The following is a 141,029-nucleotide window of genomic DNA, read 5'->3' as shown; positions in this document are numbered from 1 at the left end:
CCAGGGAGGAGGCTCTGGAGGCCATTGGAACCCCGCTGGGCTTCGGGGGTCTTGGTTTGGGATGCGGGGCGTTTTGACCCGCTAGGCCTGAGGACCCATCGGATTTGGAGAGAAGGGTGGGGTTTAGATGTAATGTAAATACAGCGTGGTTTCCATTTGGCTCAGAGCAAGCCTTTAAAGGGGTCACTCTCGGGTCTGGGCTGCGAAGTGCTGCTGGGTCCTGTTTCCTTGGGAACCACAAGATAAGACCGCTGTAGATTGTTATGCCCGGAAACCCCTTATCAGAGCCCTGCACCTGGGTTGGAAATGTAGCCCGATTCTCTGTCAAGGAAATCGGACCCTCCGGGCAGAGAAGGGAAGTTCATTCTTACTGATAAAATGTCAATCACTGTGTATGATTGTAATGGGCATGGTATTTAGCGAGCTAGAAGACATTGATGGCTCAGAAAAAGGTGTCCTTGGCAGAAATATTTTTTTCTGTTAATTTTCCAGCTGATATTATCTGGGTCTATCTTCCCAGCCTGATGAATGTGTAGGCAGATACTTTCTCAGTCGGAGTTGATTTTTATTTTCATTCATTTATTTATTTTTTGAGGCGGAGTCTCGCTCTGTCGCCCAGGCTGGAGTGCAGGGACGCCATCTCGGCTCACTGCAAACTCCGCCTCCCGGGTTCACGGCATTCTGCCTCAGCCTCCCGAGTAGCTGGGACTACAGGCGCCCGCCACCACGCCCGGCTAATTTTTTTGTATTTTTTTTAGTAGAGACAGGGTTTCACCGTGTTAACCAGGATGGTCTCGATCTCTTGACCTCGTGATCCACCCGTCTCGGTCTCCCAAAGTGCTGGGATTACAGGCGTGAACCACCGCGCCCGGCCGGAGTTGATTTTTATTATCTTGATCGCTACATCCTGTGCACAGAGGTTTTCTGCTCAGCTGGGCTTCGTCCTGGGGTTCCAGTCGTGGCCCCAAGCCTTAATGAGCTCTCGGGTGATATTAGGCAAGTTGCCAAGCCCCTCAGTGCCTCAGTTTCCACATCTGTAAAATGAAAGTACATGACATGACCAGCACTTGTCAAATAATGAGTGCTGTGTGTGGATGATTATTGGCAGCGCATCATCACCATTATCACCCTCCTGTAAACGTCTTGGACCCCTTAAATGAAGACAGCAGGGTTACAGCGGATAAAATGATGGACTTTGGAGAAAAGACTCTAAGGCCAAATAGAGTCTAAAGCAGTGATTATCAAAGAGGGGAGGAGAAGTGTTACGCCTGGGGGACACTGGAGGATGTCAGTCATTTTGGATTTGAGCCCACCTTAATGATCTCATTTTAATTACCTCTTTAAAGGCCTATCTCCAAATACCTTCTGAGGTACTGTGGGTTAGGCCTTCACCTTATGGATTTGTGGGGACGCGATTCACCCCTTAACACTATACATACACAAAAATTCGTAGAATACACCTCAGAAGAATTCAACTTGACCATTTAATACTACAAAATAAAAGAAGATGCAATACCTGGTTTGGGGTTGGATCTTCGGAGGACCAGCTATAAAGAACAGTTTGGGTATAATTGAAGGAAATATGATTATGGGCTAGGTATAAAGGAAGGATTGTTAAGTATGTTAAGTGTGAATATGAAGTGTGGACTTTTATATAAAAATTAGATTTTTCTCTAAAATAGCATTGGGAACTATTTAAGAGCAGAGTGTTACAGTGTCCTCAATTTACTTTTTTTTTTTTTTTTTTGCGATGGAGTCTTGCTCTGTTGCCCAGGCTGGAGTGCAGTGGCACCATCTCCACTCACTGCAGGCTCCGCCTCCCGGGTTCAAGCCATTCTCCTGCCTCAGCCTCCCTAGTGGCTAGGACTACAGGTACCCGCCCACCATGCCCGGCTAATTTTTTTGTATTTTTAGTAGAGATGGGTTTCACCGTGTTAGCCAGGATGGTCTCCATTTCCTGACCTCGTGATCTGCCCGCCTTGGCCTCCCAAAGCGCTGGGATTACAGGCGTGAGCCACGGCACCCGGCCACTCAATTGACTTTGAAATAATTCTATGTGGATAGTGAGTACACACAGGCTGTCAGTCGGCTAGAACAATTGATTTGGAAATACAGGCTCTCTATCTTCACAGGATACCTGATATGTTGAGTAATGTGAGTATAACACGAATTTCATATTTGTTTATGTTAAGTTTCATCCTCAAGAAACACTAGGTGAACAGAGGAAATTGCACATAACTGAAGAGAGCCTGGTAGGAAAACAGAAAATGTGCATACACACCTCAAATACCAAGTCACACCTGTCTCCTGTGTTTTAAAACTTGCCATTAGATTTCCAACAACTCTCCACCACTGCATACTAACTCTGGAAATGTAGATTCCCTTGCCAAATTCCACAAGCAACCTTTGGATCTTCTGCAAGGTACATTGCTACATTTACTATAGTATTTATGTGTTTCTTTTTCTTTTCTTTTCTTTCTTTTTTTTTTTTTTGAGACGGAGTTTCACTCTTGCTGCCCAGACTGGAGTGCAATGGCAGGATCTCAGCTCACCACAACCTTCACCTCCCAGGTTCAAGTGACCCTTCTGCCTCAGCCTCCCGAGTAGCTGGGGTTACAGGCATGTGCCACCACGCCCAGCTAATTTTTGTATTTTTAGTGGAGATGGGAGTTTCTCCATGTTGGTCAGGCTGTTCTTCGACTCCGGACCTCAGGTGATCTGCCCACCTTGGCCTCCCAAAGTGCTGGGATTACAGGCGTGAGCCACCGCACCTGTCCTATTTGTGTGTTTCTTAATGATTTAACATGAAAGGCTGTACTACTGTTTCCTTCTTCAGGGACTCTGCTAATAGGCATGTTTTTCTTTCCTCTCTTTTGTTCCCACTACTTCCTCTCTGACAGTTATTCTTATTCCATTCTTTTCCTATCACTTCCAATTTCTTTGTGGTTTCCTTGCCTCTCATCTTCGACACAATGTGAGTATCCTAAGCTTCATTAATACCCACTGATGAAGGCCGAGGCAAGCAGATAACTTGACGTCAGGAGTTTGAGACCAACTTGGCCAACATTGTGAAACCCCATCTCTACCAAAAAATACAAAAATCAGCCAGGCGTGGTGGCCCAACATAAGACAAGCTTTGAGTAGCTAAAGATTGGAAACGAGTCCGCTGCCTCGCTGTCTATTTAGAGAGAACTTGTTACATCAACTTATATCATCTATCATCTTATACACATTTGTAAGGAGTAAGGTAGTCACCTATTAAGATGAAGAGAGCTGAGGATTTATTTTTTTCATTGAGCCAGAAAAACAATTGTAATGCAATGTATGCACCGTGGTACTTTTTTTTTTTTTGAAACGGTGTCTTGCTCTGTCACCCAGGCTGGAGTGCAGTGGCACGATCTCGGCTCACTGCAAGCTCCGCCTCCCTGATTGACGCCATTCTCCTGCCTCAGCCTCCCGAGTAGCTGGAACTACAGGCGCCTGCCACCACGCCTGGCTGTTTTTTGTGCTTTTAGTAGAGACGGGGTTTCACCGTGTTAGCCAGGATGGTCTCCATCTCCTGACCTCGTGATCCGCCCGCCTCGGCCTCCCAAAATGCTGAGATGACAGGCATGAGCCAGCGTGCCTGGCCACCATAGTACTTTTAAAAAGTAGTAAAGTGGGGGGAAACAAAACGTGTTGTTCAAATGGCTTTTTTTTTTTTTTTAAGATGCAGTCTCTGTCGCCCAGGCTGGAGTGCAGCGGCCTGATCTCGGCTCACTGCAATCCCCGCCTCCTGGGCTCAAGTGATTCTCCTGCCTCAGCCTCTCGAGTAGGTGGGATTACAGGCGCACACGCCCGGCTAATTGTTGTATTTTTAGTAGAGATGAGGTTTTGCCATGTTGGCCAGGCTGGTCTCAAACTCCTGACCTCAGGTGATCCACCTGCCTTGGCCTCCTGAAGTGCTTGGATTATAGGTGTGAGCCACCGGGCGTGGCCCTAGAGAATTTTTTAAAGTAAAAGCTGTACTGTTCCTATGGCAATTGAATTCTTATTTTAACTCATTTGAGAAAATAATCATAGAAGTTTAAATAAATTTGAACTGGATGTGAAAATGGAATACTTTTATTCAGTTGTGCCACCATACCTAAAGCCTGAAACACGATTGCTCATCTCCGAAAAGACCTTCCAGCTTGAGAGAGTATAAACTCTACTGAGAGAGTATAAACTCTATATCGCTTGCCATTTTATGTATGAATGTAATTGTCATAATTCATGTTTTTATGGTGTCAGTCTAAATAACAGGCTGTGTAAAAACGATGGTAACAGTGCATTGCAATGGGAATATGCGCGGCATAGCAAACTATGTGCTTATTCAGGGAGGTAAAGGAAGACAAAGGTTGTTTTTGGTTTTTCGTTTTTTTGAGACAGGGTCTCTGTTGCCCAGGCTGGAGTACAATGGTGACATCACAGCTCACTGCAGCCTCCACCGCCGCGGGCTCCAGAGATCCTCCTGCTTCAACCTACCAAGTCGCTGGGACCATAGGCGCACACTCCTTTATTCCCAGCTTATTTTTGTATATTTTGTATATATGGGGTTTTGCCATGTTGCCCAGACTGGGACAAAGGTTTATAAAGGAAAAAAAATTAAAAAAAAAAAAAAGTGAGGATTACGTCATTGTTCAGAAATAATTATCCTTGTCTGCAAAGATCAGTAACAAGGGTCACACCAGTGAGTGTCTCTGTAAAAGTATTTTTTGTTTAAGTCTGTGGTTTTTGTAGAGTCTTTTTTGTTATTAAGCATATAAATGTGAGAACCCTCTCTTAATGACCTTGCCTGGTTCTATTTGTGGGAGGGCGGCTTTTTTTTTTTTTTTTTTTTTTTGAGACTCAGTTTCGCTCTTGTCGCCCAGGCTGGAGTGCAATGTCCTGATCTTGGCTCACCGCAGCCTCTGCCTCCTGGGTTCAAGCCATTCTGCTGCCTCAGCCTCCAGAGTAGCTGGGATTACAGATATGTGCCATCACACCTGGCTAATTTTTTATTTTTAGTAGAGACAAGGTTTCTAAAAATTATCTAGGAACACACTCAAACTCGGACCTAAAAGTGTCCGCTCCCCCAAGGCCAAGTGTACACTTGAGAGCTTTCTTTCTTTCTTTTCTTTTTTTTGGAGATAGAGTCTGCTGCCCAGGTTGGAGTGCAGTGTCCTGATCTCGGCTCACTGCAATCTCCGCCTCCTGGGTTCAAGCGATTCTTCTGCCTCAGCCTCCCGAGTAGCTGGGATTACAGGCGCCCGCCACGGTTCCCGACTAATTTTTGTATTTTTAGTAGAGAAGTGGTTTTCGCCATGTTGGTCAAGCTGGTCTTGAACTCCTGACCTCTAGTGATCCGCCTGTCTCCGCCTCTCATGGTGGTGGGATTACAGGCGTGAGCAAACGCGCCCGGCGGAGAGTTTTAAAGAACACAGGGCGCGCCTGGTGGGGTCCGGCCTCCTGAGGCCTCGGCGCCTGGTCTCCGGATCTACAGGTCTCTGGACCCCAGGCGTCCGCGCCCACGCGGGACAGCACGGTGACGTCACACACGCGGGTCCCGTCCCCACGCAGGACTCTGCCCCATGGGACTCCTCGCCCTTCCCCTTCTCCTCCCACGAGAGGCCGCTCCGAGGGGAAACTGAGTCTGGAGTTCCCGCGCAGTCGGAGGAGGACGCCGCGCCCTCCCCGGACTGGAGTGAGTTCGCCCAGATCCGCGTGTCCCTGGCTGGAGGGTCAGCCACGCGTGTTCTCGACGCGCCCGTCACTCAGGGAAGAACTAGCCAATCAGGATAGGCAGGGGCGGGGCCCAGGGAACTGTCCAATCAGAGACGTTAAGCCAAAAAAAAAATGGAGCCCTGACCAATCAAGGGCGCTAGGGGGACCGACTGGGGAACTCTCCAATCAGGGGTGCGGAGTTGACAGTATTGTCCAATCAGAGTCGCGACTTCCCGAGATCTGTCCAATCAGGCCCTGGGGACGGAAAGCCCAGTTCCCCTCTGCCCTGTGCGCTTCCCCGCCTACCCCCGAGCGGCTCAGGTGGACTGTGGTACTCACCAGCGCCGGCCGCTGGACCGCGGGGCGCTTGCCCCGGAGAGCCCAGGAGCGGGCGGGACATGGTGAGTGCGGGGCGCGAGCCGAGCCCGGGCCCAGGGCGAGGTGGGGCGGCAGAAACCGGCGTCCGCCCGTGTTCGCGGCCGGAGGAAGCTGAGGGACGCGCGGGGCGGCGCAGGACGAGCGCCTGGGCCCCGGGAACGCGGTCACAGCGGCCGACCGGTAGTGCTGGGGCAGTCTGGGGAGACAGCAGGGGCGGTCAGGGACTGGAGGGGTAGTTTCTGGGGACAGTAGAGGTCAGGAGTTTGGGGGGAGCTTGTGGGGACAGCAGAGGTGGTCAGGGGCTTGGAGCAGTTTAAGTGGACAGTAGAGGTTTAAGGGGCGCTGGGGCAGTTTGCGGGGACAGTAGAGGTTTAAGGGGCGCTGGGGCAGTTTGCGGGGACAGTAGAGGTTTAAGGGGCGCTGGGGCAGTTTGCGGGGACAGTAGAGGCGGCCAGGGACTCAAGGGCAGTTTTGGGAGAGTGGAGGAGGGGAGGGGCAGTTTGCGGGAACAGACTTGTTCAGGGGCTCGGCGGCACTTTGGGAGCTCAGTAGAGGGGAGTCAGGCTCAAGGGCAGATTAGGGGGCCAACAGCAGCGGTCAGGAAGTCGGGGGCAGTTTGGGGGGCAGTAGAGGCCGTCATGTGTTTGAAGGGGGCAGTTTTGGGGAACAGAGGTGATCAGGGGCTTGAAGGCAGTTTAGGGGGACAATAGTTGCAGTCGGGAGATTGGGGGCAGCTCGAGGGGACAGCAGAAGCGGTCAGGGGCTCGGGCACTTTGGGGGTCAGTAGAGGCGGTCAGGGGCTTGAGGGCAGTTTGGGGGGACAGTAGAGGCAGTCAGGGGCTCGGGGAGAGTTTGAGGAGAGGGCAGGGGCCGTCAGGGGCTTGGCGGTCAGTTTGGGAAGGTCTGCCAAGGAGGAGGTGGTGCCCTGTCCTGGAGCCTGTCAAACAAAAATAAAATTCTGGGCCGGGCGCGATGGCTCACGCCTGTAATCCCAGCACTTTGGGAGGCCGAGGCGGGTGGATCACCTGAGGTCAGAAGTTCCAGACCAGCCTGTCCAACATGGCGAAACCCCGTCTGTACTAAAAATACAAAAGTTAGCGGGGCGTGGTCGCAGCGTCTGTAGTCCCAGCTACTTGGGAGGCTGAGGCAGGAGAATGGCGTGAACCCGGGCGGCGGAGCTTGCAGTGAGCCGAGATCCGGCCACTGCACTCCAACCTGGCGACAGAGCGAGACTCCGTCTCAAAAAACAAAAACAAAAACAAAAACAAAAAAAAAAAATCGTGGCTAGAGAAGGAGAGAGAAAAATAGGGATAAGCCCCAGCCTCAGAAACCTGCCTGCTCTCAAAATCAACCAGGAAAAGGCTTTACTTTCATAAACAAAAAAGGGTTTGGAGGAACTTTTTAGGGGACAAGCAGAAAGTGGATTGACAGTAAATGTACCTCCTCGTGGTCAGCTCGCTCAGGGGAGGTAATGGGGGGGCTCCACACTTATTGCTTGCTCAGACTCAGGGCGGCCACTCAAAGTTCAGGGACCTGTGGAGAGGACAGAAGGCTGAGTAAAGTTTGGGGAAGAAACGGGACGCTGTGGTTAAGCCTGTGTCAACCCAAACATAGTAAGGAAACTTTTATGAAAAAGGATTATTGCAAGGTATTGGGGGAGGGGGAGAAGGGGCTGTTGGAATAGGGAGAAGGGTTACTTGGATTAGGGGAAGGGGAGTCATGCCAGAGGCTTGGGGTTCTCTTGCAGTGGGGTGGGGGTATAAGCAACAGGGACATGGGGACAGTTGATGATTGGGCTGGGGGACTAATGCCATGGGCACAGGGAGACAGCTGCAGGGGGAGAGCTCTGTGACCATCAAGTATGCAGGCATCTGAAGAGTTGGCTAGGCCTGGCACAGTGGCTCATGCCTGTACTCCCAGCACTTTGGGAGGCTGAGGCAGGTGGGTCACCTGAGGTCGGGAGTTCAAGACCAGCCTGGCCAACATGGTGAAATCCCATCTCTACTAAAAAATACAAAAATTAGCTGGCGTGGTAGTGTGCGCCTGTAATCCCAGCTGCTTGGCGGGCTGAGGCAGGGAGAATTGCTTGAATCCAGGAGGCGGAGGTTGCAGTGAGCCGTGATCACACCACTGCACTCCAGCCTGGGCCACAGAGTGAGACTCCATCTGAAAAAAAAGAAAGAGTTTGCTAAAAGAAGTTTTTCTTTTCGGCCGGGCGCGGTGGCTCAAGCCTGTAATCCCAGCACTTTGGGAGGCCGAGACAGGCGGATCACAAGGTCAGGAGATCGAGACCATCCTGGTTAACCTGGTGAAACCCCGTCTCTACTAAAAATTACAAAAAACTAGCTGGGCGAAGTGGCGGGCGCCTGTAGTCCCAGCTACTCGGGAGGCTGAGGCAGGAGAATGGCGTGAACCTGAAGGGCGGAGTTTGCAGTGAGCAGAGATCTGGCCACTGCACTCCAGTTTGGGCGACAGAGCGAGACTCCGTTTCAAAAAGAAAAATAAAAAGGTTTTTCTTTTCTTTCTTTCTTTTAGTCAGGTCTCAGTCTGTTGCCCAGGCTGGAATGCAGTGGTGCGATCATGGCTTACTGCAGCTTCAACCTTCTGGACTCAGGCAGGCCTCCTGCCTCAGCCTCCTGAGTAGCTGGGACTGTGCATGCCCCACTACACCCCGCTAATTCTTAACAAAAATGTTTTAACGGCCAGGTGTGGTGGCTCACACCTGTCATCACAGAACTTTGGGAAGCCGAGCCAGGATGATGCTTGAGACCAGAAGTTTGAGACCAGCCTGGGCCATCTAGTGAGACCTGGTCAATTTTTTTTTTTTTTTTTGAGGCAGAGTCTCACTCTGTCGCCAGGGCTGGAGTGCAGTGGCCGGATCTCAGCTCACTGCAAGCTCCGCCTCCCGAGTTTACGCCGTTCTCCTGCCTCAGCCTCCTGAGCAGCTGGGACTACAGGCGCCCGCCACTTCGCCCGGCTAGTTTTTTTGTATTTTTAGTAGAGACGGGGTTTCACCGTGTTAGCCAGGATGGTCTCGATCTCCTGACCTCGTGATCCGCCCGTCTCGGCCTCCCAAAGTGCTGGGATTACAGGCTTGAGCCACCGTGCCCGGCCAACCTGGTCAATTTTTTTCTTCTCCTGTAGAGAAAAATATGTTGCCCAGACTGGTCTTGAACTCCTGGGCTCCACTGATCCTTTCCCCTCGGCCTGCTAATGGGATGGGATTACAGGCGTGAGCACCTGGTCTTGAAGCAGTTTTCTGTTTTGTTTTGTTTTTGAGATGGAGTCTAGCTCTATTGCCCATGCTGAGTGCTGTGGCGCGATCTCAGCTCATTGCAACCTCTGCCTCCTGGGCTCAAGAGATTCTCCTTCCTCAGCCTCCCAAGTAGCTGGGATTACAGGTGTGGGCTACCATGCCCAGCTAATTTTTGTATTTTTGCATTTTTATTTTTTTTTGAGATACAGCTTCACTCTCGTTGCCCAGGCTGGAGTGCAATGGCCCGATCTCGGCTCACCGCAACCTCTGCCTCCCAGGTTCAAGCGATTCTCCTGCCTCAGCCTCCCGAGTAGCTGGGATTACAGGCATGGACCACCACGTATGGCTAATTTTTGTATTTTCAGTAGAGACGGGGTTTTTCCATGTTGGTCAGGCTGGTCTTGAACTCCAGACCTCAGGTGATCTGCCCGCCTTGGCCTCCCAAAGTGCTGAGATTACAGGCCTGAGCTAACGTGCCCGGCCGATGTTTGTATTTTTATTAGAGACAGGGTTTCACTGTGTTGGTCAGGCTGGTCTCGAACTCCTGACCTCGTGATCCGCCCGCCTCGGTCTCCCAAAGTGCTGGGATTACAGGCGTGAGCCACTGCTCCTAACCTAGCGAATCATTTCTGAGACAAAGAATGGGACTTCGGAGGGTCTGAATCTGGCCTTGTCATCTGCATTAATCTTACCTAAGTCATATGGGAAGGGAGGGTCCTGGCTGTGCCCAATTCCAGAGCACAGCAGGATGGGGCTCACCTTTGCTGGTTTGCAGGAGCACAGAACTGAAGTCAGTTCAACATTGTCACCTGACAGCTGCAAACAGCCTCGTCTGTGTCCGGCTCAGCACTGGTATTGTTCCTATTTCAGCCCCAGGTTTTAATAAATGTAAAATAATGAGACTGGGGATGCGCACCTGTGGTTCCAGCCACTTGAGAGGCTCAGGGAGCAGAATCACTTGAGCTCACGAGTTTGAGGCTGCACCACTGCACTCCAGCCTGGGCAACAGAGCTAGACCCTGTCTCAGAAAAAAAAAAAAAAAAAAAGAGCCGGGTGCGGTGGCTCACACCTGTAACCCCAGCACTTTGGGAGGCTGAGGTGGGCAGATCACAAGGTCAGAAGTTCAAGACCACCCTGACCGACATGGTGAAACCTCATCTCTACTAAAAATACAAAAATTAGCTGGGCGTGGTGTTGCGTGCCTGTAATCCCAGCTACTTGGGAGGCTGAGGCAGGAGAATCGCTTGAACCCAGGAGGCGGACGTTGCAGTGAGCTGAGATTGCGTCACTGCACTCCAGCCTGGGTAACAGAGCTAGACCCTGTCTCAAAAAAAAAAAAAATAAAGAATAAATGCTTTTTGTCTTTTTTTCTTGTCCTTAGTGAGGGCAGTCAGTAGTGTCTCAGATGTGTTCTTTGCCTTCTGCCACTGCCTGGTGTTATTCTGTGGCTTAGCCTGAGAAGGCTGCTGTGGAAAACTCTCAAACTTGGAAAATGTTGCTTCTTCCATTAGGACGAGGGGAAAGGCGCACACACAGCCCCACGCCTTATTGTGAAGTGGGCGAAGGTGTGGATTGAAAACATTCATGAAACTAGCACCGACTTAGGCAGGGTGCAGAGTTTGTGACAACGTGTGACCCTGCTCCGTCTCCTGTTAGTATCTGCGCATCAGATGGATGCACATTCTGTAAAATGCGACCCACAGTGCTGAGACCCACAGTACAGAGAAGTGGCAATTCCAGTTAGGGGATTGACAAACAATTTATCATGAGGATAATCATGAACTCATCATACCTGTTTTCTGCACGGGACCCGTTGTGGGATAAAAAACCTTCTAGAGGCCGGGCGCGGTGGCTCAAGCCTGTAATCCCAGCACTTTGGGAGGCCGAGACGGGCGGATCACGAGGTCAGGAGATCAAGACCATCCTGGCTAACACTGTGAAACCCCGTCTCTACTAAAAAATACAAAAAACTAGCCGGGCGAGGTGGCGGGCGCCTGTAGTCCCAGCTACTCGGGAGGCTGAGGCAGGAGAATGGCGTGAACCCGGGAGGCGGAGCTTGCAGTGAGCTGAGATCGTGCCACTGCACTCCAGCCTGGGCGACAGAGCGAGACTCCGTCTCAAAAAAAAAAAAAAAAAAAAAAAACCTTCTAGATTAGTCTTTTTTTTTTTTTTTTTTGAGACGGAGTCTCGCTCTGTCGCCCAGGCTGGAGTGCAGTGGCCGGATCTCAGCTCACTGCAAGCTCCGCCTCCCGGGTTCACGCCATTCTCCTGCCTCAGGCTCCCGAGGAGCTGGGACTACAGGCGCCCGCCAGGTCGCCCGGCTAGTTTTTTGTATTTTTAGTAGAGACGGGGTTTCACCGTGTTAGCCAGGATGGTCTTGATCTCCTGACCTCGTGATCCGCCCGTCTCGGCCTCCCAAAGTGCTGGGATTACAGGCTTGAGCCACCGCGCCCGGCCTAGATTAGTCTTTTAGAATCCAGCACTCACCCCTTTGTCCTTTAACACTGAAAGTGGTGATTTGGCTGCGTTTTTATTTTTATTTTTTTTGAGACAGTCTCGCTCTGTCTCCCAGGCTGGAGTGCAGTGGTTTGATCTCAGCTCACTGCAACCTCCACCTCCTGGGTTCAAGCAATTCTCCTGCCTCAGTCTCCTGAGTAGCTGAGATTACAGGCGCGCCACCATGCCCAGCTAATTTTTGTATTTTTAGTAGAGACGGGTATAAGGTTAGCCGAGAGAAAGGATGAGAGAGAGACCCAAGGTCAGGCGAGGAAGTTTACTGAACCTACCGGCTGCTCCACTAGAGAGAGAGGAGGCAAGCCTGAGCTTACAAAATGAGGGGTTTCTATGGGGGAGAAAGACCCTGGGGTTGTTTGCTGGTTAATTTTGCCGCATATTACCTTGTGACATTTATTAGGGGAGGGTGTAGGTCAAGTTTGTTTATGCTTCCCATGACCTCCCCCTGTGCGGTCCGGATGGTTTGTAATTGGGGTTTGCTTATCGCAGCAAGGTCTGATCAGTGAGGAGTCTTGATCACTGCGGTGAGAAGCTTCACTGGCTTCACTCTGGTGCCCAGATAAGGGCTTAGAAATGTAAAGAGGCGGCCGGGCGCGGTGGCTCAAGCCTGTAATCCCAGCACTTTGGGAGGCCGAGGCAGGCAGATCACGAAGTCACGAGATCGAGACCATGGTGAAACCCCGTCTCTACTAAAAATACAAAAAATTAGCTGGATGAGGTGGCGGCGCCTGTAGTCCCAGCTACTCAGGAGGCTGAGGCAGGGGAATGGCGTGAACCCGGGAGGCGGAGCTTGCAGTGAGCTGAGATCTGGCCACTGCACTCCAGCTTGGGCGACAGAGCGAGACTGCGTCTCAAAAAAAAAAAAAAAAAATGTAAAGAGGCTTGAGGGAAGGGTGGGCACAGAGAAGAGTTGCAGAGCATCTGGGGGAGGGGTGGGCGCGCCAAGAAGCTTTTTTGAGGCAGTTTGTCCCTAACAACGGGCTTTCACCACGTTGGCCAGGCTGGTCTTGAACTCCTGACCTCAAGTGATCCACCTGCCTCAGCCTCCCAAAGGGCTGGGGTTACAGGCATGAGCCACCGTGCCCAGCCTCAGCTGCGTTTGTATTCAGGCCCAGGTTAAGGGACTTTGGTTGAAGCGGGTGTGGCACCTGAGGCGGGACCAGTGTGCTTCATGCCATTCGTGTATCCGTGGATGAACACCGCTTTGCGATGCAGATTCCCACCTGATACTTCTCAGATTTTTGGATACGGCTGGATGGTGGATAGAATAAACCGCTTGTTTGGGGCATCTATGAAGATGACTTGGCAGTTTTCCTTTAATGTGAATTATGAGTTCATACCTTTTTTTTTGAGCTGGAATCTCACTCTGTTGCCCAGGCTGGAGTGCAGTGGTGCGATCTTGGCTCACTGCAAGCTCCGCCTCCCGGGTTTAAGTGATTCTCCTGCCTCAGCCTCCTGAGTAGCTGGAACTACAGGCGCCTGCCACCATGCCTGGCTAATTTTTTTTTTCTTTTTTGAGACGGAGTTTTGCTTTCGTTGCCCAGGCTGGATTGCAGTGGTGCAATCTCAGCTCACTGCAACCTCTGCCTCCCAGATTAAAGCGATTCTCTTGCCTCAGCCTCCCAGGTAGCTGGGATTACAGGCATCCGCCACCACACCCGGTTACTTTTTTTTTGTATTTTTAGTAGAGATGGAGTTTCATCATGTTGGACAGGCTGGTCTTGAACTCCTGACCTCAGGTGATTCACCTGCCTTGGCCTCCCAAAGTGCTAGGATTACAGGCGTGAGCCACCGCGCCTGGCTAATTTTTGTATTTTTAGTAGAGATGGGGTTTTATCATGTTGGCGAGGCTGCTCATGAACTCCTGACCTCAAGTGATCTGCCGGCCTCGGTCTCCCAAAGTGCTGGGATTACAATTACAGTTGTGAGCCACCTTTCCCGGCCTTTTTTTTTTTTTTTTTTTTTTTTTTGAGATAGGGTATCACTGTGTCACCCATGCTGGAGTGCAGTGGCAACATCTTGTCTCACTGCAGCCTCAACCCCCTGGGCTCAAATGATCCTCCCACCTCAGCCTCCTGAGTAGCTGGGACTCCAGGTGCACACCACCATGCCTGGCTAATTTTTGTATTTTTTGTAGAGACAGGGTTTCACCATATTGTCCAGGTTGGTCTCGAACTTCTGGGCTCAAACAGTCCTCCCATCTCAGTCTCCCAAAGTTCTGGGATTGTAGGCATGAGCCACCAAGCCCAGCTGCTGACAGCATTTTATTGTAGAATAGAACACATGTAGAAAAGTTTTGTAAGACAATTACAGAATCAGCTGAACCATCCTAAAGTGAACCGTGTGTAATGACAGCCAGCCCTTGGCATCTCATTTGAAATGATACATAATGGTAGGCTTCTCCCTCCAGGTCAGGCCAATATCCTAAATTCTTTTAGGTTTTTTTTGTTGTTGTTGTTAGAGACGGGTTTTACCGTGTTGCCTCGGCTGGTCTCGAACTCCTGAGCTCAAGTGATCTGTCTGCCTCAGCCTCCCAAAGTGTTGGAACTACAGGCGTGAACCACCACACCTGGCCAGTATCCTAAATTATAAGGATAGAGTCTCTTCTCTTTCTTTTTTTTTTTTTGAGATGGAGTCTCGCTCTGTTGCCCAGCCTGGAGTGCAGTGGTGTGATCTGGGCTCACTGCAAGCTCCACCTCCTGGGTTCACACCATTCTCCTGCCTCAGCTTCCCGAGTAGCTGGGACTATAGGCGCCTGCCACCACACCCAGCTAATTTTTCTTTTCTTTTTTTTTTTTTTTTTTGTATTTTTATTAGAGACAGGGTTTCACCGTGTTAGCCAGGATAGTCTCGACCTCCTGACCTCGTGATCTGCCTGCCTCGGCCTTATTTTATTTTTTTGAGATTGGGTCTCACTCTGTTGCCCAGGCTGGAGTGCAGTGGCACAATCACAGTTCACCGCAGCCTTGAACCCCTGGGCTCAAGCGATCGTCCCTCCTCACCCTCCTAAGTAGCTGGGACTACAGGTGTGTGCCACCATGGCTGGTTAATTTATCATATTTTATTTTTTTTGTAGAGACGGGATCTCGGTATGTAGCCCAGGCTGGTCTCCAACTCCTGGCCCTAAGCAATCCTCCCACCTCAGCCTCTCAAAGTACTAGGATTACAGGCACGAGCCACCAGCCTTAGCTTAATGATGCTTTCACATTTTTTAGTGTTTCCTCTGCCCTGCAGATCTGAGATCTGCCATTTCTCAGTAATTCCTTGTAAGTCTCCCGCAGAGGCCACCATCACGCTTTGCTTCCTATTGGGAAGGTACTCACAGCATTGCGTGTACCGCACTTTTTCATATTGTCTGTCACCTCTCACAAGAACATAAGCTCTGTGTGGCTCAGTTCCCCAGGCTGTCGGCCTCACCCCTCTTCCTGTGCACATTGGGGAGGATGGTGCCTTGCTGAAGTGGGATGTGTGGAATGTTTTAGGACTCCCTGGTCTTTGAGGAAGTGGCTGTGAACTTCACCCCAGAAGAGTGGGCGTTGCTGGATCATGCTCAGAGGAGCCTGTACAGAGATGTGATGCTGGAGACCTGCAGGAACCTGGCCTCCTTAGGTAAGATTGGCATCATTCCTTCCCTGCGTCCCTGGAGAGCAGAGATACCTTGTTTTTCTTTTGATTTGAGCTCAGAAATTGAAATATGTTGGAAAAGAGATAGACATGATCCCAACCCCCATGGAACATGGAGTCAAAACGCTTCTCCCTGAAAACAAAGTTTTGTGTATTATTGATATTTAGGTTTTCTTGATCACCAGTCTTTTGGCTGCTCACAGGTTATAAGTGTGGGCAGAGTATTCTGTGTCACGTTGGGGCAACGGAGGCAGCTCTGTGGTTCACCACACAGAGTAACTGTACTGGGAAAATCAAAGTACACTGTGATAAAGTAAATCAAAGTTACACGGTGAGTAATCCATGTTTGACATGGTCATTTTGCTGCAGTTAAAACTCTCAGTCATCATCGGTGGTCTGGGAGGTCATAAGTGTTGGCCTGTCTCGGGGAACATTTGTTGCCCTTCACAATCCTTCCTCATCATGTGATTCTCAAGGAGTGGGCGGCGCCCACACCTGAGGGCAGCCAGGCACAGCCGAGAGGAAGGACTCCTGTAAGGGCCCTGTGCCTGTGAGCACCAGGAGAGCAGTAAGCAGCCCTCAGGCAGAGTGGGTTCTGGATAAGAAGGTTCTATTTGGCAGTGTGGGTTAGAAACACAAACCCTTCTCTGAGAAGGAGGAGGTGTGTCCTCTCTCAGCTGCCCTGTGTGGCTTTTCCTCCATCCTCCTGCACCATCCTCCTTCGCAGGGGAAAGCCTCTGTATTTCCTCATATAAAAGGAGCATTTGTGCATGTGCATTTTGCCCACCAACTTTGTACTTTCCTTTTCTGATAATATTTTACTTGACATCAGTCTCCATCTCTTTGGAACTATTCTGTTTCTTAGTAAACAGGCTGCCATGTTCATCTCTTCTTCTTTTTTTTTTGAGACAGAGTTTTATTGCCCAGGCTAGAGTGCAATGGCACAATCTTGGTTCACTGCAACCGCCACCTCCCAGGTACAAGTGATTCTTCTGCCTCAGCCTCCCAAGTAGCTGGGATTACAGGCACGTGCCACTATGCCCGGCTAATTTTTTGTATTTTTAGTAGAGACAGGGTTTAACCATGTTGGTCAGGCTGGTTTTGAACTCGTGACCTCAGGTGATCCACCCGGTTTGGCCTCCCAAAGTTCTGGGATTACAGGCGTGAGCTCCCCCGCCCGGCACTATTCTTTTTTTGAGACAGGATCTCACTCTGTCACCCAGGCTGGAGTGCCGTGGTGCAATCATGGCCTACTGCAGCTTTGACTTCCTGGGCTCAAGTGATCCTCCCTCCTTGGCCTCCCAAGGAGCTGGGATTATAGGCACACAACACCAACACCACGCGTGGCTAATTTAAATTTTTTGTTGTTGTTCAGAGATGAGGTCTCCTTATTTTTCTACGTTGCCCAGGCTCCTCTTGAACTCCTGGGATCAAGCAATTCTCCTACCTTGGCCCCCCAGTGCTTTGGGGTTACAGGCATGAGCCACTGCACCCGGCTCATCTGTTTTTTATTATTGCCAAATTCTCAAATAGATGAGGTCAACAGAGTCTCACTTTGATAGCATGTCTATTCTTCCTTATAAACTGTGGTTACATTTTTGGATTAGTATATGAAAAGAAATCCATATGTGGTCTATTTTCTTTCCTTTATCCCAACATATTTCCCCTAAGAAATTGTGTAATTGATTGTTGCAGATTGTTGCATTTATGTTAGAACCAGTGGATCAAGTTCTCAGAGTGATGTTTTGGGGAATGGAATATCCAATGATGAAGAAATTGTAAAGTTCACAAGTGATTACTGGTCTATTTTTGGAGAAAATTGGAGATTTGATAACATTGGAGATCAGCACCAAATCCCAGAGAGGCATTTGAGGTGAGTGGCTCACAATCAGAGGGATGGGCCTCTCCACAGAGTGTCAAACTAACTTGCAATTAAACGAAAAGTATCAGCCGGGTGGGGGGGCTCACGCCTGTAATCCCAGCACTTTGGGAGGCTGAGGCGGTCGGATCACCTGAGGTCAATAGTTCGAAACCAGCCTGGCCAATATGGAGAAACCCTGTCTCTACTAAAAATACAAAACTTAGCTGGGCGTGGTGGCCCATGCCTGTAATCCCAGCTACTCAGGAGATTGAGGCAGGAGAATCGCCTGAACCTGGGAGGCGGAGGTTGTGGTAAGCCGAGATCACGCCACTGCACTCCAGCCTGGGCGATGAGAGCAAAGCTCCATCTCAAAAAAAAAAAAAAAAAAAAAGTATAAACCAGCTACACAATTGTAGACTCATGGAGACTTTTTTCTTTTTCTTTATTTTCTCTTTTTAAAAATATATTTTAATAATTACTTTTTTTTTAAATTTTATTTTTTAATTTATTTTTGAGATGGGGATTCACTCTGTCACTCAGGCTGAAGTGCAGTGGCACAGATCTTGGCTCACTGCAACCTTCGCCTCCTGGGCTCAAGCAATCCTCCCATCTCATCCTCCCCAGTAGCTGGGACCACAGGCACACACCACCACACCTGGCTAATTTTTGTGTTTTTGTAGAGACGGAGTTTCACCATGCTACCTAGACTGGTATCAAACTCCTGGACTCAGCAGTTCACCCGTCTCGGCCTCCCAAAGTGCTTGGATTACAGGTGTGATCCACTGTACCTGGCCGAGACTGTACCTAAGAGAATATTTTCATAAATGTGATGTTGACGTCACATGTCTGAAACAGTTAGAAACAATATCAGGAAACCTCATCCATGAGAAACACCGTGGGCGGGGCACAGTGGCTCACGCCTGTAATCCCAGCACTTTGGGAGGCCGAGGCAGGTGGATCACCTGAGGTCAGGAGTTCGAGACCAGCCTGACCAACATGGGGAAACCCCATCTCTACTAAAAAAAAAAAAAAAAAAATACAAAAAAGAATTAGCCAGGTGTGGTGGTGCATGCCTGTAATCCCAGCCACTCGGGAGGGTGAGGCAGGAGTATCACTTGAACCCGGGAGGTGGAGGAGGTGGAGGTTGTGGTGAGCCAAGATTGTGCCATTGCACTCCAGCCTGGGCAACAAGAGCAAAACTCCGTCTCAAAAAAAAAAAGAAAAAAGAAAAAGGCCAGGCATGGTGGCTCACGCCTGTAATCCCAGTACTTTGGGAGGCTGAAGTGGGCAGATCACGAGGTCAGGAGATCGAGACCATCCTGGCTAACATGGTAAAACCTCGTCTCTACTAAAATAAAAAAAATTAGCCGGGCGTGGTGGTGGGCGCCTGTAGTCCCAGCTACTCGGGAGGCTGAGGCAGGAGAATGGCGTGAACCCGGGAGGTGGAGCTTGCAGTGAGCCAAGATGTCGCCACTGCACTCCAGCCTGGGCGACAGAGCGAGACTCTTTCTCAAAAAAAAAAAAGAAAAAAAGAAACACCGTGAAATTTATGGCTGCAGTCGAGCCTTCAGCTGGAGAATTAAGCTTGTTCTTAATTCTGCCTGGTAGACACCAGGCAGACCGTGCTGAAAATAGACCCATTCAGTGAAATTGGAAAATATGTAATCAAAATAATCACTAAAAACCATTTATCAGTTAATCACTTATAATCATTAATGACTAGGAGTGTGCTTCCCATTTTGAACAGAAGTCAACTGGGGAGGCTCTGTGAAAGTAATGAAGTTCATCCATGTGGAGAGACCTGGAGCCAGACGGCGAACCTTCCTGTGCACAAGAGTTGCCCTGCCGAAGCTCAGCCCTCTGAGTGCACTAAGTGTGGCAAAGCCTTCGAAAATCAGCAGAGATCTCACACCAGACAGAGACTGTGTAAGGAATGTGGGCAAGCCTGTAGCTGCCTCTCCTGCCAAAGCCCTGCTGCGAAAACGCAGACTGTAGAGAAACCCTGTAATGGCTGGGACTCAGGGAGAGCATCCGCGACATATATGAAAAGTCTCAGCAGTCAAAAGTCTTATGAATGTAAGAAATGTGGAAAAGCTTTCACTTGTCGCTCCTCTTTCAGGGGACATGTGAATAGTCACCATGGGCAGAAAACCCATGCATGTAAAGTATGTGGGAAGACCTTTATGTATTATTCCTACCTTACACGGCATGTAAGAACTCACACAGGCGAGAAACCCTATGAGTGTAAGGAGTGTGGGAAAGCCTTCAGCTGTCCCTCATACTTTCGAGAACATGTCAGAACACACACTGGAGAGAAACCATATGAATGTAAGCATTGTGGAAAATCATTCAGCTGTTACTCCTCCTTTAGAGATCACGTGAGGACGCACACTGGAGAGAAACCCTGTCAGTGTAAACATTGCGGAAAAGCGTTCACTTGTTACTCATCTCTTCGAGAACACGGGAGAACGCACAGTGGCGAGAAACCCTATGAATGTAAGGAATGCAGCAAAGCCTTCAGGTACCCCTCCTCTCTGCGAGCACACGTGAGAATGCACACCGGAGAGAAGCCCTATGTGTGCAAGCAGTGTGGGAAGGCCTTCGGATGTCCCACTTACTTTAGAAGACATGTGAAAACACACAGCGGAGTGAAGCCCTATGAATGTAAGGAGTGTGGGAAAGCCTACAGTTTTTCCTCCTCCCTTCGAATCCACGTGAGGACGCATACTGGAGAGAAGCCCTTTGAGTGTAAGCATTGTGGGAAAGCCTTCAGCTGTCACTCCTCCCTTCGAGAACATGTGCGAACCCACAGCGGGGAGAAGCCGTATGAATGTAATCAGTGTGGGAAAGCCTTCAGCCATGCTCAGTACTTTCAAAAGCATGTGAGATCACACAGTGGAGTCAAACCCTACGAATGTCCTAAATGTGGGAAAGCCTACAGTTGTTCCTCGTCCCTTCGTGTGCACGTGAGAACACACACTGGAGAGAGACCGTATGAATGCAAGCAGTGTGGGAAAACCTTCAGGTATCTCGCATCGCTGCAAGCACACGTGAGAACACATGCTGGAACGTGAATCCATGAATACAGTGGACCTGGGGGAGTGTTCAACCCTAAAACCTTGTTGTAAATGCGAGAAAACACTGGCAAGAAACCTTATTTATGTAGAGCATGTAGGAAAACCTTCTGGGATAGCGCTTATTTTGTACCTGAAAACTCCGAGTAGGAGAGAAACCTCTTAATTATGATTAATATGGTATTGCCTTTACATGCCTCGGCCTTAATAGTGACTCCTTGTGTATAAATTCCTAGTTTGTTTGTGATGTAAACTTAATAAATACTGTTTTGTACGCTTTCAGCTATACTATGTATATTTTGTCATTTAGGACTTTAAGTAATTGTAGTTATATAAAATTTGTCTCATTTCCATTGCAATGTCTTTTGGACCTGGGGGGTGATTGTTTTTTTGTTTTCATGCACAACTTGGTGTGAGTTTAGATGAAACGTTTTTGATTCCTTCTTTTTTTTTTTTGAGACAGAGTCTTGCTGTGTTGCCCAGGCTGGAGTGCAGAGGCATGATCTTGGCTCACAGCAACCTCCACCTCCCTGGTTCAACCAATTCTCCTGCCTCAGCCTCCCGAGTAGCTGGGACTACAAGCACGTGCCATCATGTCCAGCTAATTTTTGTATTTTTAGTAGATGTGGAGGTTTTGCCATGTTGGCCAGCCTGGTCTCGAACTCCTGACATCAGGTGATTTGCCCGCCTTAGCCTCCCAAAGTGTTGGGATTACAGATGTGGCCACTGTGCCTGGCCTGATTTCTACTTTCCGCTATATTTCCAGTGTGTGATCATGAGACTGTTACTTCTTTTCCAGTCCACTATTGCAGGTACTGGAATTTGCTGTCACTCTACCTTTCCCTTCAATCATATTTTTTTAATTAAAAGTTTTATTTTATAGAGATAGTATCTTGCTATGTTGCCCAAGCTAGTATCGAACTCCTGGGCTCAAGCAGTCCCCTCGCCTCGGCCTCTCAAAGTGCTGGGATTACAGGCATGAGTCTGCATTCCCAGTGTCCTTCAGTCTTTATTACTTAAAGATGGGTCTTCCACATTTGTTTGTTCCTTGTGGATACCACTTGGTGTAACGCAGATACAGAGTCAGAAGACTCTTGACAGACATCATTCTTTTTTTTTTTTTTTTTTTTTTGAGACGGAGTCTCAAAAAAACTCAGGCTGGAGTGCAGTGGCCGGATCTCAGCTCACTGCAAGCTCCGCCTCCCGGGTTCACGCCATTCTCCTGCCTCAGCCTCCCGAGCAGCTGGGACTACAGGCGCCTGCCACCTCGCCCGGCTAGTTTTTTTTTTTGTATTTTTTAGTAGAGACGGGGTTTCACCGTGTTAGCCAGGATGGTCTCGATCTCCTGACCTCATGATCCGCCTGTCTTGGCCTCCCAAAGTGCTGGGATTACAGGCTTGAGCCACCGCGCCCGGCCGACAGACATCATTCTTAATGGTTTCTGGTCATATTTTGAATTACAGGCGTGAGCTACCACACCCAGCCCTATTTGCTTGCTCACTGTCCTTGATCTTGGTTGGAAATTGGACAAACTGCATTAAGAGGAAAGACCTTTTGACATGAAGATGAAAGTTAGTGTATAGCTTGTTCTACTTGATTGTCCTGTCAGCCCTAATAAGGCTGGAAACTAGATATCCCAGAGTCCCTTCTGTTTATGGTTCTGAGTTAAAGTTCATGAGAAGGTGAAGGCACATCAGTTTTGAAAAGTGAAGTGAAGAAGGCATTATTCTCAGTTCTAATAGCCTACCCAGAAACAAATACGTGGCAACCTTATGGACCTATGTTGCAACACATTTTTTTTTTTTTTTTTTTTTTTGAGATGGAGTCTTGCTCTGTCACCCAGATTGGAGTGCAGCAGCACGATCTCGGCTCACTGCAACCCTCACCTCTCAGGTTCAAACAGTTATCCCGCTTCAGCCTCCTGAGTAGCTGGGACTACAGGCCCCCACCACCCACACCCAGCTAATTTTTTTTCTTTTTCTTTTTTCTTTTTTTTTAGTAGAGATGGGTTTCACCACGTTAGCCAAAATGGTCTGCATCTCTTGACCTCATGATCCGCCCGCCTTGGCCTCCCAAAGTGCTGGGATTACAGGTGTGAACCACCGCATCCAACTACAATACATTTTTTTCTGACCTGGCTCTGCTAGTCTAGAACAGCTCCCAAAGCCAACATGACATTGGACTTTAGTTTCCTCTTAGCACACTCCACAGACTTTTCCACAAGCATCCCCACCAGGGACCCTCTTTAGGATTCAGGTACACAGAGATCCTTGGATTTCACCATCCCTCTGGTTTTCATCAGGCCATTCCAGGCTATTGCATTTAGTGATCTCTCTTCCTGTGAACCCCTTTATCTCCGACTCTTCTCATAGTTACATGATTTCCGTAGTAAGCATCTTGTTCCTTAATCGTAACCTGTTTCCTCACTCCACCCTGACAGTTTTAATGTTGCAGCCAAGAATGCATCGCGTTGTTGATGTTGAGTGGCGGCGTGACCACTGAGCCTCCATTTTCTTTCTTTCTTTTTTTTCTCGAGACAATTTTCGCTCTTGTTACCCAGGCTAGAGTGCCATGGCACGATCTCAGCTCACTGCAACCTCCATCTCCTGGGTTCAAGCGATTCTCCTGCCTCAGCCTCCTGAGTAGCTGGGATTACAGGTGTGCGCCACCACACCTAATTTTTTTTGTATTTTTAGTAGAGACAGGGTTTCACCATGTTGCTCAGGCTGGTCTTGAGCTCCTGACCTCAGGTGATCCACCTGCCTTGGCCTCCAAAAGTGCTGGGATTACAGGCATGAGCCACCGCACCCACCCTTTCTTTTCCTTTTTGATAGTCTCATTCTGTTGCCCAGGCTGGAGTGCAATGGCACGATCTTGGCTCACTGCAACCTCTGCTTCCCAGGTTCAAGTGATTTTCCTGCCTCAGCCTCCTGAGGAGCTGGGACTACAGGTGCACACCACCACACCCGGCTTTTCTGTATTTGTGTTTATCTATTTATTTTTTTGAGACAGTGTCTCGCTCTGTCACCCAGGCTGGACTACAATGGTGCGATTTTGGCTCACTGCAACCTCTGCCTCCTGAGTTCAAGCCATTCTCCTGCCTCAGCCCCCCAAGTAGCTGGGACTTCAGGCATGAGCCACCACACCCAGCCAATTTTTGTATTTTTAGGAGAGACAGGGTTTCACCATGTTGGCCAGGCTGGTCTCGAACTCCTGACCTCAAGTGACCTGCCCACTTCAGCCTCCCAAAGTGCTGGGATTACGGGTGTGAGTCACCACACCCGGCCTATTTATTTATTTATGTTTGAGACAAAGTCTCACTCTGTTGCTCAGGCTGGAGTGCAATGGCACAATCTCGGCTCACTGCAACCTCCACTTCCCGGGTTCAAGCGATTCTCCTGCCTCAACCTCCTGAGTAGCTGAAATTACAGGAGTGCACCACCACACTCAGCTATTTTTTTGTATTTTTAGTAGAGATGGGGTTTCGTCATGTTGGTCAAGCTGGTCTCAAACTTCTGACCTCAAGCGATCCACCTGGCTCGGCCTCCCAAAGTGCTAGGATTACAGGCATGAGCCACCATGTCTGGTCTTCAATTATTAAAAAAAAAAAAAAAAAAAAAAAAATAGAGACAGAGTTTCACCATGTTGCCCAGGGTGGTCTTGAACTCCTGAGTTAAAGGGATCCACCCACCTTGGCCTCCCAAAGTGCTACCATTACAGGCATGAGCCAGCGTGCTTGGCCTCTATTTTCTCTTTTCCTTTTTTCTTTTCTTTCCTTTTCTTTTCTTTTTTTTTTTTGAGATGGAGTCTTGCTGCTTCACCCAGGCTGGAGTGCAGTGGCAAGATCTTGGCTCACTGCAGTCTCCACCTCCTGGCTTCAAGTGATTCTCCTGCCTCAGCCTCCTGAGTAGCTGAGATTACAGGTGTGTGCCATCATGCCCAGCTAATTTTTGTATTTTTAGTAGAGATGGGGTTTCACCATGTTGGCCAGGATGGTCTCGATCTCCTGACCTTGTGATCCGCCCGCCTCAGCCTCCCAAAGTGGAGTGTTTGTGGGAACACACACAAATCATCGCCCCCCCCCCCCACTCTTCAGCCCCACACTCCCCCCCCGGTCCCTCCACAATCTCTGCCATCTGTCACCTCCATACCCAGAGCATCGTCCATCGTGGGTGGGGGCCCCGCCACAGAGATGCCACTCCCCAGACCCAGAAGATGACCGCAAGCTACTGCAACGCGGGGCAGGGGTTCAGGGTGTCCGTAATCTCCCACCTCGCCCTGTCTCTGAGTCCCCTTTTCTGTCGCTTGGAAAAACCACAGCAGCGGCCCTCGCAGAAGCTGGGAGCTTAGCCCGCGGCTTCCGTAATCACAGGGGGCCCCGCGGCACGCGGCTTAAGCGGCAGAGCGCGCTGCATGCCGGGAGAAGCCTGACGGAAGGGGTTTTGAGCGACTGCTCAGCCTCCGTTTGAGGTCGCTATTTCCCACAAGCCCCCGGGGCAGGGGCCTCGCAGGCGCGGTTGTCTGGCTGGAACTGCGCGGGTGCTGCGGTGAGCTTCCGGGTCTGGTGCGGCTGTGCAGGCGCAGGCCCTCCGCCCTCGGTGATTGCGAAACGGAGGGGCAATGGGTGCGGGTGGGCCTGCTGGTGTGAGGGACCGAGGGGCGGTGGGTGCGGTTGGGCCTGTGGACATGAGGGACCGAGGGGTGGCGGCTGTGGGTGGGCCTGTGGGTGTGAAGGACCGAGGGGCGGTGGGTGCGGGTGGGCGTGAGGGACCGAGGGCAGTGGGTGTGGGTGCGCCTGTGGGTGTGGGGGACCGAGGGGCAGTGCATTTGGGTGCGCCTGCCGGTGTGGGGGAACCGAGGGTGGGTGTGGGTGCGCCTGCAGACGTCGGGGACAGAGAGGCAGTGGGTCGGGGGAACCTAGAGTGGGCGTGGGTGCATCTGCGCTGGCTGTGGTGGGGCGCCTTTGAGGTTGGTGGTTGCGGTTGTCCTGGGGCGCCGAGGTGGCTACAAGGCTGTGGGGTGCCTGTGGCTGTAGTCGCGGGTGGCCGTGGAACATGGACCCAGCCACTCTTTTTCCGGCGCTTTCCCCTCGCAGCTGCAACTGTGCTCCCGAGAGGGTGCAGGTGCGGGTCTTTAATGAGGCTTACGGAGAAGAAGCCATGGAACTGGGTTGTTACGGGAGCTGAGAGTCGAAACCGGCCTCAAGCCACGTCCTCAGCTGATGCCTGAGAATTAGGACGGCGCCCCCCCCCGCCCCCCAACTAGGTAGAGTCCCCTTTGGGAGAACTGGAGTGCGCCTTTAGGTTTCAAAACCACAGCATCTCCAAAGATCTGACCCTGGGGACCTGAATAAACTCAACTCTCACAGAAGCGCTCTTGGCAGGTGCGGCCCGCAATGGCATTTCCTAACGTCAGTACAGGCAAGTTTGGGGCATGAGTCCTCCTTCCTCAGACCTTCAGTGCTTCCTAAGTATCCAAAGGTGGTAAAAGAAACGTTGCACGTTTCCTTTTCTTTTTCTTTTTTTTTTGAGACGGAGTTTTGCTGTTGTTGCCCAGGCTGGAGTGCAGTGGCGCTATCTTGGCTCGCCGCAACCTCCGTCTCTTGGGTTCAAGCGATTCTCCTGCCTCAGCCTCCCGAGTAGCTGGGATTACAGGCACCTGCCACCACTCCCGGCTAATTTTTTGTAGAGACAGGGTTTCCCCATGTTCGTCAGGCTGGTCTTGAACTCCTGACCTCAGGTGATCCGCCCGCATCGGCCTCCCAAAGTGCTGGGATTACAGACGTGATCCACTCTGTGCCCAACCACGTTGCACATTTTCAATTACAGTTCAGGAGGGTTTACATTTTCTCCTAGGAAGCAAAAGCGGTTTGTTGTTTTTTATTATTTTTAATATACACACAGTAAGACTAAGCGTATTTCTATGAGTTTTCATAAATGCACATTTACACCACCAAAATAGAGAACATTCTGTCACTCCCCACATACTCTTGGGTTGCCCATCTGTACTCAGCCTTTCACCCCAACCACGGATCTGCTTTAGCTACCTATATCTTTGCCTTTTCTAGAACGTCATGTTATGTGAAACATGTAGCTTTTTGAACCCTGTTTGTAAAATTCGATGCCATATTTGTAAAATTAGCTAATTATACTTGTCATTTATTGATTGATCGAGAGACAAGGGTCACATCCTGTCACCTAGGCTGGAGTGGGAGGGGCACAGTCATAGCTCACTGCTGTCTCAGACGTCTGGGCTTAAGTGATCCTCCCACCTCAGCCTCCCCAGTAGCTGGGACTCCAGGCATGCAGCACCATGCCTTGCTAATTAAAAAAAAATTTTTAGTAGAGACAAGGTCTCCTTGTGTTGCCCACACTGGCCTCGAACTCCTGAGCTCAAGCAATCCTCCCAGTTAGGCCTCCCGAAGTGCTGTGTTTACAGGCATGAGCCATGGCACCCAGCCTATTATTGTCTTGTAGAGTTCTCAGTTTAAAAACTTTTGATGGGCCTGGCACGGTGGCTCACGCCTGTCATCCCAGCATTTCGGGAGGCCAAGGCAGGCGGATCATCTGAGGTCAGGAGTTGGAGACCAGCCTGACCAATATGGAGAAACCCCGTCTCTACTAAAAACACGAAAAGTTAGCCGGGCGTGGTGGCGCATGCCTGTAATCCCAGCTACTCGGAAGTCTGAGGCAGGAAAATCGCTTGAACCTGGGAGGCAGAGGTTGCGGTTGCCATGAGCCGAGATCGCGCCATTTCTCTCCAGCCTGGGCAACAAGAGCGAAGCTCTGTCTAAAAAAAAAAAAAAACAAAACACAAAAAACAAAAAAAAACAACAAAAGCTTTTGACAGAGCTAAATAAAAGAAATGGCAGATAACAGGCCTTCAAAACTGAGAGGTTAAATTACTACGTTTACATCGAGATACAGGAGTTTAGGTTCAGATTCTGTTTTCCCTGTGCTTCACTTTCTTCATTTGTATGATGGGAGGGAAGCTGGGAACAGGAGGTACAATGAGATGTTAAATGATATAATCTCCGCAGTACGTAACATCGAGAAATTGACAGAATTTCATTTACTTTCGTCATTAACAAAATGCAAAACTATCGGCCGGGGGTGGTGGCTCTCAACTTTAATCCCAGCGCTTTGGGAGGGTAAGGTGGGAGGATTACTGGAGTCCAGGAGTTCCAGACCAGCCTGGGCAACATAGTGAGACCTCATCTCTACAAAGAAACTGCGCCCCCCACCACACACACACACAGAAAGCTATTACATTTTTTTCTTTCCTATGATCCCATTTGGTGGAAGTGCAAACTTATGAAAATCATACCTTTGAAAAGCAAAATGGGCTTTTTGGGCTTTGCAGATCATTAAAACACAAAGCTTCCATCCACTCTTATGAAAATGCATTAAAAACTTCCCAGTTTCAGGATGTCAGATGTGCTAGGGGTCCTCAAGGCCACCCCCAGTGGCTCAGGGATTTGTTAGGGGTACTGAGGGGAACTGGTGGATGGTCAGCCTTACAGCTAAGATTTATTTATTTATTTATTTATTTATTTTTGAGACGGAGTCTTGCTCTGCCGCCCAGGCTGGAGTGCAGTGGCCAGCTCTCAGCTCACTGCAAGCTCCGCCTCCCGGGTTCACGCCATTCTCCTGCCTCAGCCTCCCGAGTAGCTGGGACTACAGGCGCCCGCCTCATCGCCCGGCTAGTTTTTTGTATTTTTTTAGTAGAAACGGGGTTTCACCGTATTAGCCAGGATGGTCTCGATCTCCTGACCTCGTGATCCGCCCGTCTCGGCCTCCCAAAGTGCTGGGATTACAGGCTTGAGCCACTGCGCCCGGCCCACAGCTAAGATTTATTACAGTGCAAGGACTCAGAGCCAAATATTAGCAATGGGATGAGGCACATGGGGTGAAGTTGAGGAAACCAGGCACAAGCTTCTAAGGGTCCTCCCTGGTTGGTGTCGTACAAGATGCCTTTACTGCCCCGGCAACTAATTGTAACAGCACGTGCGACTGTTTACCAATCCGAGAAGCTCAATAGAGACTCTGCCAGGGTTTTTTTTATTGCCAGCTGGTTATGAAGCACTCACTGCTTGGCAAATACCAAGATTCCAGATGCCCAGAATGAAAGATGTTTTGCATAAGCCATATTGCTTGTGCAATTTTGACACAGCTGACCTTGTAAACAGGGCTTTCAAGGGATAGCACTCAGGCCTGCTTTGCTACATTTTTTGCAGCGCAGCCTATTGGCCCCTGCTTTACAACAAAATAATTATCAGTAGGACTGTCACAGTGCGGGGGACACGGGGGAATGAGCTTGCAGTAATGATTCCAGCTATGCCCTTTAGGGGTTTTGGACTTAGTTAAAATAAAGGTCTATTTTAGAAAGTCACCTGGCTTCCTTCTTAAACTTATGTATTAATCCTTTTTTACCTGCCCTAAGTTACCAAGTGTGTGGTAGAGCACAACTCTTGCCAGTAATTTGAAGCTGCACTGACTGCCTTCCACAGCTCAGACAGTGTCCCGATAGGTTCCACACCTGATGACAGTCCCACAGGACACACAAGGTACTGCTGGAAACTGAGTTGACAATTTTCAGGGCAACCCAAGCAAGACATCCATTAGTCGGCAGTGAAGGTTAACAGACCCTCAGTGCAGCCTCCCCCTGTAGGGAGAATTCTCAGTTCTGTCCCATGAAGTGAGTTTAGTCCCTGATGTCAGAGAGACTGCCTGAGGCAGTCAGTTCCACATGGTCTACCTGTCTATGAGGACAGATCATCACTTTCACCAGTATGGCCCTCAGGTTGTTCTGCAGGGCAGGTATAGCAGCTGAGCCACGCCGGGCTCCCTCACAGCCTGTCAGGGTGGTCTAGGCTCAGCAGTCAGTGCGCATTCAAAGAATTTATGGGGGCCGGGCGCGGTGGCTCACGCCTGTAATCCCAGCACTTTGAGAAGTTGAGGCAGGTGGATCACCTGAGGTCAGGAGGTCGAGACCAGCCTGACCAACATGGTGAAACCCCGTCTGTACTGAAAATATAAAATTAGCCGAGGATGGTGGCGTACGCCCGTAATCCCAGCTACTTGGAAGGCCAAGGCAGGAGAATCGCTTGAACCCGGGAGGTGGAGGTTGCAGTGAGCTGAGATTGCGCCACTGCACTCCAGCCTGGGTGACAAGAGTGAAACTCTGTCTCAAAAAATAAATAAAATAAAATGAAAAGAACTCAGCCGGACGCGGTGGCTCAAGCCTGTCATCCCAGCACTTTGGGAGGCCGAGATGGGCGGATCACGAGGTCAGGAGATCGAGACCATCCTGGTTAACACGGTGAAACCCCGTCTCTACTAAAAAATACAAAAAACTAGCCGGGCGAGGTGGCGGGTGCCTGTAGTCCCAGCTACTCGGAGGCTGAGGCAGGAGAATGGCGTAAACCCAGGAGGCAGAGCTTGCAGTGAGCTGAGATCCAGCCACTGCACTCCAGCCCGGGCGACACAGTGAGACTCCGTCTCAAAAAAGAAAAAATAAAAAAATGAAAAGAACTCATGGGAATTTGGAAAGCAGCACAGAGGGTTTTCCTTCAGGAGGAAGGAAGAGGTTGCAGGAAAGATTCAGAAAAATAAGATGAACACTGGCCTCTGCCCTCCCCCAGCCACCTCCTCAGATGCTTTTGGATATTTCCTCCTATTACAAAATCACTGTGTCCCATTTGGCAATCATTTCACATTTAAAAAATCATCCCTTAGTGTTATCCAGATCTTCCTTCTGGAAGGGTTGTATGGAATATGAACAAAGTTTTTCCACAGAAAAACCTTTTAATACAATTTACTCAAAGACACAGGTTTAAAAATTGGTTGTGATAAAATCTGAAATTTTCAAACAAATTTCAAGATGGCTTTACATAACCTCCTATCCCTTTTGTCCTGATTATTTATTCAGTGAGCAGCTCAGAAAAGATCAGCCTGTTTCTGAGGGATAACTGCCTTACTGTGTGTACCAGGAGAAGATGAGGGAAGCAGGGTCAAACTGTCCATCCACGGTTACAAACAGTGGTGAATCCAGAAAGCCAAACACAAGCCATCAGCAGTGAGACATCCCCCAGGTGGAGGGGTCAAGAGCCCAGTGTCAGGAATGGGTGGAGAGGTCACAGTGCCTGGGTTATGCCCTTGCCAAACTCTAATGTTTTGTGTCAATTTTTAATATTCAGATGCAAGAGCCACGTATTACAAAGGCTTTTATGTTTTCTTTTTTTTTTTTGAGATGGAGTCTCGCTTTGTTGCTCAGGCTGGAGTGCAGTGGCATGATCTTGGCTCACTGCAAGCTCCGCCTCCTGGGTTCACGCCATTCTCCTGCCTCAGCCTCCCGAGTAGCTGGGACTACAGGCGCCCAGCCACGCCCAGCTAATTTTTTGTATTTTTAGTAGAGACGGGATTTCACCGTGTTAGCCAGGATGGTCTCGATCTCCTGACCTTGTGATACGCCCACCTCGGCTTCCCAAAGTGCTGGGATTACAGGCATGAGCCACCGTGCCCGACTAATTTTTGTATTTTTTAAGTAAAGATGGGGTTTCACCATGTTGGCTAGGCTGATCTCGAACTCCTGACCTCAGGTGATCTGCCTGCCTTGGCCTCCCAAAGTGCTGGGATTTACAGGCGTCAGCCACTGGGCCTGGCCATACAAAGGCTTTTATGAAAACCCCCTCCCCACTTTTAAAATAATTGCAAATGTGCCCCTAGTATTAAATTCAGGATTTGTCGCTTTAACATCATAGCTGCCAGGGAACATCCAGGTTGGAATGCAGGAGAGCCTGGAGAGGGATCTGCTACAGCAGGAGCTAGGCTAACACGCAGCTTACAACTCGTGTAGGTAAGATGCTCTGTGGTCCACATCACATGGGAACCCTCTGATCAGAAGGCCCGCGTTCAAATTCATGACCACATATCACATGGCCTAACAGTTTCAACCACTGTAAAAATGAAGCCGAAGCATACCCCTGTGTTAATTGTTACGGGGAGTCATTTCCTGTTGCGGGAAGTCAGGGACCCCGAACGGAAGGACCAGCTGAAGTCACGGCAGAAGAACATAAATTGTGAAGATTTCATGGACATTTATTAGTTCCGCAAATTAATACTTTTATAATTTCTCATGTCTGACTTTACTGCAATCTCTGAACATAAATTGTGAAGATTTCAGGGACACTTATCACTTCCCCAATCAATACCCTTGTGATTTCCTATGTCTGTCTTTAATCTCTTTTTTTTTTTTTTTTGAGACGGAGTCTCGCTCTGTCGCCCAGGCTGGAGTGCTGTGGCTGGATCTCAGCTCACTGCAAGCTCCGCCTCCCGGGTTTATGCCATTCTCCTGCCTTAGCCTCCCGAGTAGCTGGGACTACAAGTGCCCGCCACCTTGCCCGGCTAGTTTTTTGTATTTTTTAGTAGAGACGGAGTTTCACCGTGTTAGCCAAGATGGTCTCGATCTCCTGACCTCGTGATCCGCCCATCTCGGCCTCCCAAAGTGCTGGGATTACAGGCTCGAGCCACCGTGCCCGGCCTAAAAGTTTTGAGTATATAAAAAATTGACCTTTAAGAAGAGTGCATGAGCTGTACACATCCGGTAATACTAATAAATAGTGCCTAAATTGACAAAATTACAAAGTTGATTTCATATTCCATAATTGCAATGGAATATTTATATCTTCAGAGTAAAAATGTTAGTATACAATGTACCTGAACATAGTTCATAGAATCTAAGAAACAACTACAGAGGAATTTGACAGAAAGTGTCTTGTTCTTAATAGCATATCATTAAACATAGTATTGAACACATACTGAAGGGTTGCACTCAGCTCTGAGTAATAGGAAACTCAGTCTGCCTGATATGAGAGAGGTGACTATTCGTACATGGATGGACTAAGTAGTTATTCAGCGATGCTGTACACGATCAAACATTTGTGTGTGTGATTTTTGGTTTGTGTGTGTGATTTTTGGCTATCATGGTTGTGTCTGCACACAGAACCATAAGCAGTACTAAGAGAACAAAAGAACAAAATGTTTAGTATAAAAATAAGGTAAGACCTGGGCTGGGTGCAGTGGCTCACGCCTGTAATCCCAGCACTTTGGGAGGCCGAGGTGGGCAGATCCCAAGGTCAGGAGTTTGAGACCAGCCTGGCCAACGCAGTGAAACCCCGTCTCTACTAAAAATACAAAAGTTAGCCGGGCATGGTGGTGCTTGCCTATCATCCTAGCTACTCGGGAGGTTAGGCAGGAGAATCTCTTGAATTCAGGAGGCAGAGGTGAGCTGAGATCACGCCACTGCACTCCAGCCTGGGCAACAGAGCGAGACTGTCTCAAAAAAATAAATAAATAAATAAAATAAAAATAAAATAAGGTAAGACCTAAAGGAGGGAGTCAGAGCTTCAGAGATGATCACCCCAACAGTCAGGATCAGTGGCCTGGTGGACATGGCAGGTGTTGTAGGAATCCGAACTAAATGTATTCATTTAGGGGAGCTCATGGAGACGTCTGGCTGAAAGTTAGGCAGCTGGTGTCTGTTGTAGAGATACTCTTCATTAACGGGCAGGAATCAATACAGTGATCCAGAAGGCCGTGTGTATGGTGCATCTGTGTGCCACCTTGATGTCTCTGAGTATGCCGGCTCTACAAAGCGGGTAATTTCTCTAGTCCTAACTGCCAAACCTCATGCAAAGTAGAAAACGAGCAGATTTTAACTTGGTGCCATCAAGGAAAGACATTCAGGGAAATGTCTTTCCCAGCCTTACACATATATCCATAACAAAACCATCTGTAGGCCGGGCGCGGTGGCTCAAGCCTGTAATCCCAGCACTTTGGGAGGCCGAGACAGGCGGATCACGAGGTCAGGAGATCAAGACCATCCTGGCTAACATAGTGAAACCCTGTCTCTACTAAAAATACAAAAAACTAGCCGGGCGACCTGGCGGGCGCCTGTAGTCCCAGCTACTCGGGAGGCTGAGGCAGGAGAATGGCGTGAACCCGGGAGGCGGAGCTTGCAGTGAGCTGAGATCCGGCCACTGCACTCCAGCCTGGGCGACAGAGCGAGACTCCGTCTCAAAAAAAAAAAAAAAAACCATCTGTAGATTGATTCTCGTTGTATAGGTCCTCATTCCTAATTCAAAGGCTACTGTCTAATTCCCAGTGACAAATGAGGAAAAACAAATTGCACAAGATGATTAGAGACTATACTTTATAGAGAACTTTGCATATTTACAAGGTTTTGCAAACAGTTTTGGTAAGGTACAATATTTAAAATAGGTAAGTGATATCCACTATCTGTAGCAGTAGGCCAGTAAGAATAAAAAATACCGAAGTTTCATTGTTGTAATGATGCCATACAGAAAAATACAGAAACTATAAAAATTCTGTCATGTTCAAAGTACACTCCAAATCACCATGGGTCTAATACAGTTCGAAATGAAAATATTTAAGAGGCCTGGCGCGGTGGCTCACGCCTGTAATCCCAGCACTTTGGGAGGCCGAGATGGGCAGATCACAAGGTCAGGAGATCGAGACCATCCTGGCTAACACGGTGAAACCCCTTCTCTACTAAAAATACAAAAAATTAGCCAGGCGTGGTGGCGGGCGCCTGTAGTCCCAGCTACTTGGGAGGCTGAGGCAGGAGAATGGCATGAACCCAGGAGGCAGAGGTTACAGTGAGCTGAGATCACACCCCTGCACTCCAGCCTGGGTGACAGAGCTGGATTCTAAGAGATAAAACACTTAACTATTAAAACATAGGTATTATAGCTGAAAGAGGACTTAGAGAATTATTTTCTCTAATGGCTCTGTTTTACAAATGAGGTATTGACAAAGACAATATCATACTTGTAAGATTTCTCTCCTGGTGTGAAGTTTGTGGCAAATTATACATGAATTAATGTGAGGTTACCCCATGTTACTTAGTTACAGAATTTCTCTTCAGTGTGTACTCTCACTGGTTTTAGAAAGAATAACTTGACAACTGAAGGCTTTTGAGCCTTCATGACTGACATTCGTGGGATTTCTGTCCTGCGTGCATCCTCAGATGGTTTCGGAAGGAGGAGGGCCACTTGAAGGACATCCCACATTGTTTACATTTGTGAGGTTTCTCTCCAGTGTGCATCCTCACGTGATTATGTAAGGTTGAGGACCAAGTGAAGGTTTTCCCACATTGTTTACACTCATAAGGCTTCTCTCCAGTGTGCATCCTCAAATGACCCTGGAATGCTCTGGAGGAAGTAAAGGCCTTCCCACAGTGTTCACATTTGTAGAGCTGCTCTTGTGTGTGAATTCTCACATGTTCTCTAAATGTGGAGGACCAAGTGAAGGTTTTCCCACATTGTTTACACTCATAAGGCTTCTCTCCAGTGTGCGTCCTCGAATGACCTTGGAATGATCTGGAAGAGGTAAAAGCCTTCCCACAGTGTTCACATTTATAGAGATGCTCTTGTGTGTGAATTCTCGCATGTTCTCTAAACGTTGAGGACCAAGTGAAGGCTTTTCCACATTGTTTACACTCATAAGGTTTCTCTCCCGTATGTGTCCTCAAATGACCTTGGAATGATCTGGAAGAGGTAAAAGCCTTCCCACAGTGTTCACATTTATAGAGTTTCTCCCCAGTGTGAATCCTCGTGTGTACTCGCAAGGTTTCAGACCAACTGAATGTTTTCCCACACTGCTTGCACTCATAGGGCTTCTCTCCCGTGTGCATCGTCTCATGTCTTTGAAAAGCCTGGGGGTAACTGAAGCCTTTCCCACAGTACTGACATTTATAGGGCTTCTCTCCAGTGTGTGTTGTCATGTGTCTTTGAAATGTCGAGGGATAAAGGAAGGCTCGCCCACATTCCTGACATTTATATGGCCTGTCTTTTGTGTGAGTTCTCACATGTCTAGTGAAACTTGCAAACCCATTATATGCCATCTGACACTGCTCGCACTTATAGGTTTTCTCTGCTGTGTGAGTCTTCACGTGGTGAGAGAGGGAACGGGGATGTTGGAAAGTTTGCCCACACGCTTGACACTTATAGGGCTTCTCCTCAGTGTTGGTTCTTCCATGACTATGTAGGTGTGAGGGACAAATGCAGACCTGCTTACATTCCTCACACGGAGGCGCTTTTCGTCCACACTGAGACTTGACGTGCCTTTTAAGAGAAGAAAGATGCGTGAAGACTGTCCCACACTTGGTGCATTCATACGGTTTTTCTCCAGCAGAAATTTCCTTGAACAGGGTAAGATTTGGCATTTGATGGATGGCTTCTCCATATTGATTACCTTCATTATTATTACAGAATCTGTCCACCATATGATTTCTGTTAAAAATGGGAAACATTTTTATGGTATGTTTGGCAATGATTTGTTGATATGTATTAACAAGTATTAGAAATACATTTCTAACTACATTTTGGTGTACATGAAGTTTTTCTATTCTGAATTGTTTGAAGAGACATATTTATTAATGCAGTATTTATGATATATGGGGTTTTCCTGTAATGTCTTTTTTTTTGAGACGGAGTCTTGCTCTGTTGCCTAGGCTGGAGTGCAGTGGCGCAATCTCAGCTCACTGCAAGCTCTGCCTCCCGGGTTCAGGCCATTCTCCTGCCTCAGCCTCCCGAGCAGCTGGGACTACAGGCGCCTGCCACCTCGCCCAGCTAATTTTTTTTAGTATTTTTAGTAGAGACGGGGTTTCACCATGTTAGCCAGGATGGTCTTGATCTCCTCACCTCATGATCTGCCTGCCTCGGCCTCCCAAAGTGCTGGGATTACAGGCGTGAGCCACCACGCCCGGCCCCCTGTCATTATTTCTAGCAATTGAGTTAAAAATTCTCAATGTCTAAATCAAATACAAATTTTTTTTGGTTAAAATTTGGAGCAATGCAGGCTGGGCGTGGTGGCTCACGCCTGTAATCCCAGCACTTTGGGAGGCTGAGGCGGGTGGATCACGAGGTCAGGAAATCGAGACCATCCTGGCTAACACAGTGAAACTCCGTCTCTACTAAAAATAACAAAAAATTAGCTGGGCGTGGTGGCGGGTGCCTGTAGTCCCAGCTACTCCGGAGGCTGAGGCAGGAGAATGGCGTGAACCTGGGAGGTGGTGCTTGCAGTGAGCCGAGATTGTGCCACTGCACTCCAGTCTGGGAGACACAGCAAGACTCCATCTCAGAAAAAAAAAAAAAAAAATTTGGAGGAATGCTTATATTTGGAGCAATACTTATATATATATTTAATTGCATACAGAGATTTTCTCCTGGACGACTTATTTCTCTTGTGAGTGCATCTCACCTCGGATTTTTGTTGCATCTCACCTCGGATTTTTGTTGCATCTCACCTCGGATTTTTGTTGCATCTCACCTCGGATTTTTGTTGCATCTCACCTCGGATTTTTGTTGCATCTCACCTCGGATTTTGTTGCATCTCACCTCGGATTTTTGTGGTGGTCGTCAGTGCCATAGCCTTCACAAGTTTTTTCTAAAGTGTAGGCACAGGAATTCTTTCTTGTGAAGTTTGGTACTGTCCGTTCCTTGGATTTTTCTTCCCCGTACATATCCTGCTGAGAAACTGAGCCATTGGCTTTAAATTGAGTCTTATTATCTGAAACGAAAAAGTGAACAAATCTCATAAGGAATGAGACATGTATTAAGCAAAGGAAGACACTGAGGAGTTTAGCATTTTGAGGACTTCGTCAGTAACAGACATCAGGGGTCAAAATGTTAGGTATTTCACAAACACAGTAAGTCACAGGTATCAAACAAGGAACCACACTCTGTGATCCTAAATGACCAATGAAATCTATACCCATACTAATTACACCAAAGGAACTTCAAGTCCTTTAAACCAAGACAGAAATAACATCTGTTCCACACACGTTTTCACTGTTAGAGAATAATGATGAGATTCTAGGTCCATGGTGGCTGTGAACAAAACCAAGACAGAAATAACATCTGTTCCACACACGTTTTCACTGTTAGAGAATAATGATGAGATTCTAGGTCCATGGTGGCTGTGAACAAAACCAAGACAGAAATAACATCTGTTCCACACACGTTTTCACTGTTAGAGAATAATGATGAGATTCTAGGTCCATGGTGGCTGTGAACAAAACCAAGACAGAAATAACATCTGTTCCACACACGTTTTCACTGTTAGAGAATAATGATGAGATTCTAGGTCCATGGTGGCTGTGAACAAAACCAAGACAGAAATAACATCTGTTCCACACACGTTTTCACTGTTAGAGAATAATGATGAGATTCTAGGTCCATGGTGGCTGTGAACAAAACCAAGACAGAAATAACATCTGTTCCACACACGTTTTCACTGTTAGAGAATAATGATGAGATTCTAGGTCCATGGTGGCTGTGAACAAAACCAAGACAGAAATAACATCTGTTCCACACACGTTTTCACTGTTAGAGAATAATGATGAGATTCTAGGTCCATGGTGGCTGTGAACAAAACCAAGACAGAAATAACATCTGTTCCACACACGTTTTCACTGTTAGAGAATAATGATGAGATTCTAGGTCCATGGTGGCTGTGAACAAAACCAAGACAGAAATAACATCTGTTCCACACACGTTTTCACTGTTAGAGAATAATGATGAGATTCTAGGTCCATGGTGGCTGTGAACAAAACCAAGACAGAAATAACATCTGTTCCACACACGTTTTCACTGTTAGAGAATAATGATGAGATTCTAGGTCCATGGTGGCTGTGAACAAAACCAAGACAGAAATAACATCTGTTCCACACACGTTTTCACTGTTAGAGAATAATGATGAGATTCTAGGTCCATGGTGGCTGTGAACAAAACCAAGACAGAAATAACATCTGTTCCACACACGTTTTCACTGTTAGAGAATAATGATGAGATTCTAGGTCCATGGTGGCTGTGAACATGTGCACCTTAGTCCTTTCCCACATTTCAAATCTTGGAACAGAATTGATGAGAAAGAAATGAGTTCATTAAAAACCAAGTGAAGGAATGATGTCATCCTTACCTACTGAGGCCAGGTTCCGGAAGGTCTCCAGCATCACCTCTCTGTAGAGGTTCCTCTGAGCAGAATCCAGCAAAGCCCACTCCTCCAGGGTGAAGTCCACAGCCACATCCTCAAAGACCACCGAGTCCTAAGAAAAACCACATAGGTGTGCAGGAGGATTGGTGACACCGAAAGTACTGGGAACTGGACTCAATTCATAAATTCAAACGAGATTCTGTGGTGTCCCAACACCTCCTCTGTGACGTGAATGTTAGATCTTTTACTTACTCACAATCACTTCCTAATAAACTTAATAGCACCACTATCAGTCTGAACTTATCTCTACCTTTTTACCGTGACTGTTCTTATCTTCCTCTACCAGCAGGGTCTAGAGAGATGATGCTATGCAAATGAAGTAACTCTTCCATTTGAAACGCTGCATTACGCAGCAGGCCTCAGTTGTCCAAACGATGCTCATTTCATAGGTCTTTCGGACCAGCCTTCGATCGGCTACTGGAGAAAACTGTACGTCCTTGGAATCTACTGCCCAGTAAGGGGATCTTTTTATAGACGGGCCTGAGGCCAGCCAGAGAGCTTCTAACAATGTAAGGTAAGAATTCCTGTTTTTGTCTGCGTGGAGCCCTGGGCCACACTATCAGTTTTTTCCCCTTTATTTTCTTAAATTATTTTAAAAGCAACTGTATAAATGTTTGTAAAGGACCGTTACTGTATAACACGTAAGAATACTTACCTATTTGCCAATAACAGCACAAAGGAGGTGAGTGAGAGGGAGCAAAGGCGGCAAGGGACATGACTATTGATGGTAAAGTGCTAATTAAAATGCACTGTTTTGGTGTATAATATTCATGGATGTAGTATGTATTAATAATGCCTTAAAAGTTGGGGGGCAGGAAGGAATAGAGCTACACAGGTGCAGCATTTCTGTATCTCACTGGAATCAAGCAATTAATATAAACCTGCAGCTCATCTGATAAGCCCCATGTGTATAATACAGTGACCCCTAAAGAAACCAACAAATAGTAAAAAGTTAAACAACTGAAAGATTTCATCAGAAAACACCTAATGAAAATGAAAGTAGTGGTCGGGCATGGTGACTTACTCCTGTAATCCCAGCACTTTGGGAGGCTGAGGTGAGTGGATCACCTGAGGTACGGAGTTTGAGACTGGCCTGACCAACATGGAGAAACCCCCGTCTCTGCTAAAAATACAAAATTAGCTGGGTGTGGTGGCGGGCACCTGTAATCTCAGCTACTCAGGAGGCTGAGGCAGGAGAATCACTTGAACCCAGGAGGTGGAGGTTGCAGTGAGCTGAGATCGCACCACTGCACTCCAGCCTGGGAGACAGAGTAAAACTCCATCTCCAAAAAACAAAACAAAACAAACAAAAAAACAAAGTAGTAAAGGAGTATAGCAACAAGAAAGGCGTAAAACCCACAGAAAACAAAAAGTAAGATGGCAAACATAAGAATGTCTAACTCAGTAATAACACTAAATGGGAATGAATTACAGAACCCAATTAAATGGCAGAGGTTGTCAGAATGGATAACAAGCATAGTCCAACTGTATGCGCTGTATAAGATACACACTAGCCGGGCGCGGTGGCTCACGCCTGGAATCCCAGCTACTAGGGAAGCTGAGGCAGGAGAATGGCGTGAACCTGGGAGGTGGAGCTTGTAGTGAGCCAAGATTGTGCCACTGCACTACAGCCTGGGTGGCAGAGCGAGACTCCGTCTCAAAAAAAAAAAAAAAAAAGATACACACTTTTGATCCAAAGATACAAACAGATTGAAAGTAAAGGATGGGGCTGGGTGCGGTGGCTCACGCCTATAATCCCAGCAGTTTGGGAGGCCAAGGTGGGCAGATCACTGGAGGTCAGGAGTTTGAAACCAGTCTAGCCAACATAGTGAAACTCTGTCTCTACTAAAAATACAAAAACTAGCTAGGTGTGGTGGCTTATGCCTGTAATCCCAGCTACTCGGGAGGCTGAGGCAGGAGAATCTCTTGAACCCAGGAGGTGGAGGTTGCAGTGAGCCAAGATTGCGCCAGTGCACTCCAGCCTGGGTGTCAGAGCAAAGACTCTGTCTAAAAAAGATAGCAAAAGATATTGTGCAAATAGCTATATTAATATCAGACATAACATTAAAATAAAAAGTGTTAGTAAAGAAGGAAATTGTATAATGACAAAAGGTTCAATCCACCCTGTAAAGTTATAATTATATGTGCATCTAAAAACAGAGCACCAAAATACATGATGCAAAAAAATGGCAAAAATAGGCTGGGCACGGTGGCTCACATCTGTAATCCCAGCACTCTGGGAGGACAAGGCCGGCAGATCACGATGTCAAGACATCCAGACCATCCTGGCCAATGTGGTAAAACCCCATCTCTACTAAAAATACAAAAATTAGCTGGGCGTGATGGTGCACACCTGTAGTCTCAGCTACTCAGGAAGCTGAGACAGGAGAATCACTTGAACCTGGGAAGCGTAGGTTTCAGTGAGCCAAGATTGCACCACTGCACTCCAGCCTGGCGAGAGAGAGTGAGACTGTGTCTCCAAAAAAAAAAAAAAAAAAAAAAAAGGATAGTTAAACATAACAGTTGGAACATAAATACCCCACTCTTTTTTTTTTTTCAGTTGAACACAGCATCATCTATTACCCCACTTTTTAATGATAGAACATCTAGGTGGAATACAGGGAAATAAAATAATTGAACACTGTAAGTCATTTAGACATAACAGATACCTGCAGAACACTCAACCCAACAACAGCAAAACATGCATTCTTTTCAAGTGCAGGAAGAATGTGCTGTAAAAGAGACGCTTTGCTAGGCCATAGAAGAAACCTCAACAATTTTTTTTTTTTTTTTTGGGATGGAGTCTTGCTCCGTCGCCCAGGCTGGAGTGCAGTGGCCAGATCTCGGCTCACTGCAAGCTCCGCCTCCCGGGTTCACATCATTCTCCTGCCTCAGCCTCCCGAGTAGCTGGGACTACAGACACCCGCCACCTCGCCTGGCTAATTTTTTGTATTTTCAGTAGAGACAGGGTTTCACCGTGTTAGCCAGGATGGTCTCAATCTCCTGACCTTGTGATCCACCTGCCTCAGCCTCCCAAAGTGCTAGGAGTACAGGCGTGAGCCACCCCACCCGGCCAACAAATTTTAAACAATAGAAATACAAGGTATTGGCTGGGCTTGGTGACTCACACCTGTAATCCCAGCATTTTGGGAGACCAAGGCAGATGGATTGCTGGAGCTCAGGTGTTCGAGACCAGCCTGGGCAACATAGTGAGACCCTGTCTCTACTAAAAATGCAAAAATTAACTGGGTATGGTGGCACACACATGTAGTCCCAGCTACTTGGGAGGCTGAGACATGAGAATTGCTTGAACCCAGGAGACAGAAGTTGCAGTGAGCTGTGATCACAGCACTGACAGAGCAAGAGTCAGTTTTCAAAAAAAGAACAAAACAACCCCAGAGATAAGTATATTCTCTGACCACCATGGAATGACAAATGAAATTGGAAACTTATACAGAAAATTGGGCAACTTCACTAATATGTGGATATTTACACACACTTCCATGACTAATGGATCAAAGAGAAATCAAAAGGGAAATACTTAGAGATGGATGGAAAATAAAGACATACCAAAACTTATATAAAGAAAATTAATAGCTATAAATATCTATCCTAAAGACTGCAAATCAACAACCTAACCTTGTCCACCTCAAGACAATAGCAAAATAAAACTAACCCTAAGCAACTAGGAGGAAGGAAATAATAAATATTACAGCCAAATCAATGAAATAGAGAACAGTAAAACAATAGAGAAAAATCAGTGAAACCAAAGCTAGTTGTTTGAAAAGATCAAGCAAAACTGATTTAGCTAGACTGACAAGAAAAAAGAGACTCACTTATTAGAACCAGAAATGAGTGAACATTACTACCAACCTTAAACAAATACAAAGGATGATAAAAATAGTATGAACAATTACACATCAATACATTAGTTAACATAGATAAACACATTCTCAGAACCACCTTAACTACCGAAACTAAAGACACAGACAATCCAAATAGACCTATTAGAAATGAAGAGACTAAATTATTTATCAAAATCTACTGAAGATGCAAAGCCTGAGCCCGATTCAGGGCCTCTCCCCTGAATTCTACCAAAAATTTAAGGGAAATTTAATGCCAAATGTTTATAAGACATTTTACAAAAGTTGCAAAAGAAAGGAGCAATTCCCAACTCATTTTATGAGTATTATCCTGGTATCAAAACCAGATAAAAACATCACAATAAAACTACAGACCAATATTTATTTGGTTATGGATTCCAAAATCCTCAATAAAATACTAGCAAAGCAAATTCAGTAATACAGAAAAGAATTCTACATCATGACTAGCTGGATTTTTTTTTTTTTTTTTTTTTTTTTTGAGATAGAGTCTCACTCTGTTGCCCAGGCTGGAGTGCAGTGGTGCGATCTTGGCTCACTACAACCTCTACCTCCTGGGTTCAAGCGATTCTCCCTGCCTCAGCCTCCAGAGTAGCTGGGATTACAGGTGCTTGCCACCATGCCCAGCTAATTTTTATATTTTTAGTAGAGATGAGGTTTTGTCATTTGGCCAGTCTGGTCTTGAACTACTGACCTCAGGTGATCCACCCGCCTTGGCCTCCCAAAGTACTGGGATTACAGGCATGAGCCACCGCGCCCAGCCAACTAGCTGGAATTTATCTAAGAAGTGCAAAGTTGGTTTAACATACATCTCATAAAGGACTTGGATCTAGAATATATGAAGAAAGAGGCTGGGCATGGTGGCTCACACCTGTAATCCCAGCACTTTAGGAGGCTGAGGTGGGTGGATCATAAGGTCAGCAGTTTGAGACCAGCCTGGCCAATATGGTGAAACCCCATCTGTACTAAAAATACAAAAATTAGCTGGGTGTGGGGCAGGTGCCTGTAATCCCAGCTACTCAGGAGGCTGAGGAGGGAGAATTGCTTGAACCCAGGAGGTGGAGGTTGCAGTGAGCTGAGATCACACCACTACACTCCAGCCTGGGAGACAGAGCAAGACTCAGTCTCAACAACAACAACAAGTGGGGAAAGGATGTGAACAGACATTTCTCCAAGAAAAATAAACATTGTCAGTAACTAGTCATCAAGGAAATGCAAATCAAAACAAAAGGAGATACCACTTCTCTCCCATTAGGATGGGTAAAATAAAAAATTAAAAAGGAAAATAAGTTTTGGCAAGGATATGGAGAAACAGGAATCTTCACACATTGCTGGTGGGAATGTAAAATGGTACCACCAATTAAGAAAACAGTTTGGCAGTTCCTTTTAAAAGTTAAATGGCTGGATGCAGCGACTCATGCCTGTAATCCCAGCACTTTGGGAGGCCAGGGCGAGTGGATCATGAGGTCAGGAGATCGAGACCATCCTGGCTAACATGGTGAAACCCCATCTCTACTAAAAATACAAGAAAAAATTAGCCGGGCGAGGTGGTGGGCACCTCTACTCGGGAGGCTGAGGCAGGAGAATGGTGTGAACCTAGGAGGCAGAGCTTGCAGTGGGCCGAGATTGCGCCACTGCACTCCAGCCTGAGCGGCAGAGCGAGACTCGGTCTCAGAAAAAAAAAAAAAAAAAGTTAAATGACTTAGTTTTTGGTCTAGCATGTAAGGAGCTTGGAAGTTATTACTCCACTGTAAATTAAAAAGCTGAACCAACTGAAACCTCAACAGCTCTTCTTCCATCCTTCAGAGAACTGATGTCACAGGGCAAGCTCTGCCCCCTCAAACTGAACAGAGAGGTGGATACAGGGAGTCACAACTTACCAGAACACGCAACCATGAACAGAAGCCTCTGTGGGAGCCATTACTTAGCTGGGAAACCCTGAGCTGTAACTGATGAATTCCTGGGGGCACAGCATGCACAAGTCTGAGGAATCTCGGGGTGGGGGTGGGGGGCAGTCTTCTAGAGGAGAACAATAATGATTTTGAAATAGGCCAGATATTTCTGTTCTTTCTCACCGGGCCTTTCCCTTAAGAGAAACTATGTTACCAGAGCCTTACCTGTGAGGGTTTCATCAGAGTCTAAGTGACCTGTGGAAAGAGAAGTATCCCACATCAGCTTCCTCTATTCGTCCTGTCCCGCCTAAGTGAGAGGAGAAGGAAGAACTGAGAAGCACTTGTGAAGTTCAGTGTCGCGGGGCACAGGCTCACTAAAAGCCTGAGACCTCGTCAGAGGCTCAGGGAATCCGTGCCCTCTGCCCGCACCTCACCACGGCGCTACTCAAGCTGTTTACTTCCGTGCCTTTCGCCCAGTACATGGTGTCTAGCTTTCCAGAGAGAAGGACAAGGCGTACTAAAAGGCGGAAGACACAGCTTGAAGAGACGAAGCCGAACTCCTCAGATACGGCAGGCATGTTGGAAGTATCAGCCTGGGAATTTAAAACAAGTATGATTAACAGGTGAAGGGCGCTAATGGAAAAAGCAGACAACATGCAAACACAGGCCATATAGGCCAAGAAGTGGAAATCCTAAGAATGAAAAGGCAATGGGAGAGATGAAAAGCACTGGAACAGGAACGGAGAATGACTTGAACGGACTCTTGAGCAGACTGGGTGTGGCTGAGGAAAGGCTCTGAGCGTGAAGACATGTAATAAAATCTTCTGGGCCGGGCGCGGGGGCTCACGCCTGTCATCCCAGCGCTGTGGGAGGCCGAGGCCGGGCGCGGGGGCTCACGCCTGTCATCCCAGCACTGTGGGAGGCCAAGGCGGGCAGATCGCCTGAGGTCAGGAGTTCGAGACCAGCCTGGCCAACGTGAAGAAACCCCGTCTCTACTAAAAATGCAAAATTAGCCGGGCGTGGTGGCTCACGCCTGTCATCCCAGCTACTCGGGAGGCTGAGGCAGGAGAATCGCTTGAACTCAGGAGGCGAGGGTTGTGGTGAGCCGAGATCGTGCCATTGCACTCCAGCCTGGACAACAAGAGTGAAACTCCATCTCAAAAAAAAAACTATTGAAAAGAAAAAAGAGTGAACAATAATGAAACAGACTATCCAAGAAATGTGTAACAATTACAAAAGGTGTAACACATGCATAGTGGAATACTAGGAGAAGAACACAAGAAATATCGGAAGTAAAAATAACAGCATACATTCAGGTCCGATACTAGACTACAGATCCAGGAACCTCAGAGAACACCAAGTACAATAAATGAAACAAACAGAAAAACCGCTACAGCCCCTAGGCAGGAGTATGATATTCACACTGTTGGAAAGATCAAATACGGCCGGGCGCGGGGGCTCACGCCTGTCATCCCAGCACTTTGGGAGGCCGAGGTGGGTGGATCACAGGTTGGGAGATCAAGACCATCCTGGCTAACACGGTGAAACCCTGTCTCTACTAAAAATACAAAAAATGAGCCGGACGAAGTGGCGGCACCTGTAGTCCCAGCTTCTTGAGAGGCTGAGGCAGGAGAATGGTGTGAACCCGAACCCGGGAGGCAGAGCTTGCAGTGAGCCAAGATCATGCCACTGCACTCCAGCCTGGGCGACAGAGAGACACTCCATCTCAAAAAAAAAAAAAAAAAGAAAAAAAGAAAGATAAAATATCTCCAAAGAAGCCAGAGGAAAAAACACTACCTACAGAGCAACGACAAGAATGACATCAAATTTCTCCTCAGAAACCATGCAAGCAAGGAGAGTGGAGGGAATTATTTCAAGTGTTCAGAGAAAAATCCCCACCAACTTAGAATTCTGTAAAACTATTCTTCAACCTGAAGGAGAAATAAAGACTTTGAGACCAAAAAAAAAAAAAAAAAAAATTGGGGGAATTTATAGCCAGTAGACCTACCGGTATTACAAGAAGTGTTACAAGTTTTTTGAGAGAAGAACATTATAGAGGTTAGAACTTTGTATCTACATAAAGAAAGGGAGAAAAAAATCAGAAAAAGAATAAGGTAAAATAAAAGTCTTTATTTTTGTTATTAAGTTACTTATAACAAATTGTTTATTTATGTTGTAACAGTGGCATTGTATTCAATAACCATATCTTACATATAAGGGAAATTGTACCAGTGATACAAGGAAAAGGAGGGAGAAATATGGAGTAACTACTCTAAGATATTTCACAACCTGGGAAGCAGTATAGTGTTATCTGGATGTGGGTTGGCTGTATACTGAAGACTGAAGACTCTAGCCAGGTGCAGTGGCTCATGCCTGTAATCCCAGCACTTTGGGAGGCTGAGGCGGGAGGTTTGCTTGAGGCCAGGAGTTCAAGACCAGTCTGGGAAACATAGTGAGACCTTGTCTTTACACAAAGTTGTTGTTGTTGTTTTTTTTTTTTTAAGATAGATTCTCCTTTCATCGCCCAGGCTGGAGTGCAGTGGTGCGATCTCAGTTCACTGCAACCACTGCCTCTCAGATTCCAAGTGATTCTCCCACATCAGTCTCCAGAGTAGCTGAGATTACAGGCATCCACCATCATGCCCGGCTAATTTTTTTTGGTATTTTTGTAGAGACAGGGTTTCACCATGTTGGCCAGGCTGGTCTCAAACTACTGATGTCAGGTGATCCACCTGCCTCGGCCTCCCAAAGTGCTGGGATTACAGGCGTGAGCCACCGCGCCCAGCCACAAAAAGTTTTTAAAAATTAGCCAGACTTAGAGGCACGTACCCTGTGACACCAGCGACTTGGGAAGCTGAGGTGACAGGATGGCTTGAGCCTGGGAGACTGAGGCTGCAGTAAGCCATGACTGTGCCACTGCATTCCAACCTGAGTGACAGAGCAAGATCCTGCCAAATAAATAAACAAATAGCTCTAGGGCCATCACTAAAAAAAAGGAAAGAGAAGCATACCTGACTTGCTAAGGAGAAAAAATTGCACAAAACCTGCAATTAAGGGCCGGGCGCGGTGGCTCAAGCCTATAATCCCAGCACTTTGGGAGGCCAAGACGAGCAGATCACGAGGTCAGGAGATCGAGACCATCCTGGCGAACACGGTGAAACCCCGTCTCTACTAAAAAATACAAAAAACTAGCCGGGCGAGGTGGCGGGCGCCTGTAGTCCCAGCTACTCGGGAGGCTGAGGCAGGAGAATGGCGTAAACCCGGGAGGCGGAGCTTGCAGTGAGCTGAGATCCGGCCACTGCACTCCAGCCTGGGCGACAGAGCGAGACTCCGTCTCAAAAAAAACAAAAACAAAAAAAAAAACAAAAAAAACATGCAATTAAAACCGAAAAAGGCAGAAAAAGAGTGGAAGACAAAACAAGGAATAACAAGCAGGGCCAACAAACAGAAAACAGTAACAAATATGTCAGCTATTAATTTAACTATGTCAGCAATCCCTTTAAAAGTTGATGGACTACAATTACAAACAGATTGTCAGCATGGACCAAAAAACTAGACCCAACTATATGTTGTCTATAATAGCGGTCCCCAACCTTGCTGGCACTGGCCTGGTTTTGTGGAAGACAGTTTTCCACAGATGGACGGGGTGGGGGCTGGATGCTTTCAGGATGGCTCAAGCACATGGCATTTATTGTGCACTTGATTATTACATACCCACCCCAATGTAGACTCAGTGGGAGTCCTAAGCTTGTTTTCCTATGACTGGAAAGTCTCATCTGGGAGTGACGGGTGACAGTGACAGATCGTCAGGCATTAGATTCTCATAAGGAGCACGCAACCCAGATGGCTCTCATGCGCAGTTCACAGCGTGGTTCAGGCTCCTATGTGAGTCTAATGCTCTGCTGATCCGACGGGAGATGGAGCTCAGTTTTGTTTGCTGGCCCGCCACTCACTTCCTCCTGTGCGGCCCAGTACTGGTCCATGGCCTGGCGGCTGGGGACCCCTGATTTATAAGAAACCCACTTTAAAGATAGATTAAAAGTAAGGGGATGGAGAAAGATACATCATGCTAACACTATTCAAAAGGAAGCTGGAGCACATATATTAATTTCAGGCAGAGGAGGTAGAAACTGCTAGAACTGTGAGGAAAAAACAGATGAATCCACCATCATAGCTGAAGACTTAAACATCTATTAGAAATAGATGAACCAGGCGGAACATTAGTAAGGACAGAGTTGAATTCAACAGCACCCCCAATAATGAATGTCTGTAGACAACTTCAACAATAGCAGAAAGCACGTTCTTGTCAAGCTCACACAGAACATTCCTCAACCTAGACTGTATTTTGGGGCATAAAACACCTTAACAAGTTTAAAAGAATATCATACATCATATGCTCTTAGACAACAGTGGAATTACAGCAGCACTGCCCTAAAATAAAATATTTAGGTATAAATCTAACAAAATGTATACAAGATCTATCTTAGGAAAATTATAAAACTCTGGCAGAAGAAATCAAATAACTAAGTAAAGAGTTATTCCTTGTCCGTGGATAGAAGACTCAATATTGTCAAGACTTCGGTTCTTCCCAACTTGATCTACAGATTCAACACAATCCCAATCAAAATCCCAGCAAGTTATTTGATGGATATTGACAAACTGCTTCTAAAGTTGATATGGAGAAAGTAAAAGACCCAAATTACCAGCACAGTATTGAAGGGGAAGCTTAAAGTTGGAGGACTGACACTGTTCATCTTCAAGGCTTTCTGGAGAGCCATAGTCATCAGGAGAGTGTGATATAGAGTAAAGAATGTACAAATAGGCCAGATGTGGCGGCACATGCCTGCAATTCCAGCACATTGGGAGGCTAAGGTGGGAGGATTGCTTGAGCTCAGGAGTTTCAGACCTCCCTGGGCAACATAGGGAGACCCCATTTCTAAAATTAAGAAAAAATTAGCCAGGTGTGGACGCTAAAGACCTTAAGACAACTCATCTGTGAAGCTATATAGCTGGCAGATGTGTATATAAAAAAATGCTCCACACCATGTCATCAGGGAAATGCAAATTAAAACAAGATACCGGCCGGGTGCAGTGGCTCACGCCTGTAATCCCAGCACTTTGGGAGGCCGAGGCAGGCAGATCATGAGGTCAGGAGGTCGAGACTATCCTGGCTAACATGGTGAAACCCCGTCTCTACTAAAAATACAAAAAAATCAGTCGGGCGAGGTGGTGGCGCCTGTAGTCCCAGCTGCTCGGGAGGCTGAGGCAGGAGAATGGTGTGAACCCAGGAGGCGGAGCTTGCAGTGAGCTGAAATCCGGCCACTGCACTCCAGCCTGGGTGACAGAGCGAGACTCCATCTCAAAAAAAAAAATAAAAAATAAACCAAGATACCACGACACACCTATCAGAATGTCAAAATCCAGAACACTGACACCACCAAATGCCGGCCAGGATGTGGAGGAACAGGAATTCTAATTAATTGCTGGTGGGAATGCAAATTTGTACAGCCATTTTGGAAAAGTGTTTGGTGTTTTCTTTTTTTGTTGTTCTCTTTTGAGACGGAATTTCACTCTTATTACCCGGGCTGGAGTGCAATGGCATGATCTCGGCTCAACACAACCTCCGCCGGTTTAAGTGATTCTCCTGCCTCGGCCCCGGGAGTACCTGGGATTACAGGCATGCGCCACCACACCTGGCTAATTTTGTTTTTTTTTTTTTTGTTTTTTAGTAGAGACGGGGTTTCTCCATGTTGGTCAGGTTGGTCTCGAACTCCCAACCTCAGGTGATCCGCCCGCCTCGGCCTCCCAAAGTGCTGGGATTATAGGCGTGAGCCACCGCACCCAGCCTGGTGTTTTCTTAAAAGTAAATGTACTTTAACCATCTGTTCTAGCAATTGCAGTCCTTGACATTTACTCAAAGGAGCTGAGAGCTTATGACTACACAGAAGCCTGTACACAGACATTTACAGCAGCTTTATTCATAATTGTCAAAACATGGAAATAACCAAGACATCCTCCAGAAGATGAGGGGATTAATAAATGGTACATACAGATAGTGGAATGTTATTCAGCATTAAAAAGAGATGAGCTATCAAGTCATGAAAAGACACAGAATCTTAAAATGCGCAGCATTATGTGAAAGAAGCCGGGCTGAAAAGGCATCCACGGTGCGATTCCTACCGACGTGACATTTTGGAAAATGCAAAACTGTGGAGACAGTAGAAAGATCAGTGGTTGTGAGTTAGCACAGGAGTGAAGGATGAATAGGCAGAGCACAGAGGACTTTTAGGGCAGTGGAACTACTCTGAATGACACGGCAGTGGTGGATACATGTCCTGGCATGTTTGTAGACATTCATACAACGTACAACACCAAAAGCAGACCCCAGTGTAAGCTACGGACTCGGGTGGAAATGACATGCCAGTGAGGCTCATCAGTTGTAACAAACGCAGCACGCTGGTGTGGGGTGTGCACAGTGGGGGAGGCCGTGCATAGGATGGGGCAGGAGATACATAAGCACTCTCTGTTCTTTCTGCTCAATTTTGTTGTGAGCCTAAATTGCTATAAAAAATGAAATTAAGCCGGGCGCGGTGGCTCATGCCTGTAATCCCAGCACTTTGGGAGACCGAGACGGGCGAATCACAAGGTCAGGAGATCGAGACCATCCTGGCTAACGTGGTGAAACCCCCTCTCTACTAAAAATACAAAAAATTAGCCAGGCGTGGTGGTGGGCACCTGTAGTCCCAGCTACTGGGGAGGCTGAGGCAGGAGAATGGCGTGAACCCGGGAGGCAGAGCTTGCAGTGAGCTGAGATTGTGCCACTACACTCCAGCCTGGGCGACGAGCGAGACTCCGTCTCAAAAAAAAAAAAAAAAAAATTATAGGCCAGGTGCAGTGGTTCACGCCTGTAATCCCAGCACTTTGGGAGGCTGAGGCGGGCGGATCACGAGATCAGGAGATCGAGACCATCCTGGCTAACATGGTGAAACCCCGTCTCTACTAAAAATACAAAAAATTAGCTGGGAGTGGTGGCGGGCGCCTGTACTCCCAGCTACTGGGGAGGCGGAGTTTGCAGTGAGCAGTGAGCTGAGATCACGCCACTGCACTCCAGCCTGGGCAGCAGAGCAAGACTCCCTCTCAAAACGAAAAAAGAAGAAATGTACACGTTAAATGACTGTACATATATATGTCAGTAAAGCTGGTTTTTAAAAAACATGTAAAGAATGTGAAGTTCACTGTCTTCCCCAAAAACGTGATACACAAAATGAAGATGCCCGTGACCTCACCTCTAGTCAATGTTATACTAGTTCCAGCACCACCAGAAAATATACAAGAATTATAAATCATAAACTTGTCTTTACGCAAATTTCTAAGAATTATGCACATAAAACCCCAACAGAACAAAGAGATAATCCTAGAAAAAGATTTTGACCAAGATTCCAAGAAATTGCATTCTGTTTCTACTTAATAATAGTTGGAAAATTATTATTATTATTATTATTTTTGAGATGGAGTCTCGCTCTGTCGCCCAGGCTGGAGTGCTGTGGCTGGATCTCGGCTCACTGCAAGCTCCACCTCCCGGGTTTACGCCATTCTCCTGCCTCAGCCTCCTGAGTAGCTGGGACTACAGGTGCCCACCACCTCACCCGGCTAGTTTTTTGTATTTTTTAAGTAGAGACGGGGTTTCACCGTGTTAGCCAGGATGGTCTCGATCTCCTGACCTCGTGACCCGCCCATCTCGGCCTCCCAAAGTGCTGGGATTACAGGCTTGAGCCACCGCGCCTGGCTGGAAAATTAATTTTTAAAAGCTGATATATACTATGGGAAAATCTAAAGTTAAATAAGTGAAAGATTCCAATGGAGAAACAAATCTCGATCGGGGCCCTGTGCGGTGGTTCATGCCCATAATCCCCACATTTTGGGAGGCCGAGGCAGGAAGACTGCTTGAGGCCAGGAATTTGAGACCACCCTGGGCAACATGAGACAGTCTACAATTTTTATTATTATTATTTTTAAAATCAGCCAGGCATGATGGCATGTGCCTGCAGTCCTACCTACTAGGGAGGCTGACGCAGCAGGACCACTTGAGCCCAGGAGGTTGCAGTGAGCTGTGATCACACCACTGTACTCCAGCCTGGGCAGCAGAGTGAGATCCTCTCTTAATGAGACTTTTTAGGACTTAACAAAACTACTTTCCAAACCTAACTGAGAAAAAAAGTCTAAAAATAGCCAAAACTTTCTGAAGAACAGGGTGAAGGCTTACCTAAGACAGGGCAAGGATTTTAGAGCTGTCAGTCTTACCAATACAGCATCAGCAGAAGGACCGTCAGACGAACCAATGAAAAGACTGCATATCTCTGTGAAATAATGAAAATGCCGCAGCTCTTTGACGTGTAGGATAGGTGAAAAATAATTCTTATGACATTATGAAGTGGAAGAGGGTAGCTGGCCTTGGGGATGAGGCAGTTGTAGATTTTAGAGATTTAATTTGAGCTCTCAGGAGAGCCAGCACGGGGACAAGCTCGTGGGCCTGCTGCAGAACTTTCCAGGTGGGGCGAGCTGCTGCGTCCCATTAGACTCAAGTCCTCACCAGTCTGTTCATATTTCTGGTCGTTATCTGAAGCAGCAGCCTAGGGAAGAACCATACCTCATTTGTCAACACCCACGGCCAGAGCAAGCCTAACACTTTTTAGGTCTATCTGGGTTTTGGAGAGAACGTGTTCCTCACTTACAGGTTTTACTCTGACCCATCTGTGCGATCACAAATCAGCCTACTTGTGGGACAACAAGGTCTAGATTGTGTGCAAAATGCAGTGACGATGGGATTCCACTGCGTCCCCCGCCTGGACGCCTTCTCTGGAGGGGCTTTCAAAGCCTCCACTCCAGCCTCAGCGAATCTCACACCAGTCCCGGTGGCGGTGAACTGGCCATGGGGATCTGGAGCAGGACACTGTCCTCCCATGTGGAGGCTCCCACAGGCCCTGTGCCTCTCTGCCCCGAGCTGCCCTGATGCCTCCGGTGGTGAGATTCACGGGTCCGCAGAACATCCTTCCTGAAATGGAAATGATACTTAAAGCACGGAGGCAAACCTGGGCCCTCTGGCCCTTCCCCCGAGGACAGTCTTGTGCACACCCAACACGGATGTTCAAACCACTCTAACCACACACAGCAGACAGCGACTGTCTGGAAGCTTCACAGGCAGGACGACACTCCCCGGTAGCCACGCAGCAGACGACTGTGTGGCTTTGGACTGTTTACTGGCCAGCCAGGGAGGGGGTAGTTTCGGCAAAGGGGCTTCTTGTTGCATATGGGTAGACCGGCAAGGCTGCGCAATCAACTCCATGGTGACAACAGAATAATCAACATTGCTAAAATATTTGATCTGAGCCTCACTGGCATACCTTTCTTGCTCTGTCTTCAATGCTCCAAAGCGCTTTCGGGGCCTGCTTGTCCTTAATAAGATACACTGTGTGGGCATTGTTAACCTTTTAAATTTCACACTCAGGGCCGGGCACGATGGCTCATGCCTTTCATCCCAGCACTTCAGGAGGCTGAGGCGGGAGGATCGCTTGAGCCTAGGAGTTTGAGACCAGCCTGGGCAACATAGCAAGACTCCAGCTCTACAATGGTTTTTTGTTTGTTTGTTTTTTTAAGACGGAGTTTTGGCCGGGCGCGGTGGCTCAAGCCTATAATCCCAGCACTTTGGGAGGCCGAGACGGGCGGATCATGAGGTCAGGAGATCGAGACCATCCTGGCTAACACTGTGAAACCCCGTCTCTACTAAAAAATACAAAAAACTAGCCGGGCGAGGTGGCGGGCGCCTGTAGTCCCAGCTACTCGGGAGGCTGAGGCAGGAGAATGGCGTGAACCCGGGAAGCGGAGCTTGCAGTGAGCTGAGATCCGGCCACTGCACTCCAGCCCCAGCAAGAGAGTGAGACTCCGTCTCAAAAAAAAAAGACAGTTTTGCTCTTGTCGCCCAGGCTGGACTGCAGTGGCATGATCTTGGCTCACTGCCACCTCTGCCTCCCAGGTTCAAGCGATTCTCCTGCCTCAGCCTCCCAAGTAGCTGGGACTACAGGCATGCGTCACCACGCCTGGCTAATTTTTGTATTTTTAGTAGAGATGGGGTTTCACTATCTTGGCCAGGCTGGTCTGGAACTCCTGACCTCATGATTCACCCACCTCAGCCTCCCAAAGTGCTGGGGTTACAGGCGTGAGCCACCGCGCCCGGCCAAATTAGCTGGGTGTGGTGGCATGAATCTGCAGTCCCACCTACTCAGGAGGCAGAGGCCGAGGATCGCTTGAGCACAGGATTTTGAGGCTGCAGTGAGCCATGACTGCATCACTGCACTCCAGCCTGGACAACAGAGGGATTTTATATCTAATGAAGGATATAAAATAATCATCATGGAACAATGATAAAACACTACTGAATGACATCAAAGGACAGTGAAATGAGAGATGGCACACGGACTCAAGAAGGAAACAATGCCACATCAACAGACCTCTCAGGCTGATCTAGGGTTTGAATAAAATTCCATTAAATCCAAAACCAGCCTCTTTTTTGTTTTTCCTTGTTTTTGCATTTATGAAAAACTACTTCTAAGAACTGAAATGAAAGGCAAATGTCTTAAGAACCACCAGGTAGGCCGGGCGCGGTGGCTCAAGCCTGTAATCCCAGCACTTTGGGAGGCCGAGACGGGCGGATCACGAGGTCAGGAGATCAAGACCATCCTGGCTAACCCGGTGAAACCCCGTCTCTACCAAAAAAATACAAAAAACTAGCCGGGCGAGGTGGCGGGCGCCTGTAGTCCCAGCTACTCGGGAGGCTGAGGCAGGAGAATGGCGTAAACCCGGGAGGCGGAGCTTGCAGTGAGCTGAGATCCGGCCACTGCACTCAGCCGGGGAGACAGAGCGAGACTCCGTCTCAAAAAAAAAAAAAAAAAAAAAAAAAAAAAAAAAAAAAAAAGAACCACCAGGTTTCCTGCAGAGCAAGGTAGAGGGGCAATTCTAAAACACATCGAGGCACTTAAAATCACAATCCTAAGTAGGAGAGGGCCAGGGGCGGTGGCTCACGTCTATAATGCGAATACTTTGGGAGGCCGAGGGGGCGGATCACCTGAAGTCGAGTTCCAGACCAGCCTGGTCAACATGATGAAACCCCATCTCTACCAAAAATTTAAAAATTAACTGGGTGTGGTGGCATATGCTTGTAATCTCAGCTACTCGGGAGGCTGAGGCAGAAGAATCGCTTGAACCCAGGAGACAGAGGTTGCAGTGAGCCAAGATCGCGCCATTGCACTCCAGCCTAGGCAACAGAGTGAGACTCCGTCTCAAAAAAAAAAAAAAAAAAAAAAGTAATTAGGAAGATGGTATCGGCAGGATGGACAAATCGACCGACAGAAAAAGATGGGAAGCTGTGTTTATGGTGCATGAATATATGACAATATGTTACAATGCTGGAAACAAGTGACAGTTTAACACCTGGGCAAGGAGAGATGCTATCTATGGGAGAATAAGGAATGTCCACATCAACTGCAAGTTCAGTCATCAGCATAATGCACATTTCACTGTGAATGACAAACGCAGAACCCATTTAGAAGTTAGTGTTCTTACAATGTCCAGGTACAGCAAGTGTGCATATATGCCCACACACAGACATTAGTAAGCTACAAGGAAGGCCAGGTGCAGTGGCTCACGCCTGTAATCCCAACACTTTGGGAGGCTGAGGCAGGTAGATTACTTGAGGCCAAGAGTTTGAGACCAACCTGGCCAACATTATGAAACTGTGTCTACTAAAAATATAAAAATTAGCCAGGCTTGGTGACACATGCCTGTAACCACAGCTATCCGGGAGGCTGCGGTAGGAGGATTGCTTGAACCCGGGAGGCGGAGGTTGCAGTGAGCTGAGATCGTGCCATTGCACTCCAACCTGGGTAACAGAGCAAGACTCTGTCTCAAAACAAACAAAAAAAACTTTGGCTGGATGTGGTGGTGCACACCTGTGGTCTCAGCTACTTGGAAAGCTGAGGCGAGAGGATTCCTTAAAGCCAGGAGTTTGAGACTGCAGTGAGCCATGATCATACCACTGCGCTCCAGCTTGGGCAACAGAATAAGACCTTGTCTCTAACAATAAATAAGTACATAAAGTAAACCAACATACCCAAGCCTGACAAATGCTGGAATGACGGAACTAACTGGGCCACGCACTGTCTCAGACACCAGCATGTGTGCAGAGGAAAATCACCACAGAAAAGCCTTTCAAGGTGCACTAATGGCAACAGCCACTTACGATAACAGTCACTTATTGAAATTTCAGGCCGGGTGCGGTGACTCATGCTTGTAATCCCAGCACTCCGGGAGGCTGAGGAGGGCAGATCGCTTGAGTCAAAGAGTTCAAGACTAGCTTGGGGCAACAGCGAGACCCTCGTCGACAAAAAAATATTCGCCAGGAATAGTGGCATGCACCATTGGTGGTGAGCTGTGCTCACGCCACTGCACTCCAGCCTGGGTGACAGAGTAAGACCCTGCCTGGGGAAAAAAAAAAAATTTTCAAAGGAGGCAAAATTAAAACTCTGTATGACAATAAATAATAAATGGTAAAGGTAGAGAGAATGAAAAAAATCAATCAGGACAGTGGTTACCCTGCGGGCAGCACAGTGATGAGTGCTGCTAGAAGCACACAGGTGTTGAAGAGATGCTGAAGGCCTATTTATGTGGGCAGTAAAGCCACTGGTGTTTATAGGAAAACTTAATCCAGGCCGGGCACAGTGGCTCATGCCTGAAATCCCAGCACTTTGGGACGTGGAGGAGGGCGAATCATTTAAGGTCAGGAGTTTGAGACCAGCCTGGCCAACATGGTGGAACCCTGTCTCTACTAAAAATATAAAAATTAGCCAGTCATGGTGGCGGGTGCCTGTAATCCCAGCTACTCTGGAGGCTGGGGTAGGAGAATTGCTTGAACCTGGGAGGCGGAGGTTACAATGTGTGAGATCAGGCCATTGCACTCCAGCCGGGGAGACACAGTCTCAAAAATAAAACAAAACCCTTAATGCATAAATTAAACCAGCTGCGTAGAAACTGCCCCTAGACAACCACAGGTGCAACCTCAGAAAGGCTAAATCGCCCACAAGCACATCTCCCGGATAATCGTCATTCCGATGCTCAGCAGCCTCAATCAGCATGAACAGTTCCTGCTGTGGCTGTTCCACGAGGCAGGAGGTCTGAGCACGGGGAGGCTGCCCGGCCAGACCCGGCTGCACCCTCAGCGGCCTCCGGTGCAGGCTCAACAGTGGGCTTAGCTGGAGTCACGGGTCTCCGGGCTCACCTCCCTGCTCCAGGTGCTACACTTCAAATGCCACGAAGACCCCCATCCCGCAGAGTGAGAATGCAGCAGAATCACTACTTTCACCCCATGTGTAAGTAGGGGAAGAGAGTTCCCAGGCAGTCTTTATGACTTTACAAGGCCAGAAACTGCTTTTCCCAGTCAGCAAACAGATGATGGATCAGTGAAGCAATACTATTGGTGACAAACTGGAAATTAACCAGAATGGAACACGCCTCAGTTTTACAGGTTTTTGCAGAATTTGCATTAATCTCATGTCTAGATGAGCTCAAATGGAACAGGATCACACGCTGTCGCAAACTCTGCACCTTGTATGGAAGAATAACTATTATTTTTTGTCTGATTGCTTTAGCATTTGAAAAACTCCTTTTTTTTTTTTTTTTTTTTTTTGAGACAGAGGCTCGCTCTGTTGCCCAGGCTGGAGTGCAGTGGCGCGATCTCGGCTCACTGCAGGCTCTGCCCCCTGGGTTCACACCATTCTGCCTCAACCTCCCCAGTAGCTGGGACTACAGGTGCCCGCCACCTCAGCTATTTTTTTGTATTTTTAGTATTTTTGTATTTTTAGGGTTTCACCGTGTTAGCCAGGATGGTCTCCATCTCCTGACCTCGTCATCTGCCCACCTCAGCCTCCCAAAGTGCTGGGATTACAGGCCTGAGCCACCGCACCTGGCCGAAAAACTACTATTTTTATGAACATTTTAATCCATCTCTATCATGCTATATAAGATGTGGAACTGCGCACCCTTTCTCTACAATTGTGGGAGAGAGAATATTCCTGAGACAGTTCCTTAGGCCATTCTTAGCCTGTACCCCAGAATAAACAGGTGTTATTCTGACGGACCAGAAGGCAGAAAACAGACTTGAAAATTTTCCTGTTGTCACTAGGGAGAAGACAAAAGGCAAACAGGAGACACTATATTTAACTGAAACCAGCTGCCCGAATAAAGATTTCAGGGTATTAGGGATACCCCGCAACAAAACCCCCAGGGCAGGTCACTCCCACCGCCGAGGTCATCCCCCAAACTGCCTCCGACCCCCGGACCGTCCCTTGCTGTCCCCCCAAGCTGTCCCCTGTAAGGTCCTCTGAGCTGGCCGCACCTCGGTCAAGCCATCGTGACATCCCCCCGCCCTTGTGATGATAATGTACCTGGTGACATCCCCCTGCCCTTGTGCATGCACTTTGTACCATACATCCTCCTGGCCCTTGTGAATGTACCCCGCCCTTGTGACAATACACTCTCGTGCCCTTGTGAAGGTACTTTGTAATATTCCTCCCCGCCCTTGTGACAATACATCCTCCACACCCTTGTGAATGTACTTTGAAACATCGTCCCCGCCCTTGAGAATGTACTTTGTAACACCCACCCACCGTCCGCAAAAAAAACTGCGCCTAACTCCACCGCCTATCCCAAACCTGTAAGAACTAATGATTGCCGGGCGCAGTGGCTCACGCCTGTCATCCCAGCACTTTGGAAGGCCGAGGCGGGTGGATCACAAGGTCAAGAGCTCGAGACCATCCTGGCCAACACGGTGAAACCCTGTCTCTACTAAACACACAAAAATTAGCCGGGCGTGGTGGCTCACGCCTGTAATCTCAGCTACTCGGGAGGCTGAGGCAGGAGAATCGCTTGAACCCGAGAGGCGGAGGTTGCAGTGAGCCGAGATCACGCCACTGCACTCCAGCCTGGCGACACAGCGGGACTCCGACCAATCAATCAATCAATCAATCCACCATCCTTTGCTGACTCCTTTCTCGGACTCAGCCCACTTGCACCCAAGTGAGTAAACAGCCTTGTGGCTAAGCCTGCTCAGGTGGTCTCATACGGACGCGCGTAACATCCCCAACCTGCTGACCGTCCCTTGCCGTCCCCCCAAACTGGTCCCTGACCCCTGACCGCCCCTGCCATTCCCCCAAACTGCCCCCGAGCCCCCCTCCTGCCCAGCCCCCCCAAGTTACCCCCCAGCTCCTGGCAGCCCCTTCCGTCCCCTCAAACTGCCCCCAGCCCTCCAGCCCGGTCGCTGCGATGGCGTCCCCGGGGCCCAGGCGCTCGTCCTGCGCGGCCCCGCGCGGCCCTCAGCCAAGCCCGGCGGCAGACTTTGGCGGAGGCTGGTTCCAGCCGGTTCCCGTCGCTCCGACCCTCCCCGGGCTCGGCTCCTGCCCCGCACTCACCATGTCCCGCCTGCTCCTGGGCTCTCCAAGGCGAGCTCCCCGTGGCCCCACAGCCGGCGCAGCTGAAGGGGACAGGTACTCCCGGGCCGCTCGGGGTAGGCGGGGCGCGCGTGGCAGGGAGGACGACACCGTCCCGCCCTCGGGGCCTCGGAGCGCAGGCGGCGGCGCCACTGATTGCAAAGTTTCTCAGTCTCCGCCCTTTCAACGCTCTGAGTGGACAGCGTTTTGGACACGCCCCCTCCACCCCTGGGGCCTTCGATTCGACACTACCCCAGACCCGCAGTCCGCTTCCTGGTGCCCGCCCCGTGCCTTGATTGGACAGTTGTCCGGACCCGCCCCAGGAGAGCCTGATCAAGAAATCCGGGCCAGGCGTGGTGGCTCACGCCTCTAATCCCAGCACTTCGGGAAGCTGAGGCGGGTGGATCACCTGAGGTCAGAAGTTCGAGACCAGCCTGGCCAAATGGCCAAACCCCCGTCTCTACTAAAATACAAAAATCAGCTGGGCCTGGTGGCAGGTGCCTGTAATCCCAGCTATTCGGGAGGCTGAGGCAGGAGAATCGCTTGAACCTGGGAGGTGGAGCATGCAGTGAGCTGAGATCCCACCGCTGCACTCTAGCCTGGGTGACAGAGTGAGATTCTGTCTCAAAAAAAAAAAAAAGTAAATTAAATTTAAAAATAAAATTAAATAAATAAATTTGGGATAAACCAGTTAACTGTCTCTCAGTATCTCTCTCTCGTTTATTTTTTTATTTTTTTGGTTTTTGTTTTTGTTTTGTTTTGAGACGAGGTCTAGCTCTGTTGTCCAGGGTAGAATGCAGTGACATCACAGCTCACTGTAAACCAGAACCCATGGACCAGTTAACTCTTTTGTTGATTTTTTGTAGACAGGCTGTCCTTCTGCTGCCCAGGTTGATCTTGAACTCATGGCCTCCTGCCAGGCCCCCAAAATGCTGGGATGGCAGGCATGAACCACCGTGCCTGGCCCACTTAACTCTTAATATGCTTACAGAACGCAAATGCATTTGAACTAAGGAGTCTTCACCCCACAAAGTTGTTGATATACCCAGGGGCGACCCCTCTGTCACCTTCTCATGAGATACCTGAAACTGTCCTCACACAAACCTCGCAGGTGCTGTTTAGCCTCTTCCTCAATATTTTATATAGTTTCTCCAGAAAATGAAATTTTAGTCCACCAATGCATTTAATTATGTATATTGCATGTATTTTATCCAGCTCTGACTGTTTTGCAAATATGTTTAGTTTCTCCAAAAAGCAATATTATCACTTCCAGTGACAAGATTTGCCTCTACCGTTACATTCTTTTTATCGATCATGGTGATTTTTGACGATGTTATACATTCAACCAGGGATACATAATTGAAGTGAAAATGGTATTCCTTTCACTTAGAAGCCCGGTGGCATCTGTTCTTCTCATGTTCTGCAGTCAGACCTCCTATGAGTAGCAGGCTGGCCTGTCAGTCATTGTGTCTGAAATTGACCAGAGAAATTTTAGCAATGGAAAGTAATTGAAAAAAATGTGGCCGCCTACTTAGTAGATTTTATGCAATTGGGCCAGATGTGGTTGCTCACACTTGTATGCCCAGCACTTTGGGAGGCCGAGGCAGGAGGATCGCTTCAGTCCAGGAGTTCGAGATCAGCCTGGGCAACATAGGGAGAGCCCATCTCTATAAAAAATTGTAACTTTTTTTTTTTTTTTTTTTTTTTTTTGAGACAGAGTCTCGCTCTGTCGCCCAGGCTGGAGTACAGTGGTGCAATCTCGGCTCACTGCAAGCTTCATCTCCCGGGTTCACGCCATTCTCTCGCCTCGGCCTTCCGAGTAGCTGGGACTATAGGCACCCACCACCACGCCCGGCTGATTTTTTGTATTTTTAGTAGAAACAGGGTTTCACCGTGTTAGCCAGGATGGTCTCAATCTCCTGACCTCATGATCCACCCGCGTTGGCCTCCCAAAGTGCTGGGATTACAGATGTGAGCCACCGCGCCCGGCCCATTCTAGTTATTCTTGAGAGCTACGGTCAACAGCGGGGAGAATTGGGTCAGTCTCAGGCCACCTGGAGGCCTTCCCTGAACTCTTGCCTCTGCCTTGCTCACTCATGATCAGCCCGTGGCCCCATCTGATGTTGGGGTTGTGTAAAATCATTTCTGTTCACAGAATCATGTGGCGTGGGGAGAATGCCAGGCCGGGTCCCAGTTCTCAAGGGCTGAGTTTTCTTTCCGTGTAGAGCTGAATGTTGCTTACCATCTATCTGGCACTGTTTTGTTGCCCGTAAATGAATTCAATGAACATACATAAATTCACTTAATCCTCCAAAACTATAATGTAGATATATTTATTGTCTCCTTTTGTGGGTAACAGACTTACAGATTACAAAGCTAGCAAGTTATAAGCTAGGATCAGAATTCAGAACAAGTCTTTCTAGGCTGGGTGCAGTACCTCACGCCTATAGTCCCAGCACTTTGGGAGGCTGAAGTGGGCAGATCACTTGAGCTCAGCAGCTCAAGACCAGCCTGGGTAACATGGAGAAACCCCACCTCTCCAGAAAATACAAAAATTAGCCATGTGCAGTGACATGTGCCTATAGTTCCATCTACTTGGGAGGCTGAGGCAGGAAAATCACTTGAGCCCGGGAGGCAGAGGTTGCAGTGAGCCGAGTTTGCACTACTGCACTCCAGCCTGGGCAAGAGAGAAAGACTCTGTCTCACAAGAAAAAAAAAATTCCTTCTAGACCAAAGACCATGATTTTTACCTGATCCTAATTTTTGAGCCTTTCTTATATACCAGGCATTGCAAGTTCAAAACAAAAAATTAGGCTGAAAAGTAATCAAGGCATAGTAGCCTCTCAATATAGAATAAGTGCTTGCAGTTTGAGTGCAGGTATTTTTCTGGGAAATGAGATTTTAAAAAAAGTAAAGATTTTAACGTAAAAAGTAGAGACTTGATATAAAATATGTGGGTCTTGGGGACCAGGTGCGGTAGCTCACACCTGTAATCCCAGCACTTTGGGGGGCTTAGGGAAGGCGGATCACGAGGTCGAGAGATCGAGACCAGCCTGGCCAACATGGTGAAACACCGCCTCTACTAAAAATACAAAAATTAGTCAGGCATGGTGGTGGGTGCCTGTAATCCCAGCTACTAGGGAGGCTAAGGCAGGAGAATCGCTTGAACCCGGGAAGTGTAGGTTGCAATGAGCCGAGATTGTGCCACTGTACTCCAGCCTGGTGACAGAGCGAGATTTCATCTGGAAAAAAAAAAAAAAAAAAAAAGTGTCTCGGAAGAGGGAGAGGGATCCACAAGGGAGATAATCGGGGAAACAGAGGGACGTATTTTGCATTTTTTCTATGGAGGGTGAGGCACTGGAGAATGAGGATGTATTTATTAATTTATATTTCCATCACTCAGTATGTCTTAAGTAAACACTATTACAGGGACTGCTCAGGATGTTTGTAAATAGTGTGGGGTGATACCCAGTCCTGCATTCATGGAGTTAACAGCGTAATAATTCCCTACAAAATAAAACTCTCATGGTCCATCTTTATTTATTTATTTATTTATTGAGACAGAGTCTTGCTCTATCACCCAGGTTAGAGTGCAGTAGAGCAATCTGGGCTCACTGCAACCTCCACCTCCCAGGTTCAAGTGATTCTCCTGCCTCAGCCTCCCGAGTAGCTGGGATTACAGGCACCTGCCACCATGCCTGGCTAATTTTTTGTATTTTTAGGAGAGACGGGGTTTCACCATGTCAGCCAGGATAGTCTCGATCTTCTGACCTCGTGATCCACCCGCCTGGGCCTCCCAAAGTGCTGGGATTACAGGTGTGAGCCACCGCGCCCGGCCGGTCCATCTTTATTTTTGCAATGCTCAAAAGCTTTAGGTCATATGATATGTACCTATGAAAAGGTCACCAGAGTCTCACCCGTTACTTGGGCCATCAAATGTGGCTGTTTTTAGAGTCCTTTTGAATGAATTGTAAATGGTGTTAAAGAGGTAGCCTTCTCAATTTGCTGCTAGTCTAGTCTGAAAGAATTTGTAGCCTAGAAAGCCACAGAGTTGCCCCTGGTTTGTAAAAGGATATGATCATCTGCACAGTTTCATTCCAGCATGTGCCGGTTCCTACAAGCAGAACCATAGCTGTGCAAGTTCTTGGTGATCTGGGAGATGCAAAAAGAGCTGTGGATGGTAAGAGAGATTCTAGGAATAATGAAGGTGAGCTGCGGACATTGTGTCATTTTGAACACCGTCCCAATTTAGTATCAAAGTATATTTAGCATTCTCAAATATACTTTGATACTAAATTGGGACGGTGTTCAGAATCCCAAATTTTGGAAAAAAATGTAATGCCCTTTTATAGGAAATGGCAGTTTTTGTTTTGTTTTGTTTTGTTTTTGAGACTGAGTCTCATTCTGTCACCCAGGCTGGAGTGCAGTGGCACAATCTCGGCTCACTGCAACCTCCAGAGATGGCAGATTTTTATCTAATGATGCATAATGCCCAAACAGGAGCACACACTGCTGTTCACATTCATTATTTCCATATGCTCAATTTTCCAGTACATGTTACAGCAAAGCAGAAATGTAACACCTTTTTGCTTAATTAAACAGCAAGTGGGCCGGGCGCGGTGGCTCACGTCTATAATCCCAGCACTTTAAGAGGCAGAGACGGGTGGATCACATGAGGTCAGGAGTTCAAGACCAGCCTGGTCAACATGGTGAAACCCCATCTCTACTAAAAATGCAAAAATTAGCTGGGTGTGGTGGCGAATGCCTGTAAGTCCAGCTACTCAGGAGGCTGAAGCAGGAGAATAAATTGAACCCGGGAGGCAGAGGTTGCAGTGAGGTGAGATTGCGCCACTGCACTCCAGCCTGGGCGACAGAATGAGGCTCCATCTCAAAAAATAAATACATACAAATAAATAATAAACTCACTTGAGCCTTTTTAGATAAGCAAAACTCATTTTTCCCACTTCCTTGGCAACCGAACAGAGAATGGCATAGTGAGAAAGAAGAAATCGCGAATCGTCATTGTTTTCTTGCAGCCCAACCTGAAATGAACAAAGGCTACCAAGGCCACCCCTCTCTCTCCTCAGACACAGATCGGAGGGAAGCGAGAAGGCACCTCTGTTCCCAGGTTCCTGGCGGGGGGGCCTGAGCTCTGCACACACTGTAGGTCTGAAATGTGAAGTTCCCTTTGAGGATCTTCCTGGGCGGAATTCCTATCCTTAGGTATCTGCATGTATTCCCAGGCTTGAGGCCATTTCAACCCTAAATCAGGAATTCCAAGTCTGGTTCTGTGTCTTCTGACTGCGAATCTTGGCTAGAGAGGCAAAGGTGTGGTCGGGCGCGGTGGCTCACGCCTGTAATCCCAGCACTTTGGCAGGCCGAGGTGGGTGGATCACCTGAGGTCAGGAGGTCGACACCAACCTGGCCAAAATGGTGAAATTCCATCTCTACTAAAAATACAATAATTAGACAGGCGTGGTGGTGCCCGTCTGGAGTCCCAGCTACTCGGCAGGCTGAGGCAGGACAATGGCTTGAACCTGGGAGGCGGAGGTTGCAGGGAGCCAAGATCACTCCACTGCACTCCAGCCTGGGCGACAGAGCAAAACTTTGTCTCAAAAGGAGAAAAAAAAGAGGCCAGGTACGGTGGCTCACGCCTGTAATACCCGCACTTTGGGAGGCCGAGGCGGGAGGATCACGAGGTCAGGAGATCGAGGCCATCCTAGCTAACACGGTGAAACCCCGTCTCTACTAAAAATACAAGAAAAATTAGCCGGGCGTGGTGGTGGGCGCCTGTAGTCCCAGCTACTCGGGAGGCTGAGGCAGGAGAATGGCGGGAACCCGGGAGGCGGAGCTTGCAGTGAGCTGAGGTCCGGCCACTGCACTCCAGCCTGGGCGACAGTGCGAGACTCCGTCTCCAAAAAAAAAAAAGAAAGAAAGGAAAAAAAAAAAGAGATGCGCAGGTGTCCCATCTTAAGAGTATTTCCCTGGAGGCCCACCATGTGGCAGTGAGGTGACCGGAAGTAGAAAACGAGGACAATCAGACCTCGAACTCCCACCCCTCAGCTACAGGAACCAGCGCTGCCACCTCGTCATCACAGCATCTGTCCTGCAGGCGTCATGTTACGTCACATCCGGGAGAGGCCGCGCTGCCCACAGGTGTTAACAGGCGGCTGCGCCGCCCCACTCCAGCCGGAACACTAGCCTGAGGCTCGGGATGCACATGCGCAGTCCACACCGAGGCCACCGCCCCATGGCTTCCTGGTAGTCCGTGGACATCAGCAGGTGTCCATAGTCCCCTCCTTCTCAGGCACCTTGCTCGTCCACTGCTTGGGGCACCACTCGGGGAACCCAAGTTCTTTGGGAAATGTTGTTCAAAAAAGGACAGCCCTTAAACGCTAGGGTCCCGCCCCTCGGATTGCTCCCAGCATGCAACGTGGCCCCTCCTCCAAAGCCGCTGTGCCCTGGAGGCAGCTGGGAGCTCCCGCCGGGCATAGTGCACAGGTGCAAGCAGGTCGTGCTTCGTGTTGGGGGAGCTGTGTGGCTGATTTTCTGGAAAGCTCGGAAGGAAGGGGCTCCACCACAATAAGGATTTGTGTATCTAAACATATCGAGTCACATAGTTTTCCAAAGACGTTGTAGCAACTTAGCATTTCTTTTTTTATTTTTATTTAATTTTTTCTTTTTAGAGATGGGGTCTCGCTATGTTGCCCAGGCTGGTCTTGAACTCCTGGGCGCAAGCGATCCTCCCACCTCAGCCTCCCAAAGTGCTGGGACTACAGGCGTGAGCCACTGTGCCAGCCACAACTTAGCATTTCTGTGGCACATATTCTGCAATAGCATTTTCCTGGATATTTTGGGCTTGCAGCCAGGATGGTAGGGAGTAGTAGTATGTCATTTTCGCTCTAATTTGCATTTCCCTTACGAAAAAATTGAACTATCATTTAAATATTAGTCTCTTGGACAAGCTTCCTTTGTGAATGATTAATCAAATCTGTAATTTTACTTCTCTGTTGTGCTGCCTGCCTTCTTAGTAATTTATAGGAGCGTTTATACTCTGTGTGCAAGGCGTTTGCCAGATCTATGTATCGCACGTTTCTTCTTCCATTCTATAGACTCTCTTTTCACTCTCCGATGGTGCCTTCTGTTTTGTAGCCTCTAATATCTGTTCATTCTATTTTGTGGTGTTTTTGCGTTTTCACAAATGTTTGCCTATTCCAATTCATGATCTCTTGTTTTCACATTTATTTTCAGTGATAAATCTGGAAATAATTTACATTTATGGCATGATGTAGAGGTCTAGATACATTTTGGGTTTCTGTAAAGTTCCTGGCTAAGGGGCAGAGGCAAGGACGTGACCAAGCAGACACATATTAGCTGGAAATGCTCTCAGAGAAAGGGGGGGAGCTCAACTCAGATCCACGTGGAGATGCACCGAAGCGTTCCAGTGGATGGCGGGTAGTACCAAAGTGGAAAAAATGGTTGTGACCATCAATAAGGCCACACAGCACTAAATGCCAGCCTACACTGACAGCCACTTGGCAGGACACAAGGTTCAACCGTAGAGGACCTTGCAGAGGTTCCTGGGCCCCACGTGTGTGTAGAGGGGGTGGGCTGCTTCAGCCATAGCCTTGGTCTGAGCAGCATCCTAAAGACTACAGCCATTGGCTTCGCTTGCTTGAGCTGGTTTAACCCTGTTAATTAATTCTGACAGATGCTCTCTGCTACCATCTAGTGACAACCAATGAAAACGCAGACTACTTAAAACCTTAACTGATGACAGGCTAATTACAAGACTGTAGACGACAATGACTTGTACGTTTTAGAGCTCAAGCCAGAATCACCTTGCTCTTTTGGGAGGGGGGTTTCACTTTCTTTCACATTGGATTAAATCTAGACGTGCTGATGGTGTAGTAAAAATTGACACTTGTGTACACAAAAAGAGAAAAATGATACCGCACTGTATTATGTGCTAACATTGTTACTTGCTGTAAAATTTCCCATGGCTCCCAAGATAAAAAGACATAGTAAAAGGCCCTATAAAAACCAATGCGGAAAAAACCACCCCAATTTGTGCAGGTGTGGAACTGGAGAACGGCAAGGATGAGCTGCCTCTGCCCAGTCCTGGATAAGTATCAGGTACCTCAGCAAAATAAATGTGGTTGTTGTAATCTAAATTTCAGGGGGACGGGGGCAGGCGCAGTGTCTCACACCTGTAATCCCAGCACTTTGGGAGGCCGAGACGGGCGGATCACCTGAGGGCAGGAGTTCGAGACCAGCCTGACCAACATGGAGAAACCCCGTCTCTACTAAAAATACAAAATTAGCTGGGCGTGGTGGCGCATATCTGTAATCCCAGCTACTCAGGAGACTGAGGCAGGAGAATCGCTTCAACCCAGGAGGCAGAGGTTGCGGTGAGCCGAGATCACACCATTGCACTCCAGCCTGGACAATAAGAGCAAACCTCCGTCTCAAAAAATAAAAATAAATAAATAAATAATTTTTGGGGTGGCATTATGCAGCCATAGAGAGTCAGAACACTGGCATTATATGACACATCCTTCCATCCATGCCAGGTGACCCTACTAATGTATGGAGTATTTGAATTAGGCTCTAATTTTGAGATAGCTGTATTTTTAATCACTTTAAGGAATTATTTTCCTAAACAAGTATTTTTACACTTGATCTTACCCAAAAGGCCGAGAAGCGATCTAAACAAGTATTTTTAAGCAGAAACAGAAATTTACTTATGTACAAATACACCCTTACCTACCTGAGGATATTTCTCATCTCCTTGGTGAATTATATGAAGATATTTGGATTTTCCAATATGGAAACATTTAAATTCCTGGAATAAGTCCCACTCCTTTATAAATATATGAACATGTTGGGCACTCTATTGTCCCATTAGGATTCATGATTCTTCATTCAAATGTGAGAATGTGAGATTTATTTATTTTTTTTTTTGAGATGGAGTCTCGCTCTGTTGCCCAGGCTGGAGTGCACTGGCCGGATCTCAGCTTACTGCAAGCTCCCCCTCCCGGGTTCATGCCATTCTCCTGCCTCAGCCTCCCAAGTAGCTGGGATTACAGGCATGCGCCACTACGCCTGGCTAATTTTTGTATTTTTAGTAGAGACGAGCTTTCTCCATGTTGGTCAGGCTGGTCTCAAACTTCTGACCTCAGGTGATCCACCCGCCTCAGCCTCCCAAAGTGCTGGGATTACAGGTGTGAGCCCCAGTGCCCGCCCGCTATCAAGACTATTAACATTGAAAATGGACACAGACTGGATTTCATTTGCCTTTAATTAAATGCAAAGCTGGTACATATTTTTCTCTTCTAATAGCTGCTGGAAGTCTAAGTATATGGAAACAATACCTATGAAAATCAAATGGGCATTTTGGGCTTTGTGGATCATTAAAAGTTTACAATTAAAAATTATTGTTTAATAAAAAAATAAAAAAGGATGACTAATAAATTGGGATGTTACTCAAAATGATAATCCTGTCTGCAGCTCACTTCAGTTATTCCTTGACTAGTTCTCTCACCATCCATAGATTTTATCCTCACCAGGAAGTCATGGCGGACTTGCCTAGATATCACTGTGCACATGGGAAAAGACTCAGAACGGGCTAGAAGTGTGCAGATGACCATAGCTCTTCCCCACCCTGTGAGGAACGCTAGTTTTCTGCAGAACACAATTTTTCCATCAGTGTGCAGGGGCAGCAAAATGACAATGCCAAATATATAAGGCAATTTAAAATTATTTCACAAAGATATTAAAAACAAACACCCACATTGGCTGGGCGCAGTGGGTCACGCCTGTAATCCCAGCACTTTGGGAGGCTGAGGTGGGCGGATCACGAGGTCAGGAGATCGAGACCATCCTGGCTAACATGATAAAACCCCATCTCTACTAAAAATACAAAAAATTAGCTGGGCATGGCGGCGGGTGCCTGTAGTCCCAGCTACTTGGGAGGCTGAGGCAGGAGAATGGCATGAACCCAGGAGGCGGAGCTTGCAGTGAGCCAAGATTGTGCCACTGCACTCCAGCCTGGGCATGAGAGGGAGACTCCGTCTCAAAAAAACAAAGCAAAACAAAACAAAACAAAACAACAACAAAAACACCCAAACATTTTGTGGTTCAAATCCATATGAAGTACCTGGTCCGAGATGCCAGTGTCCAAACTCATAAAAACATATGACATGGGCCGGTGCGGTGGCTCGCGCCTGTAAGCCCAGCACTGTGGGAGGCCAAGGTGGGCGGATCATGAGGTCAAGATATCGAGACCATACTGGCCAACAAGGTGAAACCCCACCTCTACTAAAAATACGAAAAATTAGCTGGGCATGGTGGCGCACACCTGTATTCCCAGTCACTTGGGAGGCTGAGGCAGGATAATCGCTTGAACCCGGGAGGTGGAGGCTGCAGTGAGCTGAGATCACACCACTGCACTCCAGCCCAGGCGACAGAGCGAAACTCTGTCACACACACACTATATATACATATATATGACATGCCCTAAAATTTTTAGTATTTGCAGACATGAGGCTGAACCATAAGTATACCTTTTTATTTTTTTGAGACAGAGTCTTGCTCTTGTCACCCAGGCTGGTGTGCAATGACAGAATCTCGGCTCAGTACAACCTCTGCCTCCCAGGTTCAAGTGATTCTCCTGCCTCAGCCTCTAGAGTAACTGGGATTACAGGCGTCCACCATGATGCCCAGCTAAGTTTTGTATTTTTAGTAAAGACAGGGTTTTGCTATGTTGCCCAGGCTGGTCTCAATCTCCAGACCTCGTGATCTGCCCGCCTCGACCTCCCAAAGTGCTGGGATTACAGGAGTGAGCCACCGCACCTGGCCCAGAACTATAATTTTTAAAGTCACCAAGTTGATTTGGCAATTCAGTTTCAATATTTTAATACAGTCTTCCAGTAAATAAAAAATAGAGATTGACATTTGTTAGTATACAACTTATTTGAAAAACTCAGTTAAATAGGCTATTTCTCAGAAACATTTTATCTATTTGTTTAGAATCCAACTTCTATGAAAACACAGTTAAAACACAGTAAATAGAGATTTCTCAGAAACAGAAACATTTGTTTTAATAATACATAATCAGCCGGGTGCTGTGGCTCACGCCTGTAATCCCAGCACTTTGGGAGGATGAGGCGGGCAGATCACAAGGTCAGGAGACCATCCTGGCGAACACGGTGAAACCCCGTCTCTACTAAAAAAACACAAAAAATTAGCCAGGCGTGGTGGTGGGCGCCTGTAGTCCCAGCTACTCGGGAGGCTGAGGCAGGAGAATGGTGTGAACCCGGGAGGCGGAGCTTGCAGTGAGCTGAGATTGTGCCACTGCACTCCAGGCTGGGAGAGACAGCGAGACTCTTTCTCAAAAAAAAAAAAAAAAAAAAGAATAAAAAAATACATAATCAAACATAATAACTGAACACATACTGAGAGACTGTATTCAGCTGTGTGTGACAGGAAATTCCCACAGTGTGCCTGATAAGCCAGTATTGTCTTTCTTTTTCTCATGAAAGTAGGATTTATCTCATGAAGAATACTAGGTCATGGTAGTTTTCAGTGATGCAGGAGGGACACAGTCCTCTGTGCTTTTATGGCTGTACCATTGTATCTGTCATGGAAGCAGGAACACAGAAGCACAAGAAATACTGAGAGAATGAGATATGAAGACAATGATAATACGGCCGGGCGTGGTGGCTCATGCCTGTAATCCCAGCACTTTGGGAGGCCGAGGCGGGTGGATCACCTGAGGTCAGGAGTTCGAGACCACCCTGGCCAATATGGTGAAACCCCGTCTCTACTAAAAATGCAAAAATTAGCTGGGCGTGATGGCGGGTGCCTGTAGTCCCAGCTACTTGGGAGGCTGAGGCAGTAGAATTGCCTGAACCCGGGAGGTAGAGGTTGCAGTGAGCCGAGGTCATGCCACTGCACTCCAGCTTGGGCAACAGAACAAGACTCTGTCTCAAAAAAAACAATAAAGAAGGAAAAGAAAACCAAACCTATTTTCCGATTCCAAGCCAGAAGCCAAGTCAAAGAGCAAACAGCAACAGATGAAAATAATAGTTTCGGCCGGGCGCGGGGGCTCAAGCCTGTAATCCCAGCACTTTGGGAGGCCGAGACGGGCAGATCACGAGGTCAGGAGATTGAGACCATCCTGGCTAACACGGTGAAACCCCGTCTCTACTAAAAAATACAAAAAACTAGCCGGGCGAGGTGGCGGGCGCCTGTAGTCCCAGCTACTCGGGAGGCTGAGGGAGGAGAATGGTGTGAACCCGGGAGGCGGAGCTTGCAGTGAGCTGAGATCTGGCCACTGCACTCCAGCCTGGGCAACAGAGCGAGAGTCCGTCTCAAAAAAAAAAAAAAAAAAAAAAGAAAATAATAGTTTCTACCAGATAACACTCCTCCAAGACTTTACATACATACATATTTCTACCAACTACCTATTAGCCCGTAAGCAAAATGAATAAGGATTCTCTGACCAACAGTATAAAGCTGCTGAATTACTTGCCTCTATAAGTAGAAAGTATTAACATTAAAAATAGTTTTTCCCTGTAAAATGGAAAGGTGGAAAAAAAGTAACCTGTAAGTAATATCCAGCTCAGAACACACAGGGCCAGTCAGAAAATGCCAACAAACACCAATATTTCACTGATCTCATGGCTTCACACAGAGTAACAAAAAATTATATTAAAAAGTTAATGCATATTAAAATAAATTTCAAACCACCCATGGGTGGAATATATTTTTGTTTTCTGTTTTTTGTGTTTTTTTGAGACAGAGACTTGCTCTGTCACCCAGGCTGGAGTGCAGTGGAGCGATCTCAGTTCACTGCAAGCTCCGCATTCTGGGTTCACACCATTCTCCTGCCTCAGCCTCCCGAGTAGCTGAGACTACAGGCACCCGACACCATGCCCAGCTAATTTTATTTTATTTTTTTGTATTTTTAGTAGAAATGGGGTTTCACCATGTTAGCCAGGATGGTCTCGATCTCCTGACCTTGTGATCCACCCGCCTCGTCCTCCCAAAGTGCTAGGATTACAGGTGTGAGCCAGCGCGCCCGGCCTGGTGCAATGTACTTCTAAATGAAAAGAGAAACATCAGTAATTTGTAAGAAAAAACCATGATGTATGAAAATGTCAGAACTATCGATGAGAGAGGACTTACAAAATTCTCCCCTCAACTTTATCTGCAAGAGAACTGCAAATTCATTTGCTAGAGACCCACTTTTAGGATGTGGTCCTCATAAAGGCAATACCATATTTATAAACATCATGAGATTCTTCTGCTGGGAATTTTCTGTTTTCTGTTTTCTTTTTTTTTTTTTTCTGAGACGGAGTCTCACTCCGTCGCCCAGGCTGGCGTGCAGTGGCCGGATCTCAGCTCACTGCAAGCTCCGCCTCCCGGGTTCATGCCATTCTCCTGTCTCAGCCTCCCGAGTAGCTGGGACTACAGGCGCCCGCCACCTCGCCCGGCTAGCTTTTTGTATTTTTTAGTAGAGACGGGGTTCACCATGTTGGCCAGGATGGTCTCGATCTCCTGACCTCGTGATCCGCCCGTCTTGGCCTCCCAAAGTACTGGGATTACAGGCTTGAGCCACCGCGCCCGGCCTTTTTTTTTTTTTTTTTTTTTTTTTTTTGAGACGGAGTCTTGCTCTGTTGCCCAGGCTGGTGTGCAGTGGCATGATCTCGGTTCACTGCAAGCTCCACCTCTTGGGTTCACGCCATTCTCCTGCCTCAGCCTCCCGAGTAGCTGGGACTACAGGCGCCCGCCACCACGCCTGGCTAATTTTTTGTAGTTTTAGTAGAGATGGGGTTTCACCGTAGCCAGGATGGTCTCCATCTCCTGACTTCGTGATCCACCCGCCTCAGCCTCCCAAAGTGCTGGGATTACAGGTGTGAGCCACCGCGCCTGGCCCTCCTGCTGTGAATTTCCTGAACCATGATATGTGAGTTAATTTGCACAGGTTTTCTCCCATTACTTAGATGCATAGGGTTTCCTTCCTGTGTGACTTCTCACATGACCTTGAAAGGCTTTGGGACAACTGAAAGCTCTGCCACATTTTTCGCACTTACTGGGCTTCTCTCCAATCTGCATTCTTACATTTTTGGAAGAGCAAAGCCCCCCTGAAGGCTTTCCCACACTGGCTGCATTGACAGGTTTCTCTCCCATGTGCTTTCTCTCATGTTTGTGTAAAGATGAGGACCAACCATACGTTTTTCCACATTTTCCACATTTATAGACCTTCTCTCTAGTTTGCAATTTGACATTTGTGGAGGGGTGAGGCCTCGCTGAAGGCTTTCCTACGCTGCCCCTACTCACGGGCTTCCTTTTTGCGTGCATTCTTGCATGTTTGTGTAAGGAGGAGGGCCAACCAAATGCTTTCCCGCATGTTTCACACTTATAAGGTTTCTCTCCATTGTGAATTCTCACGTGTCGTTGAAAGGATGTTGCCCAGCAGTAGGCTTTCCCACACTGCTTGCACTCATAGGGTTTTGCTCCGGCGTGCATGATCGTATGGACTCGAAAGGATTTCTGACACCTGAAGGCTTTCCCACAGTGCTTGCACTCATACGGCTTCCCTCCAGTGTGCATCATCACATGTGCTCGAAAGGATTTGGGACAGCTGAAGCCTTTCCCACACTGCCCACATTCATAGGGCTTCTCTCCAGTGTGAGTCCTCATGTGTTCGGTGAGAGAGTGGGAACGAAGAAACGTCTTCCCGCAAGATTGACAGGCATAGGGTTTCTCTCCACTGTGAGTTTTCTCATGCGTCTGTAGGTAGGAAGGACGACTGAAGGCTTTCCCACATTCCTTACATGTATATAATTTTTGTCCAGAGTGAGCTCTTTGGTGCCTCATCAGGGACGAAGAATGGGTGAAGAGTTTTCCACACTGACTGCATTCATACCGTCTCACACCAGGACGATGATTCTTGCACAGATGACGATTACAATTTCGAGTCTTTCTGAAGGTTCCTCCACGCTTATTACCTTTACCGCTTTTACATGGTCTCTCCACCCTTGGATTTGTGCTAAAAATGGGCAGCACATTATTAATGGTTTTTGCCTTAATAATTTATTTTTTTTTTCCCTTGAGGCAGAGTTTTGCTCTTGTTCCCCAGGCTGGAGTGCAATGGCACGGTCTTGGCTCACTGCAACCTCCACCTCCCAGGTTCAAGCAATTCTCCTGTCTCAGCCTCCTGAGCAGCTGGGATTACAGGCACCTGCCACCACGCCCATTTTTGTATTTTTAGTAGAGACGGGGTTTCACCATATTGGTCAGGCTAGTCACAGACTCCTCACCTCAGGTGATCCACCTGCCTCAGCCTCCCAAAGTACTGGGATTACAGGCATGAGCCACCGCACCCGACGATACTGACTTTTTCTTCTAAGTGCAACTCACCTCGAACGTCTCTCCTTGGTGTTGTGGTTGGCTTTCACACTATGTTCTTCCCAATTTTTTCCTAAAAGGGAGGCCCATGTATTCTTTCTTGTGAACTTTTCTATTTTCTGTTTAAGGGATAATTTTTCTCCAGAAGTATCCTGCTGAGAAATGGACCCACTGGTTTTAGGTTGAGCCTCATTATCTGAAACAAAAAAAGTGAACAAATATGAGGAGGAAGGCATCTGCAAAGAAAGAAGTCATTCAGGTGTTTAATTGTTTCATGACTTCATTATGCTATTTTATTTATTTATGAGACAAAGTCTCGCTCTGTCGCCCCGACTGGAGTGCAATGGCACGATCTCGGCTCACTGCAACCTCCATCTCCTGGGTTCACGCCATTCTCCTGCCTCAGCCTCCCGAGTAGCCAGGATTACAGGCGCCCGCCACTACACCCAGCTAATTTTTTGTATTTTTAGTAGAGACGAGGTTTCACCATATTGGCCAGGCTGGTCTCGATCTCCTGACCTTGTGATTCGCCTGCCTTGGCCTCCCAAAGTGCTGGGATTACAGGTGTGAGCCACTGTGCCCGGCCTGACTTCATTATGAAGTACAAGAGCTCTCTTTCTGCCATCTTGGAGCCTGTGGAGGCCTGCAGGGAACATGACTTCCAAAAGAAAATGTGTCTGGAAGGTGGTGGTCCAAGGCCATTTTGGCTGCCTGTAAGCAGGGTCTCCAGAATCAAAGAGAGCACACAGATCTTCTTAAAATTGAAGGTGTTTGGCTGGGCGCGGTGGCTCACGCCTGTAATCCCAGCACTTTGGGAGGCCGAGGCGGGCGGATCACGAGGTCAGGGGATGGAGACCATCTTGAGCTAACATGGTGAAACCCCGTCTCCACTAAAAACACAAAAAATTAGCTAGGCGAGGTGGCGGGCGCCTGTACTCCCAGCTACTCAGGAGGCTGAGGCAGGAGAATTGCATGAACCCGGGAGGTGGAGCTTGCAATGAGCCAAGATCACGCCACTGCACTCCAGCCTGGGCGACAGAGCGAGACTCCATCTCAAAAATAAATAAATAAATAAAATAATAATAATAATCGAAGGTGTTTATGCCCAAGATGAAACTGAATTCTATTTGGGTAAGAGACATGCTTATGTATACAAAGCAAACAACAACACAGTGACTCCTGGTGGCAAAACAAACCAAACCAAACCAGAAGCATCTGGGGAAAGGTCATTAAGACCCACAGAAACCGTGCGTGATTCATGCCAAATTCTAAAGCAGTCTTCCTGCTAAGGCCACTGGACACAGAATCCCTGTGATGCTGTCCCCCTCAAGGATTTCAATTAATGAGAAAAAAAAAAAAAGTAAAAGCAGTCAAAATGGTAGATAATTTCAAATGCACAGAAAAATCATCACAAGGTCTCAAACAATTAACGTCTCTGTGCCCCCAATATATACCCGCATTGGTAACACAAAAGGACCCTAAGTCTTTTCTTTTTCTTTTTCTTTTTTTTTGAGATGGAGTCTTGCTCTGTCGCCCAGGCTGGAGTACAGTGGCACGATCTCGGCTCGCTGCAAGCTCCGCTTCCCAGGTTCACGCCATTCTTCTGCCTCAGCCTCCCTAGTAGCTGGGATTACAAGTGCCCGCCACCACGCCTGGCTAATTTTTTGTATTTTTAGTAGAGATGGGGTTTCACTATGTTAGCCAGGCTGGTCTCGATCTCCTGACCTCGTGATCAGCCCGCCTCGGCTTCCCAAAGTGCTGGGATTACAGGCGTGAGCCACTGTGCCTGGCCGACCCTAGGTCTTTTCAGCAAGACAGAAAGAAAAGTATGGATTGATAGATAGATTTTTATTATCACAGAGAAGCTACTGAATTTTAGGTCCAGGACATCAATGATTATAACTGTCTTATTAACCAATGTATTCCCCTTCTACATTATAAATCTTAGAATAGGCTTAATGAGCAAGAAATATTTATTCTTTTTTTTTTTTTTGAGATGGAGTCTCACTCTGTTGCCCAGGCTGGAGTGCCGTGGTGCCATCTCAGCTCACTGCAACCTGTGTCTCCCTATTCAAGCGGTTCTCCTGCCTCAGCCTCCTGAGTAGCTGGGACTACAGTACACGCAGCCACGCCCGGCTGATTTTTTGTGTTTCAGTAGAGGAGGCATTGCGCTGTGTTGCTTGAGAGGTCTCAAACTCCTGAGCTCAGGCAATCCACCTACCTTGGCCTCCCAAAGTGCTGGGATGACAGGCATGAGCCGCTGCACCTGGCTCTTTTTTCTTTTTTCTTTAAAACAGGGTCTCAATTTGCCACCCTGGCTGAGTACAGTGGTGTGACCACGGGTCACTGTAGCCTTGGACTCCTGGGCTCAAGCGATTCTCCTGCCTCAGCCTCCCAAGTAGCTAGGACAACAGGAGCATGCTACCACACCGGGCTCATTTTTTATTTTTCTGTAGAGACAGGGTCTCACAATGTTGCCCAGGCTGGTTGCCAACTCCTAGCCTCAAGTGATCCTCCTGCCTTAGCCTCCCAAAAGCACTGGGAATACAGGCATGAGCCACTGCAACCAGATAAAACATGTATTATCTAATAACCAAGTGCAGAAATAACGCCATCCTTACCTACTGAGGCCAGGTGCTTGAACGTCTCCAGCATCACATCTCTGTAGAGGTTTCTCTGAGCAGGATTCAGCAAGGCCCACTCCTCCAGAGTGAATCCCACAACCACGTCTTCAAAGACCACCGTGTCCTAAAACAAACCACGTACGTGTACATGAGGATGGTGGAACTCACAGCACTGGGGAGCTGAACTTCATTCATAGGACACTCACACAAGATCCTGCAGTCTCCCAATATTGATTTAAGACTCAGTCCTGGCCGGGCGCGGTGGCTCAAGCCTGTAATCCCAGCACTTTGGGAGGCCGAGACGGGCAGATCACGAGGTCAGGAGATCGAGACCATCCTGGCTAACACGGTGAAACCCCGTCTCTACTAAAAATACAAAAAAACTAGCCGGGCGAGGTGGCGGGCGCCAGTAGTCCCAGCTACTCAGGAGGCTGAGGCAGGAGAATGGGCGACAGAGTGAGACTCCGTCTCAAAAAAAAAAAAAAAAGACTCAGTCCTCAGACCTCTTCCCCTCTGTCTATTATCACTTCCTGGGTCGTAGGTTTTTTTCGTCTTTGACAAATAAAAGTGGTATACATTTAAGGTGTAGATGACGATTTGATGCACATATACACTGGGAAATGATTGCCATGAAATTAATTAACACATCTGTCACCAGTTACCTTTTAAAAAAATTTGATGGTAAGAACAAGTAAGATCTACACTCTTTGTACATTTCTTTCTTTTTTTTTTTTTTTTTTGAGACGGAGTCTCGCTCTGTCGCCCAGGCTGGAGTGCAGTGGCCGGATCTCAGCTCACTGCAAGCTCCGCCTCCCGGGTTTACGCCATTCTCCTGCCTCAGCCTCCCGAGTAACTGGGACTACAGGCGCCCGCCACCTCGCCCGGCTATCTTTTTTTTTTTTTTTTTTTTGAGACGGAGTCTTGCTCTGTTGCCCCAGGCAGGAGTGCAGTAGGGCGATCTCGGCTCACTGCAAACTCTGCCTCCTGGATTCAAGTGATTCTCCTGCCTCAGTCTCCTGAGTAGCTGGGATCACAGGTGCACACCACCATGCCTGGCTAATTTTTTTATTTTTAGTAGAGATGGGGTTTCACCATGTTGGCCAGGCTGCTCTCGAACTCCTGACCTCAAGTGATCCAACCGTCTTGGCCTCCCAAAGTGCTGGGATTACAGGCGTGAGCCACCGTGCCTGGTCTTTTAGTACATTTCAAGTATACAATATAGTATCCTTAAATACAGTCACCATGTTATACACTGGACGTAGAGAATTTATTCATCTTACAACGGAAAGTTGGTTCCCTTTGACCAACATCTCTCCCCACTTCCCCTGCCCCTCAACCCCAGGCAGCCACTCTTCTACTCCCTTCCTCTAGGAATCTGGCTCTTTTCGAGTCTCCATGTAAGTAAGATCAGCTGGTATTCATATTTCTGTGCCTGGCTTGTCTCACATAGCATAATGTGCTCCAGTTTCATCCATGCTGTCAACAATGGCAGGATTTCCTTCTTTATGACTGAATAACATTTAACTGTATATGTGCGTATGTCATATACATATTTTTTCTTCTTGAGACGGCATCTTGCTCTGTTGCCCAGGCTGGAGTGCAGTGGTGTGATCTCAGCTCACTGCAACCTCCGTGTGTCATATATTCTTTATCCTGTGTCATAGTCTTTAGAAAAAAAAAAAATTTTTTTTGAGATAGAGTCTCACTGTGTTACCTAGGCTGGAGTGCAATGGTGCAATCTGGGCTCACTGCAACCTCCGCCTCCAGGGTTCCAGTCATTCTCCTGCCTCAGCCTCCCGAGTAGCTGGGATTACAGGTGTGCGCCACCACGCCCAGCTAATTTTTGTATTTTTAGTAGAGCTGAGGTTTCACCATGTTGGCCAGGCTGGTCTCAAACTCCTGACCTCAGGCGATCAGCCTGCTTTGGCCTCCCAAAGTGCTGGGATTACAGGCATGAGTCACTGCAACCGGCTAGAATTTTTTTTTTTTTTGAGACGGAGTCTCACTCTGTCCACCACGCTGGAGTGCAGTGGCGCGATCTCGGCTCACTGCAAGCTCCGCCTCCTGGGTTCACGCCATTCTCCTGCCTCAGCCTCCCTAGTAGCTGGGACTACAGGCGCCCGCCACCACGCCCAGCTAATTTTTTGTATTTTTAGTAGAGACGGGGTTTCACTGTGGTCTCGATCTCCTGACCTTGTGATCCGCCTGCCTCGGCCTCCCAAAGTGCTGGGATTACAGGCGTGAGCCACCCCGCCCGGCCCAGAAATTTTTTTTTTTTTTTTTTTTTTTGAGGCGGAGTCTCGCTCTGTCGCCCGGACTGGAGTGCAGTGGCCGGATCTCAGCTCACTGCAAACTCCGCCTCCCAGGTTTGCGCCATTCTCCCGCCTCAGCCTCCGGAGTAGCTGGGACTACAGGCGCCCGCCACCTCGCCCGGCTAGTTTTTTGTATTTTTTTAGTAGAGACGGGGTTTCACTGTGTTAGCCAGGATGGTCTCGATCTCCTGACCTCGTGATCCGCCCGTCTCGGCCTCCCAAAGTGCTGGGATTACAGGCTTGAGCCACCGCGCCCGGCCCCAGAAAATTTTTTAGAGACAAGGTCTCACTCTGCCGCGCAGGCTGGAATGCAATGGCACAATGAGAGCTCACTGCAGCCTTGAACTCCTGGGCTCAAGCCATCCTCCCACCTCAGCTTCCCAATTAACTTGGATTACAGGTGTGTGCCACCACACCTGGCTAATTTTTATTTTTATTTATTTATTTATTTATTTAAATTTAATTTATTTATTTATTTTTGAGATGGAGTCTCGCTCTGTCGCCCAGGCTAGAGTACAGTGGCGCAATCTCGGCTCACTGCAAGCTCCGCCTCCTGGGTTCACGCCATTCTCCTGCCTCAGCCTCCCCTGTAGCTGGGATTACAGGTGCCCGCCACCGCACCCGGCTAATTTTTTGTATTTTTAGTAGAGACAGGGTTTCACCGTGTTAGCCAGGCTGGTCTCGATCTCCTGACCTCGTGATCCGCCCTTCTCAGCCTCCCAAAGTGCTGGGATTACAGGCGTGAGCCACCGCACCCGGCCTTATTTTTATTTTTAGTAGACTCAGGGTTTTACCATGTCAGTCAGGCTGGTCTTGAACTCCTGACCTCAATTGATCCGCCTGCCTCGGCCTCCCAAAGTGCTGGGATTACAGGTATGGGGGCCCAGCCCAAAATAGTAAAATGCCATCTGCTCCCTGAAATTAGAAACAAGAGAAGCTTTCAGAAGTGATCCACTTTAATCATGGCAAATATAGTATACAATGAAAAAATACAGAAAGGAGAAAATTGTTCTGGGTGGAAGAAACAGCCAGAGGTTAGGCCCTAAGGAAGGAGTGGGCCCTTGGCTCTTTCAGGTACAGCCAGAGCCTGTGTGACTGGGCAGAGGGGGATGGGGCGTGATAGCCAAAGGGGGTCGAGTGACGGGAAGTGAGGCACATCACTTTGTGGGGAACTCATCAGCCACAGGAAGGACTTTGGCTTTGGCTCTGAATGACTCCAGGCCTTTGCACAGAGCAGTGATCTCATGTGACAGTTGAGACTAGATCATAGGGGGCAGATGCAGACACCAGGACACCTGCTAGGAGGCGAAAGCCGCACGAGGTGAGAAGCAGGCGTGTCACCTTGGGTGGTCACAGTGCAGTCGTGTGCAGGACCAGCCTGAGAGGAGATATACAATTTCCTGATGGGCTCAAGCTGGGGCAAGACAGAACAGGAAGAATCGAGGAAGACTGATTATTTCACTCAGGAAAACGCATCATGGAGTTACCAGCAACTGAGATGTAGACGATTATATGTGACCTGAGAACTGACCAATCAGGCAGCTGGGGTGGGGCCTAGAGAACTGACCAATCAGGGGAGCTTAGGTGGAACATGGAGAACTGTCAATCACGGGGGTTGGGGCAGAGCCTAGAGACCTGTCCAATCAAGGGAGCTGAGGCAGGGCCTGGAAACCTGACCAATTAGGAATGCCGGGGTGGGGCCTGAAGAACTGCCCAATCAGCGGAGCTCAGGAAGGCAGGCTAATTTTTATTATTTTGGATCAGGCTCTTGGGGAAGAGGATGAGGGTATACTGCAAAGCAGATGAGAACAAGACATTCAAGTGGATACACATATAATAATGTCTTTAGTGGCCCTGGTCATAATGGAAAAAATTTGAAAATACCCAAATAGTCACTAGCAAGCAGTGGAACTAATGAACACTAACAATATATCCTTATGAGTGAATACAAAAGAGTGATTAAAGGGGCTGGGCATGGCGGCTGTCGCCTATAATCCCGGCACTTTGGGAGGCTGAGGTGGGTGGATCACCTGAGGTCAGGAGTTCAAGACCAGCCTGACCAACATGGTGGAACCCGCGTCTCTACTAAAAATACAAAACTTAGCTGTGTGTGGCCACGCATCCCTGTAATCCCAGCTACTCGGGAGGCCGAGGCAGGAGAATCCTTCGAACCCGGGAGGTGGAGGTTGCGGTGAGCCGAGATCGTGCCACTGCACTCCAGCCTGGGTGACAGAGCAAGACTGTCTCAAAAAATAAAAAATAAAAGAACAGAATTATTATCTGTTACAAATTCCCCACCCTAGAAAAAGAGAATAACTGATATTTTAGCGAGTTTTTGTAATACACCGAATTAAACACCAAACATTTTTTCTTATAGGAATGTATTCATTTCGGGGGTGTCATAATAAGAGAGAGATATTCTCTCTTTCTCTGCGATTCTTTTTCCCGGGAGCCCCATCTAGGGCTAAGCCCTGGAATCCCATTTGTCATCACCGAAAAGAAAACAACAGATGTGAGAAACTTAACCACATGTGCAAAAAAGGAACAGGAAAAAAAAAAAAAAAGGCACGGAAGAATTTTTAACAAATGGAATGTAAGATGAGAACTTCATTTTTTTTCTGAAATTCACCTCCTTGGAAATATTTTATCTTTCAAAGTCTCTTCTTTACTGTATGTTCCATGGACTGAAAAAATCTCAGGCTCAAGTAACCAAATCAATCTTTAGAAGGAGAGAGGCCCAGGCAGGGGCGGCTGGCCTGGAGTCCGGCCTGCGGGCCTTTGGGGTCAGGAGCGCCCGCACCACCTGTCCACCCCTCGCCCCGCCCAGGGACGTGGGCCTGGGCCCAAAGTTTGCATCTAAAGCGCATTCTGCTTTGGGGGTTGTTGCACCGCCTCGCTGGGGTGGGCTTTGTGTTTTTTTGTTTGTTTGCTTTTGTTTTTGGACTTTGGGTTAGTTTTTCTTCCATTTAACTTTGTGAGACCCCACCGGGCAGGAGTCATTTCTGTCTTTTCTTTCCCCTCCATCCCAGCGTCCTGACAACTACGACTTTGCAGGGAATGAAGACCTGGGGCAGGGGAGGAAACTCCCCGCAGGACCCGGGGGTGACACGGGGACAGAGGCTACATAGGGCTCCCGGGCAGCTGCCCTGGGAGTTTCAGCGTGTTCTGGCGGCTTCCAACCCTCCCCTCCCAGGACTCCGGCTCAGGCTCGGCTCCTGCCCTGCACTCACCATGTCCTGCAGGACCCAAGACCTGAGCTGTCTGCGGAGCTCCCCGCGGCTCACAGCCGGTGCCAGTGAGCACAACGTGGACACCTGTGGTCACTCAGGGCAGGCCGGGAGTGCTCAGCAGGGAGGGCAGCAATGCCCCGCCCCTGGGGCTGATTGGACGGTTCTCTTCTCTGCTCACCTCTGAGTGGAGAGTTCACCGGTCACATCCCAAATCCCCTGATTGGACAGTTATTTAGACTCTGTCCCTGCTCTTCTGGTTGGTCAGCTTGCTAGCCCTGACCTCTGCTGATTGGGCAGTTCTTCAGGCCCCACCCCGACTTTCCTAATTGGTCAAGTTTCCAGGCCCTGCCTCAGCTCCCTTGATTGGACAGGTCTAGAGGCTCTGCCCCAACCCCCCCCCCCCCCGATTGACAGTTCTCCATGCTCCACCTAAGCTCCCCTGATTGGTCAGTTCTCAAGGCCCCACCCCAGCTGCCTGATTGGTCAGTTCTCAGGTCTTGGGTCCTGCAGGCAGCATCCGCCATCCACAGTGGTCTCCTTCCTGAAATGAAAGTGGTGCTGACTTAGAGGCAAACCTGGGCCCTTCAGGTATCCACCTATAGAACAAAGCAGCTTCGGCCAGGCACGCTGGCTCACGCCTGTAATCCCAGCACTTTAGGAGGCCGAGGCGGGCGGATCACGAGGTCAGGAGATCGAGACTATCCTGGCTAATACGATGAAACCCCGTCTCTACTAAAAATACAAAAAATTAGCCGGGCGTGGTGGTGGGAGCCTGTAATTCCCAGCTACTCGGGAGTCTGAGGCAGGAGAATGGTGTGAACCCGGGAGGCAGAACTTGCAGTGAGCTGAGATCACGCCACTGCACTCCAGCCTGGGCGACAGGGCAAGACTCTGTCTCAAAGCAAAACAAAACAAAACAAACTCTGTCTCAAAAAAAAAAAAAAAAAAAAAAAAAGAAAAGAAAGAAAAAGAAAGAAAGAAATGAAAAAGAAAAAAGCAGCTTCTTCTGTCCTCAGTCTGTTGCCAGATTCCATGATGCTGGAGGAGGTCTCGTCTCTCTTCTGACCAGTAGATACCTGGGGAGGCCCATGGGGTCAAGTGAGTGACCAAGGAAAGGTTTACCTTCCCTAACTAGGGTCAGTACAATTGCTAGAACTGAACTCTTGAGCCATTAGCAATGGTCGTGCTGGCCGGGCGTGGTGGCTCACGCCTGGAATCCCAGCACTTTGGGAGGCCAAGGTGGGCAGGTCAACTAACGTCAGGTGTTTGAGACCAGCCTGGCCAACATGATGAAACCCCATCTCTACTAAAAATACAAAAAAATTAGCTGGGCATGGTGGTGCGTACCTGTAATCCCAGCTACTAGGGAGGCTGAGGCGGAAGAATCACTTGAACCTGGGAGGTGGAGGTTGCAGTGAGCTGAGATCACCCTACTGCACTCCAGTCTGGGCAACAAGAGCAAAACTCTGTCTCAAAACAAAAACAAAAACAGCAAAAACAAAACAAACCAAAAAAACACTGTGGCAACAACTCTTTATCCTAGGTAAATATTTTGAGGTAAAGCACTCTGGGGATATTTTGCCTCACAGTTCCCAAGTAAAAATCCAGGTCACGAATATCTCTGTACCTATGAAAACTCCAACTTCAGAGCTGAGTGCTTAATGTGCAGGCAGATGAAATGGCTTGAATATTCTAGAGGCAAACGACATATAAACAAGGGGGCATAATCCCTGGAAGCCTGTTCGTAGGGCTGAGAGCAAACAGATTTTATAGAGTCCCTGCCCACTGCTCACCTTTGCAGAGGCTATTCCCTATACTCTGATCATGGTAGCCACTTAAATGAGCATGTTCCTTACCAATCCCACCAGACATTCTCCTGCTGGGCCACAATACAGGGTTTCACCAAGACACGCCCTACCCTTGGGGTTAGAGACGTTTCTGACAGTGACCAAGGTGTTCAGTTCTTTTCCCAAACTACACTGTAGTGGGATCGATAAGGAATCAGAGAGACTGGGGTTCAGGAGGATATTTATTATTTAGGTGCCCCGGCCCAGTCAGAGTAACATGCAAATGACTGAGCCCTGAACAAAGAGTTAAGTTACCTTTTAAGCATTTTGTGGGGCGGGGAGAGATCTGTGCAGAGAGAAGGATATTACAGAAGTGAGACACAAAGACAGTTATTCAATTAACTGAGACATGCATTACATCATTTCTTACTTTTCAAGGAAAAACATGTTTTACAACTTGAGTTTATCTGTCTAATGACGTTGCAGCTGCCCAGCTAGGGAAACAGGGTCTTCACAATGCCTGGGAAAGGAGGAGAGATAAGGCTCAACAGCCACAGAAAACAGGCAGTTAATTTTTTTTTTTTTTTTTTTTTTGAGACGGAGTCTTGCTCTGTCACCCAGGCTGGAGTGCAGTGCTGTGATCTCGGTTCACTGCAAGCTCCACCTCCCGGGTTCCCGCCATTCTCCTGCCTCAGCTTCCCGAGTAGCTGGGACCACAGGCGCCCACCACCACGCCTGGCTAATTTTTTGTGTTTTTAGTAGAGACGGGGTTTCACTGTTTTAGCCAGGATGGTCTCAATCTCTTGACCTCGTGATCCACCCACCTCGTCCTCCCAAAGTGCTGGGATTACAGGCGTGAGCCACTGCGCCCGGTCGGGAATTGGGTTTTCTTTTCTTTTTTTTTTTTTTGAAGCGGAGTTTCGCTCTGTCGCCCAGGCTGGAGTGCAGTGGCCGGATCTCAGCTCACTGCAAGCTCCGCCTCCCTGGTTTACGCCATTCTCCTGCCTCAGCCTCCCGAGTAGCTGGGACTACAGGCGCCCGCCACCTCGCCCGGCTAGTTTTTTTGTATTTTTTTAGTAGAGACAGGGTTTCACCGTGTTAGCCAGGATGGTCTCGATCTCCTGACCTCGTGATCTGCCCGTCTCGGCCTCCCAAAGTGCTGGGATTACAGGCTTGAGCCACCGCGCCTGCCCGGGAATTGGGTTTTCTTACTTACAACTGAGTTTCTGCTTACATATTCTGTAATTTGTTTTAATTCCTGTTCCAACACAACACCGGGCTCTTTTATTTATTTATTTATTTATTTATTTATTTATTTATTTAGAGATGGAGTCTCACTCTGTCACCAGGCTGGAGTGCCGTGGCACAATCTCAGCTCACTGCAACCTCTACCACCTGGGTTCAAGTGATTCTCCTGCCTCAGCATCCCCAGTAGCTGGGACTACAGCCACCTGCCACCACACCCGGCTAATTTTAGTGTTTTTAGTAGAGATGGGGTTTCACCATGTTGGTCAGGATGGTCTCAATCTGTTGATCTCATGATTCACCCACCTCAGCCTCCCAAAGTGCTGGGATTACAGGCATGAGCCACCGTGCCCGGCCAAAACTGGGCTCTTGAATAAGGCATTCAAAGAAACTTTCTGCTCTCTTATACTCTCGGGCTAGAGGCCTCGTGGAACTGATGGCTCAGACAAACCTTGTTGACACTACAGACCACACATGGTCTTCTAAATGGGTCTTCTCCACTGTGTACAGCTTTACTTAGGCTCAACCCCAGCCTTTAGGGCCCCTTATTTTGTCCTGATCATCAGACTTATTGGTACCTTAGAGTACAACCCATAACAAACACACTAACACATGCTTCTTTCTTTCTTTTTCTTTTCTTTATTTTTTTTGAGACAGAGTCTCGCTCTCTCTCCCAGGCTGGAGTGCAGTGGCGCAATCTCGGCTCACTGCAACCTCTGCCTCCCGAGTTCAAGCGATTCTCCTGCCTCAGCCTCCCGAGTAGCTGGGACTACAGGCGCCGCCACGACGCCCAGCTAATTTTTTGTATATTTTTTTTAATCGAGATGGGGTTTCACTGTGTTAGCCAGGATGGTCTCAATCTCCTGACCTCGTGATCTGCCCACCTCGGCCTCCCAAAGTACTGGGATTAAAGGTGTGAGCCACCACGCCCGGCCCAGATGCTTATTTCAAAATGGTCATTCCCCTGGGGTTTTGTTAACTGAGATAGTTCTCTGCCGGCCGTGACTCTTATGTCCCTTCTTGGGCCTTCTTTTGAACATCATCTGTCATCTGTGTGACCTGGGGGAGGGGGTCAGTATTTCCTCTTGGGCGCCTGTTTGAGAACTGAGCTGGAGTCCATTCACCCAGCAAAGTAAGGCCAGATATCCACACCGAGGTTTGCTGCGGTAGAAAGGAAAGTGTGTATTTGCGAGGTGTCCAGCAAGGAGGATCAGGCAGCCCATGCTTAAGTCCCAGCACCCTTGGTGGCTCACAGGTAAGGGTTGTTAAAGGCAGGGGTAAATGTTAGAAGAGCAGAAGTTATAGGGAAAAAGGTAAATTAATATATAAAAGTTACACATTGGTTTTGGCCTAAAAGGCTGGTATATCTTGAAGTGGGGGGCTTACCGGCCATAGGTAGAGTCAAAGATTTTCCAATTTGCAGTTGGTGAAGAGAAGCTTTGTTAAAAATGCAGGGTCAGTAGAAACGAATGTTAGCTCTGGCTCGTGGGTGTGACCACCTCCAATACCCTCAGGAAGAAATTTGGAGCAGAAAGCGGAGGTCATAGGTCAATCCCCAGTTCCCCTTTATCTTGTCCACTTGTGATCTACTCGTGGGAGAATTTGTTCGGTGGGGGTTGGGGTTTCTGAAAAACAACTCAGAGACATATATTAAGATGTTATCTGGCCGGGTGCGGTGGCTCCGCCTGTAATCCCAGCACTTTGGGAGGCTGAGACGGGTGGATCACGAGGTCAGGAGATCAAGACCATCCTGGCGAACACGGTGAAACCCCGTCTCTACTACAAATAGAAAAAACTAGCCGGGCGAGGTGGCGGCACCTGTACTTCCAGCTACTCAGGAGGCTGAGGCAGGAGAATGGCGTGAACCCGGGAGACGGAGCTTGCAGTGAGTGGAGATCACACCACTACATTCCAGCCTGGGCGACACAGCAAGACTCCATCTCAAAAAAAAAAAAAAACAACAAAAACATTAGTTTTCTTTTTTTGAGATGGGGTCTTGCTCTGTCGCCCAGGCTGGAGTGCAGTGGTGTGATCACAGCTCACTGCAACCTCCACTTCCTGGGCTCAAGAGATCCTCCCACATCAGCTTTCCAGGTAGCTGAGATTACAGATACACACCACCACGCCAGGCTAATTTTTCTCTTTTTTTTTTTTTTTTTTTGCAGAGACAGAGTTTTGCCGTGTCGCCCAGGCTGGTCTCAAACTCCCAGCCTCAAGCAACCCTCTTGCCTCAGCCTCCCAAAGTGCTGGACCTACACGCGTGAGTCGCCATGCCTAACCATCTTTAGTTTCCATAGGAGAATGCAACATCCCATAATTCCAGCTTCCTTGGCTATTGTTTTAGGCTACTATTGCCTTCCTGCTTATCAAGTTGCTTATTTACTTCTCGAGGCTAAGTAGGTGACTGAAATTTACCTTGAAGAAACACAAGAATTGTTCTTTATTTCTATGCTTGGGAGACCTGCAGGCCCCGAGGAGGGAGTCCCTGCTCCATCTCACACCCACTCCCAAACCTCCTCTTGACACAAGTGTGCTAACTTTCTGCTCATTGCACATACTTTTCGGGCCATGACAGGCACTGCCTTAGGCACACATGATGTCATCCTGTCAACTCAAACCAGGAAGCCACTGGAAAGCATCCAGCACACTCTAACCACACGCAGCGGATAGCTAATGCTTTAGATGCTTTCCGTGAAGGATAACACTCCCTGGCACACTCGACAGCTGATGACTGCTTGGCTCGGGACTATTTATTGGCCAGCCAGGGAGAGTTATGTTCCCTTAAAGGGGCTGCTGGCTGTACGTGGGTACCGGAAGGGTTTCACAAATAATTGTTGGAAACCAGCCTCAACATCACCCGTAGGGTACCCAAAGTCCAGTGGCGATGAAGGAATGAGAAGAGACAGGTTAAGAGGTCACAGAGAGTGGGGGCCAGGGGGCCAGTTGCACAATGGAGGCTGCAAAAGGTGCCAAGCTCTGGTCTCCTCACTATTTATTGAGGGCAGTCCCTTAGATCTAAGAAGCAGACGTTCAGGGCAAAATGGTGAAAGGGAGGCAGTGTGTCACACGCGTAATCTATAGCAGTGGTGGTTTAAATGAATCTCATTTGTGCTGTCCTTTGGAGAGTAGCCAGTGGGAGCGGCTTAACTAGGAGCCTGCGTGTCTGTCCACATTCCAGTGCTTCAAAGGAGTGCCTTTCTCCTTGAACATAATGTTTATGGATAAGAAAGCGGGTCTCGCTCTGAGCATGGGAACACAATGGCGATAAGAAGGCTTTCCTCCTCAGAGGCCTCTTGTGGCTTTCCACAACTTATCGTCCCATATTTTTATGGCTGGTTTACGCAGGCACCCCATAAGCCTTTCCCCCAACAACAATAAATAAGACAATGGACTACAATGGTCTAAAACGTTACTGAAATATTTGAAAAGATGCCATGGAACTCCAATGCCCCGAGACAACTGCATCTGAATACTCTTTCAAGACCCACTTTTTATTTTTTATTTTAATTATTATTATGATTATTTGACATGGAGTCTTGCTTTGTCACCCAGGCTAGAGTGCAGTGGCACAATCTCGGCTCACTGTAACCTCTGCCTCCTGGGTTCAAGTGATTCTCCTGCCTAAGCCTCCCAAGTAGCTGGGATTACAGGCGTGTGCCAACATGCCCAGCTAATTTTTTTTTTTTTTTTTGAGACGGAGTCTCTTGCTCTGTTGCCCAGGCTGGAATGCAGTGGCATGATCTTGGCTCACTGCAGCCTCCGCCTCCCAAGTTCACACCATTCTCCTGCCTCAGCCTCCCAAGTAGCTGGGACTACAGGCACCCGCCACCATGCCCGGCCACGCCTGGCTAATTTTTGTATTTTTCAGTAGAGATGGGGTTTCACCATGTTAGCCAGGATGGTCTCAATCTCCTGACCTCGTGTTCCAACTGCCTTGGCCTCCCAAAGTGCTAGGATTACAGGCGTGAGCTATTGTACCCTGCCTATTTTATTTTTTGAGACAGAGTCTCACTCTGTCGCCCAGGCTGGAGTGCAGTGGTGTGATCTTGGCTCACTACAACCCCCGCCTCCTGGGTTCAAGTGATTCTCCTGCCTCAGCCTCCCGACTAGCTGGGATTACAGGTGCCCACGACCACACCCGGGTAATTTTTGTATTTTTAGTAGAGACGGTGTTTCACCACATTGGCCAGGCTGGTCTCGAACTCCTGACCTCAGATGATCTGCCTGCCTCAGCCTCCCAAAGTGCTGGGGTTACAGGTGTGAGCCACAGTGCCTGGCCAAGACCTGCTTTTTAAATTGTACTATGTTGCTTGGGCAAATGGCTTTTAAAATTTGTACTTGGCCAAATTAAAATTCAAGTACATGACACATGGTGAATTTCAGTCACTGATCAAATTCCGGGGCGGGGGAGGGGGTGAAATGTAGTCAAGAGGCTACTTTGATTTTTGATGTTTGACCACTGACAGACCTACAGCCCCCTGCGCACCCATCATGCAACCAGATAAGAAGGTCCATGGGGCCGGGCGCGGTGGCTCACACCTGTAATCCCAGCACTCTGGGAGGCCGAGGCGGGTGGATCACGAGGTCAGGAGATCGAGACCATCCTGGCCAACACAGTGAAACCCCACCTCTACTAAAAATACAAAAACTAGCTGGGTGAGGTGGCGGGCGCCTGTAGTCCCAGCTACTCGGGAGGCTGAGGCAGGAGAATGGCGTGAACCCGGGAGGCGGGGGTTGCAGTGAACACGGGAGGCGGAGCTTGCAGTGAGCCGAGATTGCGCCACTGCACTCCAGCCCGGGCAACAGAGCAAGACTCTGTCTCAAAAAAAAGAAGGTCCATGGGTACCACTCACCCTGTGGTTCCAGCAGGTGAGAAGGTCAAGCCTCACAAAACCCCCACCCCAGCCTTGAGCCGCTATAGAGACCAAACTCGATAATGCACTGTTTCTGCTTCCTTCAAGCCACCTGGACCAGCTCCCACCTCCCCAGATCTCCACAGAATACTCTTGCCTAGGAATTTTTTTCTGTCGTTTTGGTGGGTGTGGCATGAAATCCAGACCCATTTGGGTGGGTGGGGACTGGTACTACCATTCAAACGCCAACCACAAATCAGAAGGGCACACATAGAAAATGCCTTTGGGGGCCGGGCGCGGTGGCTCACGCCTGTAATCCCAGCACTTTGGGAGGCTGAGGCGGGTGGATCACCTCAGGTCAGGAGTTCAAGATCAGCCTGGGCAGCATGGTCAAACCCCGTCTCTACTAAAAATACAAAAATTAGCCGGGTGTGGTGGCGTGCGCCTGTCATCCCAGCTACTCAGGAGAATCACTGGAACCTGGGAGGCAGAGGTTGCGGTGAGCCGAGGTTGTGCCACTGCACTCCAGCTTGGGCAACAGAGTGAGACTCTGTCTCAACAAACAAAAACAAAAACAAAAACATGGCAATGGCATATTCTCACAAGGGAGTGTTTTTATGTTGGCAACAAAAGTGAATGAACTACTATCCCACTGTTATGCTAATCTTTATAACTGGAAAGGTAGTTCATGATAAACAGTAGTACTTGCAATATACCATCTGCATAAAAAAATAAGCGAACTGTATATATACACACACACACACACACTTTTTTTTTTTTTTTTTGAGATAGAGTCTCACTCTGTCGCCCAGGCTGGAGTGAGTGGTGCCATCTTGGCTCACTGCAAGCTCCGCCTCCCAGGTTCACGCCATTCTCCTGCCTCAGCCTCCAGAGTAGCTGGGACTACAGGCGTCCGCCACCTCGCCTGGCTACTTTTTTTTGTATTTTTATTAGAGACGGTGTTTCACTGTGTTAGCCAGGATGGTCTCGATCTCCTGACCTCGTGATCCGCCCACCTCGGCCTCCCAAAGTGCTGGGATTACAGGCGTGAGCTACCACACGCGGCCTGAATACGTTATATTTTACAATAAAATACTATGCATCAATTAATATATCACAATACTGCATTAAGGGGAAAATATGTCAAATCATCTGAACAAATACAGAAAAAAAAAAAGCTGTTGATAATACTCAGCATGTACATCCTCATAAAAACCCTTTGCGACGGAGAAACGGGTGGGAACTTACATGGCCTGACGGAAGGCATAGTTGAAAGCGATGTTCATCACAGAACATATAAAGGCTGCAGTACTGGTAGGGTGAGAAATCCATGAATTTCCAAATTGTGCCAACATCATGGCAGACTCCAGAGCCATGGGAGTCAGTGTGAACTGTGCAGTTTCCCTTTGCCCAAGTGCAAGCTCTAGTAAGAGCTATGGGTTCAGCAGGTTGGGCCGATTTTATGGCGAATAAAGAGTATGCCTCAAATGTTTCTTGTGGGGAACCTATGGCATAACCAGTGATTATGTTTCTCCAGGAATTTCATTTGCAAGAGCCTGTGAACCAAAAATAAAATTCCAAGCACCCCCTTCCCCAACCATCTGAATGGACTTTCTCCTTGGCCAGGGTGCTCTTAAAATTTAACCTGAGAGGCTGGGCACGGTGGCTCATGCCTGTAATCCTTGCACTTTGGGAGGCCGAGGCAGGCGGATCACCTGAGGTCAGGAATTCAAGACCAGACTGATCAACATGATGGAAACCCCTCTACTAAAAATATAAAAATTAGCCGGGCATGGTGGTGGGCACCTGTAATCCCAGTTACTCGGGAGAGTGAGGCAGAATTGCTTGAACCCGGGAGGCACAGGTTGCAGTGAGCCAAGATCAGGCTACTGCACTCCAGCCTGGGTGACAGAGCCAGACTCCGTCTCAAAAAAAAAAAAAAAAAAAAAAAAAAAAAAAGAAAGGCCCTAGAAGACAAGATGTGGATGCCCCTTGTCTGAAGACAGGATCAGGATGCTCCCAGGCAGGGTATTCCTAGGAAGAAGTGTAGGGTCTCCGTTTTATCTTTCAGAACCACAGCATTCCCAAAGATCCGATGGGAGGAACCTGGTGTAAACTCAACGACAGATTCTGGAAGACCTCCCTTTTCTTTCCTGTTACGTGTGTGAGATGAAGTCAGGTATGGCTGTTGTGGGTGTTCCAAAACTTCAGACTGGGTTTCAAACGGGGTCTGACAAGGCACAAGTCCTTGTCATCCAGCCCTACATGTCCTCCAGAGAATTCCACGATGGTGGGGGAAGTCTTTTTTTTTTGAGAGTCTTGCTCTGTCGCCCAAGCTGCAGTGTAGTGGCATGATCATGGCTCCTCCAGGCCTCAAGTGATCCGCTTCAGCCTGCCAAGTAGCTGGGACCAGACATGCACCACCCCACCTGGGTCACTTTTTAGTTTTTGTAGAGTTGGAAGTCTTGCTATGTTGCCCAGACTGGTCTCTAACTCCTGACCTCAAGTCATCCTCTTGCTTCAGTCTCCCAAAATGTTGAGATTACAGGCATGATTCACCACGGCCAGCTAGGGAAGTCTTATTGTGAACTTACATATCAAGTTTCAGGAAAGTTTTGAATTCCTTTTTTTGAGACAGGGTCTTGCTCTGTTGCCCAGTGTGGAGTGCAGTGCGTGATCATAGTTCACTGCAGCCTTAACCTCCTGGCCACAAGCAATTCTCCCGCCTCAGCTTCCCAAAGTGCTGGGATTATAGGTATGAGCCACTGCGCCTGGTCTTGAGTTCTTTAACATACTGAAAGCATTTTTATTGTTTAAAATATGCATACAGCAAAATTTGCTACTTTAAGAATAGCCTTATGACTTTTCATAAATGCTTTTCACCACTACAATCATGATAGAACACTCTTACGCCCATTTGTACTCAAATCCCCCATGTCTAACCAACAATTTGTTCATTTCCTTTATCTTTGCCTTTTCCATGTCTTATAAAAAGAATACCATATAGCCTTAGGAGTCTTTTTGTAAAATTTGATGCCCTATTTGTAAAATTAATTATACTTGCTTTCTAGTGTTCTAAATTTAAGTTTTGACAATGCCCAATATAGGTTAAGCACAGGTTAAGCCTTCAAACTTGATTCCATCATCATGAGCTACATGAATATACAAGACTCTGTGTTCCTGGTGCTTAACTTTCTTCATCTAAGAGGGAATGATGGGTAAGGGGGTGTTAAGATATACAAGTGACTGCCAAATCACATTAATCTATAGAGCGCTATGAAAACTTATGTTAACATGGAAAGTAATGGAGATTATTGGATATTGCTTGCTCTTTAATGAAACTCTAAGGTGTTACGTGTTTTTCCTCTTCCCTAGTTAATTCTGGAAGTTCAGAGGCTGAAACCATACCTGAGAAAACTTAAAATAGGCTTTTGGGGCTTTCTGGCTCATTAAAACAAAAACTTCTGCCTCCTTGGCCTATAAAACACATGAAAAATTTTCTCGTTTGAGGACGTCAAACATGTCTTCTTTTGTTCTGGAACTCACCTCTAAACCACAAAAATGATCAAACATTCCCCTCTTCTCCCCAGTATGACTGGCTGCTGCTGCTTTACTGATCAGTTTTCAGCTCCAATTAACTTCTGCTTTATAGATGAGAACTTTGGGGGTTCCTAGAGAATTGTATTCATGACCTGAGAACATCCAATCCAGACCAAAGCCTGGCTTCCCTGAACACTCACCAAAATCACAGAACACAAGGCCAAATCTGTGACTGATAAAAGCCACAGTCCTTTCTTGATCATGTGTTCCAACTTCAACTCAACACAGCAAATTTTGACTACCAGTGTGATCCTGGTGGTTTCTGGGTATAGGGCATTGACAAAATCATTATTTACGCTTTTTAATTGTTATTAACCACAAATAAGAAATCATTTTAGGCCAGCCATTGTGGCTCATGCCTGTAATCCCAGCACTTTGGAAGGACGACATAGGCAGATCACCTGAGGTCAGGAGTTCGAGACCAGCCTGGCCAACATGGTGAAACCCCATCTCTACTAAAAATATAAAAATTAGCTAGGTGTGGTGGTGCAGGCCTGTAATCCCAACTACTCAGGAGGTGAGGCAGGAGAATCACTTGAATCTGGGAGATGAAGGTTGCAGTAAGCCAAGGTCGTGCCACTGCACTCCAGCCTAGGTGACAGAGCAAGACTCTGTCTCAAAAAAAAAAAATACAAAAATAATTTTAAGGACAAATGTTAAGTATACAGCAATTAAAAATAACATTTATATGACAAAAAATACCTGTATTTGTATATACCTGGTAATACTGATTCAAAATATAAGATGCTTAAATTAACAAAGTTATAAAGTTGATTTGAAATCTGTAATTCTCTCGGTAAACAAAAATAACATTTCTAATGTTATGCGTTGAATTGGGCCTCCCAAAATTTTTATGTTGAAATCTTAATTCACAGTACTTCAGTATGTGGCAAGAGAGTTGTTGCCAACGTAATTAGTTAAGGTAAAATCATACTGAAGTAGCGTGGGGCCTAATGCAGGGGCCGTTGAAAATAATATGCTAAGAATAGATAAGGCTCAAGGACAGTATCTCTAGCTGGTTGCACTTTCCATGAACTCCAGTAGTCAAGGACAGTATCTCTAGTTGGACTTTTAATGAACTCTAGTAGGCGCCAAGAAGGCAGACAAATAAGAAAGAGCTTAGAGACAAGGAACTAAGCAGAAGGTTACATCTGGGTGCAGGAAGTTTGTTTTGCATTGTGTTATTTTTGCTGACGTGGGATTTATGGAGTATAAATAAAGTGAGGCGGAGGCTCTAGGCGCGGCTGCCATGTTCTCTGTTTGTCTTTGTCTCTTGTGTCTGTTCATTCTCCACCACCCCCGGCACGGTCCCCAATAGCCTAACCCAATGAGTGGTGTGTATGTACAAAAATATTGCCACGTGGAGAGACACACACAGAGGGAAAATGCCATGTGAAAACTAGAGTTATGCTGCTACAAGCTAAGGAACTACCAGAAGCTAGGTGAGTTCTGAAACAGATTCTTCCCTAGCATCTTCAGAAAAAGCATGGTCCTGCCAATACCTGGTTTCTGGATTTCTGGCTCCAGAACTGAGAAACAAAAAGTTTGTTTTCCTATGTCACCCAGTTTCTGTACTTTGTTATGGCAGCCCTGGGAAATTACTATAGTCTCTAAACAACTAATTTGAAAGCACAGTAAATAGGATTTTTTTTCTTTTTTTGCTTGTGAGATGGTCTTTCCCTGTCTCCCAGGCTGGAGTGTAGTGGTGCGATCTTGGCTCACTGCAACCTCCGCCTCCTGGGTTCAAGCGATTCTTCTGTCCCAGCCTCCCAAGTAGCTGGGGTTACAGGCACTCACCACCATGCCTGGCTAATTTTTGTATTTTGAGTAGAGATGGGTTTTCACCATGTTAACTCCTGACCTCAAGTGATCTGTCCACCTCAGCCTCCCAAAGTGCAGGGTTTACAGGCATGAGCTGCTATGCCCAGCTAAATAGGGTATTTCTAAGAAATATGTACAGGTTTTCCTCGAAACAAAATCCACATTTTTAATGATACATAATCAAACCTAATAATTTAATCTATATCAAGCAACTGCATTTAGCTCCAAGTAACAGAAATCTCCTGAAATCTAATATACGAGGAAGGTATTTGTTCTCATATAGGACTGGGTCAGCACACTTAAAAATGCAATAGGGTACAAAGTCTCGTTTTTTGTTTTTTTTGAGACAGAGTCTTGCTCTGTCGCCTCAGGCTGGAGTGCAGTGGCATGATATCGGCTCACTGCAAGCTCCACCTCCCAGGTTCATGCCATTCTCCTGCCTCAGCCTCCTGAGTAGCTGGGATTACAGGTGCCCACCACCATGCCCGGCTAATTTTTTGTATTTTTAGTAGAGACAAAGTTTCTGCGTGTTAGCCAGAATGGTCTCGATCTCCTGACCTCGTGATCTGTCCGTCTCGGCCTCCCAAAGTGCTGGGATTATAGACGTGAGCCACCACGCCTGGCCGTGTTGTTTTTCTTCTTTGGCTGCAACACTGTGGCTTTCGTGGTGGAATCAGGATCACAGAGCCACTGGAAGTATTAAGATAACAAGGTGTTCACTATATAAATTAGACCCCATGCAAATATGTTAAGATCTACAGAACGGGAGAATCAGAAGCTCCGAGATTACCAAACAAGACAGTCTGACTTAGTGGTCAAGAGGTCATGCAGGGTTTCGAGAAAAATCCAGACTGTAGGTGACGGACCACACGGGCATAGCCCTGATACCAAGTTCATGGAGATGTCTGTGGAAGACTACACGTCTGACACAGTGGAAATCGAGCACTTAAGTGTTCCTTTTGATGGTACTCTTAATTGGCAGGAACAAGAATCTGGAAAATAAGCTGAAGTTTGATGTTCATGAAGCCCCTAAGCATCTGTTTTCATTTAATGTGACCTCAAAAGCTCAGCAGTGACTTCTTCACTTCTTGATTCTAAATTTCATTCAAGCTATTGTTATTGGTAAATTTGGACATGGAACCATAAAGGAAATGCATTCCAGCAAATGCAGTTCCTAACATTACCCACACTGACATAACAATGCAGAAGAACTATCTGCAACTCCGGATTTCTCTGTCATATCACAAGTCAAAGCGAACTGTCCAATTCACAATCACAAGCAAAGACGAACAGCAAAGGGCAAACATTAAAAATTACAATTCATTGGAGACTATACTCTTTAGACAACTTTGCATAATTATAAAATTCTGCCAACTACTTCTTAGAAAATGGAGTAAGGGGCCAGGCGTGGTGGCGCAAGCCTGTAATCCCAGCACTTTGGGAGGCCGAGACGGGCGGATCACAAGGTCAGGAGATCGAGACCATCCTGGTGAACACGGTGAAACCCCGTCTCTACTAAAAATACAAAAAACTGGGCGAGGTGGCGGCACCTGTAGTCCCAGCTACTCGGGAGGCTGAGGCAGGAGAATGGCGTGAACCCGGGAGGCGGAGCTTGCAGTGAGCTGAGATCCGGCCACTGCACTTCAGCCCGGGCGACAGAGCAAGACTCCATCTCAAAAAAAAAAAAAAAAAAAAAAAAAAAAAAAAAAAAAAAAAAAAGAAAATGGAATAAGGGTCCTCTGGCCAAACAATAAAAATACTCCCAGTAAGAAAGGTGGAAAATATAATAGATAAGTGACATCCAATACCTCCCGCACTAGGTCAGTTACAACTTAAGACATTAAATAAAACTTGAACCTACTTGTGTATTAAAAATGCACTTCAAATCATCCCTAAGTCCAAAACACTCTAAGATGAAAGTTTTATTTACTGAATTGTAAGAAAAGAAACTACCTGTTAAAATTCATGTAGAATAGCTAAGAGTATTTGGAGAATTATTTTTCACCTAAATGTTTGCTTGCAAATGAACTACAGACACACTCCTTAAGTGTCCACTTTCAGGATAAGGAACTCATAAAGGCAACACCATATTTACAACTTTGATCAGCTCTCTCTCCTGGTGTGACTTTTCTGAAGCACTGCACATGAATTCATTTGTAAGAGGATGTCCCACATTACACTTATACTGTTTGTCTGTAGTGTGTATTCTCACATGTCGTCTTAAGGATGAGGAACAATTGAATGCTTTCCCACAATGCTTACATTGATAAGGTTTCTCTCCAGTGTGCAGTCTCATATGTATTGGTAAAGATGACGGCCATTTGAAGACCTTCCCACATTCCTTACATTCATAGGGCTTCTCTACAGTGTGCGTTCTCACATGTTGTTGCAAAAGTTCAGGCCAGCTGAAAGCTTTCCCACACTGCTTGCATTCATAGAGTTTCTCTGCGGTATGCCTTCTCATGTGTTTTTGTAAGGATATGTGGCAATAGAAAGCTTTCCCACATAGCTTGCATTCATAGGATTTGTCTTCAGGGTGCATTCTCACATGTTCTCGAAAGCAAGCGGACAAGCTGAAGGCTTTCCCACACTGCTTACATTCATAGGGCTTCTCCCTAGCATGTGTCCTCATATGCTTTCGTAAAGATATGGGCCAATTGAAAGTTTTCCCACATTGCTTGCACTCATAGGGTTTCTCTCCAGTGTGCACTCTCATGTGTCCTCGAAAGGATGAGGGGTGACTGAATGCTTTCCCGCACTGGTTGCATTCATAGGGTTTCTCTCCACCATGAGTCCTTTCATGTCTTCGAAAGGACTGGGGATAAATGAAGGTTTTCCCACACTGTTTGCATTCGTAGGGTTTCTCTCCAGTGTGAATCCTTTCATGTCTTCGAAAGGACTGGAGATAAATGAAGGTTTTCCCACACTGTTTGCATTCGTAGGGTTTCTCTCCAGTGTGTGTTATCATGTGTCTTCGAAAAGTCGAAGAATAACTGAAGGCTTCCCCACATTCTTTACATTTATGTGGCTTCTCTCCAGTGTGTGAAATCATATGTCTTCGAAAAGTTGAGGAATAACTAAAGGCTTCCCCACATTCCTGACATTTATATGGCTTCTCGCCAGTGTGTGTTATTGTGTGTCTTCGAAACGTTGAGGAGTAACTGAAAGCTTTCCCACATTCCTTACACTTATATGGCTTCTCTCCGGTGTGACTTCTGAGATGACTAGTAAGACTTGAGAAGTCAATGAAGGCTTTCCCACATTGTTTACATTCGTAGGTTTTCTCAGCAGTGTGAATCCTTACATGCCGATTGAGGGAGGAAGTACGAGGAAAGGTTTTCCCACATAATTTACACACATAGGGTCTCTCTCCATTGTGGGTTCTCACATGCATTCTTAGGTGTGAACGACAACTGTAGGCCTGCCCACATTCCTGGCACTGATATAGTTTGTGTCCAGTGTGAACTGTGATGGGACTCTTGAGGGATGTGCGGTGATGCATGAAGACTTTTCCGTACGTGTTGCATTCACACTGTTTTACTCCAGGTGGAATTTTCTTGTACAGATTAAGATGTGGAATCTGGCTGAAGGCTTCTCCACATTGATCGTTACTTTCACACAGTCTCTCCAACACATGATTTCTACTAAAAATGAGAAGCATGTTATTGGTTTAATAATGATTTGTTAGTATTTATTAGGAAGTATTGCATTTTAACCATTTTCACTGAAAGCAGAGGTTTTTCACCCTATGTGAATTGTCTGAAAATGAAATAAACTGAATGCCCTGGAAGATGGTCTCACCACTGCCATTATTAAAATGGTGTTTCTTATGTATAGGGTTTCTTTTCTTTTCTTTTCTTTCTTTTTTTTTTTTTTTGAGACAGAGTCTCACTCTGTTACCCAGGCTAGAGTGCAGTGGCACAGTCTCAGCTCACTGCAACCTCTGCCTCCTGGGTTCATGAAATTCTGCCTCAGCCTCCTAAGCAGCTGGGATTATAGGCCTGCAGCACCATGCCCTGCTAACTTTTGTATATTTAGTAGAGACAGGGTTTCACCACATTCGCCAGGCTGGTCTCGAACTCCTGGCCTCAAGTGATCTGCCCACCTCAGTCTCCCAAAGTGCTAGGATTATAGGCGTGAGCTACCATGCCTGGCCCAGGGTTTCTCGATTTCCATCTGAATTATGTTTCTAATGTCACTTGCTGTCTATGTCACATTTAAACAAATATTTTTTGTAAAAATTCTGTGTATTAAATTTGGAGCTAAGCTCGTATGAGTTTTCTGTTGACTTGCTTTTTTAAAGTTTAATGACAGACTAAGATTCTCTCCTGAAATACTGTGTTCCCTTGTGAGTGCAACTCACCTGAGATTTCTCCCCCGCTTTGTGGGCTGATCTTCAATGCTAAGACTGTCCCAAATTTTTCCTAAAACAGAGGCCCAGGAAACATTTCTGGTGAATGCAGCTATTTTAGATTCCTTGGGTATTTTTTCTCCATAAATATCCTGCTGAGAAACTGACCCACTGGCCTTAAATTGAGTTTCATCATCTGAAACCAAAAAGTCAACAAATCATAAGAAGGCACCTGTCAGCTGAAAATTACACTGAGGAGTTTAGCTATCTCAGGACTTCATCAAACACAAAATGGTCAAAATGGTAAGCAACTCAATAAACATAGTATTGGTAAGCAAAAAAAATTATTTAAAAAAAATAATCACAGCCAGATGCGGTGGCTTACACCTGTAATCCCAGCACTTTGGGAGGCCAAGGCGGGTAGATCACGAGGTCAGGAGTTCAAGACCAGCCTGGCTGACATGGTGAAACCCCGTCGCTACTAAAAATACAAAAATTGGCTGGGCATGGTGGCGCTCGCCTGTAATCCCAGCTACTTGGGTGGCTGAGGCAGATAACTGCTTGAACCCGGGAGGCAGAGGTTGCAGTGAGTCGAGATTGCACCACTGCACTCCAGCCTGGGCGACAGAGCCAGACTCCATCTCAACAACAACAACAAACAAAAAAATCAAATTTTCACTGGCTTGCAAAAACAAACTTCACTAGGCCTCTCAAAGCTATATCCATAATGACGACATGAAGGGAGCTTTCCTTACAAAAAGAAAGCTGAAATACCGATTCTCATTCTCATGGAAAACCATTACATTCTAGCTCTATGACAGCTGTGACTATGTCTGTCTTATTTACCAGTGTATTCCCTTTCCACATTCCAAGCCCTGGAACAGGTCTGATGTGTAAGCAATACTAGTTCTCTAAGTAACTACGTGAAGGAAGGAATGATGTCATCCTTACCTACTGAGGCCAGGTTCTGAAAGGTCTCCAGCATCACATCTCTGTACAGGTCCCTCTGAGCAGAATCCAGCAAAGCCCATTCCTCCAGGGTGAAGTCCACAGCCACATCCTCAAAGACCACCGAGTCCTAAAACATTCAACATATTTATGGGAGGATGGTTGAGACCACGAGCCCAGGAGCATTGTACTTATATCGTATGCAGTTCAAAAAAGATTCTGTGGTCCCCGACATCTACCCTGTGACTCAGCTGTCACCCCTCTTCCTTCTGTCTACTCTATACTCACTTCCTCATAGATTTCACAGGACCATTAACACACTGAATTTATCTCTATACTTTTACTGTGACCAACTGAAGACATTACTCTCTATCAGAAGGATTCAGACCACATTGGAGATATCAAACAAATGCTGTACAAATAAAACAAATACTTGTATTTTAAGACCATCAGTCCCTTGTCACCCAAACTGTTTCAGCTCCTCCTCTGCTGCACACATCATCATTCTGCACCACACAAAGCACAGGGTCAAAACTGAATGAAGTTTTATGGGACAAAAACACGGAAGGACTGGGAACATTCTCTTGTTTCCTTCACCAAACATCAGGCCAAGGGTCCTGACAGGACCCAAGTGGCAACAAAGGCCAGGTAGCCATAGTGTCTTAAAGAACTCCAGGTTCAACTGGCTGAATGAAAACATGCTTTTGAGAAGTATTCATTTTAACTTGGAAACTAGAAGTTATTGAGAAATTAGACCTTAGGAAAGACGAAAAAGACATGAGAACGAGGACCTCCACACGTTCCCTATACTTGGGGCCTCAGTGACGGAAGCCCAACAATTAATTCTGGGTTCTGTCTCTCTCGCATGCTCTCTCTCACACACACAGGCACACTCAATGAGTATGCACAGAGTGAGGTGTACACAACGTCAAAGCAGTTCTTTTCACCAGAGCCAAAAAAAGTATTCTTGGGCTGGGTGTGATGGCTCATGCCTGTAATCCTAGTACTTTGGGAGGCCAAGGTGGGCAGATCATTTGAGGTCAGGAGTTCCAAACCAGCCTGGCCAACATGGTGAAACCCCATCTCTACTAAAAATTAAAAAAAAAAAATTAGCGGCCGGGCGCGGTGGCTCAAGCCTGTAATCCCAGCACTTTGGGAGGCCGAGACGGGCGGATCACAAGGTCAGGAGATTGAGACCATCCTGGCTAACACGGTGAAACCCCGTCTCTACTAAAAATACAAAAACTAGCCAGGCGAGGGGGCGGCGCCTGTAGTCCCAGCTACTTGGGAGGCTGAGGCAGGAGAATGGCGTGAACCCGGGAGGCGGAGCTTGCAGCGAGCTGAGATCTGGCCACTGCACTCCAGTCCGGGCGACAGAGCGAGACTCCACCTCAAAAAAAAAAAAAAAAAAAAAAAAAAAAAAAAATTAGCAGGGCATGGTGGTGCATGCCTGTAGTCTCAGCTACTTGGGAGGCTGAGGCACGAGAACTGCTTGAACCTGGGAGGCAGAGGTTGCAGTGCGCTGAGGATCATGCCACTGCACTCCAGCCTAGGTGATAGAGCAGGACTCAGTCTCAGAAAAAAAAAAAAAAGTATTCTTGCTAACCTTAAGGATAAGGTTAAGAGTTCCACTTTGCAAAGGAGTTAACTGAAGTCCAAACTATTTGATTACAAATTTTCCATGGTTATAAAAGATATAAAGGACTCAATAGTGCCTTCCTAGAAAATTCTGTGTCTCCAAAATTCCAGGAGGAAAAAAAAATAAAAAGAAAAATAAAAAATTCCAGGAGGAAGCGATTCCTCACATATCACTCTAGAGGCTGCATTCTCAATTTCTCATTTCCATATTGCATATTGGGCACAGGTGCATGGAAACCCCAAGATGCCCAGTTCCTTCAAACCTGCTTTCTGAGAAAGATCAACTCGTTACTTACCATCTATCAGCAGGAGACAAAAGACTGTCATGCAGCAATTCTGATGCTAGAACATCCCTATTCACAGAGCAGCAGAGTGCCTATGGGACCCTCGTACTGGCACGGATAATGTGAGCTACCTGGGTCAGCCTTAATTGCTCGCAGTACAGTGTATTTGCAGTGTATTTTAATAATAAAGTTCCCATCATGCAGAAAGAAGCTGACATTGCGGGCCTTAGACTTTAAGAAGGCTTTCCGGCAACGGTGCCCTTAGCTGGTGTCTGGGAACCTGGGTTTTGGGAAGGTTCGCACCACCCTAATTCAGATTACTCATAATGCAAACACCACTGTTAATGCTGGACAACTGCTTTCCTTCTGGAAATGGAATCTGTGTACACACCAGGCAGGGGATGCTTATGTGATGAGCCAGCAATTAAAATCCTGGACACTGGCCAGACACAGTGGCTCCCACTTGTCACCCCAGCACTTTGGGAGGCTGAGGCAGGGATCACTTGAGGTCAGGAGTTTGAGACCAGCCTGGCCAACATGGTGAAACCCCGTCTCTACTAAAAATACAAAATTAGCCAGGCGTGGTGGCGCGTGCCTTGAGGCATGAGAACAGCTCAAACCAGGGAGGTGGAGGTTGCAGTGAGCCAAGATTGTGCCACTGCACTCCAGCCTGGGCAACCGAGTAAGACTTCATCTAAAAAAACTCCTGGGCACCGAGTCTCCAATGAGCTTCTTTGGTGGACATTTCACAGGTGTTGTCACAACTCATTGCTGGGGGAATGAGGTGCATTCTGCATCCACTGGGAAAGGACTCTGAAAGCTTCATCGGGTTTCTTCTGCACTTCTCCCCATGTGCCTTTTCCCAATGCTGCTTTTGCTGTGTGTCCTTCTGTTGTATCAAATCATAGTCATCAGTATGACTGTATGTGGAGCCCTGTGAATCCTGCTAGCAGGGTGCGGGGTGGTCCTGGGGACGCTGACACCGTTGGCATCGGAGGTGGGATTGGCTAGAATGAGCCTGACTCACTGAAATATGGCAAAAGCACTGTTTGGGAAAAGGACGGATGAAGGCGTAAGGGATGGTGAGCCTCTGGTGCCTGCGTGGCGTGTGGAGCCTATTCATGGTATGAGACAGCAGCTGAGCTGTCTGCTCTGAGAGTTAACGGTTGACGGAGGCAGAAATGACAGACCCAGCTCCAGCAGGGTGGGCCTGCTGGATGTCCTGGCTGCTTTTGGCCATGCAGGCTGTGAGACAAGAAAACAAAGAACAGCCTTTGGTTTTTGTTCTCTCCTCCGGATAGGAGAAAGGGCCCCCATGTTCTGAAAGCTAAGCTTTGGGCGAGGAAAATGGTAAAAGTTCGTGTTGCACTGGGAGGGAAAGAAAGTTAAGTCAATTCCCAAGGCTGGAACGCAATTTTAGGTAAACTCTGGGGAAGCAGGGGACAGTCTAGGCTTTTTTTTTTTTTTTTTTCCTGAGACGGAGTTTTGCTCTGTTGCCCAGGCTGGAGTGCAGTGGCGCGATCTCGGCTCACTGCAAGCTCCACCTCCCGGGTTTACGCCATTCTCCTGCCTCAGCTTCCCGAGCGGCTGGGACTACAGGTGCCCGCCATCATGCCCGGCTAATGTTTTGTATTTTTAGTAGAGATGGGGTTTCACTGTGTTGTTAGCCAGGATGGTCTCGATCTCCTGACCTCGTGATCCGCCCGCCTCAGCCTCCCAAAGTGCTGGGATTACAGGCGTGAGCCACCGTGCCCGGCCACTCCAGGCTTTTTTAAAAACCTGCTGCTGGTTAAAAAAAGGCTGGAGTGTTCCCTGCTTCCCCCTGGTTTACCTCCTGACCAGCCACGGTCTTCCCTGCTAGCACAATGCTATCCCTGTAAATGCTGAACTGCCAGCGGTTTGTTGTGAAGTGGTCCCCAGAAAGATATGTCCATGTCCTAATTCCTGGTAGCTGTGAGGATAACCTTATCTGTAAACAGGGCCCTTACAGATATAATCAATTAAAATGACACCATTGGCCGGGCGCGGTGGCTCAAGCCTGTAATTCCAGCACTTTGGGAGGCTGAGATGGGTGAATCACGAGGTCAGGAGATCGAGACCATCCTGGGTAACACGGTGAAACCCCCATCTCTACTAAAAAAAACACACAAAAAACTAGCCGGGCGAGGGGGCGGGCACCTGTAGTCCCAGATACTCAGAAGGCTGAGGCAGGAGAATGGCGTAAACCTGGGAGGCGGAGCTTGCAGTGAGCCGAGATCGCGCCATAGCACTCTAGCCTGGGCGACAGAGCGAGACTCTGTCTCAAAAAAAAAAAAAAAAAAAATGACACCATCTAATCCAATGGGCCCTGGTGTCTTTCTAAGAGGAAAATGCCACATGAAAACAGAAACACACACGGAAGGTGGCCATGTGAAGATGGAGGGAGAGACTGGAATTATGGTGCCACAAGCAAAGGAACACCTGGGGCTACCAGAAGCTCCAAGAGACAAGGACTACTACTGCATCGGCGTGTGATAAAAATGAGAGAAAATGGCAAAAAAAAAAAAAAGTCTTTGTCATTTTAAAAACAATACAGGGATCATCTCAATCAGTTTTGTTTGTTTTTTTAAGTGACAGACACAACGTTCTTGCTTTTTGCCCCTAGTGCATGGACTGGAATTTAAACTCTTAAGTATTAGAAATAAGATCAGGTCTCCACAACTGATTTTTTTTTTTTTTTTTTTTTTTTTGAGACGTAGTCTCGCTCTGTCTCCCAGGCTGGAGTGCAGTGGCACAATTTCGGCTCACTGCAGGCTCCGCTTCCCGGGTTCACGCCATTCTCCTGCCTCAGCCTCCCGAGTAGCTGGGACTACAGGCGCCCACCACCATGCCTGGCTAATTTTTTGTATTTTTTAGTAGCGACGGGGTTTCACCGTGTTACCCAGGCTGGTCTGCATCTCCTGACCTCGTGATCCGCCCGTCTCAGCCTCCCAAAGTGCTGGGATTACAGGCGTGAGCCACTTTTCTAAGTTTTTTAGTAGAGACGGGGGTTTCACCATGTTAGCCAGGATGGTCTCGATCTCCTGACCTCGTGATCCGCCCGCCTCGTCCTCCCAAAGTGTTGGGATTACAGGCGTGAGCCACTTTTCTACGTTTTTTAGTAGAGACGGGGGTTTCACCATGTTAGCCAGGATGGTCGCGATCTCCTGACCTCGTGATCCGCCCGCCTCATCCTCCCAAAGTGCTGGGATTACAGGCGTGAGCCACTTTTCTATGTTTTTTAGTAGAGACGGGGGTTTCACCATGTTAGCCAGGATGGTCTCGATCTCCTGACCTCGTGATCCACCCGCCTCGTCCTCCCAAAGTGCTGGGATCACAGGCGTGAGCCACCGCGTCTGGTCCACAACTGATTTTTCCTATTGGAGGTTCAGGGAAAAGGGAAACGAAGAGAGAGGCAATCTCTAAGTGGGGATGTACTTTTGGAACCTTAAGTAGTAGTTTTTAGTTTGTTAATGTGCTTTTAGGAAAACCTATTTCTGACTACCTTAAGAGTTGATGGTTTTCAAGCCAGATGTGCATATTTTTAACTGAATCAATTTGGACTTTAAGACTCAGGAGACCAAAAGGGCTTAGGAAACTCTTGCAACTTGATCTTGGAACACCGCTGTCCAACCCAGCAATACCTAAGCTTTACTGCGGCAGAAGAAAAGCCTTCAGTGTTTTATAGAATTTTGACCTCAGATCCCCATGGCCTGGACTTGACTCTAAGCTAAAACCTAACACTGCCCACTGCTAATTCATCCTCACTATGTCCGCTGCTCCCTCGGCCTTCACTATGCTGACCTGACAGCAGGGCTAGACTCAATGAACACACCTCTAATTCAGAACACACTGCAGAGCTAGACACTCCCGGGTAAGGCAGTGAACTACGAGAAACATCGGGGTGTGGGCTGGTCTGCCTGGCTCACTCGCAGCTGCCCACAGTGAAGGACTCGCTTGACCCTGGATGGCACTGTCTGAATCAAGCTGCTCTTTTCGGAGCTGTGACCGAAGCGTTCCCTCTTCCTGAAGGAAATGTCGCACGCGGCTGTGAGTGCCCTGGATTCAGGTTGGCTGCTAAGCCTCCGATCACACACAACAGTCCTGAGACAGCAGCAAGTGGCCCCAGTTCCCGAACTTTCCACAAAGGACACCTCTGGGTGTCGTGCATACTGGAGAGGTGAATGAACTGGTATCACAGACACGCAAAACTGCTTGAAAATGATGCCTCGGGCAGAGCCTCTGAAACTGAGGACTAAACTGAGTGATTCTGTTTACACTGAGAACCCTAGGACAGGAGGCCCACAGTGGGAGGTCACGCTGGGGGCCCTGCTAACCCGACTGCCTGACCGGTGTTAAGTCCTGCTTGGGGTGTCCCAACCACTGCAAACAATGGGCTTCCCAGGGGACTGACCCCTGTCCGCTTGGGGGTGCACTTACTTTGTACTTACCCTGGCACTCAGGGCACTGCCTTGCCCCTGGAGGGCACTCAGGTCGAAGCTTGACTCACTGGCCAGAGCTGTGCTGTGCAGGACCTGGTGCCTCTCTCCAGTAAAAAATAGCAATGGGGGCGGGAAGAGAGTCATACAGAAACTTCATAAGCCACCTGGCTTTCTAAGACCTTTGTGGTCCAAACATACGAACAAAAGCTCAGCACCACTAATCATCAGAGAAATGCAAATAAAAAGCACAATAAGATACCATCTCACACCAGTCAGAAGGGCCGTTATTAAAAAGTTAAAAAATAACAGATGTTGGCAAGGCTGTTAAAGGGAATACTTGTATGTAGTTGGTGGGAATGTAAATTAGTACAACCTCTATGAAAAACAGTGTGGACTAGGTCAGGAGATCGAGACCATCCTGGCTAACACGGTGAAACCCGTCTCTACTAAAGAATACAAAAAACTAGCCGGGCGACGAGGCGGGCGCCTGTAGTCCCAGCTACTCGGGAGGCGGAGGCAGGAGAATGGCGTAAACCTGGGAGGCGGAGCTTGCAGTGAGCTGAGATCCGGCCACCGCACTCCAGCCTGGGCGACAGAGCCAGACTCCGTCTCAAAAAAAAAAAAAAAAAAAAAAAAAAAGAAAAACAGTGTGGAGATTTCTCAAAGAACTAAAAACAGTCCAGCAGTCCCACTACTGGGCGTCTACCCAAAGGAAAAGAAATCATTCCACCAAGAAACACATCATTTGTGTGTTCACTGCAGCAGTTTCACAGTAGCAAAGGTATGGAGTCAACCTAGGTGACCACAGACAGCAGACTGAAGCAAATGTGGTCCAGGTACACCATGGAATACGACACAGCCACAAAAAAAGAATGAAATCACGACCTTTGCAGCAACATGGATGCAGCTGGAGGCCATTATCCTCAGCAAACTGATGCAGAAACAGAAAACCAAATATGGCATGTTCGTTCTTGTAAGTGGGAAGTCAAACTTGGGTACACATGGACATAAAACTGGAAACAACAGACGCTGGGGATTCCAAATGGAGGGACAAGGGGGAAAGGGCTGACAAACTTCCTCATGGCTACGATGTCCACTATCTGGGTGACAAGCTCAATGGAAGCCCAAACCTCAGCATCATACAATATTCCCTTGTAACCTGCACATGTGCCCCATGAATCTGAAATAAAAATGGAAATTAAGAAAGTAATAATTCTGGCCGGGCGCGGTGGCTCACGCCTGGAATCCCAGCACTTTGGGAGGCCGAGGCGGGCGATCACGAGGTCAGCAGATCGAGACCATCCTGGCTAACACAGTGAAACCCCGTCTCTACTAAAAATACAAAAAATTAGCTGGGCGTGGTGGCGGGCGCCTGTAGTCCCAGCTACTCGGGAGGCTGAGGCAGGAGAATGGCCTGAACCTGGGAGGCGGAGCTTGCAGTGAGCTGAGATCCGGCCACTGCACTCCAGCCTGGGCGACAGAGCGAGACTCTGTCTCAAAAAAAAAAAAAGAAAGAAAAATCTCTTGTATTCTACCTATTTCAGGAACACAAAAAATGTATTATAGAATTAAGGAAAGAGTGCTGCAGTATTGGAAGCAGAACAGAATCATCCACTGTCAAAAATTCTCTACCATGTCAAGGAGAATAACTGACATTTTCGTAAATTTTTATAATTTATCTGCAACATGTTTCATGGCAATGTATTCATTTTTCTGCACCTATGGTGAAAAGGAGACTTTCTCTATTTCTCTGAGATTCTTCTCCCCAGTAACATTTTGAAGTCTAGGCCCTGGAATCCTATTTGTTGTCATTCAAAAGAAAAGAACAAGGCTGGTTGAGGGGGGAGAATCACCTGAGCTCAGGAGTTCGAGACCAGCCTGGGCAACAAAGTGAGCCCCCATCCCTAAAAACAAAAAAATACAAAAACTTAGGCAGGCATGGTGGTACACACCTGGAGTCCCTGTGTTCAGGAGGCTGACGCAGGAAGACTGCTTGAGCCCAGGAGGTGGAGGCTGCAGTGACCTGTGATCGCAACACTGCACTCCAGCATGGGCAACAGAGCTCTCAAAAAAAAAAATAGTAATAAAAGAAAAAAGAAAGTAACAGATCTGAGAAACTTACTACACACACTTCAGGGAATGTTTAACAAATGGAATGTAAGACGAACATTTTAATTTTTTTCCTGAAACTCACCCGTTGGAATTATTATTATTTTTTGAGACGGAGTCTTGCTCTGCCGCCCAGGCTGCAGTGCAATGGAGCGTTTCTGGCTCACTGCAAGCTCTGCCTCCAGAATGGGTTCACGCCATTCTCCTGCCCTAGCCTCCCGAGTAGCTGGGACTACAGGCGCCCGCCACCACGCCCAGTTTATTTTTGTATTTCTAGTAGAGATGGGGTTTCTCCATGTTGGCCAGGCTGGTCCCCAACTCCTCATCTCAACTAATCTGCTCACCTCGGCCTCCCAAAGTGCTGGGATTACAGGCGTGAGTCACCGCGCCCGGCCTGGAAATATTTTATCTTCCAACTTCTATTAATTAAATGTACGTTTCACTTACTAAAAACTGAGACTCGAAAAAGTGAAAATCTTTTCACAGCGACAAACCCAGGGAGGGGTCAAGTCTGGCCAGGCTACCACGAGGGACGCCCTTCCACCCCCAATTCAGGTGTTCCCTCAGCAAGGAATCCCATTACTCAAAACTGACCTGAGAAACTTCCTGAAATCCACAGTTTCCAGGGAACCGTGAAAGAATATATTTCCGTGGTTTTAGCCCCCTCATCTGCAGTCAGTTGCTACAGCAGTCCCAGGACACTAATGCACCAGCCTCCCGGGCGTCCCCGCTGTGGGTCTGCGTGCGTTTGCTTTTGGGGTCCTCGCTCTCCCTTGTTTCTCTAGTCTCTTCAGTTACTCTTAATTCCTTGTGTATGAGAACCCAGGGACCAGGAACCCTTGTTTTTTTCCCCCTTACCTACCCCAGGCATCTTGGGGTCAGAGGAGACAAGAAGTCCCCAAGAAGGAAAACCGGAACTCAGGGGAGGAAACCTCGCGCGCCCCAGGCCCCAGGGGCTGCCTTTGCAGGTTGGGGCTCCAGAGACGCCCCCAGCCCGCCCCCGGCGGCTCCGCTGAGGTCCCCACCGCTCCTGGGCTGTCCCGGGAGGAGCCCGGGGTCCCCCAGAGACCGCAGCTGGGGGTGCGGGGTCTCCCAGGAGCTGAGCCGCGGGGGCGCGGGCGGAGGCGGCACCGACCAGGGACCCGCACCCCAGGAGGCCCCGCGGAGTAGGAGGCCCCGCCGCGTAGGCCCCAGGGCGGGTCCCGGGGAAGCTAAGGACCGCACCGCGGGGTCTCGGGCGACTCTGCCTCCCGCGACCCGGGCGTCCCAAAGCCGCAGCCAAAAGCTCAGAGGCGCCGCGGCCCCGGGCGGGGCGTGGGGGTCGGGAGCGCAGGAACGCGGGAGCCCCGGGACGACGGGGAGGGTGTCGGGCTCTGGGCGCCGCTCCCCGCTCTCCGCTCTGCAGCCTCGGGGCCAGAGGCGGGCAGGGACCCGGAGCTTGGAGCGCTCTAGCCGCGGCCTCAGCGCGGGAGGCGGGGCCAGGCGGGACCGCCGGGGCCCAGGCGCTTGTCCTGCGCCGCCCTCGCCGGGGACGCCCCGCACGTCCCTCAGCTCCCCCTAGCCGCGGTCTCCGGCGGTCGCCGCTTCCTGCCGCTCCGCACCGGGATAGTCTCCCGCGCCGCACTCACCATGTCCCGGGGCGATTTCTCCGCTACCGGCGCAGGTGAGCAAGACAGGAACAGGGACTCCTGGGACCGCTAGGAGCAGGCGGGACACTGAAGGCTAGGAGGCCGGAGACGTCCCGTCCCAGGGGACTGATTGGACAGAGCTTGGGGAGCCGCGCCTCTGATTGGACAGTGCTGCCAACGTCAGCGACTCTGATTGGAGAACTCCCCGGTCCGTCCCCTGGCGCTGTAATTGGGAAGGTCCCGGATTCCGATTGGGCGTCCCTGATTGGGTAGTTGTCTCGGCCCCGCCCCTGCTCGTCCTGATTGGCTAGTTCCCTAGGACCCACCCCTGCCGCCTGAGTGACGGGAGCGACGCTAACACGCGTGGCTGTCCCGCCCGGCGGGGACACTGGCTTCTGGGCGAACTGATTCCAGCCCGAGGCGGACCCGCCCTCTCCCCGCAGCTCGGACGCCCCGCCCGCGTCCTCCCCTGGGACGGGAGTGGGAACTCCAGACTCAGTTTCCCCACGGAACGGCCCCTTGTCCGGCCAGGATGTGGAGACGAGCGGCCGGCCTGGGCCTCGCAGGGCGAGCGGGGGCTTGACGCGGGGTCCGTAGGGCTAAGGCCTACGTGGGGGCGGGGTCCGCATCCGTGACGTCATTGCGCTGTCCCGCGTGGGCGCGGCCGCCGTGGAGGCCCCTCCGGGGGTACTGGGGACCCGGAGACCCGGCCTGGGGGAGGCCGAATCCGAAGCCTGGTGGGGGCAGGAACTTTGCTCAAATCAACCAGAAGATGTTCATTAAAACCCTCAAGTGTGGCCGGGCGCAGTCGCTCACGCCTGTAATCCCAGCAGTTTGGGAGACCGAGGTGGGCGGATCATCTGAACTCAGGAGTTCGAGGCCATCGTGGCCAACATGGTGAAACCCGGTCTCTACTGAAAATACAAAAATCAGCCCGGCGTGGTGCCAGAAGCCTGTAATCCCAGCTACTGGGGAAGCTGGGGCAGGAGGATTGCTTGAACCCGAGAGGCAGAAGTTGCAGTGAGCCGAGATCGCCCCACTGCACTCTAGACTGGGCGACAGAGTGAGACTCTGTATTTAAAAACAAACAAAAAATTCTCAAGTTCATATTTTAAACTGTAAGGAAAATTTTTTCAGATCATTTAAGTGCATCCCCAAACAATTTGGAAGATTAAAAGGCTGGCCGGGCGCGGTGGCTCACACCTGTAATCCCAGCACTTTGGAAGGCAGAGGCAGGCGGATCACCTGAGGTCAGGAGTTCGAGACCAGCCTGGCCAACATGGCAAAACCCCGTCTCTCCGAAAAATACAAAAATTAGCCGGGCGTGGTGGCAGCGCACCTGTAACCCCAGCTAGGGAGGCTGAGGCAAGAAAGTCGCTTGAACCTGGGGAGGCCGAGGTTGCAGTGAGAGGAGATCATGCCACTGCACTCCAGCCTGGGAGACACAGCAAGACTCTGTCTCAAAAAAAAAAAAAAAAAGTCTATGATATTGCACAATAGGAATGTATCTAACACCACTGAACTTTAGACTTAAAAATGAAGATTGTGCCGGGCGCAGTGGCTCAAGCCTGTAATTCCAGCACTTTGGGAGGCCGAGAGAGGTGGATCACGAGGTCAGGAGATCGAGACCATCGTGGCTAACACCGTGAAACCCCGTCTCTACTAAAAAATACAAAAAACTAGCCGGGTGAGGTGGCGGGCGCCTGTAGTCCCAGCTACTTGGGAGGCTGAGGCAGGAGAATGGCATAAACCCGGGAGGCGGAGCTTGCAGTGAGCTGAGATCTGGCCACTGCACTCCAGCCCGGGCGACAGAGCGAGACTCCGTCTCAAAAAAAAAAAAATGAAGATTGTAAATTTTTGTTATTTGTATTTTACAATTTTTTAAATGTTATATTTAAAACAGAAAAGACTATTTCTAAGGATATTGAATCCTTATTTTAACTGATATAAAAAAACACGCAAAAGTTTAAATGAATTTGATTGAGCTTAGGAGGGAAGTGACTTTTTAAAAATTTTTGGTTTTTTGAGACAGAGTCTTGCTCTGCCACCCAGGCTGGAGTGCAATGGCAGGATCCCAGCTCACTGCAAACTCCACCTCCAAGGTTCAAGTGATTCTTATGCCTCAGCCTCCCGAGTAGGTGGGACTACAGGCCCGCCCTGCCACACCCGGCTAATTTCTGTTTTCTTTTTTTTGAGATGCAGTTTCGCTCTTGTTGCCCAGGCTGGAGTGCAGTGGCGCAATCTCGGCTCACCGCAACCTCTGCCTCCCGGGTTCAAGCGATTCTTCTGCCTCAGCCTCCCGAGTAGCTGGGATTACAGGCATGTACCATCACGCCCAGCTAATTTTGTATTTTTAGTAGAGGCAGGGTTGCTCCATGTTGGTCAGGCTGGTCTCAAACCCCCGACCTCATGTGATCCGCCTGCCTCGGACTTGCAAAGTGCTTGGATTACAGATGTGAGCTACCGTGCCCAGCCTTAAATTTTTTTTTAAAAAAGGAAAAAAAAAATTGTGATAGTTCTGAAAACACTGAATACACTTAATAGACGGAGGCTGAAAATCAAAGTTAATCGCTGCTCATTTCAGGAAACTCCATAGCTTAAGTGGTTGTTCAAATTCTGATACTGACATTTCATTTAGAAACAATTTTTAAAATTCATTTTTGTCTTTCCTAGAAAGGTTTTACACACTTTTATAAAAATTAATGTTGAGGATTGACACAGGAAAGCAGCTTCCAGTTAAAAATAGTGTGCCCAAGCGCAGTGGCTCTAATCCCAGCACTTTGGGAGGCTGAGGCAGGTGGATCACCTGAGGTCAGGAGTTCGAGACCCTTCGAGACCATCCTGGCCAACATGGTAAAACCCCGTCTCTAACAAAAATACAAAAAAAAAATTAGCTGGGCATGGTGGCGCATGCCTGTAATCCCAGCTACTTGGGAGGCTGAGGCAGGAGAATTGCTTGAACCCAGGAGGTTGCAGTGAGCTGAGATCGCGCCATTGCACTCCAGCCTGGGCAACATAGTGAGACTCCATCTCATGCTGGAGGGAGACAGCAAGACTGAAACAGTGTAGTCAGGAGGCTTCTAAGTCAACTCCAGAATATGCTGAGCCAGGTGTGGTGGCTCACGCCTGTAATCCCAGCACTTTGGGAGGCCGAGGCGGGCGGATCACGAGGTCAGGAGATCAAGACCATCCTGGCTAACACGGTGAAACCCTGTCTCTACTAAAAATATTTTAAAAATTAGCCAGGCGTGGTGGCAGGTGTCTGTAGTCCCAGCTACTCAGAAGGCTGAGGCAGGAGAATGGCGTGAACCCGGGAGGCGGAGCTTGCAGTGAGCTGAGACTGCGCCACTGCACTCCAGCCTGGGCGACAGAGCGAGATTCCGTCTCAAAAAAAAAAAAAAGAATATGCTGAAAGCTACAGATGCTTTCCCCAAAATACACATCAATGCACCAGCACACGCTTTGCATCCAGTTCGAAGTTGTTCAGAGCCCCTAAAGAAACTGACTCATCAACCCAACAGGGTCTAGACTAACCGTGGATCAAGGATCTCTAAGGAAAAGCATCGTGTTCCACTTGGGTGAAAGGAGATCTGACGGGCAACCTCCCTAATTAGCTCAAGGAAAAAGGGAAGATTCACAGGAAAGTTAGATGACTCCAAAGAGGAAATTTGTACATTTGTTTTGAGACAGGGTCTTGCTCTGTCCGTCAGGCTGCAGTGCAGTGGTGCACTCACAGCTCACTGCAGCCTTGGCCTCCTGGGCTCAAGCAGTCCTTCCACCTCAGCCCCCAGAGTAGCTGGGATCACAGGCATGAGCCACCATGCCTGGCTAATGTTTGTATTTTTTACAGAGACAGGGTCTGTGTTGCCCGGGCTGGTTTTGAACACCTGGGCTCAAGTGATCCTCCCACCTCAGGCTCCCAAAATACTGGGATTACAGCTGTGAGCCACTACACCCAGCTTTCCAAGAGAAAATGTGGAAAACAGTTCCCCTGCTTGGTGGCCTGGCAAATAAGGAGCTGGCTTTGTACAGGGTGCTCAAGGTCAAATCTAGAGGCCACTACTTTTTTTTTTCTCTTTGCGATAAAGTCTCATGTCACCCAAGCTAGAGTGCAATGGCGCCATCTCGGCTCACTGCAACCTCCACCTCCTGGGTTTAAGCGATTCTCATGCCACAGCCTCCTGAATAACTGGGCCTAGAGGCATGCACCACCACGCCCAGCTAATTTTTTTTTTTTTTTTTTTTTAAAGAGTTTTGCTCTTGTTGCCCAGAGCTGCAGTGCAATGGTGCTATCTCGGCTCACAGCAACCTCCGCCTCCCGGGTTCAAGCGATTCTCCTGCCTCAGCCTCCCAAGTAGCTGGGATTACAGGCATGGGCCACCAGGCCCGGCTAATTTTGTATTTTTAGTATAGACGGGGTTTCTCCATGTTGGTCAGGCTGGTCTCAAACTCCCGACCTTAGGTGATCCGTCCATCTTAGCCTCCCTAATTTTTGTATCTTTTGGTAGAGATGGGTTTTCACCATGTTGGCCAGGCTGGTCTCCAACTCTTGACCTCAAGTGATCCACCCGTCTCAGCCTCCCAAAGTGCTGGGATTACAGGCGTGAGCCATCCTGCCCAGCCAATTCCACTACTTTCTAATTGTGTGACCTTGAGCAAATTTTGTCTTCTGTAAAATGGAATGTGAATAGTGATTATCTCATGGGGTCATGAGGGCTAAATGAAGAACCACATGGAAGTATTTGGCTGGTGCTTGGTATACAGTAAGCATCCAATACATGTTCATGATGATAATGCACATCAGCACTCTTGGTCTTGATTTTGCTAGGGATAAGTCACAAGTGGGACTTTTCCCAGGCCACCAAAGGTCATTCCGCCCTCTATGTCCCAAAGTCTACTATACTGTCCCTACTACGTAGGTATCCACAGTCTACCCTGACTCATCAATGAGGTTCCATATCCTTAACAATTTTGGGTGCTATTTGGTTTTTATTCATTATCAAAATGATTATAGCAATACAAAATGAAATGGCAAAAGACAAAATCACTAGAAGGGCGCGGTGCCTCACGCCTGTAATCCCAGCACTTTGGGAGGCTGAGGCAGGCAGATCACCTGAGGTCGGGAGTTCCAGACCAGCTTGACCAACATGGAGAAACCCCATCTCTACTAAAATACAAAAATTTAGCCGCATGTGGTGATGCACGTCTGTAATCCCAGCTACTTGGGAGGCTGAGGCAGGAGAATTACTTGAACCCGGGAGGCAGAGGTTGTGGTGAGCTGAGATCGTGCCATTGTACTCCAGCCTGGGCAACAAGAGTGAAACTCTGTCTCAAAAAAAAAAAAAAAAAAAAAAAGATGCAAAATCACACATAATCAGAACACCCCAATAATCGTGTAAATGATTCTTCACATCTCTGTCCAGCCTTTGTCCTTTTGTGTATGGATCAAATTATTAGCACTATTTTGAATCCCTTGTATCTTTTAAACTTCACATCCAAAGCACTTTCTGTCAGCATATACTCTGCATCGGCACAGTAGTGCACAAGACAGATGGATCTAGCTAAGTGACCACTGTAAACACTGAATCAGAATGCTGAAATAAACGCAAGCACTGTGGCTCACACCTGTAATCCCAGCACTTTGGGAGGCCAAGGTGGGTGCACTTCTTGAGCTCAGGAGTTCGAGATCAGCCGGGGCCACCTGGTGAAAGCCCACTGCTACACAAAATACAAAAAAAAATTTAGCTGGGTGTGGTAGTGGTGCGCATCTGTAGTCCCAGCTACTTGAGAGGCTGAAGTGGGAGGATTGCTTGAGTCCAGGAGATGAAGGCTGGCTGCAGGGTGCTATGATCACACCACAGCACTTCAGCCTCAGCAACAGAGTGAAAACCCGTCTCAGATAAACCGAGAAAAGAATATGGAAATAAAATCAATGGACAATGAAATAAAAAGGAAAGACACAGAAGTACTTAAGAAACAGACTAGCTTGGCCGGGCGCGGCGGCTCACGCCTGTACTCCCAGCACTTTGGGAGGCCGAGCTGGGCGGATCACCTGAGGTCGGGAGTTCAAGACCAGCCTGGTGAACATGGAGAAACCCCATCACTACTAAAAGTACAAAATTAGCCGGGCGTGGTGGCACATGCCTGTAATCACAGCTACTTGGGAGGCTGAGGCAGGAGAATTGCTTCAACCCGGGAGGCAGAGGCTGTGGTGAGCCGAGATTGTGCCATTGCACTCCAGCCTGGGCAACAAGAGTGAAACTCTGTCTCAATAAAAAAAAGAAACAGAATACCTTTTGTTTAAGCAACTAAACATGTAATGGGTCTTGGCAAGATCCCATCCACGATAGCACTCCCATCCACCAATCTTTTCCGAAAGTCTGGAGCTCACTGGCATATTGCAATGGCAACTCCTCCTATTAAAAGGCCCCGTCAGGCTGGGTACAGTGGCTCATGCTTCTAATCCCAGCACTTTGGGAGGCCAAGACAGGAGGAGTGCTTGACCCCGGGAATTAAAGACCAGTCTTGGTAATGTAGCAGGGCTCCAATTCCATAATAAATTTAAAAATTTGCTGGGCATGGTGTTGCATGCCTGTAGTCCTAGCTACTTGGAAGGCTGGGGTGGGAGGATTACTTGAGCCCAGAAAGTTGAAGCTACAGTGAAGTATGATCATGCCACTGCACTCCAGCCTGGGTGGCAGACCCCATCTCAAAAACGCCACAACAGAACACAAAAAGGCCCATTCTCAGAGCTTTCTTCCAAGAAGGTGAGAAGGTGACATAAACCCACTGCTTTTCAAATTATCCATCCCACCAGGGCAAAGTATAACCACATGTATGTGTCAGAGTACTAAAAAGGAGTTTACAAAGCAGCATGCAATTGCTAACATCCAATAAGATGTCTGTTCTGGTAGAACGCTTTCCCACAGTCAATGATTTTGTAGGTTTTCTGGCTGCTGTGAGTTTTCTGATGTGTGACAAGGGACGAACTCTGGCTGAAGGCTTTCCCACATTCCTGACACCTGTAGGGTTTCTCTCCAGTGTGAGTTCTCTCGTGCCTCACAAGGGAAGACCTCTGGCTGAAGGCTCTCCCACACTGCTTACATTCATAGGGGTTCTCGCCCGTGTGAGTTCGCTCATGCTGGTTGAGAGAGGAGCGGTCGCTAAAGGCCTTTCCACATTCACTGCATTCGTATGGCTTCTCTCCGGTGTGTGTCCTCCTGTGCAAGATCAGGTAGGAACTCTGGCAGAAGGATTTCCCACAGTCTTCACATTTATAGGGCTTTTCCCCAGTGTGAATCCTTTGATGCTGAGTCAAAGATGAGATCCTGTTGAAGGCTTTCCCGCACTCGCTGCACGCGTAGGGCTTCTCTCCAGTATGAGTTCTCAGATGGCGCGTGAGGGTGGAGCTGTGCGTGAAGGCTCGCCCACACTCCTGACACTCGTAGGGTTTCTCTCCCGTGTGAATTCTTCGATGTTCGCTCAAAGAATGCCTCCGGTTGAACACCTTCCCGCACTGCTGGCACGCAAAGGGTTTCTCTGCCGTGTTGATTTTGTTGTGGACGGTCAGGGCCATACCGTGGTTCAATGACTGCCCATTTTCCAAATACACAAGCATTTTCCCCCCGTGTTGAATCAAGTGACTGTTCTGGCTGATGGCATTTCCGCATTCATTACTTTCACAGGGTCTCCGATCAGCATATCCCATCTGATGGTGGTTTAAGATTGAATCGGATGCCAAGCTTGTAATATCTAGCTCACTGCCACACAAGTGATTCCCTCTAGAGCTTCCCTGTGATAAAACAAGGGCTGGGCTCAGATGACCATTTTCCCCAAATCCGTGCCATGCAGTAGCCTTCTCCTGAGGAATGGCCACTACGTGGAGGGATGCCTTCTGGCTCAAAAGTCCCTGGGGGTCTTCATGCCTCTCCTCGAATTGCTTCCATCGCCCATCTTCTCTGATAAGCTTTATCATCTTTAAACCACTGGCTGGCTCCTCCTGCAAAGCCACCTTCTTGTACGTTGAGTCTTGGTTTCTTAGTACAGTCATGCAATCTGGAATCGATTGAGGCGGAAACACTTTTTTTAGAAGAAGAAACAGCTTGAAAACGAGTGGGACAAAAGTCCTTCCAACATCTACAAGGTCTGTGTGGATTGATGTTCAAATATCAGCTTTGAACATGGGGGAAGGATGGGAAAAAGACAGATGGGTGGCAAGGAAGGCCACTAAGGATGAGATGCAGCAGCAGAAGATTGACAGTGACGGGAAAAGGCAGAGAAATTCAATGCAGAAAGAAATTACTCTGGAGGTGCGGTGGCTCACCCCTGTCATCCCAGCACTTTGGGAGGCCAAAGCGGGTGGATCACCTGAGGTCAGGAGTTTGAGACGAGCCTGACCAACACAGTGAAACCCCGTCTCTACCAAAAATACAAAAATTAGCCAGGCGTGGTGGCGCATGCCTGTACTCAGGAGGCTGAGGCGGAAGAATAGCTTGAACCCGGGAGGCGGAGGTTGCGGTGAGCCGAGATCGCACCACTGCACTCCAGCCTGGGCGACAAGAGTGAAAGAGCGAGACTCTGTGTCCAAAAAAAAAAAAAATTACTCTGTAAAGCTGGGAGAATATATCTAGCAGAGAGAAAGAATTATCAAGAAAGCAAAGAGGGAAGAGACAACTAGAAACACAGGCAGAATGGCTTCAAGAAGGAAATGGGCGGGGGCGGGGGGAGTAGAAGAAAATGGGGCCAGGAGTTGTGGCTGATGCCTGTACTCCCAACACTTTGGGAGGCTGAGAAAGCAGGACCGCTTGAGGCCAAGAATTCAAGAGCAGCTTGGGAAACACAGTGAGACTCCATCTCTGAGAAAAACAAAATAGCTGGGAGCCATGGCAGGTGCCTATAGTCCCAGCTGCTCAGAAGGCTGAGGCAGGAGAATCACTCGAGCCCAGGAAGGCGAGGATGCAGTGAGATATGATCATGCCGCTGCACTCCAACCTGGGCCACAGAGTGAGACCCTGTCTTAAGATAAATAAATACAACAAGAAAATGGGATATTCTTTTCTCTGTGCCCAGAGAGAGGTCATACAAAGTAGTAAAGAGAAGGAGAAAGCTGCCAGAAAGTGAACTCAAGGTGTCTGAGAACGGGATCTTGGCATTCTCCTTACAGAATCAGGGCCTTGTGTAGATACTTCCGACCAATATTTCCCATGATGCCACTGCCACTATTTCCCATGATGCCACTGCCAATATTTCCCATGATGCCACTGCCAATATTTCCCATGATGCCACTGCCAATATTTCCCATGATGCCACTGCCACTATTTCCCATGATGCCACTGCCAATATTTCCCATGATGCCACTGCTAATATTTCCCATGATGCCACTGCCATCACAATGTTCCATCTCCCTGATCCTCACCTGAACAGGAGGCTTGAGGAGCTCCTTTCTCCTCCATCCACAGGGCTTCTCTTTGCTCCAAGTGGGAAGAAGCCGCTGGTTGAAGAAGTAAATACCCCATCCATGAGGAAAGACTTGTGACTTGTGGGGTTCGAGCTGGGGAAAGTGAACCGTTCTTAATCCCCGCATCAGTACATTGGTTCTTCAAGGCCTCTGAAAGAGACAAGAGTATACTTGAGAGGTAGCACAAGTTAAAGATTTTATTTTCTAATTAAAAAATTGCAGATCTGGGCCGGGCTCACTCCTGTCATCCCAGCACTTCGGGAAGCCAAGGCAGCTGGATCACCCGACGTCAGGAGTTTGAGACCAGCCTGGCCGACATGGCAAAACCCCGTCTCTACTAAAAATACAAAAATTAGCCGGGCATGGTGGTGCAGGCCTGTAACCCCAGTTACTCAAGAGGCTGAGGTGGGACGACTGCTTGAACCCGGGAGGCAGAGGTTGCAGTGAGCTGAGATCGTGGCATTGTACTCCAGCCTGGGCAACAAGACTCAGTCTCAAAAAAATAAAATAAAATAAATAAATAAATAAATAAATAATATTATAGATCTGGTTGGGCGTGGTAGCTCACATCTGTAATCCCAACACTCTGGGAGGCCCAGAGGCAGGTGGTTCACTTGAGCTCAGGAGTGTGAGACCAGCCTGGGCAACATGGTGAGACCCTGTACCTACCAAAAAGAAAGAAAGAAAAAATACCCAAAAACCTAGCCAAGTGTGGTGGTCTGAGTCTACAGTACCAGCTACCTGGGAGGCTGAGGTGGGAGGATCACTTGAGCCTGTGGAGGTCAAGGCTGTAGTGAGCTATGATTATACCACTGACACCCCAGGCTGGGTGACAAGAGTGAGACCCTGTCTCAAAAAAAAAAAAAAAAAAGATCTTACATTTCCCTCCAAAATCGATATACAAATGGTCAATAAACACATGAATGGATGCTCAATGTCACTGGTCATTAGGGAAATGCATACCAAAACCGCAATGAGATACCACTTCACACATACTAGGAAGGCCATAATAATAAAAAAAAATAAGTGTTGCCAAGGATGTGGAGAAATTAGAACAGTTTACACTGCTGGTAGGAATGGAAAATGTACATGCTGCTACAAAAACCAGTATGGGGCTGGGCACAGTGGCTCGTCTGTAATCCCAGCACTTTGGGAAGTGGAGGTAGGTGGATCACTTGAGGTCATGAGTTCAACACCAGCCTGGCCAATATGACAAAAATCCATCTCTATTAAAAATACAAAAACAGTAGCCGGGTGTGGTGGTGCATGCCTGTAATCTCAGCTATTGGGGAGGCTGAGGCAGGAGAATCGCCTGAACCTGGGAGGCAGAGGTTGTGGTGAGCTGAGATTGCACCACTGCACTCCAGCCTGGGCAACAAGAGCAAAATTCTGTCTCATAAAAAAAAAAAAAAATACAAATACAAAAACAGGTGTGATGGTGCACACCTGTAATTCCAGCTATACTTGGGAAGCTGAGGCATGAGAATCACTTGAACTGCAGAGGCAGAGGCTGCAGTGAGCTGAGAAAGTGCCACTGCACTCCAGCCTGGGTGACAAAGCGAGATTCTGTCTCAAAACAAAACAAAACAAAAGCCAGTATGGCAGTTCCTCAAAAAGTTAAATTCTAAACATAGAATTACCGCATGAGCCAGCAACTCTGCTCCGAGCATCGACCCGAAGCGCTGAAAACAGTGACTGACACAGATACGTGTTGGCCAATGCTCACAGCAACAGGGTTCACAACAGTAGAAAGGTGGAAACCCGAGGTCCATCAACTGGTGAATGGATGAACACAGCGTGCTGAATACACACAATGGAATCATCTTCTTAATCTATGAATAAAGCACTGACACGGGCTACAACGTAAATGAACCCTGAAAACATCACACCCAGTGAACTCAGCCAGACAACAAAAGACCACATATTATCTGATTCTGTTTATAGGAAATGTCCAGGGTAGGCAAATCCACAGAGCTGGAGAGTGACTCATGGTTACCAGGGGCTGAAGGAGGGGCTGGGGAGGGAGAATTTAGTGCGTATAGAGTTTTCGTTGAGGATAAAAAAGTTCTGGAACTGGATAGTTGTGTTGGCTGTAGTACATGCTGAATGCATTTAATGCCACTGAACTGCATACTTGAAAAGGGTGAAAAAGGCACACTTTATATTTATATAGAAATATATAAATAGATATGTCTGTACATATATACATATGTATATATATTTCTTTTTTTTTTTTTTTTGACAGGGAGTTTTGCTCTTGTTGCCCAGGCTGGAGTGCAATGGCATGATCTCAGCTCACCGTAACCTCCACCTCCTGGGTTCAAGCGATTCTCTTGCCTCAGCCTCCTGAGTAGCTGGGATTACAGGCATGCGCCATCTCGCCCGGCTAATTTTGTTTTTTTTTTTTTTTTTTTTGAGACGGAGTCTCGGTCTGTCGCCCGGGCTGGAGTGCAGTGGCCGGATCTCAGCTCACTGCAAGCTCCACCTCCCGGGTTCACGCCATTCTCCTGCCTCAGCCTCCCGAGTAGCCGGGACTACAGGCGTCTGCCACCTTGCCCGGCTAGTTTTTTGTATTTTTTAGTAGAGACAGGGTTTCACAGTGTTAGCCAGGATGGTCTCGATCTCCTGACCTCGTGATCCGCCCGTCTCGGCCTCCCAAAGTGCTGGGATTATAGGCTTGAGCCACCGCGCCCAGCCTAATTTTGTATTTTTAATAGAGACAGGGTTTCTCCATGTTGGTCAAGCTAGTCTCTCAGGTGATCCACCTGCCTTGGCCTCCCAGAGTGCTGGGATTACAGGTGTGAGCCACCGCTGTATATATATTTTTTGAGACAGAGTCTCGCTCTGTTGCCCAGGCTAGAGTCCAGTGGTACAATCTTGGCTCACTGCAACCTCTGCCTCTTGGGTTCAAGTGATTCTCATGCCTCAGCCTCCCAAGTAGCTGGGATTACAGGCGCCCGCCACCATGCCCGGCTAATTTTTGTGTTTTTAGTAGAGATGAGGTTTTGCCATGTTTGTCAGGCTGGTCTCAAACTCCTGGCCTCAAGTGATCCAACCACCTCAGCCTCCCAAAGTGCTGGGATTACAGACGTGAACCACTACGCCCAGTCTGTATTTTTTATTATAGTAAAAACATTTTTTTTTAAATTAAGAGTACAAATGCTCTGTGATATGGCTGGGCTGTCTCCCGACCCAAATCTCATCTCAAATTGTAATCCCCACATGTCAAGGGAGGTACCTGATGGGAGGTGATGAGATCATGGGGTCGGTTCCGCCATGCTGTTCTCATGATAGTGAATTCTCATGAGATCGGATGGTTTTATAAGGTTTCCCCTGCTCTCTTCTCTCTCTTGCTGCTTTTTGAAGAAGATGCCTGCTTCCCCTTCTGCCATGACTGTAAGTTTCCTGAGGCCTCCCAAGCCATGGGGAACTGTGACTCCATTAAACCTCTTTTCCTTTTTTTTTTTGAGACGAGTCTCGCTCTGTCGCCCAGGCTGGAATGCAGTGGTGCCATCTCGGCTCACTGCAACCTCTGCCTCCCATGTTCAAGCAAGTCTCCTGCCTCAGCTTCCTGAGTCGCCGGGGTTACTGGTGCCCAACACCACGCCCGGCTGATTTTTTTCCTATTTTTAATAGAGACAGGGTTTCACCACGTTGGCCAGGCTGGTCTTGAACTCCTGACCTCAAGCGATCCACCCTTGTGATCTCTAAGTGCTGGGATTACAGGCGTGAGCCACCACGCCCAGCCGAGGGTGTGGTATTCTTTACAGCAGTGTGAAACGGACTAAGGCACTCTGACTTTGTTCCCAAGGGGAATCAGAGAAGTTATCTAGGCCTGAGCTGAGACATGCAATTCCACTGCAGCTCCAGCTATCATGTACTGAACAAGGAAGGTCATCTGTTCTCAGAGAAACCAGACCATGAAAGCCACAAAACCAGGACCCACGTCTGTCTTATTTACCGATGAATCCCCCATTCCCAGCATGGTGCCTGACACACAGTAGACACTAGATGAGATGGTTTGGCTGTGTCGCCATCCAAATCTTACCTTGAATTGTAAGAATCCCCACGTCGGGGGCAGAGCCAGGGGGAGATAACTGAATCATGGCGGGGGTGGCTTTCCCCATACTGTTCTCGTGGTAGTGAATATGTCTCACAAGATCTAACGGTTTTACAAATGGGAGTTTCCCTGCACAAGCTCTCTTGCCTACTGCCATGTCAGACGTGACTTTGCTCCTCATTCGCCTTCCACCATGATTGTGAGCCCTCCCCGGCCATGTGGAACTGAGTCCATTAAACCTCCTTTCCTTTACACATTACCCAGTCTTTGTTAGCAGTGTGAGAACAGACTAATACACCAGATAAATGTGAATCAATGAACACAGGAATTAATGATGCTTGCCTTACCCAGGGAGACCACGTTCCTATAGTTCTCCAGCATCACCTTTCTGTACAGGTTCTTCTGAGCAGGCTCCAGCAACTCCCATTCCTCCTGGGAGAAGTCCACGGACACATCCTCAAAGGTTACTAATTCCTGGAATATCACAGCAGTTCTGCTCAAGATGGGTCCATCGCCACCCACGTTCATGGGAGGAGGGGTGAGGTTGGTGGCACCAGGGAAGTTGAGAAAGGTCAAGGTGCAAAGTCCAGAGTCAGTATCTACTAGCTGCCTTGTGGGTGCTTGTCCTTGGCTTCAAATCAGAGGGATATATAGACCTTAGGCCCACCGTCAACACAGCAATGATGACCAGGACACAGGTCTGGATGAAACACTTTGCCCATTGCTTATTGAACTGGTGATTCTAACCTCTGGATCTCTGAGTCTGACATTCCCACGTGAGAATCTCCCCCTACTGGTTCTGAAAATGCATGGATGTCAGGGTCATGCCACCTGTGGGTTACGGGACTGCAGGTATATATCTGACCTATCCGGGACACAGCCTCCTCATCTGTTCAATGGAAAGTAGCATTTTATCCAAAGCGTGTTGTCGTGAGGACTAACTAGTTAATAGCAGCCACAGCATTTGCTATTGCTATAGTCAGAAGACCTAGACACGATACCCAACAATACGCAGGATGGAACGGGACCTTCCTCAAAACTCACAATTATTAGAGATTAGTTTTCTTTGCTCCCGTGACTCATAGTTACACGTTACAAGGCACGGACAATGTAAGAAGAGGAATCTGTTACAACAACCCCGACCCACTGAAACCTGGCGAAAGCTTTGTTGTTTCAGCATATGAAGGGTCTGCGTGTTTAGGGCCTGAATGGCTATCCAGGTAATCCGTGGTATAAAACGGCACCTAAGCTGGTATCTGCTGTAAGATGTAAAAGTTGGCTGGGCACTGTGACTCATGCCTGTAATCCCAGCACTTTGGGAGGCTGAGGCAGGCAGATCATGAGGTCAGGAGTTCGAGACTAGCCTGACCAATATGGTGAAACCCTGTCTCTACTAAAAATACAAAAATTAGCTGGGCGTGGTGGTGTGCACCTGTAATCCCAGCTACTCAGAGCTACTCAGAGGCTGAGGCAGGAGAATCTCTTGAACCGGTAGGCAGAGGTTGCAGTGAGCCGAGATTGTGTCACTGCACTCCAGCCTGGGTAACAGAACGAGACTCCATCTCAAAAGAAAAAAAAAAAGTTACCAGTCGGGTACGATGGCTTGCACCTGTAATCCCAGCACTTTGGGAGGTTGAGGCAGGTGGATCACCTGAGGTCAGGAGTTCGAGACCAGCCTGACCAATACGGAGAAACCCCATCTCTACTAAAAATACAAAATCAGGTCGGGCGCAGTGGCTCACGCCTATTATCCCAGCACTTTGGGAGGCCGAGGTGGGCAGATCACGAGGTCAGGAGATCGAGACCATCCTGGCTAACACGGTGAAACCCTGTCTCTACTAAAAATACAAAAAATTAGCCGGGCGTGGTGGTGCGCGCCTGTAGTCCCAGCTACTCGGAGGCTGAGGCAGGAGAATGGCATGAACCCGGGAGGCAGAGCTTGCAGTGAGCCGAGATCACGCCACTGCACTCCAGCCTGGGTGACAGAGCGAGACTCCATCTCAAAAAAAAAAAAGAAAAAAATACAAAATCAGTCAAGAGTGGTGGTGGGTGCCTGTAATCCCAGCTACTCAGGAGGCTGAGGCAGGAGAATCCTTGAACCCAGGAGGCGGAGGTTGCAGTGAGCTGAGATTGCACCACTGCACTCCAGCCTGGACAACAAGAGTGAAACTATATCAAAAAAAAGAAGGCCGGGCGCGGTGGCTCAAGCCTGTAATCCCAGCACTTTGGGAGGCCGAGACGGGCGGATCACGAGGTCAGGAGATCGAGACCATCCTGGCTAACACGGTGAAACCCCGTCTCTACTAAAAACTACAAAAAACTAGCCGGGCGACGTGGCGGCGCCTGTAGTCCCAGCTACTCGGGAGGCTGAGACAGGAGAATGGCCTGAACCCGGGAGGCGGAGCTTGCAGTGAGCTGAGATCCGGCCACAGCACTCCAGCCTGGGTGACAGAGTGAGACTCCGTCTCAAAAAAAAAAAAAAAAAGAAAAGGAAAAGAAAAGAAAAGAAAGGATGTAAAACCACTTCTAGCATGTGAACCATATGCATAGAGGAGGCACCCCGATCTTTTGACCCCAGCCTTAAGGGGCCTGTATGGACTCGCTTCAGTCCACACCCATCTTATGCCTTCACCTCTCACTCTTCAGTTGCATCCTGGAAAAAAAAAAAAAAAACCCTTCTGACTTTGCTCACACTGGTAATCCCAGCACTTTGGGAGGCCAAGCTGGGAAGACTGCTTGAGCCCAGGAGTTTGACACCAGACTGGGCAACATAGTGACTCCCAGTTTCTACAAAAAAATTTTTTTTTTTTTTTTTTTTTTTTTTGAGACGGAGTCTCGCTCTGTTGCCCAGGCTGGAGTGCAGTGGCGCAATCTTGGCTCACTGCAAGCTCCATCTCCCGGGTTCCCGCCATTCTCCTGCCTCAGCCTCCCGAGTAGCTGGGACTACAGGCGCCCGCCACCACGCCCGGCTAGTTTTTTGTATTTTTAGTAGAGACGGGGTTTCACCGTGTTAGCCAGGATGGTCTCGATCTCCTGACCTCGTGATCCGCCCGTCTCGGCCTCCCAAAGTGCTGGGATTACAGGCTTGAGCCACCGCGCCCGGCCTCTACAAAAAAATTTTAAAAAATTTTAAAAATCCCACTCCAGGATGTGCCTGTAATCCTAGCACTTTGGCCTTTGAGGCCAGGAGTTCAAGACCAGCTTGGGCTGGGTGCGGTGGCTCATGCCTGTAATCCCAACACTTTGGGAGGCCGAGGCAGGTGGATCACAAGGCCAGGAGATCGAGACCATCCTGGCTAACATGGTGAAACCCCATCTTTACTAAAAATACAAAAAATTAGCTGGGCATGGTGGCAGCAGGTGCCTATAATCCCAGCTACTCGGGAGGCGGAGGCAGGAGAATGGCATAAACCCGGGAGGCAGAGCTTACAGTGAGCTGAGATCGCGCCACTGCACTCCAGCCTGGGCAACAGAGCAAGACTCTGTCTCAAAAAGAAAAAAAAAAAGACCAGCCTGGCCAACATGGTGAAACCCTGTCTCTACTAAAAATACAAAAATTAGCCGGGCATGGTGGTGAGTACCGTAATCTCAGCTACTTGAGAGGCTGAGGCAGGAGAATCACTTGAACCCAGGCGGCAGGATCTCACTTCAGCTTGGGCAACAGAGCAAAACTCCATCTCAAAAATGAATAAATAAATAAAACTGCAGAGGGCGGTAGTGGTGGCTCACATCTGTAATCCCAGCACTTTGGGAGGCCAAGGTGGGTGGATCACCTGAACCCAGGAGTTCATGGCCAGCCTGGGCCAACATGGTGAAACTCCGTCTCTACTAATAATACAAAAATTGGCTGGGTATGGTGGCACATGCCTGTAATCCCAGCTACTTGGGAGGCTGAGGCACAAGAACAGCTTGAGCTTGGGAGGTGGAGGTTGCAGTGAGCCAAGATCGCACCACTGCACTCTAACCTGGGCAACAGAGCAAGACCCTGTTTCAAAAAAATAAAACCGCAGGCCGGGCATGGTGGCTCACATCTGTAGTCCCAGCACTTTGGGAGACCGAGGCGGGCAGATCACGAGGTCAGGAGATCGAGACCATCCTGGCAAACACGGTGAAACCCCGTCTCTACTAAAAATACAAAAGACTAGCCGGGCGCGGTGGCGGGCGCCTGTAGTCCCAGCTACTCGGGAGGCTGAGGCTGGAGAATGGCGTAAACCCGGGAGGCGGAGCTTGCAGTGAGCTGAGATCCGGCCACTGCACTCCAGCCTGGGCGACAGAGCGAGACTCCATCTCAAAAAATAAATAAATAAAATAATAAAATAAAATAAAACAAAACAAAACAGCAATCACGTTACGCTCAGTGAGAGAAGCCAGGCACGGAAGGACAAAGCCCGTGTGGTTCCACTCCTAGGAGGTCCCTGGAGTCATCAGATTCACAGAGACAGAAAGTAGGATGGCAGGTGCCAGAGGCTGGGAAGGGGGACGGGGAGTGAGTGTCTCATGGGGACAGAGTTTTAGTTTGGGAAGAGGAGAAAGTTCTAGAAAGGACGGTGGTGATGGTTGTAAAACCGCATGAATGTGTTTAATGCTACTGAGCTGTGCACTTCAAAATGGTTAAGATGGTGAAGTTCACAGATATTTCATATGTTTTATCGCAATTACAAAAATATTCTTTCAAATAAAGAGGAGGATGCCTTCCTGGGCAGCACTGTCCGCTCTCCGGGGGAAGGTGCTGGATCCCACCTGTTCATGGCAGTGGCTGATGCCATCTTGTTAGCAGCAGCAGCAGGGAGGTGCCACTGGGGCTGCACACTCCATGGAGCTGGTGGGAGCCCCACCCTCCTGTGCCTTCCTGTGCTCTTGGGGGACCTGAGAAGAGGCGGGATCTGACCGCCTGGGTGCAGCTGCAGCTGCCAGACCCGCAGCTGCAGACCTGGGCCTCCCACTCCAGGAAGCCGGCAGGAGCTGGAGACAAGTGAGCCCCTGCCCCTTCCAATGGTGAAGCAGGAGCTTCCGGGTGCAGCCGTGGCTGCCCTCCCAGGCGCCGGACCCAGGCATCTGTGCAGCCTGCACCCTCAGGTGTCTCAGGAAGGACCTCCCAGTCCCTGCAGGTTCAGGGGGTATCTGCTCCCACTGCCTGGCCTCTCTCAGAGTGGGGGTGGGGCCAAGCCCGGGGCCATGAATGCCAGCAGGAGGCAGATTAATTCCTGGGCGGAAGGGGACGGGTTGCCAGTAAGGCCCTGTCTTCAGGCCAGGGAGGGCCTGAAGACTCGGGGCCAGGCTGCCAGTCCTACAGACCAGAGTGGGGACTTATGGTGCCTCTTTCCACCCACCCATGGCCGCCCATGGACCAGTCAGCACACACTTCCTCCCCTCTGAGGTCCATAAAAACCCTGGGCTCAGCCTCAGCAGGGCAGAGGACGGCCAGAGGACACAGAAGGCAGAGAGATGAGAGGATGGGATGGGACGACCAGCTGCAGAGAGGAGTACCCTCTCCACTGAAAGCTGCAGAGATGATTTGTCGGCAGAGAGGAGCTACTGTCTCTGCTGAGAGCTTCAGAGACCTGCAGAGACGTCCAAATGACTTGCCTGCAGAGAGAAGCCACCCTCCCCAGGGCCTCCTCTCAGCTGAGAGCTGAACACTCGACCAGACAACCTGCCTACAGGGAGCAGCTGCCCACTCCTCTGAGCTGCTCTCACCGTAAAGACAACTCTCCTTCACCCTTTACTTGTCTGTGTACCTCATTCTTCCTGGATGCAGGACAAGAACTTGGGCAAAGGCACGAAGGCCACAGACGTTTCTAGCCAGAAAAACTGACACGCCAGAGATCCTGTAAGACTGTCTCCTAGGGAGGAGCTGTGCTCAGTCCCAATACTGAGGGTCATTCTTCACACTTGGGAGCGGCATGAGTAAGTACCTCATCCCACACACCACTCCTGGGGAACTCTCCTGAACGTTCACATAGCAAGGGGTCTCCTTCTCTATCGAGGACTGGGTTTCTGACGGGATTGTTCCCTCTGGATATACTGGGCACCTTCTGGGAGAATGAGGACATCTCACCCGGGACCGGCGGGGCAGGTACCCAGCAGCCATTCTCTCCTCTTGGGAAAAGCAGGTTCCTGGGCAGTCAGAGCTGTGGGGAGGAGAAAGGTGCTGTGAATACCAGACCCAGGCCAGTCCCCAGATCCCAGAGCCCTTGGCCTGGAGACCCTCTATTTGCTTGAAGGGGCCTCCATACACAGAGGGAGGTAAACTGAAGCCGGGACCCAGGACTGAGGCCAGGGTTTTGTTTTTTTTTTTTGAGACGGAGTCTCGCTCTGTCGCCCGGGCTGGAGTGCAGTGGCCGGATCTCAGCTCACTGCAAGCTCCGCCTCCCGGGTTTACGCCATTCTCCTGCCTCAGCCTCCCGAGTAGCTGGGACTACAGGCGCCCGCCACCTCGCCCGGCTAGTTTTTTGTATTTTTTAGTAGAGACGGGGTTTCACCGTGTTAGCCAAGATGGTCTCGATCTCCTGACCTCGTGATCCGCCCGTCTCAGCCTCCCAAAGTGCTGGGATTACAGGCTTGAGCCACCGCGCCCGGCCGTCAGGTTTTTGTTTTTTAAGAGATGGAGTCTCCTTCCATTGCCCAGGCTGAAGTGCAGTGGTGCGATCATAGCTCATCTCAGGGCAGCCTCAACCTCCTGGGCTCAAGCGATCCTCCTACCTCAGCCTGTGGCTGGAACTACCGGCACCACCATGCCCGGCTACTTTTCTGTATTTTCTGTAGAGACGGGGCCTTGCTATGTTGTCCCAGGTCTACAGCTCCTGGGCTCAAGGGATCCACCTTCCTCGGCCTCCCTAAGTTCTGGGATTAAAGGTGTGAGATGCCACACCCATCCATGGCCAGGAGTCTTAAAGGCCTCATTTTATGGATGAAGGTCCTGAGGCCCTTGGAAGCAAACAAGTTTACGAAACACTCAGTCTCCATTAGGAAGTGAAGCACTCACTCCATATGTGTTTCCTGAGACTGTTTTCACAAGGTGCCAGTAACCCGGGAGGCTTGAAATAACAGGAATATATCCTTTACCAGTTCTGGAAGCCGGAAGTCTGAGATCAAGGTGTGGGCAGGGCTGTGCTCCCTCTGAACGTGCTAGGGAAAAGCTCAGTTGTGGTGGCTCATACCTGTAATCCCAGCACTTTGGGAGGCTGAGGCAGGAGGATCACTTGAGCCCAGGAGTTCAAGACTAGCCTGGCCAACATGGTGAAACCTCATCTACTAAAAATACAGAAAAAAATAGCCAGGTGTGGTGGTGCATCCCTATAATCCCAGCTACTCAGAAGGCTGAGGCATGAGAATTATTTGAACCTGGGAGACAGAGGTTCAGTGAGCCAAGACTGTGCCACTGCACTGCAGCCTGGGCAACAGAGCAAGACTCTGTCTCAAAAAGAAAAGATAAGGAAAAAAAAGAAACAAAAGCTCTCAAGAAAAATCCTTCCTGCCTCTTCCAGCTACTGGGGGCATGACTAGTGTCCTTTTTTTTTTTTTTTTTATTTTGAGACGGAGTCTCGCTCTGTCGCCCAGGCTGGAGTGCAGTGGCCGGATCTCGGCTCACTGCAAGCTCCGCCTCCCGAGTTTATGCCATTCTCCTGCCTCAGCCTCCCGAGGAGCTGGGACTACAGGCGCCCGCCAGGTCGCCCGGCTAGTTTTTTGTATTTTTAGTAGAGACGGGGTTTCACCGTGTTAGCCAGGATGGTCTTGATCTCCTGACCTCGTGATCCGCCCGTCTCGGCCTCCCAAAGTGCTGGGATTACAGGCTTGAGCCACCGCGCCCGGCCATGACTAGTGTCCTTACAAGAGAAAGAGATGCCTGGACGTGGTGGCTCTCACCTGTAATCCCAGCATTTTGAAACGCCGAGGCGGGCAGATCACGAGGTCAGGAGTTCGAGACCAGCCTGGCCAACGTGGTGAACCCCCGTCTCTACTAAAAATACAAAGATTAGCTGAGTGTGGTGGCGGGCGTCTGTAATCCCAGCTACTTGGGAGGCTTAGGCAGAATTGCTTGAACCTGGTGGGATGGAGGTTGCGTCGAGCTGAGATCACACCACTGCACTCCAGCCTGGTTACAGACTGAGATTCTGTCTCAAAAAAAAAAAAAAAAAAGAGACACAGGGAAGAAGGCCATGTGATGATGCAGGCAGAACCTGGAGTGATATGGCCTCAAGCCAAGGGACACCAACTACAGCAGCGCATCCCCAGAAGCTGGAAGAGACAGAGATCCTCCCACCAGAGCCTTCAGAAGCACCACGGCCCCTCCGCATCTTCATGTCGGGCTCCTGGCCTCCAGACTTGTGAGAGAATAAATTTCAAGCCTCCCCCTGCTCCCCAGTTTGTGGTGCATTGTCACAGCAGCTCCAGGAGGCTCATATAAGAACCAAAGGCACCGGGCGTGGTGGCTCATACCTATAATCCCAGCACTTTGGGAGGCTGAGGTGGGCGGATCACGAGGTCAGGAGATCGAGACCATCCTGGCTAACACAGTGAAACCCCGTCTCTACTAAAAATACAAAAAATTAGCCGGGCAAGGTGGCGGACGCCTGTAGTCCCAGCTACTTGGGAGGCTGAGGCAGGAGACTGGCGGGAACCCGGAAGGCGGAGCTTGCAGTGAGCCGAGATCGCGCCACTGCACACCAGCCTGGGCGACAGAGCGAGACTCCGTCTCAAAAAACAAACAAAAAAACCAAAGGCAAACACAGACACAGTCTCCTTGCTTTGAGGGGCTTCACGCAGGGGATTCTTTGCAGGTGCCGTTGGGGATTACAACCTGCCAGGCTTCCCTCTGCCCCCAACATGGCGCAAGGCTCCCTTGGCTCTTGGGACTTTTTCATTTTTTTGACACAGAGTTTCGCTCTTGTCACCCAGGCTGGAGTGCAATGGCGCGATATTGGCTCACTGCAACTTTCACCTCCCGGATGCCAACGATTCTCGTGCCTCAGCCTCCCGAGTAGCTGGGATGACAAGCACCCGCCACCACGCCTGGCTAATTTCTGTATTTTTAGTAGAGACGGGGTTTCACCATGTTGGCCAGGCTGGTCTCTAACTCCTGGGCTGTAATCTGCCCGCCTTGACCTCCAAATTGTTGGGATTACAGGTGTGAGCCGCTGCACCCAGCCCACTCTTGAAACTTTACATTACAGCTCATGGCAATGAGGACAGGACCTCCCACGCCTCAGCTCCTGCGTCTTCCCTCTTCCACCCTCAAGTGGCTCACAGGACCCTCCTCTCTCATGGTTGATGTTAATGACCCTGTCAACGCCCTCACTGACCTACACCTATGTGCCTGGGTCAGGAACATCCCTTCCAATGTCCAACTCCCAAAACTCATCCTTGCTCCAAAAGAAAGGCCTCATGAGGCTGCCTTGCAAACAAAAATGAAATCCACGCAGCCCGGCACAGTGGCTCACGCCTGTAATCCCAGCACTTTGGGAGGCCGAGGTGGGTGGATCACCTGAGGTCAGGAGTTCGACACTAGCCTGGCCAACATGGAGAAACTCTGTCTCTACTAAAAACATAAAAATTAGCTGGGCATGGTGGAGTGTGCCTGTAATTCCAGCTACTTGGGAGGCTGAGGCAGAAGAATCACTTGAACCGCAGAGGGTGCAGTGAGCCGAGATCATACAACTGTACTCCAGCCTGGGCGATAGGGTGAGACTCTGTCTCAAGAAAACGATAAAGAAGAAAAAGAAACCAACGTGTTTGGGTAGGGGAGAGTTCAGGGAGGTTGGGGTTGCTAGACCAGCAGAAAGGTCAGCTGCCTCCTCGTTCCTCAACAGGGGTGGTGGGTATAAACAGAATGGACCCTTGAAGGCGGGCACTGTGGCTCACGCCTGTAATCCCAGAACTTTGGGAGGCAGAGGCGGGATCACCTGACGTCGGGAGTTCGAAACCAGCCTGGCCAACATGGTGAAACCCCGTCTGTACTAAAAATGAAAAAATGAGCTGGGCATGGTGACGTGCCTGTAATCCCAGCTACTCGGGTGGCTGAAGCAGGAGAATCGCTTAAACCGGGAGGCGGAGGCGGAGGTTGCAGTGGACCGAGATCGTGCCATTGCACGCCAGCCTCTGTCTCAAAAAAAAAAAAAAAGGACCCTTGCTATCTTATCACCACGACCGCGATGCTAACGTATAAGTGAGGTCCCTCCCACAGGGCACTGTGGACACTGGGGCCTGGGTCATTCTCTGGGCTGGGGCAGGGTGCTGCGCTGCATCCCTGGCCTCCACCTACTCCATGCCCGGAACTCCCCCCAGTTGTGACGACCACAGACGTCCCCAGACATCGCCCGGTGTCCCCTGGAGGGCAGGACCGCCCCTCGCTGAGACCCTCAGATGTGGCCTCCCTGAAGTGCGAGCGTGGCAGCCGCTCTCTGCCTTTAGGGTAGAGTCAATGCGTCTTCTCCCTCTCCTTGCAGGCTGGGCCCCAGGAGCTTACGCGTCTCTCATCCAGGGGCGTCTTCACAGGGCAAGGACAGACCGTGCCATCCTGGGTGCTGGGGCCCTGGGCGAGCTGCCGGCCCCCGACCCTCCCGTGGGGACCCTAACGCGACAGGGTCATGCCCCGGCCACCCGGCCCCGCCAGCCCCAGCCCCACGAGAGCCCCGGCAGGCCCGGCACGGAGGTCGCGGCGCGGGAGGCGGCGGCACTTACAGCTGAGCTGCCGGGAGCCGCGCGCGCCGGCCCAGGTGGGCGCAGGTGACCATTGGGGCGCGCGCTCAGGCGCCACGCAGAGCCCCCGAGGCGGGAGCGCCCCGTCCAGGGTGGACGGCCTCCCCTGCGTGTCCCGGGGACGCCTCCTCCGCTGGGCACCTCGGCGCTCGGAGCGGACGCCCCCAACAGGCACCCCTCTGGAACTCGCCTCAGCAGCCGCCGCCAATTCCCGACGCGCTCAAAGGCAAACTCGGCACTGCGCCTGCGCACCCCGAGCCTGCGAACTACAAGTCCCAGCAAGCTCCGCAGCGCGGCGCTGGGCTCCCGGCGCTCCAACCTGGGTCACAGCGCCGCCTCCGGGCGGGCGGCGTCTCCTCAGGACCGCGATGCCCCTGAGGCTGTCGGATCCACCTCGTGTGGCTCGGTGGAGTCCCCGGGCGTTCTGGGGTTCGCAAATCCAAGCTCCATCGTTTCCCGGCGGCTTGCCATTGGATATTAATAACTATTATTATTTATTAAGCAAGTTATATAAACGTATAAGGCATTACATATTAAAATGATTGCTTAAGTAATTGTTTGTTTTTGAGACTGAGTTTCGCTCTTGTCGTCCAGGCTGGAGTGCAATGGCGTGATCTCAGGTCACTGCAACCTCTGCCTCCCGGGTTCAATCGATTCTCCTGCCTCATCCTCCCAAGTAGCTGGGATTACAGGCATGCGCAACCACACCCTGATTTTTTATATTTTTGGTAGCGACGCTGTTTCACCATGTTGGCCAGGCTGGTCTCGAACTCCTGACTTCCAGTGATCTACCCGCCTCGGCCTCCCAAAGTTCTGGGATTACAGGCGTGAGCCACCGTGCCCAGCCAAATTAAATTATTGTTTAAATATTTATTTAATATTCTACTAATTGTTATCAGAAATTAAAATAGTAAAACTACTATAATTAATATAGTGTTGTAGGGTATAATAAATTCCTCTTCAAAGGTTTTTTTTTTTTTTTTTTTTTTTTTTTTTTTTTTTTTTTTTTTGAGACGGAGTCTCGCTCTGTCGCCCAGGCTGGAGTGCAGTGGCCGGATCTCAGCTCACTGCAAGCTCCGCCTCCCGGGTTCCCGCCATTCTCCCGCCTCAGCCTCCGAGTAGCTGGGACTACAGGCGCCCGCCACCGCGCCCGGCTAGTTTTTTTTTGTATTTTTAGTAGAGACGGGGTTTCACCGTGTTAGCCAGGAGGGTCTCGATCTCCTGACCTCGTGATCCGCCCGCCTCGGCCTCCCAAAGTGCTGGGATTACAGGCTTGAGCCACCGCGCCCGGCCCTCTTCAAAGGTTTTAGCCTGTAAATTGTTAAGTACAATCAGTTCTGAGCTCCTCTCCAAAGAACCAATGTTTCCGTAGGTTCAGCTCCCCTGTTCTTCGTTCTGCATTTTAAACTTTAACTTCCTTGTTCTTTTCATCTCCTTGCCCCTAGTTTCAGTAAACAACTCCCTCCTAGCCCGTATCACCTGCTCTGACCTTAGTCACCCTTGTCACCTGCTCTGACCTTAGTTATCCTTGGTCACCTGATTTGTTCTTAATCATCCTGAATCACCTGTTCTCTAGCTGTCCTTCCTGCCAAACTACTCCCCCCTCCACTCCGGCTCATACCCTGCTCTCTTTAAAATAGCCGGTCGGAATTAGCTTAGACTGTGTGGTCCAACCCTAGCCAATAGGAGAACGACACAGCAGTAGGGGTACCTGCGTCAGGGATAAGAACCCCTTCCCCTCCCTTGTTCAGATGTGCTCTCACCATTGCTCCATCTGCGAGACGCACCCTTCTATAGAAGTAAAATTGCCGTGCTGAGAAAATTAATGTTCGAGGGCTGTTTCTTTTGTGGCACCGAAAATTTATTTCTAACACTATGAAGGTGTATAATATAGTCTCAGCAACTGCGTTAGTCAGTTCTCACACTGACTAAGGCATGGGCCACCACGTCTGACTACATTTTTGTACTTTTGGTAGAGACGGGGTTTTGTCATGTTGGCCAGGCTGGTCTTGAACTCCTGGCCTCAAGTGATCTGCAGCTCCCTGGCTCCCAGCCCACGCTGGAACTCACCCCCAGGCCCCGTCTACCTTGAGACTTGAACCCAGACCTCCTGCCTTCTGCAAGCTGGCTATCAGTCTCAGAATCGAACTGAGTTTCACAAACCATTTTGTCCCTTGAAGTAGGGACAGCCCTGGTGAGGCCCCACGTGGGCTGTCCCTTTCAAGGCTGTGGCCTTCAGCCGGTGTTGCTGATTGGGGAGAGGAGGGAGGACGCTGGCTCTGCTCCTGAGACACCCCATTTGGGACATGGGGACAGTAACACAAGTCCCGTGGGGAGGAGGATGGGGACGATAGAGCCTGCCTACCGCGTAGCATGGAGCCTGCTTACAGCGGCTACACTGGTATCATCCTCGAGAGGAGTGGGGCCGCTCGGGCCACCAACCACAGAGATCCCAGCAGCTTCTTGGTTGGAGAAATACTTCGTGAAGGACCAGAAGGGAGCCACGGGCACAAAGCCTGGGGCGTGTGTGTCGGAGGCAGCACGGGCAGGGACAGGACTGTGGGGACGAGGAGCCAGGGACATCTGGGGACGGCCCACGGGGGCTGGATAGGTGACCGGGGAGGAGACCCCTTTTGCGTTCAGGTTTTGTCAAAAACCCAAAGAACGAGTTTACAGCGAAACGTTGCAAAGATCACAAAACACACAGGTTCATATATATATATATATATATATATATATATATATTTTAACAATTCTTTATTTTCCCCTTTTTTATCCATCGGGAAGCAGCGAGGGGCCAAGGAGAGTGACAGCCTGGACGGGCAGGGGATGCTAATGCCACACTGTCCTCTGAGCCCGCTGCTGGAGCCCCGAGTGGGGAGCATGGCGCAGAGGAGCCGAGAGACACAGCAGCTCTGTGGCCCCTCCCTGCTCCTGGCATGGGGCTGGGCCCCTGTGATCAAAGCTCCTGCTCTGTCCTGGACTGTTTGGGGAAATCAGGTGCCCCCGGTGTGGGCATTTTGGGAAGGCTCTGAGGACACCCATCTCCCTGGGCAACGGGGCCCGGACTGAGACTCAGTGCTGCTGCCTCCACGTCCCTGGGTGTCCACGGAGCAGGGGACATGCTAGGGGAGGCGGCCCAGCTTGCGAAGCACCGCGGGGCTCTGCTTGGGGCATCCAGCAACTGACGTCTAAGCATGGTCGGTCGGTGACTTCCAGGGGAGCGGGCTGTGGACGGTCCAGGCCATTTGCCCACGGCCCAGCAGCCCAAGCCTCTGCTGTGACAGGCCAGGCTGTGTGTGGCAAGGCTGTGACGGCCCAGGGCCCAGCTGGGATGCTCCTGCACAACTGGGTCTTGGCTGGGGACCAGGTGGAGGCCACCTGAGAGCTCGGTGCAGGGGAAGATTAGGGAGCCCCCAAACTCGCCGTCTCCACCTCTGCCCAGCGTGGTCGGCTTTGCCTTCCAGCTTCTCTTTTCTGAATCCCAGGTATTTTATTACTACCGTTACTTTTAGAGACGGTCTTGCTCTGAGGCCCAGGCTGCAGTGCAGTGGTGGGATCATGGCTCACTGCAGCCTCGTCCTCCTAGGCTCCAGCAATCTTCCTGCCTCAGCCTGCCAAAAAACTGAGACCACAGGCACTGGCCCCACACCCAACGAACTTATTTTTTATAGAGATGGGGTTTTGCTACATTGCCCAGGCTGGCCTCGACCTCCCGAGCTCAAGCAATCCTTCCGCCTTAGCCTCCTGAGTAGCTGGGGCTTCAGATGCAAGCTATGGGACCCGCTCTGAGCTGTATCTGAAACATGACCATTGTGGTGTTCCCACTTATCAATTCCTGCCTCGCTGGCATAACCCTGCTGGCCACAGGCTGTGCCGTCCAGCTCTGCGAAGACAAGACTCAACCCTTAGCCCCCGGAGTTGGAAAGACACAGAAGCAGGTGCACAGAGTGGAGCCAGGTGTGTGTAAGGTGCAAAGCAGGCCCCACGGCCGCGGCCACAGCCACATTGGTCCGGGGTTGGGTGGGAATGGGACAGGAGGGGCTGGAGCAGACAGCACAGCCCTCGGAGTCCCGTCCAAATGGAGGTGAGGACGAGACAGACGTCTGGCCACCCGCAGGCCTCGGGAAACAGGGTCACAGGTTCTGCGGACCAGCCTCCTCTGTGGAGGACTAAGACTGGGGAGGAATGCTCCAGGGCACGAGGGGAGCTCCCGAGAAATGCAGGCACTGGAGAAAACAGAGCGCTGGGACTGAAGAGGCGGGAGCACCCGCCTGTCCTGCTCGGGAGGTGGGGACACAGCCCACAGCTATCCCTGAGGCACCTCTGAGCACTGTGGAAGGGTCCAGGAAGTGCCCCCTCGACCCTGCACCCCCGATCAAGACTTTGCCCACAGCAGGGGACTGGGGCCGCCAGGGAGGGCAGGCACGGGCAGTCCCCACGGGCATGAGAGACGAGGGCTGTGACTGAGCTTCCAGCAGCTGCCCTGGTTCACCTGGTTCGCTCGTGTCCAGCGGGAACCCCCAGAGGCTCTGCCTGCGAAGCCGGAGTGAGCCGGGCCTTCCCCTGTGGGTGAGAGGGTGGGCAGCGGCTGACCCCAGCCCCGCCCCGGCTGCCTGTGCGCACAGGGGCTGCCCTGGCTTTCCAGACTGTCTGACCGGCGGAGCCTGGTCCTTGATGGCCAGAGCTGAGC

At 48.7% G+C, this 141,029-nt stretch overlaps 5 protein-coding genes across 16 annotated transcripts; 1 reads left to right on the top strand and 4 right to left on the bottom strand.

The window, feature by feature from the left end:
• Positions 1–5,996: 5,996 nt before the first annotated feature.
• On the top strand, positions 5,997–20,713 carry ZNF77 (zinc finger protein 77). 2 transcript variants are annotated; one of them, XM_030936798.1, is made up of 4 exons: positions 5,997–6,125; positions 15,355–15,481; positions 17,192–17,369; positions 19,108–20,713. In XM_030936798.1, exons 1-4 carry the CDS (start codon positions 6,123–6,125, stop codon positions 20,429–20,431), a joined length of 1,632 nt encoding a protein of 543 aa, XP_030792658.1. In that variant the 5' UTR covers positions 5,997–6,122; the 3' UTR covers positions 20,432–20,713. The 2 variants fall into 2 exon arrangements, with proteins under 2 accessions (XP_030792658.1, XP_010365612.1); XM_010367310.2 differs by having other exon boundaries at positions 19,105–20,713.
• Positions 20,714–34,039: 13,326 nt separating this feature from the next.
• ZNF57 (zinc finger protein 57) lies at positions 34,040–59,885 on the bottom strand. Of its 4 annotated transcripts, none has more exons than XM_030936800.1 (5): positions 59,797–59,885; positions 44,507–44,588; positions 38,434–38,560; positions 36,852–37,023; positions 34,040–35,744 (listed from the first exon to the last, which is right to left on the bottom strand). In XM_030936800.1, exons 2-5 carry the CDS (start codon positions 44,519–44,521, stop codon positions 34,436–34,438), a joined length of 1,623 nt encoding a protein of 540 aa, XP_030792660.1. In that variant the 5' UTR covers positions 44,522–44,588; positions 59,797–59,885; the 3' UTR covers positions 34,040–34,435. The 4 variants fall into 4 exon arrangements, with proteins under 4 accessions (XP_030792660.1, XP_030792659.1, XP_030792662.1 ...); XM_030936799.1 differs by having other exon boundaries at positions 44,507–44,536; XM_030936802.1 differs by having other exon boundaries at positions 34,040–35,576; positions 44,507–44,536.
• A 13,755-nt stretch (positions 59,886–73,640) lies between these two features.
• On the bottom strand, positions 73,641–83,487 carry ZNF556 (zinc finger protein 556). Its single transcript, XM_030936617.1, has 4 exons — positions 83,398–83,487; positions 77,853–77,979; positions 75,244–75,427; positions 73,641–74,872 (listed from the first exon to the last, which is right to left on the bottom strand). Exons 1-4 carry the CDS (start codon positions 83,398–83,400, stop codon positions 73,816–73,818), a joined length of 1,371 nt encoding a protein of 456 aa, XP_030792477.1. The 5' UTR covers positions 83,401–83,487; the 3' UTR covers positions 73,641–73,815.
• Positions 83,488–98,440: 14,953 nt separating this feature from the next.
• On the bottom strand, positions 98,441–112,263 carry ZNF555 (zinc finger protein 555). Of its 6 annotated transcripts, none has more exons than XM_010367315.2 (4): positions 112,122–112,256; positions 102,006–102,132; positions 101,067–101,250; positions 98,441–100,344 (listed from the first exon to the last, which is right to left on the bottom strand). In XM_010367315.2, exons 1-4 carry the CDS (start codon positions 112,122–112,124, stop codon positions 98,775–98,777), a joined length of 1,884 nt encoding a protein of 627 aa, XP_010365617.1. In that variant the 5' UTR covers positions 112,125–112,256; the 3' UTR covers positions 98,441–98,774. The 6 variants fall into 6 exon arrangements, with proteins under 6 accessions (XP_010365617.1, XP_010365618.1, XP_030793104.1 ...); XM_010367316.2 differs by having other exon boundaries at positions 98,441–100,347; positions 101,067–101,127; positions 112,122–112,226; XM_030937244.1 differs by having other exon boundaries at positions 101,067–101,127; positions 112,122–112,226.
• Positions 112,264–118,400: 6,137 nt separating this feature from the next.
• Positions 118,401–136,570, bottom strand: ZNF554 (zinc finger protein 554). Of its 3 annotated transcripts, none has more exons than XM_010367318.2 (5): positions 136,319–136,570; positions 131,697–131,769; positions 125,986–126,112; positions 121,537–121,728; positions 118,401–120,176 (listed from the first exon to the last, which is right to left on the bottom strand). In XM_010367318.2, exons 1-5 carry the CDS (start codon positions 136,369–136,371, stop codon positions 119,005–119,007), a joined length of 1,617 nt encoding a protein of 538 aa, XP_010365620.1. In that variant the 5' UTR covers positions 136,372–136,570; the 3' UTR covers positions 118,401–119,004. The 3 variants fall into 3 exon arrangements, with proteins under 3 accessions (XP_010365620.1, XP_030792979.1, XP_030792980.1); XM_030937119.1 differs by having other exon boundaries at positions 131,554–131,769; positions 136,319–136,390; XM_030937120.1 differs by lacking the exon at positions 136,319–136,570 and having other exon boundaries at positions 125,986–126,527; positions 131,697–131,717.
• Between the last annotated feature and the right edge of the window lie 4,459 nt (positions 136,571–141,029).

The sequence above is a fragment of the Rhinopithecus roxellana genome, chromosome 8, assembly GCF_007565055.1.
Source record: "Rhinopithecus roxellana isolate Shanxi Qingling chromosome 8, ASM756505v1, whole genome shotgun sequence".
Taxonomy (NCBI): Eukaryota; Metazoa; Chordata; class Mammalia; order Primates; family Cercopithecidae; genus Rhinopithecus; species Rhinopithecus roxellana.
The sequence above is the reverse complement of the archived record's forward strand: the minus strand, read 5'-3'. Positions and strand labels throughout refer to the sequence as shown.

Excerpts from the sequence above, each read along its gene's own strand:
- ZNF555 (XM_010367314.1), bottom strand. Across the intron at positions 101,251-102,005 it reads TCAGAACCTGGCCTCAGTAG|ATGATGAAACTCAATTTAAG; the intron begins GTAAGGATGACA and ends TTTTGGTTTCAG. Across the intron at positions 100,348-101,066 it reads AAGCGGGGGAGAAATCTCAG|TAGAAATCATGTGTTGGAGA; the intron begins GTGAGTTGCACT and ends TCTCATTTTTAG.
- ZNF556 (XM_030936617.1), bottom strand. Across the intron at positions 75,428-77,852 it reads CAAGCACCTGGCCTCAGTAG|ATAATGAGGCTCAACCTAAA; the intron begins GTAAGGATGGCG and ends TTTTTGTTTCAG. Across the intron at positions 74,873-75,243 it reads ACCAAGGAGAGACGTTCGAG|CACAAATCCAAGGGTGGAGA; the intron begins GTGAGTTGCACT and ends GCCCATTTTTAG.
- ZNF57 (XM_030936800.1), bottom strand. Across the intron at positions 37,024-38,433 it reads CCGGAACCTGGCCTCAGTAG|ATAATAAGACTCAATTTAAA; the intron begins GTAAGGATGACA and ends TTTTCGTTTCAG. Across the intron at positions 35,745-36,851 it reads GACCACCACAAAAATCCGAG|AAATCATATGGTGGACAGAT; the intron begins GTGAGATGCAAC and ends CATTTTTAACAG.
- ZNF77 (XM_010367310.2), top strand. Across the intron at positions 15,482-17,191 it reads CAGGAACCTGGCCTCCTTAG|ATTGTTGCATTTATGTTAGA; the intron begins GTAAGATTGGCA and ends TGATTGTTGCAG. Across the intron at positions 17,370-19,104 it reads ATCCCAGAGAGGCATTTGAG|AAGTCAACTGGGGAGGCTCT; the intron begins GTGAGTGGCTCA and ends CATTTTGAACAG.
- ZNF554 (XM_030937119.1), bottom strand. The coding sequence starts at position 131,691 with ATGTCCTCATTCTCCCAGAAGGTGCCCAGTATATCCAGAGGGAACAAT. Across the intron at positions 121,729-125,985 it reads TAGGAACGTGGTCTCCCTGG|AGGCCTTGAAGAACCAATGT; the intron begins GTAAGGCAAGCA and ends TGTCTCTTTCAG. Across the intron at positions 120,177-121,536 it reads TCCTCAAGCCTCCTGTTCAG|ATTGCATGACTGTACTAAGA; the intron begins GTGAGGATCAGG and ends AATCGATTCCAG.